The sequence below is a fragment of the Periophthalmus magnuspinnatus genome, chromosome 13 (assembly GCF_009829125.3).
Source record: "Periophthalmus magnuspinnatus isolate fPerMag1 chromosome 13, fPerMag1.2.pri, whole genome shotgun sequence".
Taxonomy (NCBI): domain Eukaryota; kingdom Metazoa; phylum Chordata; class Actinopteri; order Gobiiformes; family Gobiidae; genus Periophthalmus; species Periophthalmus magnuspinnatus.
Genome location: NC_047138.1, coordinates 25,483,145 through 25,627,323, shown reverse-complemented (window position 1 = coordinate 25,627,323; position 144,179 = coordinate 25,483,145). Strand labels below are relative to the sequence as shown.

At 38.2% G+C, this 144,179-nt stretch overlaps 1 protein-coding gene across 2 annotated transcripts; it reads left to right on the top strand.

Moving 5' to 3' along the window:
* Positions 1-59,612: 59,612 nt before the first annotated feature.
* On the top strand, positions 59,613-140,423 carry LOC117380333 (endothelin-converting enzyme-like 1). Of its 2 annotated transcripts, none has more exons than XM_055226244.1 (21): positions 59,613-59,744; positions 73,982-74,099; positions 74,892-75,019; positions 75,431-75,868; positions 76,268-76,520; positions 76,840-76,908; positions 77,106-77,216; positions 77,914-78,006; positions 80,190-80,314; positions 104,019-104,241; positions 112,622-112,720; positions 114,748-114,822; positions 116,535-116,638; positions 119,884-119,942; positions 127,501-127,552; positions 134,279-134,346; positions 135,847-135,971; positions 136,790-136,855; positions 137,594-137,689; positions 138,660-138,736; positions 139,978-140,423. In XM_055226244.1, exons 3-21 carry the CDS (start codon positions 74,940-74,942, stop codon positions 140,075-140,077), a joined length of 2,313 nt encoding a protein of 770 aa, XP_055082219.1. In that variant the 5' UTR covers positions 59,613-59,744; positions 73,982-74,099; positions 74,892-74,939; the 3' UTR covers positions 140,078-140,423. The 2 variants fall into 2 exon arrangements, with proteins under 2 accessions (XP_055082219.1, XP_033833015.1); XM_033977124.2 differs by having other exon boundaries at positions 74,801-75,019.
* Positions 140,424-144,179: the final 3,756 nt, after the last annotated feature.

The following is a 144,179-nucleotide window of genomic DNA, read 5'->3' as shown; positions in this document are numbered from 1 at the left end:
GATCACATTGTCATCATGTTATACTTATCATGTGATCTTGCATGCATTAAATAGAAAATACATTTAGTTGTTTAGTTGTTGAGATGTTTTATCATTTGTATGTTATAAATACTGCTTTATCTGTTATAATACTATAAGTGGAGGATATCTCAGCACCTATATGATCTGAACAAGACAGATGGTGTTTATGAATTACACTCACACCTGCATACGTACACCCATGAGGGGCAATTGTTTGAGTTGTTCTGAGTGAGAACTAATTAGGATAACTGAAAGCTGCACAAAACACAAGACTTTTTGAAGAAGAAGCAACATCATTACATACGATCACATGTTCATTTAGCACATGAATAGGGCCTTCAGAGGGAACATGACCCTAACTCCTGATATTGTAACCCTTTTGGACATCATTATATTTAATTGTCAAGCTTTATAGCTTAAAAATGCACTACTAAACTTTACTGGTAGGGAGCCTGGCATTGTCTCCACTAAGTTATTATTGATTTGTCTGGGAGTTCTTTAATAAGACATTAAACATCTATCTTTTAATCAATTCAAAGTGTTTTATCACAAAAAATACACAGGAAAAACATGCATTCTTGTGGGGTCACTTCATTACAGATCTGTCAGCTTGTCATCTGCTTGTCTCCATGGAGATAGAAAAGTTTAGTGTTTAATGTGGAACCATAGACTGTACATGTAAATGGATCATGGGCGCACTTCCAGCTACATTAACTCTGGCTCTAATTCACTTTACACTTTACCTCTCTCTGTAACTGCTGCTGTCAGGCTTGTCATTTTGGTCTTAAAATGTTCGTATTAACCCGCTCTGCATGATCCTGGGTGGAACATTACAAAACATTTCCATGGATACAAGCAGGCAGCGGACCCTCCTCCAGAAAAGTTACATAGTGCACATAGGGTGACAAGAGCTCTTTTGGCGTGCTTTGAGTGTTTTGTCCACTGAAAAGAAGGTTGGCGGTTCAAATCCTGCTCTTGACATAAACATCATTGGTTAAGAGGTCAGATTCACAGACCCACAGGTTGGCGTTAAACCTGTCATGATAAATACAATATCGCTTTATCGTTCCAATACATGACAAATTGAACAATAATTATTTGGGGGGTCAATATTTATCGTGGGTACTTTTCTTTAAACCAGAATACTTTTGGTATTTCCGCTTTATGTTTTGGTCTCAATGTTATGATTTATAGCCTATATTTGCAGCAATATATCTCACTTCAAAAGTTGGTATCATGACAGGCCTAGTTGGCGGTGCAATTCCAGCTCCCACAGATGAATATGGTCATTGTGTCCTTGGGCAAGACACTTAATCCATCTCGACCCCAGTTTTGTGTGCACTCTAGTATGTGAATATGTGTGTAAATGAGTGGTTCCTTGATGTAAGTGCTTTGAAGGTGGAAAAGCGCTATATAAAAATGTGACCATTTATTATTTACTTTAAACAAGCAGGTGGTGGACCCTCTGAAAATCTCGTTTAAAACACTGTATGCTCCTTTACACACTTTTTCCCACAGGGGATAAGTTATTCTTTACCAACTTCATGCATTTTGGTAACGTTGCGTCTTAGTTGTACAAATATCCTCCATCCAATCTGTTGAACTACTCCCATCTGTCCGCTACTACACTTTGCACTTTTCCATTTAAGCAGCATGGGGCAGGCTCGGATACCACGGAATAATTGCAAGAAGTATGGATGGTCAGCCATTTAGTTGATATAGCCTCACAGCTAGCCACAGGCCTGAATGTGGCCCAAACAAGATCGATTGAGGAGAATGTGGAAGACCTGTGGTGCACAGAGAGGGGAGGAAGAGAACAGATAGGCTAATACAGTAGCCCTGTGTTCTGCTGCCTGTAATCACACTCGTAAAACTCAATAATTACACCAGCCTCTCGGTAAACAAGGGGAGCTAAGGGCATGAGGAAGTGGGGCGAGCCAGCGGGCATGTCCTCCTGCTGCGTACTCCGGCTTTTAATCTACCCCTACTCAGAATATGATGGAGAACTCATCTAAAGAAACAATTTGTGTGTGTATTGAAATGAGAGTGAGTAATTTTGATGTAAATGAGTTAGAATAAGGGCAGTGAACCACAGCGGCCCCGTGCCTAGCTCTATTCTGGAAAACAAAATGAGCTGAATTTAGTTGAGTAAAGGGGCACTGTGGAACTTTTCTAGTAGAGGGTCCTTCACGTGCTTCTTTCCATTGAAAATCCTCTATCTACATGGGAACAAGAAATATAACATATATTTGTACAATATATATAACTGTGGGACAATCAAGACAAAGCAATACAATCTTCATGAGAAAAGCAGGTGGCAACTAGCAAGATAGTTACATGGTGAATCATTAAAAAAATAATAATAATAATTTTAAAAAAAATCTACAGTTGACAAATTTTTCAATCAGTATGTAGTATGGCACTCACTTTGCACCTAAGAGAAACTGGAACACTTTAGAGGAGCACTAGGTAACTTTTCTGTCTGAAAGTTTGTTACCTGCTTCTCCCCGAGATGTTGCTGCTTTGCCTGGCATGTTCCCATAGACTGTATAAAAAAGTGGACTAAGGGAGTGTGATGTCACCCATAGCGTTCGGCTCCAGTGAAATGAAGCTCATCGAGGCTAGCAGTTGTAGGGGCGACTCTGGAGCTAAGCTAACCCTAAGAATGAGATCAGCTGACTACCTGAATATACTGAAAGACCAGGTTATCCCATCAAAGGATTTTTTCTTCCCTGTTGGCACAGGCATATTCCAAGATGACAATGCCAGGATTCATCGGGCTCAAATTGTGAAAGAGTGGTTTAAGGACAATGAGACATCATTTTCACACATGGATTGGCCACCATTCCCATTGAGAATCTTTGGGATGTGCTGTAGAAGGCTTTGTGCAGAGGTTAGACGCTACCATCATCAATGCAAGATCTTGGTGAAAAATTAATGCAACACTGGATGGAAATAAATCTTGTGACATTGCAGAAGCTTATCTAAACAATGCCACAGCAAACGTGTGTCGTAATCAAAGCTACAGGTGTAGTATGTGTGTGACCTTTTTTTTTTTTTTTTGGTGACGACTTTTTATTTATTTGGCCAGGCAGTGATTTTTGTGTATCTTGATTTATGGACACAATAGCAAAATAAATTTTGACTTGACCATGCTCGTGTCAGGTAAGTTTATAAGATTTGGTTTAGAAATTTAGAACACAATACCAGAGGGAAACAATGAATATAGGCTTGCTAGGTACAATATCTGAACTCATAAGATGCTGAAGATGCTTCTGAACAGTCAGTGAGACTGAGGTGATATGAGATGAAACATCAAATGTTGACCAACCTTCGGTTCCTTGGCTTTAAATGTCTGCGTCAATGAATCAGTAAATATACTGAATTAACAGCAGTGCAGGTGCTCATAACAACTGTGTCCTGCACCAACAAATGGCACCAGTCATGTTTTAGCCACTGGGTTTCTGTGCCCAGAGCCAAAAGTGCGTTATGTTTTCTTACCGGTAACAGAAGAGTTGAAGAAACAGTGTCCCCAGTGCAGGACTTTTACAGTGTCTCAAAGTCAAAGTGTTGTGTTTAATAATATCCACATTCAGTCATAGTCTGCAGCGTCTGTGCGAAAGTTGAAACAAAACACATAATATGAACCAACCTCAGCTAAAAAAAAACTTGCTGTAAGTGGAGAAAACAAAAGTGAAACTTAAGCTCGGATATGTCCATGTGAGCTCAGCTGTGCGAGCTCATGTTCATTTGGTTGCGGTTTAGTTTTGAGTTATAACTAAACCGACATCACATAGTCTACATATTTTTTACTGTAGTCATAGTCACAGTTATAGTCATAACATGATTAAAAGCTCAAATATATTTTTTGTTTAATATTTGCCATTAATTTAGACATCAAAAATTGTTGGGGCAAAAATGAGATGTAGTGCATCTATTTAATCTTTAAATGGTTCTTTTTTTAAAACAATAATCAAGCATCTATTGTTCAGTTTGTGTTTAGACTAATATCTATGGTGGAGAAGTCTTTATTATGGGGGCCTCCATATTCTCCGGTACTAATGGGACATACTGGATTTTGTGTTCTGTTAAGGTTTGTGTACAACATTTACCACTTTGAGATTTGATTTTTCTCTAAATCAAAAGGAAGCTTATGTGGAGTTGTTAGAACAATTACCGGTAAGTGTTTAATTTGTTTTCATCTACAGTTGCACGCATAGCTTTTTTGTAAATAAATTAAACTGTTTACTGAATACCTTTTTATTGTTCAAATGGCAAATATTCGCTAGTACACTAATATTAGACTCATCATTAAAATACATTTTATTGAATTCATGATTAGGTATCGTTAACTCCCTTCAAAGGATAGCTCTAATTTCCATTGATTTATTGTCCCCCCCTAGACCAAATAGAGAGTTTCGCCCCTGGTCTGACAGCAGCAGTTATGGAGAGAGAGGTGAGATTTTCAATACAAAGTGAACTGGAACCAGAGTCAATGGGGCCGGAAGCACACCCAGGCTCACTTCCTATTTAGAATAGAGCAGTTAGCAGGTTATATGTCCATTTATATATACAGTCTATGGATGTTCCACAATATGGCCTGAAACCCATTGCATTTATTCAATTACAGATGCTGCTGAAAAAATACATTGGAAAAAAGTGCATTCTTACAGTCACTGGGCTTGCCTCTCCATAGATCTCACCTGCAACTTGGCCTGGTGACTTGTCTACATTAAGATGTATAGGTTTTATGCCATAATGTGGATACCTCTCTAGACCTCTAGACAAGTCTAATACCTCTCTAGATACATGTAATTACTCTCTATCAGAAAAGATGTATAATGGATCTTTACAAAAAACACCCAATAACAATGCAAACCCCATAGTCTGGGAATAAAAAATTGATTATTTTAACTGTTTCAAGCAGTAATTAAGATACTTAGTTTTTACTGGCTTTATAATTCAAATTTTTATATTTAGTTGGAATTTCAGTCTTTATCAGGTGATCAAAGTTAGCAGAATTTTTATATTTTACAGTGCACAGTGCGAGGGAGAATCGCTCACGGTTCACAGAGGAGTCAGAAAAAGAGGAAGGTGAGGAAATGAGATGAAGTGAAGCAGGAAGAAGAGAGGAGGAGAGGAAGACACAAAGATGGAGGAGCCCAACTGCAAGACAGAAATAACACGGGTGCATATCAGGAGACACGTCTGGGTGAGTGGAACAGATTGCTTGGGCGTTACATAATCGATATCTGTAATAACTTGGACTATTCACATAAAAAACTGCAAATTTACCATATTAGCTACAACATCAAAAAGTGTACAGAAAGTTAAAGCCACATATGTGACGTATATAGATTAAAATATAAGCATGTTTGTTTGTTTGTTTGTTTTTTTGTTTTTTTTTCATTTTGTATGTGTTTATTGCACTGAAATACATAGAAAAACATGTAAACTTACCTGACTCTAATTTGGCTATCCCCATGGACAATGTTCTGTTGAATGTTCTTTTGATAGTTAAGTAAAAATACCAGGACAAAAAAAAAAAAAAAAAAAAGCGAAGTTAAAATATCATATGAAAAAATCTGTTATTACAGTATTAAAATACCCGTTTAAAAATATACTTTAAGGTGTAATAAAGCTTCAAATGTAGTGATCTTGATGCAGATTTGAGCTGAATTTTTGTCAAAAGAAGCATTTTTTCTGGCTCTTTTAATTTGTATATTTTTGTTTGTTCAAACTATGAACTTGTTAAAAATAACCCCCTCTGCCTTTTCACCAGGTCTCAGACAATAATAATTTTTTTTTTATTTTTTTTCAGTCGTGTTCAAAATGTAGTGGAGTAGAAATAACAGATATCTGCTCTCAAATGTAAAGTTGTCATGATCCGCACTGTCCGCTCCTGGTTTTCCTCCTGTCCTGCTCTTTTCTTCCCTCACCTGCCAGATCTGGGCTGGGCTCCTGGCTCCTCCTGCGCGCACCTGCAGCCCATCAGCGCAATCACCACACCTGCTGTGCATAAGAGGAGCTGGGAGAAGAGACTCAGCACGAGATCATTGTTGTGTTCACTTGTTCCTGTCGTGCCTGCGGTCCTGTCGTGCCTGCGGTCCTGTCGTGCCTGCGGTCCTGTTGTGCCTGCGGTCCTGTCGTGCCTGTGTTCCTGTCGTGCTCTGGCCGTGGATGTCTCCTGCCCGCTCTGCTCTACGCCCATCTGGTCTGCCTGTTCCTGTGTGCCTGTCGTGCCTGTGTTCCTGTCGTGCCTGTGTTCCTGTCGGTTCCTGTGTTCCTGTGTTCCTGCTCACCTCCGGATCACCCTCTGTTCGTACTTTGTCCCAATTCTACAATAAATACTGTAAATCTGCCCCGAGTCTGCATCCCTTGGTCCGCTACACCCACCCGTTACGACAAAAGTAAACATGACTACAGTACTTTACTACTTTTACTTCATTACATTCCACTGCGGCTATAAAGTAAAAAAACAATACAATAAAATAAATTAAATAATAATCCATCCATCCATTTTCTTCCGCTTATCCGGGGCCGGGTCGTGGGGGCAGCAGTCCAAGCAGGGACTCCCAGACTTCCCTCACCCCAGACATGTCCACCAGCTCCTCCGGTGGGACCCCAAGGTGTTCCCAGGCCAGCCGAGAGACATAGTCCATCCAGCGTGTCCTGGGTCTTCCCCGGGGCCTCCTCCCAGTGGGACATGCCCAGAACACCTTCCTAGAGAGGCGTCCAGGAGGCATCCTGAGCAAATGCCCGAGCCACCTCAACTGGTTCCTCTCGATGTGTAGGAGCAGCGGCTCTACTCCGAGCTCCTCCCGTGTGACCGAGCTCCTCACCCTATCCCTAAGGGTGTGCCCGGCCACCCTACGGAGGAAACCCATTTCAGCCGCTTGTATCCGCGACCTTGACCTTTTGGTCATTACCCAGAGCTAAGCTAAGTATTATTATTATTATTATTATATAATTAATGCATTTTCAGTTTGGACATTTTGATGTAAGACTAGTTTAAGGATGCTGGTCAAGAGTGCTGCTGGTCAACCTAAACACAGCAGTTTACAGTACAGTGTCAGAACTAACAGGAATTCTAATCAATCATTCTATGTAACATGCCTTTTTACTACAACTGCAGCTTTTTGTGTCTGAGTGTGGATTACACAAAATGTACAGATAATCAAATTAATTTAGCTGTAGTTAAAGCCAGTTTTTTTCCCATCTATTTGAGCAACAATATCTTGCCCCAGTACAGATATATTATATAAGCAGATTTTGGGATCAAAATAAGTTAGCTGTGGACTATCTGTATTTTAATAAGCATTTCATTGTCCAATAATCAGGAAGTGCATCGTTAGCATGCTAGTTGTTGTTAGCTTTACTGCAAAGTTCTGCTATAGCCTGAGAAAAGTGCTTATATGCTCATCACTGATTAATTAGGATGCTCAGAATGCATAAGGTGAGTGAGGAATCATTTGGACCACTGCAGACTTTAAAATGAACTAGTTCACATTTTAAGTCAACAAAAATCAAGTACTGCAGTAAAAACTCATAGTAGTAGTAGTAACCACATTGTATCTGCATGTTAAGGCTTGGTAGAGTTTAGCCAAAATTTGAAACTAAAACATTGTGATGGAGTCTTTTGTCTGACTGATGGCCTTCTACTCACAGTCTCTAAATATCGGCTCCGGCATCGACTTTTTAACAGCTCAAAGTGGACAATCAGTGTTAATTATTAAGTAATCCCACCATTTAAAATGCCATTGATTTGGAGAAACGGTGCTGTCTGTGAGGCCAACACAAGCGCACATGACGAGCACACTTTGTTTAGCCTGTGAATCGATACACAACATAAATTAGCACTTTTAAACATGGGCTCTGGCATTTACAAACCCGTTCTGCCCTCGTACCTGTGCATATCGACTCACAAGAAAACCACTACTTTGTGTCCAGGCTAAAACGCTATTGGACAATGTGCTCCCATGAGTAAAACACTCAACAGACTTCCACCCACATTCACTTTTTCATTTTCATATTGTTTATTAATTTCTAAATGAAGGCCATAGTTATCATTGTTTTAAGTCAATAAAATTCAAAATAACAACAAAGAAAATTCTGTTATTTAGAATCGGTTACTACGCCGATCATCATAATTACCATATCGACTTATCTGGAGCTGGAACAGTACATGTATTTTGGGGCTTAATATTTATTATGTGTACAGTTTCTTTACAATAGTGGTGAGATTTTAGTTATTTTTGTTGTAATGTGATACAATTTTAGCTGTGGAGGGTAGAATAAATAACCTGTATTGTTAATTATTGGTTCATTCTGCTGGGATTAGTCCTGCTTCAGTTATTGTGACAGAGAAATAAAGTAGTTTCAGTATTATTGTTTATTGCAGTATTTCTCTGTAGCAATATATCACAGGCCTGTCACTATAATCACTATATTGCACTACTGAGAAATCTTGACTTATATTTTAGCTATATGTTCAGATTTGCTGTAGAAGGTTGAATTAAAAACTAAACTCAGCACAAATGCAAACTAAGTACTAAAGTGTTTCATTATGACATTTTTTTTAATTGGAGCTCATGTTTTGTTTTTTGTTTTGTTTTTTTTACTGTCAATTTAGAATAGTTTATTTTGGTTTAAATCTGCTCTTGGCTTCAAGTAGTTATTATCATTTATCGTCTATATCTGGGTAATCCCTCAGTTGTCCAAATCTACAAAAAGTTGTAGGAGTGAAGACTACAACTGCTTCTTCTGCTCATTCAACCTGCTTCTTCAGTTTTGATCAGATTACTGGGGGACATTGTCTTATATCTATTTGAAGGGAGGAGCTAGCTACACTGAAACTAAAGACATTTATTGTTTATTGTTTCTGTTTGTTAGCTAAGTCTGTTGAGCTCCACTAAATGTGCACTGTACCTGAGTCATACTTACAATAGCCATTCAAGCCCCTGATGGCTGCTTTATTGTCCATATTTACTTCAGCAATATATCAAACTTCAAAATGTGTTACCGTGACAGGCCTGTCTGTTACTTAGTTAGTATACTTTATTACCAAGATGGGAATGGAAACTAGAAACATTTCAAGTAATCCAGCATAACTTTTCTGGTAGGGGATCCATTACTTGCACGTCTCCACGGAGATGTTATTGCTCTTCCTAGAATGTTCCAAAGTACGGCATCAAACATCTATTTGGCATTCATTCAATTACATGCGTTTTCATTGCTCGAACATCTGGACCATCAGGGATTCCTACTGTGAGCTGGCTCTCCTTTCCACAGATGTGACATGTAACTTGGCCTGGCAGCGTCACATACAAGAAAAGTTCAATGCCATACCGTGGAACATTTCACAAAAAACAATAAAATCTCCATGGAAATTTGTAGATGGGCTCTCCACTATGAAGTTATACTTAGCTTAACCTTGAAAAAATATACTAATCATACCATAGTTGTAGAGTCAGTAGCAGCGGCTTTATTGTGTCCTTTTGTAACACTAGTGGAGCGGGGCAAACCCAGGGCATCATGGGAAATGGAGTCTGAGGCACCTGAATGCAGCATGAAGAAAGAGAGTGATGAAACAGAGCCAAGGGACAGACAAACAGAAGCACCAACATGAGACCAGCCATGCAGAGTCAAAAACCTTACCTATTTTAGTCAGGTTTGGAAATATTATTGTTTTTACTTGGTGCAAGAGTAGCTGGGGGATTTGCTCCAAGTTAATGTTTGGGTAATGTGAGAAGAGGAGGAGAGCCAGCATTGAAAGGCCCCACCACACAGTTTGGGAACGTACTGTGAGTCAAGAGGGCTGTGCAATTTCATTCAACAGAGATAGGCAAAAACAAAACAAAAACAAAACAAAACAAACAAAAAAAAAAGATTCCTGGTTTTCTAAGAGTTTGGGTTTAGTTTCCTGTAAACACGGTTTTATTACTTTTATTCTATCCCCAAATGCATAGATTTCAGAGACATCGTAATGCAGTTTATATGTTATTTTGCCCATTCCAATATTGCACCATTGTTTTTATCACAGCAGGCAGCAAGTCAAAGATTACATACTTTGACTAGTCTACTGAAAAAAGAAACTTATTTAAAAAAGACTATAGGAAGAGTACTTAACATAGGTTCTTAATGAGTGCGTGACTGGACTGTGTTCTTACACTTACGTGTCATGGACTTGATAACTTTGATCTGTTTATGTCACCATCATATTTTTATCAACGCATGTCAAACGAAATCATTTTCAACCTCTCTATTTACTTTTACACCTCAGCTAGTGTTGGCAGGCCTGAATGAGATGGTTTGGACATGTTCAAAGTAGGAATAGTCGAGGGTGCGCTATGGAACTTCTGATATATGTGTGTATGTCTGTGTGTATCTCCATGGTGATGTCATTGCTTTTCCTAAAATGTCCCACACTTCCTTATTAACCTTATCCATCGTAATACATAATACATGCCTTCTGATTGTGAAGAAGTAGCCTAGCCACAGTCCAGACTTCTGTTGTGACATCTGTTTGTTTCCATGGTTACAGTCACATTTAACCCCCACCAGCGAAGTTACGTCATGCACCTTTAATTTAAGGGTAGGCACGTATGTATACTGAAGTTGCCAAGGTAACAGACCTTTACAACCTTTGTGGATGATGTCAAAAAAGATGCAGACATTATGAGAAGGGTCACGACCTCGCCTACTGCATATAAAGGTACGACTTTCATTTTAGGATGGGTCAAATGGAAAGAACACGTTTTTACTGTTTCACAAATAAATTCTCTTTCCTCATTTCCATAACAGAGTAAACCAAGAATTAAAATCCAATCAGAACCATGCAGTTTTACTCACAGAAGACCTATCAGCAACTCACCTGATTCATGGTTTTGCTGTATCTACTTAAAAGGTGTTCTTTAGAGATCAGCCAATATGGGTTTATACATGGCTGATGCACATTGTTTAGAATCCAAAGAAACCGATAGCTGATAAGCTCTTCTGATATTTTTGGGCAAATTTTTTTCTCAGATGATCTCATTTAAATTTTGTACAAACTCGTTCACAACCTTGTTTTACTACAAACTGGACACAAGAGCAGAGTTTTTGCAGAACCTTCTGTGGAAGTGTTCAAATGTGTACATATTTTAGTGGCTGGTTGACCCAAACAAAATATCGGCCTCTGCTGGAGATTTAAAGCCAATAACCGATGTTAAAAGTGCAGATATCAGCAGTGGTGGATGAAATATTCAATTTAGTTAAATAAGGAAAAGTAAACTGTTACTCAAGTAAAAGTATCACGTGAAAAAATCTACTTAAGTAAAAGTATTGAAGTACCCATTTAAAAATGTCCTTTAAGAGTAAAAAATTAAAATATTATATGTTAAGTATGTTGTGATACTGATTAATAAATGATACATATTTTGGTCAACAGTAACAATACAGATTCATTCCTTAGTTTTTCTTATAAATTTTGTGTAAGCCGGAACTGGAACCCAGCTTGAAACTCTATGAACATGGTAAAAAGTAATTTGTACACTTTTATTCCAGTTAAAAAATGTAGTGGAGTAGAAAGTACAGATACCTGCTCTCAAATGTAGTAAAAAGTATCCACTGTAAAATGTACATAGATACCTAAAAAGTTTACTTAAGTACTTTGTTACCTTCCACCACTGGCCCTATCTGTGGTATTCTTATTTCTTCCAAATCTCTCCTTGTCTGTGCATGTTGGGGGCACTTGCAGAAGTGGCTTTTCTCAGCTCCAAACTCGAGGACAGGTCTCTTCAAGGATCTGTCTCTCTCCTTTAAGACTTGTCCTTCTCGATGCACAGCTCCATTAGTTTATCTCTCACCTGGCCTCTCTCCTCTCACTCCACGTCTAAGCACTTTATTGCTCTCTACAGCTCATAAACTACAAAGAAGAGGCGCTAAATAAAGAGACAGTAATATATTCTATCTGGGCGGTGACTGGATAAACACAAGCTGCATGGGTGACTGTTAATAATGGTGATGGTGGCTAAGGCGGAGAGTCCCAGTCGTGATTAAGAAAAGTGCCAATAGAAGGAAAAACAATGAGCACTCAATTTCCTGTTTGTCTGTGTGCGCAGAGGGGTGGAAGGGAGGAGGAGAAGATGAGGGAGAAGGGGAGGGGGAGGGAGGAAAGGAGGAGAGGAGAAAGGAGGGAAGGAGGACTGAAGGAGAGGAAAGGAGGGGAGAGGGGAGGAGATAGGAGAGGAGGTAGGGGGGCTGAAGGATAGAATAGAGGGGAGGAGAAAGGAGGGGTGGAGAGGAGAGAAGGAAGGAGAGGAGAGAGAGAAGGAGAGGAGACATGGAAAGGGGGAGAGAGGGCAGGAGGAGAAGAGATGTGGAGGAGAGGAGGGACGGGGAGGAGAGGGGGTAGAAGAGGAGGGGTAAAGAGAAAGGAAGGGAGGGGAGAGTGGAGGAGGGAGAGGGATTAGGGGAGAGGAGGAGAGGAATAGGGAAGGGGAATAGGAGAGAGAAAGTGGGACACAGATGGCACGGCAAGACCACAGGGCAAGATCTTACAACACAAATACGGTCAACTCAGCCAGGGCACTCTAAATATGTAAGATATTAATAAGGGTTTAGACAGGTATGAAGGTCATATTTAAATGTAAACAGTCATATTTTTATATAGCACTTTTCCACCTTCAAGGCACTCAAAGTCCTTTACATCAAGGAACCACTCACCCATTCACACACACGTTTATACACTAGTTTGTGCAAACACTGGGGCAAGGTGGGTCTTGCCCAAGGACACAACAACAGCATTCATTTGTGGGAGCTGGAATCTCACCTGTGGGTCAACTGAGCTACTGTATCATATAAAAGTGCACTATGGAACTTTTCTGTTGGAAATTCTGCTGCATGCTTTTCTCCATGGAAATGTTATTGTTTTGCCCACAATTCCACTGTATAGCATTAAACTTATCCACTCCATGGAGTCAAGCAGGTAATGCAACCATGGAAACTTGTGGAGAGGTGACTCCTGTGTTAATGCCATACTGTGGAACTTTAAAGATCAAGCAGTAACATCTCCATGGAGACAAACAGACAGGCAGTCCCTCCACCACAAAAGTGAAGACAATATAAGAAAAGAAGTAACAAAAGGGGTGTGGTTAAGTATTCAGATACACCAGAGCATTTCTGGTTCAAACCTTGTGAGTGTTTTGTCTGAATATGATACTTCATCAATGCCTAGAACAGTCTTGAGGGTAAGTGCAGAGGAAGGGCATCTTGACACATAGACAGTATAAAGAAGTGGCCTAATGGCCTAAGTAGCTCCAGCCAAATATAGCTCATCATCCCTAGTTCATAGGGTGAATTCGGAACCAAGTTCCATATTTCGAACTCCAAGTATCATAGCAACCAATGAGCCAATCCAGAGTGAGGCTGATGAAGATAATGCCCCTTCCTGCCCGCACCGCTGGTTGAACAGGGAGCGGGCACTGAAAAATGTCAAAATGTCAATCAAACCTGTTGCTAACACTAGCAAAAGTGATCACAGGGAAAGAAGGGGCCTGAATTATCTTTTATTAATGTTCATATCTTGATTTATGGAAACAATAGCAAAACCCCCCCCCAAAAAAACAGTGTCATGTAGAGCGTGCGTTAATACAAACATTTTAAGACCAAACTGGTGAGGGTCCCCCTCCCAGAACTACCACCTTAATATAGTGGAGGGATTTGAGCACCTGAATGATCCTGGGAGCTATGCTGTGGGGACCCCTGGTAGGGTCACCCATGACAAACAGGTCCAGTGGGATGAGTCAGACTAAAAGCGGTTCAGAAGCCCCTTAAGAAGACAAAACGATCAAAGCTAGTTACGTCGCCCGGACTGGCTTCACCGGGGCCCCACCCTGGAGCCAGGCCTGGAGTGGGTGCTTGGCAGCAAGCGCCTGGTGGCCAGGCTCAGCCCGAAGGAGCGACGTGGGGCCATCCTTCCGTGGATCCACCACCTGCAGGAGGATCCATAAGGGGCTGGTGCATTGAGATCTGGGTGGCAGTCGAAGGCAGGGGCCTCGACAACCGGATCTCATGGAGACTGACTCTGGGGACATGGAATGTCATCTCGCTGGGGGCGAGGTTGAGCGCTATCAACTAGATACAGTCAGCCTCACCTCTATGCATAGCGTGGGGCTCTGGAACCTAATTCCTTGAGAGGGGCTGGACTCTCCATTTCTCTGGCATTGCCCAAGGGGAGCAACAGCGAGCTGGTGTGGGCTTGCTCACTGCACCACAACTCAGCTGTCACATGTTGGAGTTCACCCCAGTGAACGAGAGGGTGACGTCCCTGTGCCTCCGGGTCAGGGACAGGTTTGTCACTGTTGTGTCGGCTTACGGGCCAAACAGCAGTGCGGAGTACCCAGCCTTCTTGGAGTCCCTGGGAGGGGTACTAGGCAGTGCACCGACTGGAGACTCCGTTGTTCTCCTGGGGGACTTCAATGCCCATGTGGGTAACGACAGTGACACCTGAAGGGGCATGATTGGGAAGAATGGCTTCCCTGATCTGAAAGGGCACCCCTTGTGGTGTCCTTTGGGGTGTGCTCTGAGAGTATGGGGTCTGGGGCTCTTTGCTAAGGGCTATCCGGTCCCTGCATGACAGGAGGAGGAGCTGTGTTCGTATTGCCGGCAGTAAGTCAAACCTGTTCCCAGTGCAAGTTGGACACTGCCAGGGCTGCCCTTTGTCACTGGTTCTGTTCATTATATTTATGGACAGAATTTTTCTGTGCAGCCAGGGGTCAGAAAGGGTCTGGTTTGGAAACCACAGGATCTCATCTCTGCTGTTTGTAGAAGATGTTGTCCTGATGGCTTCATCGAGGCAGGATCTGCAGCAAATCTCCAAATCCGAGGCCATGTTTCTCGACCGGAAAAAGGTGGCTTGCCTTCTCCGGGTGGTGGTGGGTCTCTGCCTCAAGTGGAGGAGTTCAAGTATCTCGGGGTCTTGTTCACAAGTGATGGGATGGAGCATGAGATTGACAGGCGGATCTGTGCGCCGTCTGCAGTGATGCGCTGTATTGGTCTGTTGTGGTAAAGAAGGAGGTGAGTTGAAAGGCAAAGCAGGGACTATGTCTCTCAGCTGGCCTCGTAACACCTTAGGGTCCCACCGGAGGAGATGGAGGACATGTCTGGGGTGAGGGAAGTCTGAGAGTCCCTGCTTAGGACTGCTGCCCCCTGCCGACCCTGCCCCGGATTAAGCGTAAGAAATGGATGGATGGTGAGGCTCACTGCAGCAGTTACAGAGAGAGGGGTTACAATTCTTCATTGTAAACTGAATTGGAGTCGATGGAGCCGGAAGCGCACCCATGATCACTTCCTATTTGGAGGATTTTGGCTATGATCTGACATGATATATATATATATATATATATATATATATATATATATATATATATATATATATATATATATATATAATTATATATATAATATATATTATATCATGTCAGATCATAGCCAAAATCCTCCAAATAGGAAGTGATCATGGGTGCGCTTCCCGTTTTCACCTCCACCGGCATACTGCTTCGTCTTACTTCATTCTTCAATTTTATTTTCTTAAACGGTGATACGTGTCAGACTCGGCAGCATCTCGTAGTTATTTTGATACAAATGGGAAAAAAAAACCCACACCTGCTACTTGGTAACTTGATGTGCAGCTATCCATCGGAGGTGTCGACAACTACATGGCTCTCTGTGATGACATAATAATAACAAAATGATCAACGGGTGACATAGACTGTAACTGTATAGCAGACACAAGCACAATAGGTCTTTAATCCTACATTGGACTTTGCTTGTCATAGTTTAGTCCTTGTTTAGACCTGGTTTAAATGTGAGAGCTAAACACGATTGTCCATTGTTATCAGAGGTACAATGGAGGGAAGGAGAGCGAGAGTGACAAATGGGGAGAGGGGGAGGGGGAAAGAAAGAGACCCTATAATAACTATAACTATAACTGCACTATTTACAGTCGTATTAAAGAGGGGTATTATGTGAAATCGACTTTTTGGAGCTTTCTACCATGTTTTAATGTTCCCTCATCCAAAACATGCCTGAAGAGGTGGAGGGGGAAGAGAGAGAGAAGGAGAGGATACCAAAGGGAGGTGAAGAAGGCAAAAAAGAGGGAAGAGTGAGGGGGTGCAGACATGGAGAGATAAAGGAGGGGGGAGGGGTAAAAAAGTGGGAAAGAAGAGAGGATGAAAACATTGGAGAAGTGAAAAGAGAGGATGAGGAAATATGATACAATGTTGGGCCACTTGGATGTGACCGGGATTATAGATAATAATGAAAAGCATTCTTTATGGGGTCAGTTTGAGTGCACAAGACTATGGAACGAGTATGATAACGACAAGCCAGTAGAATTGTAGCTGCAAATCGTTACATTTTTCAGATTGGGAGAAAAAATATTGAAATTAAAGCAACAACAATGGAAATAAAATCATTACCATATTTAAGTTGTTTGATTTATAGGTTTATTTTGTTTTCATATAAACAAACTAAATCTTGGTCTGAAAAAAGTAAAAAAAAATAAAAAAAATTTAAAAATCTATTAAAATAAATGATCAGAAGACCAGATGAACCTCATGGGACTATCCCTTTTAGTTCAGCAATTAAAATCTCCATGTAATTAATCTTAAAACTAATTGTGTTTATGCTACACTGAATTCAATTTAATAATTTTCTGCAATTTCCAAATTTAAATGGTAATTTTACTAGTTGTTGTGATCAGCTCTGTTGTTATCTTTGGCAGGATTTTATACTATGTGCCTCATGCAGGTTATTTCAATTATAGACTACTTTATAACTGATTCAGGGAGCTTTGGTGTGTGCAGTTATTCCCCCATGTTTTGGTACAACACTTAAAATTGCCATGTAATCCATCATAAAAGTAACTGTGTTTACACTATAATTAGCTCAATTCATTTCAGTTTGTTCAGGTTAAATCTATTCAAACTAATATAGGGTCTGATAAGTGGTTTGAAGTTTTAATATTTACAACATGTATGTACAATCCATAGATGAGGATGAAGAACAAAATCTAAAAAGTTCCTATAGTTAAGATTGTGGTTGCATTTATGAAGACATTATGTGTTTTTAGTGTACCTTAAAAATACGAAAACATAACCTAACTTATCCCACTTTCCTAATGCATTCCAAGCATCTCAATTATTAACATGCTGAGTTTATCAGAACTTTTCATGCTTGCACTGCAATGGTAAAGCAAACAATATCTAGCATGCTAACAGTGCACGTCCTAGTTTTTGGTCTATAAAATACTTTATAATTAGAGGCAGACATCACACAGTGGTCTCATTTTGACCTTAAAAGCTACTTTTACAATATATCTGGGTACAGACATTTTAACCACAAGAGAAATTACAGTACCTTTACACATTACAATATATGGTAAACGGTCACATTTTTACATAGTGCTTTTCCATCTTCAAGATACTTAAAGCATTTTACATGAACACTGGGGGCGAGGTGGGTTAAGTGTCTTGCTCAAGGTCAACGACAGCATCCATATGTGGAAGCTAGAATCGCAGCGCCAACCTGTGGGTCATTAGATCCGACCACCAACCTTCAGATCAGCGGACAAACACTCTACCAGCTAAACTCTTTGTTAGTATAATATAATAACAGAGCAGAAATATAAATGGTAACAGTAAATCAAAATAAATAGCAAAGAAATGGCAAGAAATTTGTGTCAAATAAGACAAAATGATACAATGTGTTTATATAGAAGTAAAAATATAGTACTAATAATATATCTCTTGTAATAAAATACTTTTTGCAGCTGTGCATTTACTGTCTTCTTCAGTATTAACATTTTTAAAGTGTAGTTTGTCTTAAGTTCAGCACATCTCCAGAGCCTGCACTCCTGACATCACCTCACCTCCCCTCTTAAACCTGGTTATTCTAATAAGCCGTATACATATTGATTCTCGAGCGCTTGGATCTAACTTACATAAGCAACCTTTTCCTCGCCCAGAGCCCAGAGACACTTATGAGAACACTGCCGCTGTCCCCTGTTCCTACATCAAAAGTTCAAGAAGTTCATTACACACCAAAATGTCGTCAACTTGTAAATCAGCCACATCAAATCTAAAAATACGCCGCATCTCTCTACCCCAAGTGAAAATTAGAATCTTCTCCCCAAGATAAGATAAAACACTGAAATAAGAAGGCTCCAAATCGAAGCAATAAAAGTGTAATATGGAGAGATAAAAGTTGTGGTGAAGAAATGGGGTCTTGCAGAGTGCATTGTGGGATATTTGGGGTATTTTTCTGCTTGGCAATGTGTCAGTACTGAATGAAAGCATGGCATACATGGAATCCTTCAGGCAAAAAGCGCACTAGCAGGTGTGACCAACAGGGGGCTTAATCCAGTGTGAAATTTTGCCACTGGCACTTCAGGACATTTAACGTTCAAGTTTGAGTTGAGTTTATGGGACTATAGGTAAATGTGGGCTGATGTTTGGAAATGTTTTATCAAAAACTGTCTAATTGATATTAAAATCTGCTACCAAAACTAGATACAAATTTAGAGTATTGATATAAAAAAAAAAAATCTAATATGCAAGAAAAAAAATTGATCTTTCCTGAACATTTGCAGAATGATCTTTAGGTTTATCAGAAATAATAGAAGACAGTATGGTGACATTTTTATTATTTTTTTTACAGCTTTTTCATATAGCTTTTCCACCTTAGAGGCACTCAAAGTTCTTTATATCGAGGAGTGTCTTGCCCAAGGACACAATGACAGCATTCATCTTTGGGAGCTGGAATCACACCTTTGGATCAGTGGACACACACTCTACCAACTGAGCTAATAATTTGTTATATAGACGAAGTTGCTCCTTAAATATCAGTAACAAGATAAAGATAAAATAAACTATGATAAAGGGGCGATGGAAAGGTTGAGGTGGCTGATGGTTTTGCTGCTGTGGTGAAGATGGGGCTACACCTTTTCATGTCCTGTATTTTTGTAGAGCAATTGGGCGCTTTTGTTCTTTCTTCTCGTGTATTTCTGTTGTATTGTTCAAAGTAAACGGCCTCTTGGGTAAGGTTAGTTGAGTGTTATTCAATCATAACTGAGATTGTGTTTGTAATACAATTTGCTCAGTTTCGTTTGTTCAGGTGAAATCCACATGAGCAGATTTAGCAGACCTGATCCTTCTCTCTGTGGTTGCATTTCCAAACAATGAAGATGTATGGACTTATTTGCTCAAACAATGTTTTTTGACTTTACGCATGTATTTGTTGGAACAAGACTGAGAGCTATAGTCTGTTTCAATCTGAACTTGTCATGTCCTGGTTCAGTCCTGCTTCTGTCCTGGTTTGGTCCAGGTTTAGTCCTGGTTTAGTCCTTGTGTAGACCTGGTTCAATCCTGGTTTAATCCTGGTTTAGTCCTGGTTTAATTGTGCTTTAATCCTGGTTCAGTCCTGGTTTTGTCCTGGTTCATACCTGGTTCAGTCCTGCTTCAAACCTGGTTTAGTCCTGGCTTAGTCCTGGTTCAGTCCTGATTCAGTCCCTGTTGTGATTTTGGGCTCTAGAAAAATAAACTGACTTGAATTGAATCTTCTTATGACTACAAGGATGTGTCCTTGGGAAAGGCGCTTGCCTCTGGTGTCTGTTTACACTAGTAGAATGGAGTAAGGACTTGATTGAGTGGGAATAGCTTCTTGAGGTGAACGTGTAAGTAGACATATTGCAACCATTTTACTATTCATTATAATTCTGCAAATCAAATATATTTCTCAAACCAACTGGAGGAATTAAAGGCCCAACCTTGTTATTCCCCAAACAAACCCCCCGACAGATGTTGAGTGAGGTACTGATCCATCAATGCCCCTCTGGCAAAAGCAGTGAGCAGTTTTGAAAGTAGTTAGCATGTCAGCTAGCATTCGATTTGCATAAGTTTACATATAATCTGACACATATTACTCAATGAATGCCGATTTCCCTGCTTTGCATTCAGACATTCCGCTGTCATTTTCCTCCAGTCAAATGAATGGTGTTGATCAGATCCACAGGAAGTGTCTGCGGCTCCCCCTGCTGTTTCCTCAAACTCTATGGGGCTGTATGGATCCTACACAAACACAACTCTTAATTAATCCCAGAATACCAACGATTAATGCAACCTCCCTGTGGGTTTCTCATTGTCTGGTGATAGCAGTTAGTAAAGCAGCAAAGGTAAACAATCTTTGAGTCTAATTGGTGTAAAAGAAATGGAGAAAAGAAAAGTGAGCTATTTATATTCAAGGCCTAGATTTTATAATTTCTTTATCTATCTAACCCCAAACAATGTAAAGATATGATAGTTAACTGAATAAACCAATGTTGTGTGTTGTCAGGGGGAGGTCCTCTATGTGTAATTTAATCAATACATTTGGGCAAGAACCATAGACTGTATAAAGAAGTGGACTAAGTGAGTGTGATGTCACCCATAGCATTCGGCTCCAAATGAAGCTCGTCGAGACTAGCAGTTATAGCAGCGAATTTGGAGCTGAATTCCATATTTAAAATTCTGATCGTGAGTATCATAGCAACCAAAGAGCCAATCCAAAGTGGGGCTGTTGAAGGTAACACTCCTTCCCACCCACACTTTTGATTTAGTGGTGAGCAAGTGGTTAGCAACGCTTTCAATCAAAGCTGTTGCTAACGCTAATGGGAGTGACCTCGAGGAATAGGCGGCGGCTGATTTGTCTATTATTAATGTTCATATCTTGACTTACGGACAATAGCACAATAAAAATACCAGGATCATGTAGAGCAAGTTAATATGAACATTTTAAGACCAAAATGACAAGCCTGAGAGCAGCAGTTAGAGAGAGGGGCAACAGTTTTTCAATAGAAAGTGAATTGGATGGAGCAGGAAGCGCGCCTATGCTCACTTCCTATTTGAAACGTGCCAGCTAGCGGGTTAGCTATGGCATATACAGTCTATGGTACGGATGCATCTTCACATCTTCAGCTATAGGCTTGGCCACAACTGTGATTTTTGGGGCCAATTTTGGCACTTATTTCAATCACATGACAGGGGGTACAAGCTGCAATTACCGCCTCATGATGATCACATGACTGCTGAATGCCAAACTGTAACAAACAGCCAAGTTTGTTACTAGATTAATAGCACCTTTCACTACATGCACTTTAAATTGCACATACACTTTAATAGCACATAGCACTTTAAGCATTATTTGCACTGTAAAAAAAAGAATTGCACAAAAGGATTTAAAAATGTTTATTTAATTTGTCTGATTTTACCCAGTTTTAGATCTGGTGGCACAGTGACATTTTAATTGAAGCTGCGTGTCCTGGAGGGGAAAGAGGACAAAATTAACAGCTAATTAATACATTGGATATGTGCAATATTAGTGCAATGTTTGTTGAGAATGTGTTGAAGTGTTGGTGTGTTCTGTAATTTGTAGTGTTTTTAGTGAAAGTGTTTTAAAATGTTTTAACTTACCACCTCCTAGTCCTTGTGTCCAGGTGTCAAAGAGATCCCCAGGGAAACAAGCTCCCTTAAAAAGGTTCCGGGGCAGGACCAAGGCGGGGGAGGTGTAGGGGAGACATGTTTCTGCATTTTTAAATGGTTTATGGGTTTTAAGTATATTTGGTGTTTGGTTTTAGGGTTTATGTATTTTAATATGTATAATGTTGATTTGGGTTATGGGTTTATTGGGTTTTATGGAGGTTTGAGTTTTAAAGAGCTAAGGCTAGTTTTAAATACCCCTAGTAATTAATAGTAGTATAGTCCAGTTAGAGGAACAGGATAAAAGGCGCCTGCAACCATCAAACCATGTTCTGCTGCTGGAGATGATGCTGCTCCTCTGACCTCCATTTGCACAATGCACCTGGCACTTTAATAATTGATGGGAGAAAGAAATAAAAAAAATTGTGGACCACACCCGTGCTGCTGTCTTCTGTCACACCTCCTACCGCTAACGGCCAGCCTACGTTACACAAACCCAAAACCTTCTTACTGAAAAATAACCACTAAGCCACCGTGCTATCTATCTTTTGAGCAGTAAAGAATACATTAACCGGTAATTGAGTAAAACTATTTATATATAAGCTTTTTATAAGCATCAGTCAAAGCAATAACATCTCCATGGAGACATGCAGGTGCCGAAACCCTGAAAAGTTACGTAGTGCCCCTTTAACATACTGAGCACACAAAGAATTTGATTTTGACTCAGATTTTAAGATGGATGTCCTTCCTGACTAGACAGTTTCATGTTGTACAATGTAAATTCTGACCACACTGTAATCACACTGATTACACTGACCACAGTGTAATCACACTGTAAAGAGAGTTTTATTTTGTAATTTTAATAGATTATTTTTCCAAACCAAGGTTTACTTTGTTTTCATACCTGACAGTGTGGACTGCTCACTAGGGGTCTTCCTCGAAGTGGTCATGTGATGTTGCTGTGATGTGTCTGGTCAGCTGATTTAAACAGGTTTAGCACTATTTTCCTACTGGTGGAGGCAGTACGACAGCACCATTTGCAGTCTCTTCATCTTCTTCAGGACAGTATCCCAGGTGTGTGAGAGTAAAAAAGCCCTCTCACCCCAGTTTGTAGTCCCGTGGGCATGTTTCCGTATTTCTATTGCTTCCTTACCTTGACTGGACACGTCAAGACCACATCACATGACCACTCCACTGAGGAAGACTGCTAGTGAACAGTCGATACTGTCAAGGTATGAAAACAAACTAAACCTTGGTTTGGAAAAATAATGTATTAAAATAAGAAATAATATACAAGACCAGATGAACCTCACTGCACTATAAAGATTGTTTTGCATTAAAGTTACAGCCTACATCCATCCACCTTTAATAATTAGCCTTACAATCCCCCTCCTCCTCTCCCTGTATGGGAGGCGTCATGGCAGTGAAAGATTGAACTGAAGTCTTGATGGTGGTTCCTCATTATCGTAAACGCACTTCCGATCCAGCGTAATTAAGACACAACAATGCAATAACTGTCAGCCCATTACGAAGCACAATAAAACTCACATCACACTGTCACTCTCACAAATGCCAACGGGAGGCGCCACCGAGAACGTGCCGCCAATCCTCACGTCTTCGACAGAAAAGAGACAAGAGCTTTGGTTAGGGCCCATCTGGTTCCCACACATAAGGCAGGATTACAGGCGGGGGGAAGGCATTAAGATGAATCTGAAGGAATTTCAATAAAGGGAAAAGCAGAGGGATCTGTAATGTTGTTTGTTTATCATGATTTTTTCTAATGTAATTATACACAAATCTTAAAATAATTAAAGTTGGCAGTGTGCACACTTTTGCATACTGCAAAGTTTAGGGAGTTATTGAGATTCTGACCTACACAAGTTGCGATGGTACAGTAGGGCTGCAGGATCAACTGCAATCAGGTTGAAACATAATATGATGTAATTAGCAAAAAACTAAGGCTGCAGTTTTTGAAATACCATAATTTCCTTCACAAACAACAACATATGGTGTCTTATTCTGCATAAAAACTGCTAACCCTGTAGTTTAGATCTCTAAAAACATGTTCTGAAATATGGGGGTCAGTTCATCTTTCAGTCTTTTTGTCAATTTTGGATGCATTTAAGATCTGAATTTGAACATGAATTTATCTAATGTCAATTACAGTCCTTAAGCCCTATGGTATAGTGACTTAAAGTGGGCATATGCATCCATTTAGCCTTGCCAGCAGGAAAAATGCCCACCATTTTTGTGAGTTCACAAACTCTTGAAAATCCATCTTGAACAGCTCTAGCTGAATCATTTGCTTTGATAGGTCCCGAAAACTGTGGAAACTGACCAATCACAAGACAGCACTGTGATTTATGTGGAAGCCAGCACAAAATGAACACAAGCATAGTCATGCCAACAGACGTACTTCAGCCTATTTTAGCAGAAATATGGGCTATTTGTGCAGAGGGAAGAGCTTTGTGTGTTTGTGGACAGGTAAGACACCGTGATTTCCTTTCAACTGGATTTAACTAAAGTTAGACTTTTTGTTCCACTGTTGTGACACTTCAACCAATCAACGTCAAGTCTTTGTTTGAATGCTCTGATTATTGGTTCCGAACACATTCAGCAAGAGCCATGCCAGATTGATATGAACTCTATTGGATACACATTTCAATCTGGCGAGGGCCATTTTAGAATTCACTGGCTTTAACTGGCTTTTGGTGACCGTGGTTTCAGTATTTTCAGTATTTCACATTTTCTAACTTAATAATGTGTAAATTACAGCACAATTTTGTCTGATATGTGAATTTAGAATTAGAATTCTGGGTACCATCAGAGAGGAACTATATGTGGTACTTACAAATGATATGTTCTGCAAAATCAACTTCATGAGCTTTTAACCATGTTATAAAGGCTTTCTCGTGTTATGCTTACTCCGAGTTATAATTAAGTGTTTCATGTTTGAGGAATCCTGTAGTGCCCTTCAACACAAGCATGAGTGCACCTCCTCCTTATCCCCAGAGCTCTGTTCTTTCATTTGAACAATTTAGGCTTCAGGTCATACACAAATGTTCAAAAATGTTGCGTAGCCATTTCTCAAAATAATAGAAAACATGTAAATGAAAAGCTGCTGCTTGTTACTGTCAAAGCCTAACAGCAGAGAGTCAAATATCAGCTTTGAGAAGGATTTCAAAGGCTTTCAACCACTATTGTGGTTTTACAATGAACAAAATATAAAATCATGATCTACCTAGGTGATAGCTTACCTCTAATATCACTAATGCCAAAAACACAACACAGTATGGATTTATGTAGTGCCTTTCAACATTACATTATTAATTTACTCCACACTCATGGTAAGTTACTGTAGCCACATCTGCCCTGAGGTGTGAGTCTGCCAATCTGTGGCATGGGCCCTTCTGACCAACACTCACACATAAACCACATTCATTGGCGTAGTGGCTGAGGTGCCCCAACAACAGTGTTGACTAGAACCAGTAACACTACACTGTGGCACCTACAGTAAATGGTGCATTTTTTTATATAGCGTATTATAAATAGTGTTATTATAGTAGATGAGATCAGGTGTTCTCAAGGTGGAATGTCCACAGACATTCTGCTGGTCTTGACAATGCCATCAGCCTGCAAAACCAGAAGCGGTTTTCCAATGTAAGAATGACAGTAACAAAGTAACATGAACAAAACAATCCTGGATAGGCAGAGTTTTTCTTTAAAAAAAACAGATATCTAAGGACATAACATTCACAAGGACAAGACTTGTTATAGGAAAATTTCCAACAATTGTGATAAGAATCTCAAATGCTGAAAATTGTTGCGCTGAATAAAAGTAGCACAATTTATTGCCTGTTCCCTAATTTCACAAAGTTTTGATTTTTGCCCCATTCAGTGTCCAAAATTACACTAGCAGAATGATGTATAATTTGGTTAACTGTATGATTTTAGCAGTATTTTTTTCCCATTCATGTCTGGGCTTACAATAGACAAAAATCGACAGAAACACCAAGGCACTGTTCAAATACACTACTTTGGCCACTAATAAGCTCTGTTTCTACATAATTTTAAAAGCATTTGTAGAGATGTAATAAAACATGGGGTTGATTGTGCTGTGTGCAGCTTGAATAGCAGTAATCAGCTTGGGCCCAACCCGACCATCTTCTAGTTAACCATAAAGGGAAGGAGAGAGGGGGAAGGGGGCATGATCTCTGGAAGCACAATTTAATTATAGCTGCAATCAATCTGATTTACAGGCATATACACATACACTATATGAACAGAAACGCACACACATACACACACATACACACACACACAACCTCCCAAAGTCTTCTATGAAACGCTGCAATATTATGTTCTTTTGTTTATTCACATTAGTTTCATAAATGCAAGTCTGGGAGATCGTGTTATTAATATACTAGAATTACTCATATAGAGACACACTCACAATAATAAGATTCTTGGGGTGTAATATTGTGGTGATGACCCAACTGCAGGCTGAAAGAGCATTTGATGAACTTTATTTTGAAGATGGAGATTGAAAAAAAGTCCAATAATGCAGCTTTTTCTCAGTATAGATTTTAAACAGCTTGTTCTATTGAAAGCAAAGTCCTATAGATGCAATTACACACTGTGCATATGGTCTGTGTCTTGCTTTTGTTAAAGTTTGCATCCTTCCTCCAAAAATACATTTAACTTTCAAAAGACATGGCTATACTAATGCCACTTTGCAGTTTTGTTGGTATGTATTTAGACCAAGGGTGGTAAAGATGCATAGTGGTTTGAGTCAGGTTAAAGTAAGTGTCACAACAAATGGACAGCCAGGAGATGCTACTATAGATGTGAAAGCAGACATTTTGTGCTTGTGTCTGCTATATAGTTACAATTTATGACACCCGTGGATCATTATGTTACAATTTGCACATTTTAAATCTCAATATTCATCTAAAATGACTTAATAAAAGAAACAAACCTAATGACTTCCGCATTAGAAAAGGGTGCCCAATGGGAGCTGACGTTGCCATAAACGTCATCACAACAAAGAGGCACCTCTGATACTGCTGAATCCTACGCATATCATTGATTAGGAAAATAAAAAAGATGAACGAAGTAAGTACAGAGAAGTAGGCGGTGGTGGGGAAAACGGGGGTTGATCGGCAATATGGCGTCTTGAAAATAAGCAAGTAAAAATTGCTCATGTACGTATCACTCCAAAAATAAAGTGAGTAAATGTTGAGGGGAAACAACTGTAAAGTGGTTAAAAGTTCTGAAATGTCGATTTTGCAAAATAGGCCCGCTTTAAAGCTACACTGTAACTTTTCTGGTGGAAGGTTGGTCCTCCACTTGTTCGTTGGCATGGGGATATTATTGCTTTTGCCTGGAGTGTGCCATAGCATTAATCTTATCTAGCTCCATGGAGGCAACTCCATCAGGCCAAGTTACAGGTCAGATCTGTGGAGAGGTGAAGACCTTTAAAAAACACTGTGGATTATTTTTAGCTATAAACATACATGTTCAAGTATAAGATAGGTGAGTTTAATGCTATACAGTGGAACGTTCCAGATCAGGCAATTGCATCACCACGAAAGAAGCAGGAAGTGGAACCTCACCAGAAAAGTCGTAGATAGAGCACTTTTAAGTCCACATTGTGAGCGGTTGTCACTGGTTAGATAACTAGTCTACTTTGTGCTTGTTTTAGGTAGAAAAAATTGAATTCTTGCTAAACCAGATTAAATTAAACTATATTTATAAATCCAGTTTGTTTGGATTTGCACTGGACCTTTCTCCAGACAGTGTCGTTGTGATTCTCCCCTATCTCTCCTTCACCTTGTTCATGTGATCTCTGTATTGTCAGTATCTCCCATGGGGTTTTCACTTCAACAAATAAAAATGCAAGGTTTTGATTGACACTTCCCCCTTCCCCCTCCCCCTCTCTCTCTCTCTCTCTCCCTTTCTCTCCAACACTCTCCAGTATTGTTCTCACTGCAGTAATGCAATCTTGCCTCAGCTGCTGCCTTCATCAGACTGATGTAATAGGAAACTGGTATTTATGTTTTTCAGCAAAGATGGATTGAGTGAGAGGGGAGGAGGGGAGGCGGAGGTTATAGCCCAGGACGGAGACTACAGGACGGAGCTGTGAGATTGGATGGGTAACTGTGGTTGTTATGGCGATGGCCGAAGCTTGGAGGTACCAAGCCCCATGAGGAGATTGTAAAAGATCTAGAGGAATGGGAGAGGCTAGCAGATTGGATGAGGTGTGAGTTAAACAGATTAGAAACTGGAGGGGGGTTGTTGTGGTTTTTCATTTCGTGTTGGTTTTACCTGTTACACAGAATGGTAGAGTGTGTGGTGTGATGTGGCACTTTCATAGTCAGGAAGTCATAACCAAGAACACAATGGAGGAAATGTAATTGAAAATAATAGAAAAAGTGGGTCAACATCAGTGATACTCTTATGTTTAGGATGTGTTCTTACCAGACCTGCATTGGTCCTGGTTTGAGCCAATAATCTTGTTGATGATGACTTGGTTTGTTCTAGTCCTGGTTTAGTTCTGGTCTAGTCCTGTTTTTTTTAAAGTGTACTTCTTACATGGACTTACTATTATCGAGATTTTAAACTTTTTCACATTTTGCTATTTCCAAAGGGGCGTTCACACACACACCACATGAAATGTTGGACTAAACTGGGACTAAACCTGAAACCTGGTCTAAATCAGGATCAAACAAAGTCTACGTCAAGACTTAACTGGGGTCAAGGACCAAACCAGGACACGTTTTAACCCCCTGGCTACTGATTACTAACTGTTTAACCACTGAAAGTCCTATCTACCTTTCACACAGGTGAGAGGGGCCATAGCAGATATGCAGCCTTGCATCTGTCAGTCACCACCAGTGGAAAGTGAATGAATATTGTTTTTAGAGTGACTATATAAAATAAACAAATTATTAATATTAAATGTTTTGTATTATGCAAAAATGACCCCTGTGAGCTTTAAGCCATGTTACAATGTTGTTACCTTCACAAAAACATACCTGGGGTTGTGTTTTGTTTCATTTACACATGTTTAAGTAATCCTGAATTATTAGGTTGTCTACATCTGGAAAGTTCAAAATGCCCTGTCCCTCCTTGTGATGTCATGAAGTGGTAGTTTTCAAGTTAACGTCTACCTTTTACCTTTAGTTCAGTCAATTTCAGGACTGAAAGTATCCAAATGATTCTAGTGAAAGTGTATGGAGTTTAAAAACACAGTGGAGCACTTTCTGTATTACTACATGACATCACAAGGTGGAACAGTGTTTTCTGTTTGAGAACACAGCCTAAAAATGCAAGGTTTGTGTGTTAAACATGTGTGAATGCAACAAAACACAACTGCAGGTGTGTTTGTGAAGAGGAAACAACATTTTAACATAGATCAGAAAATAGTGTAATATGGACCCTTTAACGAGTTCACTTAAACCTTCAACCTCATGATGACCAAAATGTAGCTAAACTCCCAACATAGTGCATATTCGCCTGCTGCTAATTTGGAAATGTTACAGGAAGGGCATCTGGTGTAAAATGTAAGCCTGATTCAAATATTTGCAAGCTGGACTGCACATGCCATGATGATTCCAACTGGAGGCAATAGGCGTGTAATGAAAAGTAATTGAAGACTGTGTCAACACCTGCTCTTTGCCTTCCTCTCATGTTCTAATGACACATAATCCTCGGTTTATTAGAGAACACATGGATCCCATAGATTAGCATGTAGCCGGGGTGAAAGAGAGTGGTATTTTTGTAAGTCCTGAAGATATAATCAAGTTTGGCCGAAGCTCAAATGGGGCCAATCCCAAAACGTTTAATTGATTCCAGTAAAACAAACCGTCCAATCGTGATAATGAAATGAGCAAATCCTCCGCACTGATTTGATTGAGAACACATCTGGCTCATAATCTGTCTGATTACTATGGCAATATAAAAAAAAAAAAGTCATTCAACAGTACATATGTAGCAAGGACACAAAAGTACAGTAAACAACATATAGTACAATTTGAGATTTGCTAAAGAGGCCCATTTTATTTTCTGCTGTATATAATGTTTCGTCATCACAAACATACCTGGAGTAGTGTTTTGTTCCATTCACACATGTTTAACACACAAGCCCTGCATATTTAGGCTGAGTTTAGGAAGTGCTCCTCTGTGTTTTTGAACTCCGTACATCTTCACTAGAATCATTTGGATAGTTTCAGCTCTGGAACTGTCAGTCTCTACACAACAAAAGGTAAAAGGTAGCTGTTAACTTGAAAACTATCACTCCATGACATCATAAGGAGCATTCTGAGCTTTGGAGAGGTAGACAGACTAATAATAAAGCACTATTCAAACGCGTGTGAATGAAACAAAACACAACACTAGATATGTTGGCTATGTTTTTGATGAGATAACCACAGTATAACATCACTTGAAACTCACTAGAGTAAATTTTAATATATGACCTTTAAATTTTAGAATCTCTATAGTTTAAAATTGAGCTGGTGAGCTAGTTAGAAATCTATGGTCGAATTTGCTGTAAAACTGTCAGATTCATTGACTCATGGTTCATAATGAATACATCTGTAGTAATAATAATAATAATAATAATAATAATAATAATAATAATAATAATAATAATAATAATAATAATAATAATAATAATAATAATAATACATTTTATTTTCACCCAAGGACACTGTACAGAAGTTAAAACATAAAAACAGGTGATTGTCTGAACAGGTCAGTTTTGAGTCATGATTTGAAGAAAGGAATAGAGTCGATGTTGCGGAGGTTGGGTGGGAGCGAGTTCCAGAGCCGAGGAGGAGAGAGGAGGAGGAGAAGGAGCAGAGAGCGTGAGAGGTGGCAATGTGGAGATTGGAGAGGTATTGTGAATAACTGTGAATGTGGTGAGGAGAATTTTGAAGTTGATTCTTTGTTTTATGGGAAGTAATCACTGGGCCAATACAGGTGAAACAAAAACTGGCACAAACGCCTTCTCAGTTAGTATAAATAAACCAAAGTGAAATGATTTTTTTTTTTTTTTTTTTTTCAAAATAGCTTCAGAAAGTGGTGCCATTATTCAACCCCGAAGATGCTGTAGTCAGTTGAACGGAGCCATAGAAGATAAATACAGCAAGTTTGTGAGGCTCGTCCTGTGGAGATAATAAGGTTCAAATTATGTGGATAAAGTTTGGATATTTCTTTCAAAAAACATGAATCTCCCATAGTGTTATAAGACGCAGCCCTCCTCTGAAATAAAGGCATGTAATATCTCGAACGTGCCAATAGCCTCTTTTAAATGTTTGCAACAAGTTTATGATCCTATAAGTTTAATACCGTATTTTTTATAGTTTATTATTATTATTATTATTACTATTATTATTATTATTATTATTATTATTATTATTATTATTATTATTATTATTATTATTATTATTATTATTATTATTATTATTATTATTATTATTATGTTCATTTAACTTTCTACATCAGTGCTAAAACCATAGACCAGAGGTGCCCAAACTTTTTTTATCGAGGGCCACATCTTAAAACATATTCGAAGCTGAGGGCCACAAACCAGTGATCAATGCAGTGCAGTGCTTTATACACAGCTTTGCCAGAGCCACTGTGTGTTAAAAAGGCTTGAAACACATTCATTTTAGATCTGTATCATTAATGCAATGTGATGTTTGAAGTTATAGTGGTAGAAATAGTTTAATTTACTGTTAAAAGTACTGCTTATGATCAATTGGGCCGGTTCACCAGGGGCCAATAAAAACTGGTCTGAGGGCTGCATTTGGCCCCCAGGCCTTAGTTTGGACACCCTTGCCATAGACTGTATAAATAAGTGAACTAAGGGAGTGTAATGTCACCCATAGCGTGGAATTCTAACAGTCATGGGTATCATAGCATCCAAAGACCCAATCCGGAGCGAGGCTGTTGAAGGGAACTCCTCTTCCCACCCGCGCCGCTGGTTTAGCAAGGGGCAGGTGCTATGGCTAAAACATAAGGTAAAACCAATAGATTAGTTGGATTTTGATTTTACCTAAGAGTGACAATTTCTTCCTTATATACAACATAAGCCTTAAGTAAGAATAACAATACATTTCTTTGGCAGCTGTACAGTTTGTGTATGGAGTAACTTTAGACTAACCGCTTGCTTCTTTCCAACAGCCATCTTTTAAAGGTTGAATGCATTAAATACTTCATGCTGTGCTTACTTTTGAACAGCTGGTAATCTTACCAAATTTGTATCTTTTTATACATTTTAGAGAACATCTTTACACATAATCAGGTACAAATTCACCATGAAAATGACGACAGCTTTAGAGTAGTACTTGTTACAAACTGTGGTTAAATGTTTCTCTCTCTCTGGGTCAGACAAGCTGCAAAAAGAGAAGTAATCTTTCAAACAAGAGTATATATTTCTGAAATAATTTCTTTGTTGTTTAACTTTACATTCCATATTTATATGACATTTGAACGTCAACAGTAAAATGTTTTTCGTGGAGTGCAAAAGAAAATTTTAACCAGTCAATTGGATGTTTAAATAGTGAATGGATTTCGTCATTCATCCAAGAGGCTTCTTGTAAGCGTCTTATTCCTGTCTGATGGGAGGAGTTAACTGCACTGAAACATATTCACTCTTTTAAAAACATTTGTGGTTTAGGTTGCAATAGAACCTACACAGACATATTGAGAGAGTTCAAAAAAATATATATTTTTTAATCACCCATGTATGTATATATTATGTGCGTATATCAATGTACATTACATGTGTCTATATACTTGCATGCAGTGTGTGCTTTATAAACCTCATAGTTACTGGAAAGTCTAAGTTTTGGTAAATGGTCACATTTTTATATAGCGCTTTTCCACCTTCAAGGCACTTAAAGCACTCACCCATTCACACACACATTCATACACTAGTGTATGCAAACACTGGAAGCAAGGTGGGTAAAGTGTCTTGCCCAAGAACATAATGACAGCATTCACATGTGGGAGCTAGAATCGCACCACCAACCTATGGGTCAGTAGATCAGATCGCTCAACCAAAACTTTTTATGTCAAGCGTAACATTCGAGCCGCCAACCTTCAGATATGTCGACAAACACTCTACCAACTGAGTTACCGTCGCCTGCCGTGTTCTGACCTACACAGAATATAAGTGGAAGAAGATGAATTAATCACTGTTGTGATGTTTTTGTAGTTTCACAATAAAAATGTTGTCTAAATGTCTAAAACTGTAATTATTTCCACCTGCACTGTCTTGCTTTAAACTATAAACAAATTGTGCTGAGCTGTCTTTTGGGTAATAAAATATGTTGTTTTTTTGCTACTGGCATTGAAATCCCTATACTTTCTTTTTCATGTCAGTTTTTCCCTAAAATAAATGAAAGTGTTGCTGTACAGAGCTAGTTTTGATCATCCCCCTTCTTTCATGGCTTTGGGCGGGTGTATTTTGCTACAGACAGTTGTATCATGGTTCCACACACTCAGCACTTTGCTTTCATGCTAGTTGGAGAGCTCTTGCCTGGGGCCAGTCCCTCTTCTGTTCTATGACATTACACCCTGTTCAATGCACCGTGGAGATATGGAACATGCCACTGCGACAGCACAAGCGGTCAGCAGAAACAACCAAACCCAAGTGTGTGTTTAAAGGTGCAAAATGGAACTTTTCTGGTGGGTTGCCATCTGCTTGTCTACTTGAAGGTGTTAAATCAGACCTATTGTGCAAAATCGACTTTTTAGAGCATTTTTCCATGTTATAGTAGTGTCCTCTCAACATTTACTCACCCAAAGTTGTATTTGGAGTGATTTGTGGATGTTTGAGCAATCTTTCACTGATTATTTTCGAGGGGCCATGTTGCCAATTAATCCCTATATTCACCAGCACCAGCATACGCCCACTGCTCTGTGCTTACTTCATTTGCCAATTTTATTTTCTTAATCGATGATACACACAGGATTCAGCAGCACTGCATAGTCATAATTTTTGTTCAACTGGAAAAAATTTGCTGCTCGCTAGCATGATGTGCAGCTATCCATCGGAGGTGCTGACTCGTTGTTGTGATGGTGTTTACGATGATGTCGGCTCCCATTAGACACCACAGGTTTCTAAAATCTGCGGAAATCAGCAGATGTTTTTCTTTTGTTCCGTCGCTTTGCATGAATATTGCCATTTAAAATTATAGCATAGTGATCCACGGATGCCATAGATTAATCACTGCATAGCAGACAGAAGCACAATAGGTCTTCTTTAATGCTTTGCCCAGAATTTACAACCGTATGGCAATAGACATTTCTATTTTGGATTTATTTAATTGTGTTTTATTAATTATACCTCAGCAGTCATTCAGTACAGGTCAGTCAAAACCTGTTCAAAGTCTTGATTTGCCTGACCAGCTAGTCCCTTGTACATTCTGTTCAAATCCAAAAGGGACTGGAGAAACCACCGTCCTGACTTGGGACAATTCAACTACAGTCGTCTCTCAAATGAGTAAGTCTTCTGTTCTCCAAAATTGTCATATCATTCAATAAAATAGAACTAAAATATATAACTTCTTAATAATTTCATATACATAATCTCAGTCATCTGTGTTTGTTTTTCACTTGTAAGCCACCATGTTTGTTTCGATATGAATGGACCATGCATTTGATTGGTTCTGGTTTCTGATCTGTCAATCAGTCTGTCTGTGAGGAGACAGGATACAGTTCCAGACCCACAGGTCTTTATAAAGTCAAAGCGTGTGGTTTTGGCTGATCAGTAAGGTCTTGATCAACCGAAACCCAGTGAATATCAGTCCAAATCCAGTCCTATAGTCTGCAGCAGTCTGGGTAGGTCTGAACAGATGTTGACAGTCAAAACCCAGTCTGAACTAGTTCAACCCTACTCCAAACTCGGTACACACCAATCTAGATCAGTCAGAAGCAGTCCAAAACAGTCCCAACTCAAATTATTCCAAACCCTCTCTGAACTGATGTAAACCCAAATGTCATGTTCTACCTGATTACACCACTACACAATGTCCAGAGGTCGAAGTTAAGTGTGTTTTTGCCCGAAGGTCTTGAGTTCATCTAAAATCTATCTGTGTAGAGTAAATTGTAGTAGCCTGAGAGTTGGAAGAAGAGACAGAATACTGGAGTTCTAATGTGGGGGCAACGGTAGCTCAGTTAGTAGAGTGTTTGTTCACTGATCCGAAGGCTGACCATTCAAATCCCACTCTCAACATAAACATCATTGGTAGAGCAATCAGATCCACTAACCCACAGGTTGGCGCTTCGAATCCCGCTTCCACAAATCAAATGTTGTGTCCTCAGCCAAGACACTGAAGCCACCTCGCTCCCAGTGTATGCATACACTGGTGACTGGTGTATGAAAGTGTGTGTGTGAATGTGTGGTTCCTTGATCTAAACGCTCTAAGTGCCTTGAATGTGGAAAAGTGTTATATAAAAATGTGTTATATAAAACACCAGCAATCTGACCAGAACTGAAGAAGCAGCTTGGATGAGCAGCGAAACACTTTCATTCCTACAACAATTTGTCCAGTTGACAGATTTAAACTTTGACTTTTGCTATGGATCAGAGCTGGACATCTGAGGGATTACACAGACATATAAAAATGTGTGTGACAATTTTACCATCAGTACAGGACCCAGCACTCGGAAACATGAACCCTCAAGACACTTTGATAGTGTTGTCTATTCCAGTCTAGTCCAGTCCAGTATGGCTATGCTTCCATTGTAGGGAGTATTATACCTCTGATGACGTAGTTGAACATAACGAGGACTGAGATGGTGAGTCCCCTCAGTACAGCAATATCAAACCAATATATTCTACAACATTACCTTTGCAGCTGTAATTGTGTCCATATGTAAACTACTGCAAAGACAAATGACTTGTTCAATGAGATAAAGGACCTCCAATAATCAATTAACAGAAAAACTCATGAATCAAATCTCAGTGTTTGACCCTTGCACCCTGACTGTATGTGTTGTTACAGAGGTCAGTCAGGCTCATGGAGGAACATTGATTGAGTTTCGTTAACTACGTGGTCAAACTGCAGTGTTTTTTCTCCACAAAAAGAAATACAAATATAAAAAAAGATTCTACAAACTCCCACAAGGTGCAGTAAGTTTATTCACAAAGATAGCATGAATGATTATTGTATTCGTTTTTAAGCAGCTGCAAAATGCCACTTTAATAAAAGAGGTAAGGAAGACATGGCGGATTTCTTTTATTTGGCTCAGTAATTTAGTGTAACCTTTAAAATATTCATATCAAAAGAACGGAATGGAAGACTCATTGTTGTGGTATTGTCTGCTTTTGTGAATTAGTTTGTGAAATGTTAGAGTGGAATAACAATGAGCCCACGCAGCAAAGGACAATACAATTCAAAACAATACCATTACAGGTAACATCACTGTGTCTGTTGTCCGATTTCTTATTTGCACAATCATTATTTACCAAATTATAATTAGATTTTAATTTTGAGATAGAAATAAAATATTCTAACCTCATTTGAGAGGAAATTATTTGTTGTTCTATTATTGCATGTTGGCGTAAGCATGCTAATTAACCAGCCCACTTAAGCCAAGGAAAAGACAGAAACATTGGAATACAAATGGAATTGAATACAAAACAGTTGTGTCTTATTAATATTTTTTTTTTTTTGGTCTTTTTTATTTTATTTATTTTTATTTTATTGGAAATAGTCACACACATCTGCTGTTAACAGTGGTGAGTATTTGCAGACATAGGTGTACTATGTAACTTGTTAGATGGAAGTACTGTTACCTGCCTGTTACCATGGAGATGTTATAACATTACCTTGAATATTCCACAGCATGGCATTTATTCTGTAATTGACAAGAGCATAAGTGCATAAGTACACTATGCAACTTTTCTAGTGGAAGGACTGTTACCTGCTTGTCACCATGGAGATGTTATTACATTGCCTTGAATGTTGCACAGTATTCTGTCATCGACTAAGACATGTTAGTATAAGTGCACTATATACCTTTTCTGGTAGAGAGTGTCACTTGCCTTTCTCCATGGAGATGTTTTTGCTTTGCCTCACATGTTCCATAGTATGGCATTAAATGTATCTGTCTTTATTCAATTATAGTTTTATCATTCAAAAATATATCTTGAAAAACGTGTATGCTTACTTTGAGCAGGATGGCCTCTCCACAGATCTGACCTGTAACTTTGCTAGTGGTGTCACCTTCCCCTCTCCATGGAGATATGTATGTGAAATGTCTTATGCCTTATTAGAGATATAACCTCTAAATGGCGGCAATGCAATGAACCCTCCAACATAAAAGTTATAGTGCACCTTCAAAAAACTTCTCAACCATGACATTAAAATACATATGCAGGTTTTCATGTTTTTTATAATTATAACTTGGTTTGCTTTGATAGTACCTGTGGTAAATATTTATCATAGTTTTACACCAGTTAAGTGGCAGCTTGTGAAGATAAGTTGAGAATAAAAGTACAGAATTAAGGGAAGTAGTGGAGAGTTCCTAAACAGACTCCCTCTACCTATATTACCAACACTGAAATTTCCATCCAAAACACAAAGGCAATTTACACTCAAGGAACACATTATTACACATTATGTGATTTTGGGGGCAGGTAAGGTGTAGAAGGTAACTACTACTAGTAATTCGTAAGTGAAAAAAGGAAGATACAGTGAATGCAGATGGGGGGTTTGTTTTGTTTTTTGTTTTGTTTTTTTGTAATGTATGTTACATAATGAAAAAGTAGCCCATAACCTGCCATACGTATTTTCACATATTACACAACATTTCATCCACCCACCACTGTCTGCCCCCCTCCCAGTTCACTCCATGTGCCCATTCTGCAGAGTGGAATAGTCTGGCCTGGTTAAACCCTGCTCTGCTTTCTCTGCATGTCCCAAAGGGCTCTTTAAGAAGCTCAGGGCTCACACTGCCACGAGCCATACACAGAGCAGACAGGAAAAACACACATCCACACACACACACATACTTATGTTGGGTTTCCATGCTTTTTGGGGACATGATATTGACTTACATTAATTTCCTGAAAACTGATCCTAACCTTAAAAATAATCGATCCTACCCTTACACATAACCTTAACCCTAAACTTAACCCATTTTAACCGTATCTGAACGTTACACCATGTTGTTGATCTGATAATACATTATATATGTTATGGGGACCTGTTTTTTCTACCCATAAGAAGGCAATGTACAGATTTCAGTCCCTTACAATGTGAGAAATACCCTTCCACACACACTTGCACACACACCAACAGTGATAAGGAGCTACTTAAGAGTACTCCAGCCCTCCTTTCCAGCACTTGTTTATAGGCTCACAAACCTTACCTGGCGCTCGGCTGAAGAGGATGTGGGGAATAATGACAATCGAGAGATGTCACAGAGTTGTTCATGCATTGTCATTACATGTGCAGACCAGACTAATTAGGTTTACATTTACGCAATATCACTACTTTCTACATGTAAAACAGAGCTGCAGGACAGGTCAGAGTTTTGTGGAGGAATTTGCCGTTTAACTGTCAGATCGCAGATGTGTTGAACTGGTTTATGGGTAAAATCTCTAATTACAAGGCCTATCCACATGAAACAAAAACTGGCACAAAGCTCAACGTCTTCTCTGTCAGCAAAAATAAACTAAAGTTTCAGAAAGTGGTGCCATTATTCACCCCTCAAGACGTGATTGTTAACAGTTAAAGAGACTTAAAACCAAGGCTAATATGACAAGTTTGTGGAGCCAACACTTTCAAAAACAGTTCATCTCCCCCAGAGTTATAAAGGCCCCTGCCCTCCCTCTGAAATTATGACATTCAATTCTACACTGTGAACACAAACTATAGATGCAGTCAGATGGATTATATTAACTTGAGTCTTTGTGTAAAAATGTAACCAGATTCCCCCTTTACACTTCAAGCAGTGCTTTTTCCCCGAGTGTTAATGAAGAGGTGCTCTGTGGAGGTTTGGTCAGTGGGTGGTGAGAGCTTTGCCCACACATTAAAACCCAATTATGTTTTCATTTCATGCTCTTTTATCATGCCCCATAATGAAGACCAAACCTACAGACACCAGGAATACAGAGGGAAGAGAATGGACTCTTGTGAGCTTTAAGCCTTGTTATAATGTTACTTCATCAAAAACGTACCTGGAGTTGTGTTTTGTTTCATTCATACACGTTTGAGTAATTCTTTATTATTAGTATTTGATCAAAATCTCTTATTCACAGCCCATATAAACCTAGCTTGTAAAACCACGTACTTTCATCTGCGAAATATAACTAAAATTAGAAATATTTTACCTAAAAACGATGCTGAAAAACTCATCCATGCATTTGTTACTTCCAGACTTGATTACTGTAATTCTCTGCTCGCCGCCTGCCCCAAAAGTACTATAAGGAGCCTCCAGCTGGTCCAAAATGCAGCGGCCAGAGTCCTAACAGGAACTAAAAGAAGAGACCGCATCAGTCCTGTACTAAAATATCTGCACTGGCTTCCTGTCGAGCTTAGAATCAAATTCAAAGTCCTCCTCCTGAGATACAAAACCTAAACGGTATGGCCCCATCCTATCTGCAAGATGCTATTGTCCCGTACCAGCCAAACAGAGCACTCTGCTCTCAAAATGCAGGAGTATTAAGGTTCCTAGAGTGTCCAAAAGTACAGTGGGAGGGAGAGCTTTCAGTTACCAAGCTCCTGTGCTATGGAATCAACTCCCTGCTGATGTTAAACAGGCCCCCACAGTCTCTGTATTTAAGACCAGGCTTAAAACCTTCCTATTCGGTATAGCTTATGACCAGGTTACTAAGTGAGGGAGTTAAGGACATTAAAACCCGGGATAAGACAGGCTGCAGTAGGAGATAACTAGCTGGGGGAAGTATGGCAACCTGAGCACTATCCTCTGCTTTGTCCTATATTCTCATCAGCAATGCTATTCACATGTTGTCCCCTGTCCCACTCCCCCTGTGGAGTGTAACTCTTTCAGATGCCCCGATGACAGCTGGACCCTCTCCTCCTCCCCGCCTGGCCCTCCTCCACCCGCCTCCCTCTCATCCTCGCCTGGCTCTCATCCACCTCCACCCGCCTCCCTCTCATCCTCGCCTGGCTCTCATCCTCCTCGCCAGGCTCTCCTTCTCCTTGCCTGGTCTTCCTCCTCCTCGCCTGGCCCTCCTCCGCCCCCCTCCCTCCTACTCGCCTGGCCGATTTTTCTTGTTTTGTCTGATTTTTCCTGTTGTTTGATTTTCCTGTTTGTTTTTGTGTGTAGGCAGCACGGCGGCTGAGTGGCAACACTCATTCCTCACAGCAAGAAGGTTTGGTTCGATCCCCGGGTCACCCAGGCCTTTCTGTGTGGAGTTTTCCTGTTTCTCCCCGTGTATGGATGGGTTTCCGCCGGGTACTCCGGTTTCCCCCATCAACCAAAACATGAACCCCCTTCGAGACAACTGTTGTTGTGATTTTGGGCGTTACAAAAATAAAATTAATTGAATTGAATAGTATCCAAAGCTCAAAATGCTCTGTTCCACCTTGTGATGTCATGAAATGGTAGTTCTCAAGTTAACAGCTACCTTTTACCTTTAGTACAGTAGAGATTTGAGATTATCCAAATGATTCTAGTGAAGGTGTGTTGAGTTCAAAAACACAGTGAAGCACTTCCTGTATTACCTGTATGACATCACGAAGTGGAACAGAGTGTTTTCTGTTTGAGAAAACAACTAAATATGCAGGGTCTGTGTGTTAAACATGTGTGACTGAAACACAACTCCAGGTATGTTTGAGATGAGGAAACAATATTATAACATAGATCAGAAAATAGCATAATATGGGACCTTTAAATGAGCATATTTTTGGCGGGTTTTTGCTGTGTGAAGATAACCCAACAAATTAAAACATGTATTATGAATAAATAAATAGTAACATGAAATAGTATTAGTAGTACTTATTTCATCATATTTGCATAGGGACAATTGTGTTAAACATACACATACACAATCTATTTTGCATAATACTGAATCCATAAGAGTTATAAAATATATTAGACTGACAAAAGATTGAGAACCAGTGAAAAAGAGATATTGTTAGGCTCAGCAGTCAGACACACCCATAATGACAGTAACATATAGTTCTAATGTGCCTTTATCATGATCCCTCATAACTGTTCCATGACATTGACAAATTCCCACATGCTTCCTCTCACAGTGCTGGGCTTATGTGATATGAATGTAGAGGATCCATCATGGAAGCACAATGGAAGAGGCACACACATTGGTGCTGCCCCCTGGTGCCCTGTCTGTGGTAATTGATTGATTGGACAAGGCAATACAACACACACAATTAGTTCTCCCTGCTCATGTCGTTAGCAATCCCCCAGGGGCTTGTCGACATGTTAGAGACCTACAGCATTACAAGCACATGCAAAGACAGTGTTCTGCTCCTTCTGCTTTAAGTCACGGTTAGGATTTTGACCATTTGACCTTTTTGGCAAATTAAATTAGGTTTGGTTTCTTTGTTTTTTCATTGTTTTGTTAAAAGGCAGGGCGGCAAGGTGGCAGAGTGGCTAGCACAATTGTTTCTCAGCCAAAAAAAAAAACCCAAAAAGTTCTATATAGTAATGACTCAGACTTGAACTCAGATTCAAACTATGAGGACTAAAAGCGACAGTATGTAACTTTCTGGAGGTGGAACATCGCCTGCTTGACTTCATGGAAATTGAAAGTTAAAATCACATTTTTCATGGAGATATATAGGTCTTATGCCATACTGCAGAAGATATTAGGAACAACATCCCTATGGAAAACACGCCGTAGGAGCAACTTTCCCAGTCAAGTAAGAGTCAGGATTATGGAGATGCACGCCCACTCAGAGTAAAGACACATGATTTTCAGTGTAACAAAAACAACCCCCCATACCTTCACACATGTTTGAGTAAGCCTTTATTATTAGTTTGTTTACATCTCCAAAAATTGTGATGTCATGAAGTGGTAGTTTTAAAGTTAACAGCTACCACTTACTGTGTTTAGCATAGTTTTCCATGGCTGAAATTATCCATACATCTTCAAGTGAAGATGTATGAAGTTTAAAGCACAGTGGAGCACTTCCTATATTACATGACATCACAAGATGGAAAAGGGCATTTTGTTCTCCATTCGAGAGAAGAACTCAGCCTAAATATGCAGGGTTTCTGTGTTAAACAAGTGTGAATGAAACAAAACACAACTCCAGGTATGTTTTTGATGAGGAAACAACATTCAAATATAGATTATAAAATAGCCTAAAATGGGCCCTTTAAGTCTAACTCAAATTCGAAAAAATGGTGACTCAGCTCCCTGTCCTGAACTACATGATCCTGACAATTTCCCATAATTCCTTGGTGCAGGTCTTACCACTACACCTACAACCCACTTCTCATTTTAAATTCCACCTGTTCTCTAATCTATGCTCCATCTCCATCTGTCCACCAACCAAAAATCAATTTTTTTGCAAATCACTAACAAAATAAATGAAATTCTCCACCTACAGTACCAAAGACAGCCCCCTCCCTCTCACACTTTCTATAACACTTTTAATTACCTCCAGCTCAAAATTACGAGCGCGTAACATCACTGGCAGCGTGGCTTTAATTGCCTTTAGGTGTAACTATGGACAGAGCCTGGAGAGGTGAGAGTATAGGGAGTGAGGGGGAGAGCAGGGAAGGGGAGGAGGGAGTGACTTTCAAATGACCTATGTAATCAATGAAAAGCCAATAGCACTAAAGACCACTGTTCTATTTCCTCCCTCTCAACTTTGTACAGTCCCCTCCTCTCTTCCCCTCTCACCAAAAATCACCAGACCATGTGACCTGTCCCACCACTGGATACAAGCCAAGAAGTCTTTAAGTTTTTATCTCTTTTAAACTGCGCTAAAACACTTAGTCCACCCTCTATATCCTGCACTATTTGTATTTCTTTAGTTTAATCTGACAGGCCGAAAGACAAGATTACCGTATAGGCCACATAATAACAACAAATAGCCTATTGCAATGGATTAAAACGGTGCCTACTCATTCTCATTCAGTGGTGATTGGTTGGTGAAGTGTTTTGCTCAAAGGCACAAAGCTGTGTCTGGCCCATTCACAATACGTTTGTTAAATTATTTTGGGTTGTCTTTTGTTTTTATAATTCTCCATTCTCCCCTGGCTGATATGAAGCCTTGAGCTTCTTTCAACAAGAAAACTAGTTCAGAATTCTAACTTGACCATTGGGCACATCAACATCCCTTTGGCAAAGTCTGTCTCTCGAAGTCTTGAATCCAGATTTAAAAATAAATAAAAAATCTATATTGAAACTAGTTGCAAAATTAGATACTCTTTTGAGCAGGGGTTCATACTGAAAAAATATTAAAATAGGACAAAGTTGAACCTTTTCTGAACCATAGAATAATCTTGGTCTATCAGGAGAAGTATGAAACTACATGATAATTTTAAAGCCACATTATGTAACTTTTTAATAAATAAATAAATAGAAAAAAACTGTTTTTTTGCACCAAAAAACCTCAGAAAAACATACGTTCTCACTTTGAACAGGCTTGCATCTCCAGAAACCTCATTCTCGTGCATGTTTCCATGTATCCATGTAAATGCTCTTGGTAATAATATTCCACATAATGGCATATCTATCTCCATGGAGAATGTTCTAAAGTATGGTTTTACCTTTCTGTTTCCATGGAATCATGCAGGTGATGTGTCATACTGTGACCCATGTACTGTACCCTATGTATTGTATGGCTCTTATTGTGCACTGAAAAAAATACTTGTATAAAACCTTGTATGAAAAAGAGAAATCATCTTTGGGGCATGAAAATCGGTATCAAATATGAAGCCTTTTCTTGAGCATCGAACTGAAATTGAAATATTAGTATTGTGACAGCATTATTACAAAGCCTCTAAATCGGTTGCCTTTGGTCACCTTTTTCTTTTGATTCCAAACAGACACTTAACCACACACCACCTCTGCCTCTGCGCTATCCTCTCTTTTCTGAATACGTCATGATTTCAAATGATTTATGTTCCCTCCCTACTCTGGCAGATGACCACTCTCATGTATTAAAAGACTACAGTCCAAGTGGTCACCCTAAACAAGTCGTAAAGCTGCCGTATCTGGGTCGGACTTGGGAATTGTCTGTGGATATGGAGAGCAGTGCTTGGGGCCTGGTCTTTCTGCCCTGTAATAATCCAGATATATTTGCAGCAAAAATGCATTAAGTTGTAGGTCGCGGTGGGGCTAAGTGAGCACGAGTGACAGTGACGGAGATGAGAGCTGCGATGGCATCTGACCAACGGCTCCATATAGAGATGACATCACCCACGCAAGAGGAGGGAGGGGGAGTGGGGGCGGGGCTTGGGGGTAAACTATGAGCACAGAATATCAATAAAGGAGGAGGCTGGGATATGCTTCTTCAGCCAAACCTAAACCTCCCCTTTGGGTCCATATAACTGTGCGGACAGCCTTTTATCATGGGGCTTTGACACCTGTCCTTTCTCCACCCATCACACATGTTACCCCCGCCCCAAATGCTACCCCCGTCCCAAATGCACAATTCTGGTTATCTGGTCTGGTGGGTCTTGTCTAATTGTCCTGTATTATGCAAAATTGACTCTCGTAAGCTATGTTAATAATTTATGTTAATAATTGTGTTACCTTCTCAAAAACATACCTGGAGTTGTGTTTTGTTTCATTCACACATGTTTGAGTAACCCTTTATTATTAGTCTGTCTACATCCCCAAAGCTCTAACTGCTCTGTTTTACTTTGTGATGTAATGAAGCGGTAGTTTGCCAATTAACAGTGACCTTTTATTATAGTTTTATAGAAACTGGTAATTCCAGGGCTGAAATTACCCAAATGATTCTGCTGAAGGTATATGGAGTTAAAAAAACGCAGTGGAGAACTTCCTGCATTACCACTTGACATCACAAGGTGGAACAGAGTGTTTTCTGTTTTTAAAGAAGAACTCGGCCTAAATATTCAGGGTGTGTGTGTTAAGTATGTGTATGACACAAAGATCAAATTCACATAGATCAGGAAATTGTGTAATATGGGCCCTGTAAAATAAAGACTAGGAGGTTTTCTTTGATACATTTGGTACATGTTCGATATCTATTTACTACTCGTGAGTCTGCCACCTTCTTGTCACCATGGAGATTTTCTTTTTTGTGCTTGGAATGTTCCACAATATTTAAAAAATAATAATAAATCAGTGTCATACTGTGGAAAATTCCATGAAAAGCAATAACATTTCATGCAGGTTGTAGACCTCCCAACATTAAATAGTGCAATAGTAATCATTTGCAATATTAAAATTATTAGTTATCTCATAATTATGCAAAAAATAATAATAATAATAATAATAATAATAATAATAATAATAATAATAATAATAATAATAATAATAATAATAATAATAATAATAATAATAATAATAATAATAATAATAATAATTAAATAAATAAATAATTTACCTTCCTGCAATATTTTTTTTTTCTTTCAACTCCACCAAACTGACTAAATAATTATCAAAGCAAGATAAATAAATACATTAAAAAATACCTTTCATAAGAACCTAGTCATGTAGGGGTAAAATGACACAAATTGGTCTAACCCTTACAAAGCCTGTGAATCATTCTGCTCATGCTTTATTAACGTGTAGTTATTATAAAGTTGTACCTTGTTTCTTTGGTAGCGTTTTACTTGTTAAACATCTATTCTTTTGATATGAAGCGCAGTTTTGCCTCCGTAAGTGTCACAGCAGGTTCCCCTTTCATTTACAGTGGCATTTAGCTTCTTAGTCGTCTTGGCATTTACATGGCATTGTGGGCAGCTCAAATAACACATACATTTATCTTGGTTATAAACTTTCGTTGAATAATGCACATTTTAAAAGCCAAATCATGCTGTGAAATCAGTATGTCAAAGCCAATTTGACAACTGTTTTTTTTATACCTGTTATAGTAGCACCTTTAGTAGTATTCAATGTTAATGTTTTTAGCAATGTTGTTAGGTAGGGTAGAATATTTGAATATTTCTGGGCTTCAAAGTGATGGAAAATTTGCCCAGATGCCATAGAAATGAACTAATTCAAACACAATCTATCTTTTTGAATGGTGAAAAATACTTAAAATGGCACATATAAATAGAAAGCTGAGATCTAGGAATAGCAATTAGATATACAGTGGAATAGACTTAAAAGTAATATATTACGCAAAAGCTTTAAGCCATGTTATAATGTTGTTAACTCCTCAAAAACATACCTGGAGTTGTGTTTCATTCGCACATGTTTGAGTAATTCTTTATTATTAATCTGTCCACATCTCCAAAGCTCAAAATTCTCTGTCCCACCTTGTGATGTCATGTAGTGGTAGTTTTCAAGTTAACAGCTACTTTTTCCATTTTGTTCAGTTAAGATTAGCAATTCCAGGGCTGAAATTATCCAAATGATTCTAGAGAAAGTGTATGGAGTTTAAAACACAGTGGCACACTTCCTGTATTACTAGATGACATCACAAGATGGAACAGTGTTTTCTGTTTGAGAGAAAAACTCAGACCCAAATTTGCAAGTTAAACAGGCGTGAATGAAGCAAATACAACTCCGGGTATGTTTGTGATGAGGAAACAACATTATAACATAGATCAGAAAATAATGTCATATGAGACCTTTAATCTTGACCACGTTAATCAGTAATTACTACTACTACTGTTATGCTTTAGTGCATTTCACAAGATGTAGACCAAATTAGTCACAAAACAACATCTTTAAACTTTAAAATCAAACAATATAATGAGTTCAATGGACGAAATGTGACAAAAACTGCAGTACTAAGTTGAAGTAATCTGTGCCATTAGCTTTTATTGTGGATACATTCTGTCCCATAACCTGTTTATTTATTCCACTCTTCAAATATGTATAAAAAATATATAATACAAATGAAGACCATCTTAAATATGCCCTGTGGTACCAGTTCTTATGCATTTTCCCATTTTCTGTTCTAACTATAACTGCGTCTTTGGTCGCAGTGCCCACCACAGTCTGAAGGAGAGTGCTCTGAGGGCCGCTGTAACTTAATTACTGTAATGGGATTGGTGGCACTTGAGACTAAAGAAAAGATGGAAGCTTGGAGTCTCGGGGGACCAGGTCAAAATGTTGGGGAATGTAGCTGAAAACTTAATTTAGTTACATATTTTGTATAAAATGTATTTTTGAGTACATTTGGGGAGGCTGATTTGAAGGTTGGCGGTTCAAATCCCACTCCCGATGTATGTCCGATCCACTGACATAGATTGGTAATGCAATTTCAGCTCCAACAGATGAATGCTGTGGTTGTGTCCTCGGGCAAGACCTCCCCTCCTCTCACCCCAGTGTCTGCGTACATTGGTGTATGAATGTGTGTGTGAATGGGTGAATGGTTCCTTCAGGTAGTTGTAGAAGTATGTGACTAAACAGCGGGTCCCACAGTAAGTTATATGTTTGGTCAAATGGAAAGGGGAAAGGCATCTGACTTAAAATCTTCAAACAAACCTGTGCACAACATATTATAGGCTGACATGTTGTGGAGGTCAGCTGTTCCCCTGTATGACATTAAACGTATCTATGTCAATGGAGATAAGCTGGTCATGTAACTGGGTCAAGTTACAGACCCAATCTGTGGAGAGGCGACCCTATCCACAGTAAGAATGCATATTTTTTGCAAAGCGATAACATCTCCATTGAGACAATCAACTGATGAACTTCCACCAGAAAAGTTACATGGAAATTTAAACAAATAATAGTTGGAAAATGGTTTGATGAAAGTGCATTGCCCAAGGACACACTTTGCTCATCATGGGAACTCACAAACTCACAAATTTCAGTTACTGGACGAACAAGTTAACTAACGGCTTACTTTGTCTGAGCTCATTGTTAATTGTTGTATTTAGTTGAATATAGTTGAACTTTGGAGCATTTCGACTTTTACCTTTGGGCCAAACAGGGACTTGATATGGGTTTTGTTGAGTCCTCGAAGTAGGAACATTGCTGATATCAGACCAAGGTTTCTGCTGTTCTTTCAGCCTTTGTCACCCTGTTCCCAGTCCTTGGTTATTGTCAGCGTTTAATTAAGAGGAGACGAAATAAACAGCTGCAGATGCGATTTCTGGATTTGTCAACAGCATTCAATAATAAAACATCTTTGGGAAAAAAAGTTAATTAAGAATTGCCGTTGCAGCAGGGGCTCATGGGAAATGGCTGTATGTTGTTGGAGGTTCCTGTTTTCTTAAAGATTGTTTGTAAGCGCGATTCCAGGTTCAAGGTTTTTCGCAGGTCCATGAGGGGATCAAGTGAAGCTTTCGAAAAGTTTAGTTTTTCAATTTGAGCAGAAATTAGCTCAATATTTAGAGGGATCCTATGGGACACTCCACACACTTTGCTTAATGAGTGGCTGGAGGTTTGTTTATGCAGGATTACATTGTTGTTTATGCAAATTCATTCAGCGGTTTTGTGAGTTATGAGATAAGTTTTTAAGTTTTTGGTTTTGACATTGTATAGTCAGTGTGGAAGAAAGTCAGATCTGTGTTTCCATTTTTGGGAGGTTGTCACATATACCACAGAAATACAGGAATATGTTGATATCGCTGCATAACTTATCTATCGCCAAGGAGACAGACACCAGGGCAAGGTACTGGTTAGAACTGTGGAGAGACGTCCCACTGACAAGAATGCAGTTTTATTGTGTTATTTTTGTAGCCACACTGTAAGACAGGTTCCATGCCATACAGTACAGGGATCAGAAGGTTGGCGGTTCGAATCTCTCAACATAAAAATGATAGAAGAGCGGTCGAGTCCAGTGACCCATGGGTTGGCGGTGCGATTCCAGCTCCTACAGATGAATGCTGTTATGCTTATATTGTGCTCAACCTTGTAATCTATTATTTGTACTGATTTGTATAGCATGAATACATCACCTCAACATATGCACTGTTTGCTAAATAAAATAAATAAATGCATAAATGTTAAAAAATAGAATGGCTAGCAGCCTCTACCCAGGAAATCCTTGAATCTTCAATAAGTCCCCTGACTCTATAGAGATGAATGCTTAGACTGTGTATTGTTTAGCAGTGGTGAAAGGTAACAAATTAAAAGTAGTGAAGTACTGTACTAGAAGAATTTTTAGGTATCTGTACATTACTTGAGTCAGTTTTACAGTAGACACTTTTTACATTTACTTCAATACATTTAAGAGCAGGTATCTGTACTTTTCTATTCTACTACATTTTTTTAAATGGGCTGAAAAGTAAAAAGTACTTTTCATGATTTGAGGGGTTATTTTTTACCATGTTTGTAGTAACATCCTCACTAAAGTTTTCGAGTTCAAGCTTCGGCTTTGAGAAAACAAAAATACATACACTTTCATAAGAAAAATTAAGAAATTGATTTGTATTGTTACTAATGGCCAAAATACACACCATTTTTTAATCAATATCACTACAGTTAACACTTTAAGAACTTAACATAACTTGAGTGAAATACTTTTTTTGGGGGGTTTACTTTTAGTTGAGTAACTGTTTACCTGTACTTTTCCTTAAGTAACAAAAGTGAGTACTTCATCCATCACTGCTGTTCAATCACAATCAACATATTCCAAATCCTATACTAACTCTAAGATGCCCAAACAGAAGAGGAAGTAGCACAGACTGAAGCAGAGCCAAGTCTGTGTCTATCTTCATTGTGTTTCATTCGGTTTTGATCAGACCTCGGCACATCTCCGAGTGGCACAAACAGACGCGCCGCACCATTTTCAGATGAGCTGTTTCCATTTAATTAAAATGTAAAGTGAATTGTGCTCAGGAGGAGTCCGCCTGGTCACTGCTAATGCAATCCCCAGCTGTACGTGAAAATAACATGAATATTTGATGGGTTGAGCCAGGGGCACACTATAGTGTCTTAATGATGAGTGAGACAGTGCTGAGACAATGAGAGGGAATCAGATCTGTGCTGGTTTAGTCATGGTTTAATTCTTATTACACAATAGGGGAAGGTTCACAATTGCTCTGGTTGATAACCCAAGATTGTACCTTTGCATTTTAAACAAATAGTTGCCTAGTTACTGCAGTGGCCAATATTGCCTCTAGCACTTCTATAAACTCCTATTAAAACTACTTCCACTCCAGCGGCCCAATTTCTGCCACTGTAAACAGGCCTTGTTTATTTTTATTTATTTTTGTTTGTTTGTTTGTTTGTTTGTTTATTTGGGGTTTTTTTTAAGGTGCGCTGTGTAACTTTTCTGATGAAAGTCACTGCTCGTCGTCTTGGAGATGTTATTGCCTGGGCCCATATTTACACATGTTTAAGACACAAACACTGCATGTTTAGGCTGAGTTTCTTCTTTCAAACAGAAACTCTGTTCCACCTTGTGATGTCATGTGATAAAACAGGAAGCGCTTCACTGTATTTTTAAATTTCATACACCACTAGAATCATTGGATGAGTTCAGCTCTGGAATTGCCCATCTCTACTGAATAAAAGGTAACAGGTAGCTGTTGACTTGAAAACTACCACTTTGTGACATCAAAAGGTGGAATACAGCCTTTTGAGCTTTGGAAATGTAGACAGACTAATGATAAAGGGTTACTCGAACACGTGTGAATGAAACAAAACACAACTCCAGGTATGTGTTTGATGAGGTAACAACATTATAACATCGCATAAAACTCACAGAGGTCCATTTTATGTTATATAGGACATTTAAACATATTCATCTTGCATTCATTCAACACCAGGTTTTTAAATTGCACCAGAGAAGATACATTGTGCGTGTTTAACTTTTTGGTTATGTAGATATAGGCGAAGAATTCTTGTCTTACTGAGCGATCCATCTCATGTGTTCCCACAGTTGAATACAGTTGTAGTATTAACTGCAGTACTGTGGCTCATACAGTGCACTTGACTTGTATGTTAGGTCACATGAAGAGAGCAGCCTCAGGAGTAAACATGTGCTCTGTGTGATAGTGTTAATCTGCTGAGATGGACTGATCTCCACAGCTTTGGATGTAAATGGGACTGGAAATGTTTACATAATCTCTAAGTGTGGACTGCAGTGCTGCAAAGACCATTTTTACTTTTAAATTTACATATTCAGGACACATTTTCAAGTGATCGTAGTAGTCATACAGTGCCAGTTTTCTTAGTAAGAGTAAGAACCAGACAAAAACAATGTATATTTTCAAAGCGTCCATATTACACTATCTTTTCAGATGTCTTTTAATGCTGCTTCCTCCTTACAAACATACCTGTAGCTGTGTTTTGTTTCATTCACACACAACGCAAATCCTGAATATTCTTCTCTAAACACTCTGATCCACCTTGTGATGTCGTGTGGTAATACAGAAAGTGCTACACTGTGTTTTAAAACTCAATACACCTTCACTAGAATCATTTGGATCATTTCAGATGTGGAATTGCCAATCTCTACTGAACGAAAGGTAAAAGACTGTTTTACTTTAAAACTACCACTTCATGACATAAGACTAAAAATGCATGGTTACTCAAAATGCATGAATGAAACAAAAAAAACAAAAAAAGTCAGGGTAAGTTTTTGAGGAGGTTACAACATTATAACATGGCTTAAAGCTTAAGAGTCAATTTTACATAATACTGTATAGGAATTTTAATGAAGTAATCATTACAGGTCCTATATAAATTTTAAATGTAATGTTCTGACTCAAATGTGTATTTTAGGTGCAATATGTAACTTTTCTCCTACCTGCTTGAAATATTATTGCTTTACACGCAATGTTACGCAGTATGGCATTAAACATTTGGGGGCACCTCTTCATAGATCTGGAACTTGCCCTGGAGACGTCACCTGCTTCAGGTCAGCTTACTGCCATACTGTGAATAGGACTGTCACGACAACAAATTTTGAAGCATGATATATCGCTACAGAGAAATATTGCAATAAATGATAATACTGAAACTACTTTATGCCAGTAGTTAAGATTTAAATAAGACAAGATTTTAAAATAGACAGCTTCATTAAAAGGAAGCGGCGCTATAGCTATCTCCGGAATTGGTGGAGTTGTTCAGAAGCGACACCGAGGATGAAGAATTCAATGCATTTAGTGATCTGGAGTGGGATCGCGAGTAATCTTGTTAACTTGTTTTTTATGCTTTAGTTATCTGAGTTATCTTAATATCTTATGTTAACATACCAGACACGTATTCAGTTCGCTGTCTACGCTTCATGTAGCTGAATACATACAAATGTGTTAAGCTAGCATGCTGTATTGCTATTCAGCCCGTTGTTCTCTATTTTATTGTTATTATTATAACTTACCTTTAAAGATAAAATGTCTGTTCTTGGTCTCGGATTTTGTAAAATAAATTTCCTCCAAAAATGCAACTTATGGTCCAGTGTGGCTTATATGTTTGGGTTATATGTTTTTTTATGTTTTTTTCTTCATTATTGTGCAATTTTTGGCTGGTGCGACTTATACTCCAGAGCAGGTACTCCAGACTATATGTATTATAGTCTGGGAAATATGGTAAATAGCAGAATTAACTTATAATTGGCCATACGAGGGACTTATTCACCCCTATACAATTCAAATCTCATTGTGTTACAACAAAATACCCTAAATCTCTCACATTTGCAAAGAAAAAAGTACTCATGATAAATATTGAGCCCAAAAATATATTATTCCAGCTTTTATATATTGAACTATAACTTGATAAACTAATTATCATGGCAGACCTAACTGTGGAGCATCTAGTAACTTCATTAAGCATGGTGGAACAAGTGTCTTGCCCAAGGACACAATGTACAGCTAGAATCTAACCACTGTTCTACTATTGTGATTGAAAGGAAAACATTCTGACCACTGAACACTTAGCACTCCTACCTGATGGTTAGATGTATCCTAAGTTAAAAGTAAGAAAATAAAATTTAAACCATAGTTTTGAAAGTCAGGCAGGAGATAATGTGGTAAATAGTCATCAGTTTGTTTTTTTTTCTTTTTCACTGGAGAGTGCCTGAATCTGGCAACCCTTTGGAAAAGTAAAAGTTATGAAAAATCCGACACAACCTGAATAGATAAAGTGGAAAACCAATAACACCAGGCTAGCTTCTGAGAACACCTGCTCATAGAAAAAAAACATCTCCAAAACAGAAGCAAGAGTTTTATGGTATCAATAGTTTTTTAGCAATCCATGTTTAGTCAGGGAGGGCATCTGGCTTAAAAACATGACTAATTATCATCATGCAGCAATATGACTAAACTAGGTCACTCTTGCATGTGGCACAGGTGATCTGAATGATTTTTAATTAAAGATTATTAAGATTGTCCTTTGACTAATCTAGTAATTACTGTATCACTGAAAACCCATACTGTATTTTATTTTACTTTTATGGAAATTTTTCAACCTGATTAAATATTATCTTTGTTTTAAATATATTTTAATAATCTGATTGAGTGCCAAATTGTAATTGTAAATCTTGCAACTGCTGCTGTTCTTGTACTTTGATGTTACAGCACTACAATTTCATAATTTATTTATGAAAGTAGAATTTACATTTTCACGTTTTAGCATATTATCCATGAAAAATATTTACCATTTTAATTGGGTTTAAAACCCTGCATACATCATATACCAAGCAGGAGGTCAGTCTGGCCTTTTAGACAGCTGGGGTGCAGTGTCCGTAGGGGGCACAGGAATACAAATGACCATGCCAGGGTCCCATTAGTCTGTGAGAGGGTGAGGGCTGGGGGGTGGACTTCTCTCGGGACAGCGGGAGAAGGGGGAGGGGGGGGGGGGGGTCCATGGGGCGGGGTCAGGGGCAGGTGGTCGGCAGACGCTCCCCAGGACTCTGCTCTTTTCGAGGCTCTTGCTCCTTTTAGAAAACTGGTACCATCCATCTTCAGGCTGGGTCCAGTCCTGATTCTATTAGGCCAGTCCCGGGGGCCAACAGAACAATGCTACTGCTCATGTTAGTCATCTAATGGGACTGTCTGCTACAAAGGGCCAACAACTGCAATACACTTAATAAACCGCTGCCAATGTTTAGACGTGTGGCCTAATAATTCTTATATGAATCATTAGTTGCTGGTACAAAACTACAATTTCCCCTTAGTGGGGCTGACTAAAGGTGCGTTCACACTGGGGCGTCAGGGGTGTGGAGTTTACATGCAAAGTCTAGGGTGGACTTGTGTCTTGGGCGCCTTGTGTTTTTGCAGCACGTTTTGAAGCATCAGAGAGGTGCGGATCTGGCATTGATGCGGTGCGTCTTGAGCATTCAGGCATCCAACGCTTTGTTCGCACATCCAAGAGTTAAAAAGCTGAACTTTTTAGCATTTGATGCGCAGTGTGGTATTTGGATTGGAGTGTTAAGACCCAAAAGCAGATCAGAACATATTTAATAAGGACACAGGAAATAAAGGGTTCAACATTGACGCATTGACGCACAGTGGCTCTAGTGGAACCTCTCGTTGTGTCTTTAGGCAAGACACTTCACCCACCTTGCCTATAGTATAAATGTGGTGAGTGAGTCCTCCTCCTCGCCCGGCTCTCCTCCTCCTCGTCTGGCTCTCCTCCTCCTCGCCCGGCTCTCCTCCTCCTCGTCTGGTCTCCTGGCCGATTTCTTATGTTGTCTGATTTTTCCTGTTGTGTCTGATTTTTCCTGTTGTGTCTGATTTTTCTTGTTGTGTCTGATTCTTCCTGTTGTTTTGTTTTTTGTGTCTTGGCGGCACGGTGACTGAGTGCCATCACTCATGTCTCACAGCAAGAAGGTTGGTTCGATCCCCGGGTCACCAGGCCTTTCTGTGTGGAGTTTTTCATGTTTCTCCCCGTGTCTGGATGGGTTTCCTCCGGGTACTCCGGTTTCCCCCATCAACCAAAACATGAACGCCCTTCGAGACAACTGTTGTTGTGATTTTGGGCGTTACAAAAATAAATGAATTGAATTGAATTGAATTGAGTGTTGCCCATCTGGCCGATAGCACAGATGGGCAGCCTTACCTCTGTCAGTCTACCCCAGGGCAGCTGTGGCTACAATAGAAGCTTACCATTACTGACTGTGAAGTGAATAAACAATGAAATGTAGCACTATATAAATCCATTACATTCCTTTTTTACTTGATTCTAACTGCCATATGTGTTTATAAATACTTCAAATAACAAATGAAATTCTGTATTATTTTATTATATTTCAGCACACTGCAGCCACATTTCTATTAGTCTGCCACCGGACAGCTGAAGTCTGCATCAGTTATTAAACAATGCCCAACCAATTATTATGGTAGATGGGCATATTTTATATAGCACTTCTCCACCTTCAAGGCACTGAAATCACTTCACATCCACGAACCACTCAACCATTCACACACACATTCATACACCAGTGTATGCAGACACTGGGGGCAAGGTGGGTTAAGTGTCTTGCCCGAGGACACAACAACAGCATTCATCTGTGGGAGCTGGAATCACACCGCCAAACTGAGGGTAAGTGGATCTGGCTGTCCAACCAATGTTTATGACGAGAGCGGAACCGCCAACTTTCGGATCAGTGGATAAACACACTACCAACTGAACTACTGCTGGCCACATTATATTTGATTTATCTTCTTATTTTTTTCTTAGTCCCTTTAGTTTTTTTTGTATAATCTTGTCAATTCCATTTCATTATTGGCCCTTTTGACAGCAAAAGGGCCAATAATGACAAGCTCAGAGTGAAGTGAGCCTTGTATGTTTTAAACAATGCATAAAGTATTATTATATTTTATTTATCAACTTCTTTTGGTGCTCCAACTGTGGAAAAAATACCCAATTAATCTATTTATTTGTGTATAATCTTATCATCTCATTTCATTACAGTGTTTGACATTGGCCCCTTTGCTGTCACGGTGAGGAGCTCTGATGAGTGAAATGAACCAGGCCAGAGGTAGTATTTTTGGATCCTTTCTGTATTCTGTGGTATTCCCATTCTCCTGAGGCAGTATCCGAAGAGGGGAGCAGATGTGTTTGTGCAGGAACAGAGCAGAGGAGCCGGAGTTTAGCCTGTGTCCCGGTGGCAGCAGGTGTGTCAATAAGCGCTTAATATGAGACTGACTGAGGAGGGACCAAGACGGCTCCACACACCCCTAACACTGCCGCTGTCATCCCAGCTCGGGTGCTCCTTGTCAGGCTTCAGTCTCTGAGGACACCCCCTCCTCTTCCATACTCTCCATGGGGACATTTGTGATTCTGGGTCTGTAGGCCACCAGTGCTCCTGCATAATTTCTCCAGCGTTCCTGTTTGAATGTGGGCCAACAGCTGATCACAAATCTACTGCAACAATGGGACAGACAGAGGAGGGTGGAGTCTTTAAGCCTTTAAGTGAGTATTGTTTGAAATAAAAAGTACCATAATTAGCAGAAACACACTAAAATAATGTGACTCAGCTGCAGTGCATATGCTTGTGAGTTCAATCTCGAGTCACTCTTCTGATTTATTTTTTTATGCACACCCAATACTTTAACTTTTCATAATGTTATGCTTTGAAAATTCAATTCAATTCAAGTTTATTTTTATAGCACATTTAAAAACAACTTCAGCTGACATAAAACTGCTTCACATAAAAGTTAAAGAAAAAAAACAATTATACAGAGCAAAAGAATAATAAAACACCAAGATATTCTGTCTAGCTGGTATTAAATGCCAGGGAGAAGAGGTGAGTTTTCAGTCTAGTCTTGAACTTTGTTAAAGACTGAGAGGATCTGACAGGCAGGGGGCGCTGTTCTATAGTCTGGGCACTGCCTCTGGTCTTGAGCCTGGCTTTGGGCTCAAATAAAGAGGACAAATAGAGTGCAGACATTTAAACACAATCAATAACATTTTGAAATATAAAGAAAAGAAAGCTAAGAAAGGGACAGCAGTGGTTTGAGCACACCCACAAATCTAAGGCTGAAATTTCAATCCCAGTTTAGACCTGTGTATACTGCCATCGTGTCCTTGGGCAAGACATTTTACCCACCTTGTCTGAATGTGGTGAGCAACCGATTAATGTTTCCTGGAGGGGCCATTGGCACATCACATGGATTGGCTGTCAAGCTTTTATCAGTCAAACCCAAGGCAGCTGTGGCAATAGAGTTGGGAGTGAATGAAATATTCTGTACTTAGAATCCAATACATTATCTATTGCTACTTTATAAAATAACTGTACAGCAAATTACTCAAGTAAATTTAACTCAAGTAAATTTAACTCACTAATCACCACAGGGGCTGGTTTATGGGCCAGTGTTGTTTTTTTCTCTGTACTGGGTCTAAATGAACAGGGGAATTCCCATTCATAAAGATAAGAAGTGGAACAGTGTTACACAGAGAGGCCTGGTAAATGAAGTGTGGACAGCACTCATTGGTCCTAATGAGCTGTGAGCAGAAACATGGCTCTAATGTCTGTAGAGGTGTTAGGGAAACTGTTAACATCCAACAGAATGGGAGGGCATCTGGCAGGAAGAGCGTTTAAACAGATGTGCATGATGTAAAGGTATATGGGTTACACACAGAGGCTTGTAAAGATGATCAATTTGTGTGGTGTTTTTCTGCCTGAACAGATGTGGTTTTAAGGATGGCCACATTGAGAGACACAGGTGAACATTAAAGTGTTTTTTGCTTAACTGCCCAAATGGGAACATATTCATAGACATATGCAAAATGTGTATATAATAACTTGCTATTAGACCATCAGTTGCAAAGTGATTGTTTTTGTTTAGTTTTGTTTAGTTTTCTTCATTTAAAGGGCCTATAGTACACAATTTTCTGATCCATATTATCATGTTGGTTACTCATCAAAAACATGCCTGGAGTTGTGTTTTCTTTCATTCACACATGTTTAACACACAAACCCTGCAGATTTGGGCTGTGTTCTTTTCTTAAATAGAAAACATTTGTTCCACCTTGTGATGTCATGTGGTAATACAGAAAGTGCTCCATTGTGTTTTTAAACTCTATACACCTTGACTAGACTCATGTGGAGGATTTCAGCCCTAGAATTGCCAATCTCTACTGAACGAAAGGTAAAAGGTAGCTGTTATATTGAAAACTATTATTACATTCACAAGGTGGAAAAGAGCATTTTGAGCTTTGGGATGTAGATAGACTGCATGATTACTCAAGCATGTGTAAATGAAACAAAACACAACTCCAGGTAGGTTTTTGAGGAAGTAACAACATTCTAACATGGGTTATATAAATGGGCTAAATCTTGGATTGCTTTAGTGTTACACTTGTTTATATACACGTCTTACTTCCAGTTTTAATATATATTGTGTTATTAGATCAACAAAGTAATTTTTAAACCCATAGCCCCTTCTTGATGGGTCTTGTGTGCTCTTATAAACTGCAGCCCCTCTCTGAAGCGTGCGTAATGAAATGGTTGTTAGTTGTGCTGCTGTTTTGCATAATAGCATTAGTCAACCTTTTGGTCTGATTGGTTTGGTTTGTGTGACTTTGAGGCTACATGGAGATGTATGTTTCCATTGCTAATGTTTGCATGCTGTTTAGACCTCAGGATTGATTTAAAATGACTTTGTAATGTGGAAACGGCTCCGTAAAGATCAGCTGAACAGTGCTATTACTCAGTGCAATATTTTCTATGCTAATGTTCTTGTTTGGTTTCATTCATGATTCTTTCGTTGTTTCATCTTGGACATTCATTTATATATGTAGTAAAAGAAAAATTCAATTCTGTCAACTGGACAAATCGTTTTTGAGTGAAGATGTTTCAGTGCTCATCCAAACCACTTCTTCAGTTCTGACTATGGATCGTACCTGGACAACTAAGCATATTACATAGGCATTTACATACAGTATATACACATTTATTATGGACTTTGTTAACTTTAGATGCCACACCCATGTAGTCAAAACCAGTGGTGGAATGTAACAAAGTAAAAGTATTAAAGTACTGTACTTAAGTATATTTATGTAGCTGTACTTTAAGTAGATTTTCACTACATTTGAGAGCAGATATCTGTAATTTCTACATTTTATAACTGAAAAATAAGTAAGTATCTTTTATAATTGTCTGAAACCTGCTGAAAAGGCTGAGGGGTTTATTTTTTACCACATCTGTAGTTTGAGCAAACAAAAATATACAAAGAAAAACAGCCAAAAAAAAAAAAAAGATCGATTCAGTTGTTTTTGTTGAACAAAATTCAGCAAAAATCTTTACCAGAACTACATTTTAAACTTTATTAGATCTGAAAATCTGAGCAAAATACTTTTACTTTTTACTCTTTAAGTATATTTTCAAACAGGTACTAGATTTTTTCATATGATACTTTTATTTTTACTTGAGTATATTTTGCTCAAATATCTGTACTTTTACTTAAGTAACAAAATTGAGTACTTCATCCACCACTGGTCAAAACATGCACTATTTCCCTAATCAAGCTGTAGAGTTCCCCTTAGACTACACACATAAGCCTATAATGAACAAAAGTAGGAGGAGTGGCAAAATATATATTCAAAAACATACAATTTCCATGTTTTTGTTAATTGACACTCAGTTAAATCCATTTCCTGTAGGCTATTTAAAAATGTACGCTGGTAAATTCTATTGTACAAGCCGACTGGTTACTGAGTTGTTTAAAATGTGAACTTATGTTAATCAAACACATTTATCACATTTTGGCTCCTGTCATAATGTTAATATTTTGATTGGGTTTTATTCAGACGTTGTAGGACAAAAGTGCAGCTAACTTTTTTATTGTGTAACATAATATAACCAATAGTGTGACAGGCTGACTCTAGATTGCATGTTTTGACTAGCTCTGATCCAGCAGATATGGGTCCCTGTGAAAGGCATTATGTCAGTGGGTGCGCTCACAAGCCCAGCCAGCCTTGACTGTACGTGAGTGTGGGTCGTTACCTTGTTAATGAAAACCCCCTCCTCCCTCTCTCTCTCTGTCTTTCTCTCTCTCGCTCTCCCTCCCTCCCTCTCTCGCCTCTGTATCTCTCCGTACACACGCGGCTGGTACATCGGCGGCTGTGCGCTGCAACGGCGGCACAGCGCTGGAGACACGGACAGCGAAGCGCATCCCAGCCGGACCATCTTTGGATTGTTCCTTCCGCTTTTACCACTCTCAGAAGCACTTTTTTTTTACACTCGTATCGATAGAATTTGGCTTTCATTGCACGAGGTAAGCTTTTTTCTCAAGTTTATGCGCAGGTACCGGTCTGGGCTAAATTAATTTAAGCTAGCCACGTTGGAGTGATTTACTGGAGGCTACGCTGTTACTACGTCCCTCGTGTAAGGTGAGCTTTTCGGACAAGTTTGTGCACAGGTAGCGGTCTGGGATGAACTTCACTTAGGCGTTTGGAGTGGCATAGATTCGTGTAATTCTGTTTGTGGGAACTGTTAGGTGAAGAAGCAACTCTGGAGTTTAACTTGGGAGTCACGTAGTACGTACAGTCGCATCGGACACGATGGTAGCAGCGCTGTACTCGTTTTGTGCCATTTATACCGGACTGTGAACATTCGGATTTGAGAATAGTAGCTCAGTTTAAAAAATTTAAGATGACGTTTTGCTTGTTCTTGGATAAAAGTCTAAAATGATTTCGTGCCTATAGCGTATTTAGTGAACTTAATACAACACTGCTAATATTTATATTTATTTATTTATTTTATCAGTAATAAAAAAAAAAAAAAAAAAATAGATCTAGCACGTGCAATATTGTCCGTGGTTAACGCACATAAACCCGGATGTAAAACTAGTTTGTAATTTGTAATCTCATATAATCATATATCGCTTGTAATCTCAAACTTTTCTGTTATTTAACCACTCAGATAACTATAAAACAGTACAGAACATATTTTCTATATGTTTTCAGTGTATGTAACCATATTTTAAACAGAACTAAAACTGCATTAAAACTATAATGAACCATGTAAGGAGTTAATCAGAGCTCTTGGACTCAACTAGCTAGAAATGGATCTGAATGTAACCATTAGCCATTTTTGCATAATTGGCTATAACTAATTTAGATTACATCACTTCTTTATTGTATGATTAAAATTCAACTTGGGATTCATAGAAATTATTACCAGAACAGAATTATTGAGTTGTAAAATTCAATTGTAATTCTTCCATGATTTATTTCATAAGTTTTTGTACTCAGACATTCCCAGATTTACACACCTACACTTTTTCCTAAATTTGAATCCTCTCTTTTCCCCCTCCCTCCCTCTTTCTCTCCCTCTTTCTCTCCCTCTCTTTCTCTCCCTCTGTTCTCTGTATTAACTGTGGCACCACCGCCCTGCACGCCGTTTATCAGTTTTACGGCGCTGTTGCCTGGAGTCATTATTAGACCATACATCCTAAAGGTACACACCGCACTTTAATAATCTCCAAATCAGGGCAACACTGCATCCAATCACATCAGCTTATCAAATGTTATTAGGAAGTTTTGCAAAGTCACACTACTACACCGAAAGTATCACGGGTTAAGATTCATTTACAAGGGTTTTGGATTGAACTGTACAATAAGGTGCAAGTTGGCAAGGAAGCAGAGGATGGTGATTCAGGCTGTTCATCTCTTTTAAACCATGCAAGCGAAAGGAGAGCAGCTGGTTTGCATTGTTTGTCCACTGACCCACAAGTTGGCGGTCCGATTGCAGCACCCACAGATGAATGCTGTTGTGTCCTTGGGCAAGATACTTAACTCATCTTGCACCCTAGTGTCTGCATACGCTGGTGTATGAGTGTGTGTGTGAATGGGTGAGTGGCTCCTTGATGTAAAGTGCTTTGAGTGCCTTGAAGGTGGAAAAGCGCTACGTAAAAATGTGACCATTTATCAATTACCAATACTGCTGTTGTGTCCTTGGGCAAGACACTTAACCAAACTCAACCTGTAGTGTCTGTGTACACCGGTGTATGATATATATATATTTTTTTATGCATTAATTTATATGAAAATTATTAAAATCAGATTTGCGATGTGATCAAAAAGTAGCAATCTGTTCAGAGTTCACATTGTAAGCATGAACATTTGAAAGAAGACTGACATATGAACTGAAAAACAAATACAAGAATCCCATGCATTTCAGAACATGTTTGTAGAGGTCTAATCTACAGGTACAAGATTTCACAATATAAAGGAGAATCTGATGTTGAAATAATTGTGCCAACTCAAATTCCGATTTCAACTTGATCATGATATGTTGAGCACCTACGTGACGCTGTTGTTGTGTCCTTAGGTAAGACACTTTCCCCATTTTATCTATTTATGAAAGTCAAATGAGTGAGTTATCGGAGAGGCAGCGCAGATTGGCAGTCACACTTCAATAATCAATCAATCAAGTATTTCTGTGACAATGCCTTTATCAACGAACATTTACATCAGTATATTTTGAGGTAGTATTATGATGTTGAGTTATGTGTCACCTTAAAAGAAGTGAAATTCCAGTTATGTAATGATCAGTCAGTCCCCAGGGCAGCTGCGGCTACAGAAGTGCACAGCTTAGCACAACATAACATGACAGAGTGATATGGCTAAGATCTTTGGTTTAAACTTGGGGCTGTTTTGAACTTGCTTTATTCTCAATGTAATTGGTTTCATGGGTTATGGGTAAAGATTCAAATTCAATTTATCTTTTTGCGAGGTTTGAACCGGTCACACTCCAGTTTGTGGGACAACAGCCTACACAGACAATAATATGTATTAGTGCTACTTAAAATGTAGAGTTTACTTCTCAGTGCTAGTGCAAGTTGTCTCTTGTGGATATATCAGAGTTTCAAACATGATCAGCGTACCATCTGCTGACTGTCTCCTAAATATCGCTGCAAATCCTTTTATAAACAAACACTCTTTATTTATAGTTTCTACTTCAAGTTCAATGCAAATGTTCCATCTTTGCGATCTTAAAGGAGCACTATGTAACTTTTCTGCCACATCTTTGTCTCCATAGAGATGTTATTGAGTTTGGGATTAAGCTTTTCTATCTTGCCTTTATTCAATTACAGGTGTTTTATTGCTAGAAAACATCTTGAAAAATATGCTAATTTGACCGTCATCTTCTTGTCTCCATGGAGATTTTAATGCCATGTTGTGGAACATTGCAGACATAGCATCTCAATGAAAAAGACAAACCAAGGCTGGACTGGGACAAGAAATCTGGAGTTTTTAGTCTGAGCCTGCGCGATCACAGCTTTATGCCAGTTCAGTAAAAACTTGAAACTTGACACATTTTTATGCTAGTTTGATATTATCAATAAGCTCAGCTTACTCATTTAATATTTGTATATAACTTTAGTATAGGTTTTTTTTTTTTTTTTGTAATTAAATGTTTAATTATGATGATTGGTAGGAATCCAAATGAAATTAATCAGTAATACTGTATAAAATCAAATAAATTGAACAGGTTCCACTGTAGGACTCAGAGTGTGCTTGAACGCCCCTAGATGCTCAGAGCACAGTCTGAGCACAGCAGTGACAGCAGTGGTCTGAAGGGGCCCCTAAACTCCAGAGGCTCCACACACGCCTGAACTCATGTTTTCTGTTGCTTTTAAAGGAAACAGCTTTTACTTGCTGAAATCACATAACAAACATGCTTTGATCATGCCGTATGAAAATGAGTGTCTTTTCTTTAGTGCTCTAACCCTAATGCAAATATGTGGTCTATCAATGTAAAATAAAAACTGGCATGAAAACTGAAGAGGTCAGAATACCTTTAAGGCGTTTAAAACATTCCCGGTTCACAAAATGTCTTCATTTCAGCCTGATTTCAATGAACAGGTTCACTACAGCAGCAGCTCTGAGCACACTGGCTGGCTCCTGCTCCAGCATCGCCCTGTCGGCTTTGCCCTGTTCACATTGTACTGTTGGCTTTGCCCTAGGCCGACCCAGGTAAAAAAAGACTGGGCCAGGGCCACATGTGCATGAGAGTGGACCAGGGTGAACTCAGAGTAGAGCTTCAGACGACCGGACCAGTCCTGAGACAAGCAGGTGAAAGACAGTCCACCTGAAAAGTTATTTAGTGCACCTTTACTACTTGAACGATTTTACAGACAAGCATTGTGACTAGGTTTGCCTTTTTATATTATATTATATATGATTCTTTTCAAAGTTCACATTTGAAACGCCTCCAGGCGAACTGATGAAAACAGTGTTATGTACAAAGTTCATATTCCCAACTAATGAAAGAGCATGTTTGCTCAGATCTAAACTGCAAGGTTAGCAGTTTTTATGCAGAACAAGTCAAGATATTTAGTTGTTTGTGGAGCATATTATGCCACTTCAAAACATGCAGCATTTTGCTAATTGCATCCTTTCAAATAATCTCACAGCCCCTTGAACACAAAATGTACCTAATGCTTTTCATAATAAGAGTATTTATTATGATACAAGTCCTACAAGTTTCCTCTGTGCTGCCGTAGTGCATGGGAGCCGTGTGTCCAAAGAGCGGTGACTCTGGCTATGCGCGATAAGCTACGAGCTGGTCTGCCCTCTCTCTCTCTCCCCCTCGGCTCCGGAGCAGCCTCTGTGACCATTCTGATTAGGGGATAATAAACCCATTTATAGAGGGCTTTCAGGTGACGTGAGCATGCACCCAGATAAAGGAGTAGGGGTCGCTCTCCAAGCTCTTATTTCAAAATACCATCCCTCCAACTTAAGAGAGAAAAGTATCCCTTTAATGCAGTGGTTAGCCGGGCAGACGTGAGCGGTCGAGGAATGAGTCCAGAGGGAGAGAGTTTGGTACAAAGCGCTGAGGATGTTCATATGGTACGATAGAAATGATAGACAAGCTACAAGTGGAAGAAGCAAGTGGAACAGTAACATGGCTTAGGTTTTCAGTTCAGATTTTCTTAAAGCAGACATATTGTGCTTGTGTCTGCTATATAGTTATAATCTCTGACACCCGTGGATCATTATGTTGTAACTTGCACATTTTAAATTGCAATATTCATCTAAAACAACTTCATAAAAGAAACAATTTCAGCGTCTTCTGCATTAGAAAACTGCAGAGCCCAATGGGAGCTGACGTTGCCATAAACATCATCACAATAACGAGCCGTGTAGCTGTCAGTCCCTCCTATGGATAGCCGCTTATCACACTAGCAGAGACTAGCAGATTTTTTTTTTTCATTTGTACCAAAATGACTGCGATGCTGCAGAATCCTATGCATTTCATCGATTAAAAAAATTTAATTGACAAAATGAAGAACGATGTAAGTACAGAGCAGTGGGCGTATGCTGGTGGTGAAAACGGGGATTGATCAGCAACAGGACGTCTTAAAAATAAGTGATTAAAGATTGCTCAAACATCCACGAACTCCAGCACTCTAGAAACAACCTCGAGAGAGTAAAATGAGAAGTAAGTGAGTTTGTATAACAGACATGGACAAACTACGCCCAGGGGCCACACTTGTGACCATTTCTGACTGGATTGAAATTTACAACAGTAAATATTAGGACTGTATTGTCAATCACAATTGCTATATTTGTCAGAAAAAGATGGCTTTTTTTTTCCTTTGATTGAGATATATCATTCCAAAAGTTTTACTACATAAAAATTTGTACAGTGAATGTTGTCAGTAATTCAATCTACCACACTTATAACTGTCACCAAACTGACAGCTACCACACCATATAGTAGTACTGTGTTTGTCTTTCCTAATGATGTTCTGGGCTCAGAATAACATTTGTGCTGAGGCAGTGACACGTGCGCCCTCTCACGCCCCCTGGAGCCCGCGAGGCATCTCTATAACGATTTCACATTGATCTGAGTGTGGATTTATCATGGAGCTTAGAGAGGCCAGACACACCCACGTCTTTATACAGTCCACTTCCACTCATCAGATGACCTCACTGTCACCTGGGATCACAGCTTGGGACGCTGTCCAATCAAATCTGAAAATTGCAATTCTTTAGAAATAGCAAACAGTGTTACATGAAATTAGATCAATACCTAGACTAATCAGTGCTATAGATACTCATTTCGATATTGAAAATCAACCAATGGGAACTTTCGTGAATAGTTTGAGAGTGGTTTTGGGTTGAAAATTATACGCTGTTATCTTAAAAAAGAGGCTTTTCCATCACTGTGGTATAGATGTGTAAAAACTATTGAATATGAGGCAGCGTTGGTTCAGCAGGTATAGAGCTGGTAGGTTGGTACTTGTATTCTCACTTACTGACATTGTGTTTTTAGGCACGATCATAGACTGTCTAAAGCAGAGGTCCTCAAACTTTTTTGTTATCGAGGGCCACATCTCAAAACAAATTTGAAGCGGAGGGCCGTAGATTGGTGATCAGTGCAGTGCTTTATACACAGCTTTGACAGAGCCGCTGTATATTAATAAGTGTCGAAACATTCATTTTAGGTCTGTATCACAATGCAATGTGATGTTTGAGGACATAGTGGTAGAAATAGTTTAATTTGCTGTAAAAAGTACTGCTTATGATCAATTGGGCCAGTTCAGCAGGAGGCCTGAGGGCCAATAAAAACTGGTCTGATGGCCACATTTATGCCCCGGGCCATACTTTGGACACCCCTGGTCTAAAGAAATGGATTAAGGGAGTTTAACGTCACTCATAGTGTTTGGGGTCCAGTGAAATGATGGAGGCTAGCAGTTATAGGGCGAATTTGGAGCCAAGTTCCATATTTAGAATTCCAACCGCGAGTATCATAGCAACCAAAGAGCCAATGTGGAGCCAGGCTGTTGAAAGTAATGCTCTTTCCGACCTGCACTGCTGGTTTGGCAGGGAGCGGGCGGTTAGTAAGGCTGTCAGTTAAACCTGGTGCTACCTGACCTTGAGGAAAGAAGGCACCTGATTTGTCTGTTATTAATGTTCATATCTTGATTTACAAACAAAATAATGGAATAAAAATACCAGGATCATGTAGAGCAAGTTAATACCAACATTTTAAGACCAAAATTACGAGCCTGACAACAACAGTTACACAACAGTTACAGAGATAGGGTGACAGTTTTTCAATAGAAAATGAATTAGAACCAGAGTTGATGGACCCAGAAGTAGCAGAAGAAGCATGCTCACTTCATATTTGGAACGAGACATGTTGAGTGAATTGTATATTGTAGCAGACAAATTTTGTGCACAACTAGGACAAAACTAAAAAAAAAATCTTGTTGGATAGATTTTTTTAGGGGAAATACATCCCTTGTGGGCTTAGAGATACTTGTGGAGGTAAGAGGTGGGGATGGAAAAGCTGAGGAGGCTGCATGGTTGTACTGCTGCTGTGGTCATATGTTGGAGGACGGTTGGTGCATTAAGAGACTGTGTTTACACTGTATGAATCACTAGAGAGATAGCTGTTTGACAGACAAAGGTGTGGGCTGTGATCTGCAGACAGCACCAGACAGCACAGAGCAAGTTAATACAATCTTTCTGATTTGATCTAAGTTTAGCTTCTGTCGGTCTGACTTTGCACTAGATGTTATTGGTAAATTCTGCTATATTGGAGCAATTATGTGACGCCAAATACCTGTGTGAAGCTAGTTGTGAACTGGGATTTTGTTTGGCTACTGACAACTATGTGAATACATCAGTGAGCTATTCTGAATCAATAGAGCCAGTGTGTTCTGGGGACTACATTCTGCTCAGTGTTATGTTCAGAAACAGGGGTTGGCTGTTGTGAAAATTGATTCTTTTTTTTTTTAAATGCTGCAAAAAGAGTTGGTCAAATATAGAAAGGATAGAAAGGAACTTGTAACGTTGTCATCCAAAAGTTTGATATTTTATATGGTTCATTCACGTTTTATTCAGTTCTTGAACCTTAACCAAGATATTTATAAGCACATTTAGAGGCTCATTTCCAAGGATTCTCATATCATCTGTGAATAAAATCATGATAATTCAAAAAGTATATTGAGATTCATTTTTGTTGATAAAACCTACTCCCAAATGTGTTTTTTGCTAAATATAGTCCCTATATATATGGGGCGACAATAGCTCAGTTAGTAGTGTTTGTCCACCTTGGAAGGTTGGCTTCTTGATTTCAACATAAACATAATCGGTTTAATGGTCAGCTCCACTGACCCACAGGTGCGATTCCAGCTCCCACAGATGAATACTGTTGTTGTGTCATTGTACAAGACACTTACTCACCTTGCCTCAGTGTCTGCGTACACTGGTGTTTGAATGTGTGTGTGAATGGGTGAGTGGTTCCTAGATGTAAAGCGCTTTGAGTGAAGGGGGGAAAGCCATTTACCATTTACCTATATTCCACTTCCCCTATTAACTGACCTCCTACTGTCCCCGGCCCACATCTTGATGCTCCTTGAACCAGTAAACCAGTAAAAGTGTCATTCTATAAGACTTATGGGATTCTTCATGACACCTCCCCATGCATCACCATTTCCCTCACTGGTTTTTATTAAGAGCAATAGTGCACGCTGCTGTATTAGTGTAAGTCACTGTATTAAGCCCTGTCTAGTTAAGTAAATACCATTCATCACACACTTCTTCTAGTGATGCTCCAGTCCATTAGCCAAACACTGGTCTTTCACTAAAGCCGCCAAAGTCCTAGCATCATCATTTATTATCAAGCTAACGCAGATGTGACATGTTAAGATGCTCGTGGGTCTATTTATGGAGATGGAGAGCTGTACAGAAGATATTGTTTGTTTCAGGGAAAAGCCAGTCCCAGTATTTGTGTCCCAGTATTTGTGAATGCCTTAAACACATGCAGGAGGTGTGCCGTGGGTACCAAAGTAGGAGATTGATGGATGATGGGTTAAATTGATAATGGCAACTATGAGAGACGTCCTTGACTTTTCCCATTTTATCACAATTTCTGCATAATTTAAAACAGCTTACACTCCCAGTAGATGCACAATTTGTGACCTTTCATGGAGCTGTGTTTGTTTAGTGCTCTAGCTAACACACAAAGTAAATACAGATTGATATAGATATTCTATTAAAGAGGCTGTATGTATTTCAGCAAAAATACTTTCACCCAAGTACCCATATATTGCTTACTCTGTTTAGTCCACTGTGTAGGTAGGCCTGTCACTATAAATACAATATCAACTTATCGTTCAATATATTTATTCATTTGTATTCTTATGTATTAATTTCTTTGTATTACTGGGAAAGTTTTTTTTTTTTTTTTTTTTTTCCTGTACTACAAAGAGATTTGAGCTGTGGAAGGGTGAATTGAATTGAACTTTTATGACTCATTATAGATATAGACTAAGTACTTATGTGTTGCATTCAGCTATTTTCTTTTTGTACATTTCAAATACTTTTTGGGGGATAATTCTACCTTATGATGTGGTTTCAATTTTCTCATTTATCGTCCACATTTACTTCAGCAGTATATCACACTTCAAAATTTGTTATCGTGACAAGCCTATGTGTAGGTTACTGTTCGTAAGCAAATATATAGCGTTTTATTATCTGGTAATCAGGAAGTGCACTGTTAGCACGCTAGCAAAAGATGAAGTTTAAATCTGTCTAGCATTGGTATGGATCAGACCTGGACGAATGAGGGTTTACACAGACATCTAGTTGTTTTTAGCTTTATCGTGACAGCAAAACTTTGCTCTGAAAGTTGTGAAAAGCTCTTATAAATGAAATATTTGCTATGCTCAGAATGCATAAGGTATGCAAAGAATAACTTTAGACCACTGTTTAAAATGAACTCATTTTGTTTTTGATTTTTTTAAGAGGGTAAACATCAGGTACAGCACCTTTAATGGGAACATAATTTTGAAGCCACAGCAAATGTTGAAGAACTATACAGATACCAGTTGTTAATTTCTTCCAATGAGACTTAGCTGGCTTCCATTCAAACCAAAGAAGTGATTCAAATCTTCTTAACTACCAAAACTGTTGTTACCATCTAGTGTATAAACTCTAGATAAACTCCATTGTAAGTCACTGAAGCTCCAGCACATAGTGATTTGATTACATGGCTGGGAAGTAATGACTCATATAAAGATATTAAAGTTATAAATTGAATATATCTGAGTGCGGTACATTGAGCATGAGTCAGCATGACATCACACTTAAAGGACAGGTCCTTTGGTGCAGTCCTGGTTTACTACAGTCCTTGTTTACTTCTGATTTCTGGAATAGGGATGGGACAATAAATAATAATATTGTTTATCATGATTAAAAAGGTTAGACAATTATCGTTCATGAGACATTTTTTTGATCATGAGAATCGCCAACAAAGATAATCATCATTATATCTCCAAAATGCAAAAAACCCTACTTCTCCCTGATGGTCTCGTCTAGATAATTGTTGTTTTCTGTTATAGCAAAGTACATTACTATAAAAATTGTTTAAATATGGGACATATTCATAATATTAAAAGTAGAATTATTCTTATCCATAACATTTTAAACTACAAGCAACTTTAATAATTGTGGAGTCTCAGCAACCTTCTTGTCTCCATGGAGTTGTTATTGCTTTGCCTAGAAGGTCCCATGGTATGGCATTAAACATAACCATCTACGTAAACATCTGTAGAGGAATAAATGTAAGACAGACAAGTTGAGTCATACTATGTAAAGTGAAGCGGCATCTCCAGGGAGACAAGCAGGTGCATACTCCCCACCAGAAAGTTACATACTGCACCTTTAACCATGATTTGAAGCTACCAGACAATAAAATTCGCACTTATAGCAGTGTGTATTTTCTGGAGTGGTATTTAATGTGAGAATTGACTACATCTGCAGTGAAGTGGAGCTCCAATTCTTCTTAAACAACGCCTTGATACCACTAACCACTTTTGTATCTAGAATCAATGTCCTTGTAATTCCCCATGTGTTATAATGAGTGCCCTTTCTCTTTTGTCATGTTTACCTACACTTTTTCCTGTCCATCTCTCTTCCTCTCTTTGTCTTATCTGCGTCAGACACTCCCATAGCTCTGTTTAGGGCTTGTTACAGACATTGATGCTAAAGTTTGCTATTCTCTGTGGAGATAGTAAGGATCAATGTGCTCAGAACAGAAATGCGTGTTTCAACATCTTTAGCGCATCAGGCTATAGGAAAACACTAGGAGCAGGACTGTTCATAAAGGCTTGGGATATTTGTAGCAAGATTCATCAAATGTTATATTTCTTCTACATTTGTGCAGTAAAGATCAGTTGTGCTGCATTTATATACATACAAATAGTGTTGTCATGGTATTAAAATTTCAGACTCAATTTTGATACTAAAGAATAGACTTGATACTGGATGTCGGTTAGACAATAGAATTAGATTTTCAACATTAAAGGTCATATGTTACGCTAAGTTGACTCTTTTGAACTTTAAGATATTTTACAATGCTGTTACCTCCTCAAAAACATACCTGAAGTTCTGTTTTGTTTCAGTCACATGTGTTTGAGTAATTTTTTATTTTTAGCCTTCTATATATCCAAAGTTCAAAATCCTCCGTTCCACCTTGTGAAGCATAGTTTTCAAGTTAATGGCTAACTTTTACTTTTAGTTCAGTGGAGACTGGCAATCCAGGGTTGAACTCATCCAAATGATTCGAGTGAAGTGGACTTTTAAAACACAGTGGAGCACTTCCTGTATTACTATATGACATCACAAGGTTCAACAGAGTGTTTTCCGTTTGACAGTAGAACTAAATAGGCAGCGTTTGTGTTCTAAATGTATGAATGAAACAGAACACAACAGCAGTCTAATGTCATAGTTACATAACAGGATTTTTAGTTACCGTATTTTCCGCACTATAAGGCGCACCTAAAAGCCTTTCATTTTCTCGAAAACCCACAGTGCGCCTTATAATCCGATGCGCCTTATATATGGATCAATATTGGTCAATTATGACACCCGTAGTCAGGAGGCGTCTCTGAAGTAATAGCGGTAATAACCCTTTAAGGACTGAGCACACTATGGGCCAGTATAGCTCACCTAGACCTAGACTTTTATTCTTTTTTAGCCATAAAAATCATGTCAAACGAAGTATCAGAATTTACTGCATTTTTTCACACAACTACTTCTATTTTACACATCCATCCGTATTTTTTTCTTTTACGCATCGAATAAATGAGTGAAAATCCCCGCAGCCCCGCGCTCTCATTCGTCACCTTCAGGACAACAGAGGCAGATTACAGTAATGATGGTAAAATATTTAGATAGCCCCATGTCACCGCTTTAAGACGCCGTTTGAATTTACATGAGAGCACGACCGGGCGCAGAGTTACGCTGCTGGAAAGTCCGCAACCGCGGGTCTAACGGCGACGATAGGATCCGACGCTATAGGGATAACGGGGAGACGGGGAGACAGCGCCGGGCGACATACGCCACAATCTACCAATGGATTGCGGATGCCTGGGCTGATATATCAGTCTCAACTGTGGTCCGAGTTTCACGAAGGCAGGAATTGTCACTGAACTGTTAAGACAACAACAGCGACACGGATAATGGCGATTTTGACGAGACGGAATCGGGCACTTTGAATGAGCTCGACCAACTGTTCAATTGAGACACTGAAGAGGAAGAATTCAACGGATTCGTGAATGAGGAATAAACTGAAAAAGTGAGGCTTTACGTGTTTCTTTCACGTGTTTACAACTAAACAAGGCTGGGAGATAATGTGAATATGGACATTAACGTTTGAACAACGTTGAGTTATTGTTATTTCTTTGCACTATTTCGAGAGTTACGATATTGTGAATGCATTAACTTGTATTGTGAGTGAACAAAGTTTTCAGAAGGTTTTTTTTTTTAATTCTATTAATAAAGTTTGACTGACTGAGTGATCTGACTGTTTTGTTGACATTCCCTTTAGCACAGCTCTATCTCGTGGATGCATAACACAACCCCAGATACTATATTCAGTAGTTTATATTCTATGCGCCTTATAATGCGGTGCGCCCTATATATGAAATTTGTTTTAAAATAGGCCATTCATTGAAGGTGTGCCTTATATTCCAATGCGCCTTATAGTGCGGAAAATACGGTACTCAAGTCTATATACAATTTGATTATGTGTTTATTCAGTCCCTATACAATTGGTGGTTGTGGTTGTAAATGACTACTGTATCCATGTCTGCCCTGGAGTTAACTGACATAAATGTAGCTGCAATTCTGTGCCTATGGCTTTTCCAAATTCCACTAAAAGCACATTTATACACTGACAAGATGCGAGAACTGTCTTACTAATGGACACATCAGCAATGGACTGTGTATTGCTTCTTCACTATCCAATCTATTTGCATTTGTCAGTCTAAGAATTTAAAACAAAATATCCTATAAATTGAATACTTAAAATGTTGCCTATAACAGGAAACTGAAACCCATGAATAGTAAGAAGTTGCTCTTTAATTGGTCCAATGTATTTCCTCTCACTAAGAATTCTATTTAACCTTCTTCCAAAATGTGTTGCTTCAGTGAACACATTTTCAATCAGCTGTGATCATTTATTTATGCTGCATTCACACTTCACTGCACTCTTCGTCAAAAGTCAGAAAACTGGGACTTACATCAGAACTAAACCTGAACTAGAACAGGACCAAACCAAGTAAACATCAGACCTAAACTTGGCTCAAACCAGGACTAAAACAAAAGCACCCTAGACTTTAAGCACTTGTGCTAACACGGAAAATACACATAGAATTTACAATAAAACATGAACTGCTATCTCAAAAATAACCAGTGTATTTCATTGACATTTTGAGAACCACTCTCTGCAAACATGCTTCCTAAAACTTACCTTTGTTTTTACATTTTTCTGTTTGTCTTTGATCTTAAAAACATCAGTGTGTAGGATTTTTGTTCTGCACTTGTAGTTGATATGTGGTCGTCTTTTCCAAAATAAAGTGGGGGGGGGGGCGGGTTCATTACCTGCTTGTCTTCATGGAGCTGCTATTGCTTTGCCTAGAATATTTCACTGTATGGCATTAAACATCGATTTGGCATTTATGAATTTACAGGCGATTGCTCAAACACACCTCAAATACATGCATTTTTACTGTGAGTGATTCGCCTCTCCACAGATCTGACCTATAGCATGGACAGGTGGCACCTACTTGTCTTTATTAAAATTTAGAGAAGGTTTTTCTCATGTATTTGAGCCAAATTCGTCTTGCCCCAGTACAGATGTATTGTATAAGCAGCTCTTGAGGTTAAAATAAGTCAGCTGTGTATCTTCATCTAATTATAGAGCTTTAGGAGGTGTGTGGTTAGCATGCTAGTTGTTGTTAGTATTACTGTGACGGCAAACATACTGCGGAACATTCCAGGAGTTACATTTAGGGCATTTTTAAACTGAACTAACCTAGTCATGAGTTCTTTGAGGACATGTTTTCCCTGTAGGACTCTACCAGCATCAGTCTCATTTTAGGACAACACAAATTACAACACATTTTTTACCCAGCATCCATCTGTGTCCAGTAGATTCTACTTTCGCTCCCTGCCTTAAGTCTTTTGCTTGTTTTTGTGTCTACAGGTGAATTGGGATTATTCGGACAAGAGGGACAAGACTGAACAAATGGAGCTGCTCCGAGACAGAGGATGATCAGAGGAGCAGAGGAAAGCCACAGTTCAAAAACAGGAAAGACTTAAAAGTAATAGATTTTATTCAAGACTGTCTATCTGTCTGTCTGTCTGTCTGTCTGTCTGTCAGTCAGTCAGTCAGTCATGCCACATGGTCATTTTTTGTTTTAAAATTGGACAATCAAATTGATTTGACTTTTTTTTCTGATAGAAAAAAAAAAAAAAACGCAACTGCTAATTGAACAAAATTATTAACTTTTTTAAACTGTATTACACATGTATTATGGTAATTTACATAATAGTTATTTTTTTTTATTATACTATCTTGCTTCAAAATTTTACTAACCCTATACCTACAGCAACTATGATCAACAGGTAACATGTAACACAGACAATGGATTAAAACACATAAAGTACACATATAGTAAATCTCCCACACCCTTGCACACACAGAGACATACACATTTATACATACAGAGCCAGAACCATTGGAGCATAGAACGTCAAGAGATTCATGGTTACAGTTTTGGGTGCTCTTTTTTAGTTCAATCTTAAAACCTTTGATTGTGACACATGGCCTTCACTGAAAAAGCCCATTTTCCAAAGGTGGAGGAAAGGCATGGTACAGTCATGCAGAGAGGTTATTGTTTTAAGAAAGTCTATTGACTTCACAATCTAAACTCAACCTTTATAAAAACAGTGTAAGCGTGTCCACCTCATAATCAGGATAAATTGTACCAACAATCTTTAAAATGTTGTTTTTTCGCGACAGAGGCAGACGATATGATCACGCGCTGAGCTGTTCCTGCGTTGGCACCATGGAGAAGACCTACTCTCTGACGGCACACTATGATGAGTTCCAGGAGGTGAAGTATGGGGGGCGCTATAGCAGTGACATCCTGAGCAACGGGATGACCCTTCACCTCGGGGGCAGTCTGGACCGACATGTGGGGAGGGGCCGGGGCAGTACCTGGACATCCAGCAAGCAAAGGTGGGTAGCCCGTACTATAAGATTTGAGTTATCCACAGGTTTTATGCACAGAATATTGAAAACATTTGAACCATTAACAATTTAACAAAATACTAGTTCTCAAAATATTGCATGTATTTACTTGAGTGTACATATAAAGGGGCTGTGCCTATTTTTGTTAATGTAATCAAGTTAAATACCTCAGTACAGATATATTGTAAGAGCAGCTCTTAAGATGAAAATTATGCCACTGTGTGCTGTCTGAATCTAATTTTAAAACCATAAAGAGTGCTGTTGTCACACTAGTTGTTGTTACCATTACTGCACAGCTGTATTGACTGGGACAATATAGCATTATCTTAAACGCAACCAACTCAACTTAATGGCATTCTTGGGTCAAATTTGGTCTAACTCTCCCCTTTTTCCTAACAGGAACCGTGACCTGAGCAACTCCAGCAGCAGTGGTCTTCCAAGATGGAGTCGGAGGGAGATCTGCCTGCTCTCCGCGTTAGTGTTCGCGGCCGGAATGTGCGTGATCCTGGGGAGTATGCTAGCGCTAAAGTACATTTCATTAGATGCACAACAGGACCCTCAGTGCAGGCAGGACTGTCAGAAGAAGCGTTCTTTACTGCGGGCTGCACGTTTTGTCCAAGCAAACATTGACCCCACAATACAGCCCTGTGAGGACTTCTACTCTTTCGCTTGTGGGGGCTGGCTGCGTCGTCACGGAATACCTGAGGATAAACTAAGCTATGGCATTATCACAGCCATCGGAGAGCACAATGAGGAGAAACTACAGCGCCTGCTGCTGGAACCGATCAGGCGGCGTGGACAGGAGTCGGCAGAGCGTAAAGTGAAGGAGTTCTACAGGTGGGAATGAATGGATCATTTTTGTCCTATGAACTGTATCCACAAATCTGCAAATATTAGGACCATAATGACTGTTTTTACGTAGTTGAGACTTATTTATTGATTAGGAAAAACAATACTATTTATGCATGTAGTGTGGCATTTTAGTTAGGTCTTGCCCTGTATTTTTTAGCAGTTTAGTCATCATTTAGTCCTGGTTTGAATTATTATTAGACCACTAAACAAAAACAGGAGATAAAATATGAGTTATGCCTAGTCTCACCTGTTTCCCTTCATAAACTTTTAATAATTTCCCTGTTGCTTTTGCTAATGACTTAACAATTGCTCAGAATTTGCACATTTCATTCTTCAGATTTCACAAATGTCTTTATATACCTCCTTCTGTGCTGTCTGATTAAGGTCCTGTGTGAACATAGAGGAGATTGATAAGTTGGGGTCGGAGCCGATGGTGGAGGTGATTGACAGCTGTGGGGGGTGGGACCAGGTGTCAGTGCACAGTGGTGGGACAGCAGGCTGGATGACAGAGGGCGCCCCCCAGAGGCCAGACATAAACGAGATGCTGTACAGGACACAGGGGGTCTACAGTACAGCTGTGTTCTTCTCTCTCACTGTCAACGTGGATGACAAGAACTCCTCCAGGAATGCCATCAGGGTTAGAAGTCATTTTAAATAATAACACTACATTTTTATCCATACTTTCAGTGTTGAGCACTGCCATAGCAATTAACAATTCAAAACAACATATTTTTAATGTAATGTAATTTAAATGTAAGTACTCTAAATAGTCTATAGCACCCTATGCATTTTAGACTGTACTGTGCAATCATTTTACTTTTACTGTTAAAAGTAGAATTTTTAACTTAAATGAAGGAGACGTATTCTCAGAATAACAGAGTTACTTTTTGAGGTACATGATAAAAGGAACATCTTTTAATAATAAATTATTCTAAAGCCTGTTGTCTTTGCTCCAGGTGGACCAGGAGGGACTGACACTGCCTGAGAGAAGCCTCTATCTGGGGCAGGACGAGGACAGCATCAAAGTAACTAATTTTTATTTCATCACATCATATAATATACTAAGTCATTTTTGCTCTTCTGCTTTGACTCCCTGAACATCCACCTGCTCTCCTCTGCTTTGGTCACAATCTCCTTTCAGCCACATGTTCCTCTGTCATAGTGCTCAATGGACTTCTCTCTTTCTCTCTCACTCTCTCTCGCTGTTACCCCTGTGTGACAGATCTTGGCGGCGTACAAAGCCCTGATGGAGCGGCTGCTGAGCATGCTGGGAGCTCACAACGCCACACAGAAGTCCAAGGAGATCATTCTTCTGGAGACACGCCTCGCTAATGTGAGTTAGAGAGCTATGATTCGCAAACTATGGTGTGCAGGCTTCAAAAAATTGGATTTGTTTATAGTTTGCTTGGTCTATATAGGTTTAAATTAGCATTAAGTCCCAAATTAAAGTAATTTAAGTCCCCTTTAAGACATTGTTAACCTTGGTGCTTTATACCATATCCATATTAGCTGGTTAAAGAGGACATGTTGTGTAATACGTTTTTAGTATGTTTTAACGAAACTCCCTCATCATCAGTTGTATTTTGATCAATCCATGCACGTTGTAGTAATCCTGCATCTAATACTTGAGTGGTCAGAAAAATAATTGTTTTCACCTACCCTCTATCTCTGCCCACTGCAGTTAGTATTATTAAGCAGTTTTAAATCAATACTGTGGTTTAAAATGTAATCTGCTGTATGAATGTTTTAGTTTAATACAAAACCCCAGGAAAAACATAACTAATTTTTCTTCCTTAATTAATATAAATGATTTGGACCAGGTTTAATCCTGATTTGAATCTGATTTAATCCCTAGTCCACATTCAGTCCTTGTTTAGATCTGATCAACACATTTTTGGCATTTTATTCTCTGTAGTTTACACAATTTAGGCATATTAAAGGCCAAATATATACTGGTATTGTATTTGGCTATGGTCATATCATTATTAGTATTTGTGTTTGTTTTAATTCTTTGCTAAATGTATTTTCAGATCACCATTTCTGAATATGACGACCAAAGAAAAGACATCAGCACCATGTACAATCGCATCACTCTCCGACAGCTGCAGAAGATCGCTCCCAGTGTGAGTATTTCTAAACAATATATCTGTCACTGGTACCACTTTATACGCTGCCTGGTCGAAAAAAAAAAAAAAAGTTGCCGGAACGGGCATATTCCAAGATGAAAATGCCAGGATACATCGGGCTCAAATTGTGAAATAGTGATTCAGGAAGCATGAGCATGATTACAGAGTCCAGACCTTAACCCCATTGAGAACTCTAGGTATGTTTTTGATGAGGAAACACCATTATAACATAGATCAGAAAACAGCGTAATAATAGCATGAAGCACAGTGTATTAAGGCTTTGTGACTGCATAATTAAGGAATTGTTGTTAGGGGTTAGGGTGGTAATAAAAGGGAACACCCAATTTTATTTCCATGTATTTGAGCAAAATTAGTCAGATATATTGTATAAGCAGTTTTTGAGGTCAAAATATGTCTTCTTTGTGCTTTTATTAGCATGCTAGTTGTTGTTATCGTCATAGGAAATCTCTCTAATTAGAATGCTCAGAATACAAAAGGTGAAGAATAACTCTGGACCACTGCAAACCATTTAAAATAAAGTATAATTTTTAAAAAAAGTAAAGTAAAGTAAAAAATTAGGTACAGTTCTTTTAAGTAATAGTAGTAGTGGTAGTAATAGTAGAAGTAATAGTAGTAGTAGTAGTAACCTTTAGTTCATTATAAATATTGTCTTTGTTCTTGCTTTATTAACACTAGTTAGGGTGTAATAATTATAAAATTATAAAATGTAAAAAAAGTGAATTTTAGTATTCCATAGTTCTTAGGAAACACAGTTGAATTTCATTAAAACAGGCCATTATAAAACTTAAAATAAAATATATTGGTCGAACAGCACATTAAACCCATGCACATTCACGCATATACCCACACTAAGGCTGAAAGTATGTGTGATGGATTACGGCTTGAACTCCAACTGAGCATTTTAAGTAGAGAGCGCCACCCGGGGGACACACTTGCTGTTGCACACACACACATATATATACACACACACACATCTACACACCAGGACCAAATGACTCACAAAAGCTGTCCGCCCCGCAGCGCAGACAGAGGGAAGCTGCAGTGAAATGAAAAAGGTGGGTTTGAGAGAAAGGTAGAAAATGAGGAGACCCTGGGAGGCGTCTGGGGAGAGGGAGAGTGTCGAGAGGAAGAGGAGGTGAAGCCAAAACAGAGGAGATGAGGAGGAGGGGGACGAAAGTGATGTTTAAAAGCATCAGGAAGAAAGACAACATGAGAAAGAGAGATTAGAGTAACATTTAAGAACAAAAAAATGAAATTCTTTTAAGTTTAACGAACAATTTTATGTTGTGTCCTCGTCTCAACTGAACCACCTACAACAATGGCATCGCGTACTACTTTGATTTGAATGGAAACATGCAGCTTAAGTCTGAGTAAAGTCAAAAGTTTGTTCCTTGTCAAAACTTTGCTAACTTTTGTCCAGTTAAACAGCTGTATTCGGTTGACTTAGCTAAAAATCGTACTTCACTGACAATGTTTGTTATAGGCTACTTTTGAAAGGAAATGTAACATAGATTGAAAACAGCTAGTAACCATAGAGTCTATGCTTACTAGCCGTTTTCAATCTATTGCATAGACTGTATAAAGAAGTGGACTAAGGGAGTGTGCTTTCGTCTCCAGCCATATGAAACTCATTGGAGATAGCAGTTATAGGGACGGATTTGGAAACCAGTTCCATATTTAGAATTCTGACAGCAAGTATCATAGCAAACAAAAAGCCAATCTGGAGCGAGGCTGTTGAAAGTAATGCCACTTCCCGCCCGCACTACTGATTTAGCAGGGAGCAGGTGCTTAGCAACCCTGCCAATCAAACCTGTTGCTAACATTAGCGGAAGTGACTTCAGGGAAAGAAGGTGCTCATCTCATCTTTTCCAATTTCATGCATTATTTAATTCAAACACACCACATTTTTACATATGGTGAATTGTCTTGCCCAAGGATACAAAACAAGTGCAGTCAGGGGTTGAGTGAGCGGTTGTGTGTGTGGTGGTGGGTGTGAGAGAATCATTTTAATTATCTATATAAAGCACTAGAGTTACATACTCTACATTTACATATATATAACTAGAGTCATTGATTGATTGGCAACAACAGTGTACTAAAAATCAAACCTTATTTTTAATTAACTATTATTCATCTTCCCATGTTTTTTTTCTCCATAGTTCCATTGGAAGCGTTTACTGGATCGGATTTTCCATGATAACTTCTCGGAGGATGAGGAGATTGTGGTCCTGGCCACAGATTACATCCAGAGGGTGTCTGAAATTGTCAACACCACGTCAAAAAGGTAAAACTCATTTTGTATTTTTCATTTTGAGCCTTAAACTTAGGCTTAGGTGCCAACCTGTTGACTAGTATATGGTGTGTGCTTCCACCAGCGGCCACTGCAATTTCAAGTATTATGTGACATCACACAGGACTGCTCTGATACTCTGATTAAAGCCAGGTGTTTCTGATTCAGTGTTTCCTCTACCATTATATTGGCAGGGCGCCCCGCAAACAACATTCTCCGCTCTGTCAATGTAATTAAGCAGCACTAAGCACCTATCGCCAAAATGAGCCAAATCCGTTCCACTGCTCCATAAGAAACTACTGCATTCATAGAAATCTAGTCCATATCTTCTCTCATACTTTGACTGCCTAGTCCAGTCAAGGCGTTTTGGATGCAGTGCTCCGTGTACATGACATAGGTAGAGGCATTCTGTTTTAGAACGCACCACTACTTCCTGTGTTTTGGTACTTTTCTTTTCAACTTTTTTTTCCACAAACTGCCACTTAAGTGATGTACTATCAAGTCAAGTCAAAAAAACATTAAGACATTAAATATCTTGTCAAAATCTGCACAGGTATGAATAACCAGAAATCCAGGTTTTGGTGTGCAGTTGAACATAGCCAAGGATTCTGATGGGAATAAATTATAGAACAATGACTGAGTGAGGGGCATGGTTAACACCTCTTCTGAGCAGGTGTCACTGTGTTGTATGGGAAATCAGTGGGATAAAATGCATGTGTTTTTGAGCTAGTCCCTGCTGAGTTAGAATGATTGGCTTTGTAGAGGTTTGGTTCAGTCTGGACTCGGTGTATAACTGTCTGATGGAGTGGTTTGTCTGTGTGTGTGCGTGCTGAGCAATGAGATGATTATTATTGATTTTTTTTTTTTTTTTGTACACCTGGCGTAAACGCTCTCCCCACATTCAGGAGGACTGGAATAATATGTTTAGGTATTCAATATATTTATTTTACTTATATACTACACTAGCAATAGGAATGTTTGGAATGTCAATTTTACTGTAACGATTATTTTGCAAACATTATGATTTAAGGATTATCCACAATTATTGACACCACTACCAAACAACAGAAAAAAATGCTTTTATAGTGTCTTATATATTACATTCCTTCAAGTATTTGACCAGCTTAATGTGACATAAACTGGAACATTCCATTTTCGAGTATAGTTTAGAATATAGATTAGAATAGAGATTACACAATTTTGCTTCTAAAATTTTCACAGTTCTTTTCTAGCTCTTACATATAACGACTTGAACCATTAACCAAATAGCCTAATCTTGACATTCCTACGCCACATTGATGAAGTGTGTTTTACAAGAATAGACTGTATATATAAATGGACATAGCTAAACTGCTAGCCACTGTGTTCCAAATAGGAAATTAGCATGGGTGCACTTTCAGCGCCATTGACTCTTGCTCCAATTCACATTGCATTGAAAAATTGTCACCCCTCATCATTTCTGTCTAAACATGTTGGTATTAACCTGCTCTACATGTTCCTGGTATTTTTATTTTGCTATTGTGCTTGTAAGTTAAGTTAAGATTGGCTCTTTGGTTGCATTGCTGTCAGAATTCCAAATACGGAACACGGCTTCAAATCCGCCACTATAACTTCTAGCCTTGATGAGCTTCATTTAACTGGAGTCAAACGCTATAGCTGATGTCACACTCACTTACTCCACTTCTTTATACAATCTATGTTGACAAGATATAAAATATTAATAATTTGGATGCAAATTTATGTGTTGCTTAGTTCAGATGTGGTACAAAAAGTCTAGTGCTAGCAGAAGAACACGTGTTAATCCCTTAATCTTAATCCCCAAACAAACAGGGACATAAAGTGATGTCTTTGCACTTTTACTACACATCCTACTAAAATATTTACTTGCACATTTAGCACATTCTTGATAGACAAAGCAAAAATATATCTTTTATAACTTTTAGATGGAAGGTCTGAAATCCTCTTCTTTCCATGGAGATGTTGTTTTGCCTTAAATGTTACACAAAATGTCAAAAATCTTAGCAATCTCCATGGAGACAAGCAGACAACTCAATAAAAAACAGCTGTGATTGAATCAGTGAAAGACAGACAAGTTCATGTTGAATCAGGGCTTCAACTAATGATTACTTTAGGAGTCAACCAGTCAAACAGTTAATTTTTCAATTCATCAGCTAGTCATAGGATTATTTATATTGTACTATTAAGACTTAAAATACATTACCAACCAAATAAAGGATGTAATGAGGATGTAATAATGTTGAGACAGAAAATATTCACAAATAAAGTGTATTATTGATGAACTGATAGGGCGAGAGTAGCTCAGTTGGTAGCGTTTGTCCACTGATATAAAGGTTGGCGGTTCAAATCCCGCTTCCACAAATGAATACTGTCATTGTGTCCTCAGGCAAGACACTTAATCCACCTCACCCCCGGTGTCTGTGTACACTAGTGTATGAATGTGTGTGTAAATGGGTGAGTGGTTCCTCGATGTAAAGCGCGTTGAGTGCCTTGAAGGTGGAAAAGCGCTATGTAAAAATGTACCCATTTACCATGAAAATCAGAAATTGTTTTTTGACATTTTGATTTAATAATTCAAAGGTTTGTATAGTCCAGATAAAAATTTCATTTCAGATTTTTTTTTGTTTTTTTGTTTTTTTATTAAGTGTTGAGTATCCAAGTTTGAAATTGTAGTAGCATGACAACATTAGCCTTAATTAGCTGCTTTTGTATCTATACTTTTGTCCATATTGCCAACACCTCCTCCTTGTAGTTGACACTTTTGGGGTCATACCTTTTCACACAGGTCTGATAGGCTTCACAGCGTGTTGCTATAGTTACTGACAGCTCTCCAATAGTGGCTGTATTCACTCAAACAGAGCCCACACTCACACCACCTCACGCTCGGCCTGGCCTCGGTGAGTGGCAGACGGATTACGGACTTGTCATTTCTGTGGTGGTTCAGATCTACGCCCATCTCTCCGGCAGCGTAACCTTTTTGGACATTTTGGTAATTTCATGTCTGAGCAGCCCACAATGGGATGGCTGTGTCAAAGGGAGTTTTACATGACAGATTTGGGCAGGTTTAGCAGTTTCACAGGGGGGCGGGGCTGTGTATTGATTAGTGGTGTGCACCTGAGGATATTAAAGCAAGTCGATGAGTCAATGAAAATGTTGATAGCTTCTTGGTGACAGGTGCAAAGCTGAGCTGGAATGAGAAAACGATATTATTGATTTAGCTGTGAAGTGTGGATAGCGGACCTGGTTCAGTCCAGATCTGGCTTTTATGGTTAGGTCCAGTGACGGAAAAAACACTTAGTTTTGTTACTTAAGCAAAAATACAGACACTGGAGCAAAAAAACAAAACAAAAACTCAAATAAGCATAAAAGTATCACATGAAAAAATCTACTCGAGTACCTGAGCATTGTACTGATTTTAATACAGATTTGTGCTGAATTTTGATCAACAGAAACTATTGAATTGATAGCTGTTGTTTTTTTTGTTCAGCTGTTTTTCTTCATATATTTTAGTTTGTTCAAACTATGAATGTGTTCAAAAATAACCCTTCAGACGTTTCAGAAGGTCTCAAACAATAATAAAAAATACTACTTTTCAGCTCTGTTAAAAAATGTAGTGGAACAGAAAGTACAGATACCCGCTCTCAGATGTAATGAAGTAAAAGTAAAAAAAATATCCAGTATGTACTTTGATTATGTTTTCGATAGCTACAGTTTTCCACCACAGGTTAGGTCTACCTATAGCTGAAGAAGTCATCTGTGCATATTTTGTAGTCTATAGTGGAAAGTCCATAGACCCCACCCAGAATTCAAACCTGGGACCTTCTTGCTGTGAGACAATAGTGTTTGCTACTATCCACCATTTCAGACAGATACACATGTAGATATACTGAAAGTCTATAAATCCTAAATATTCACACAAGTTTGTTTGCTTACTCTGGCTTCCTTTTGCAATAGAGACATGCATTTGTTGAGAGAAAGTAAAATCCTATTGAACAATGGACGCAGAATAACTGAAGTAACCCAGGAGTTGTAAAGAGAGCCAGGAGACACAGCAGATGTTTGTTTACCATAAGTACAGGACCCATAGGAGACATGAACACTCAACTTATTGTAGTAGAAGTGTTATCCATTCAAGTCTTGCTATGCTTTCATTGTAGGGAGTATTATAACTTCTGAAAATGTACTGTAAATAACAAGAACAGCGCTGGAAGTGTCCTTGGTACAGTACAATTTCTTCATCACAGTATGTAACTATAGGCTTAGAAAAACTGTGGATTTCACTTGCAGTTTACAGGAAGAGTTTGATTTCGTCTCATTCAGCGTGACAGTGGTGTTTTTGAGAGTCCATTTACCATGCGCTGTCTGGTCCCCATCACCGCTCAGTCATCTGTGAGGGAACATCCAGGCAGGGTCAAAACAATCCCGCGCTATAACAAACAATATCCCCCATTGTCTCCAGAATTTAATCCCCACTCTTCATCTTCTCCTGCAGAAAAGCTGCTCGATGTGTAAGAGACTGAAAACCAACCAATTTGAGTCACACAAACAAAGAGGATATGATACGAAGTGACTACAGACCAACGGCTTAGGAAGGATACAGCAGAGATATAAGTCAGGGAGTTGTTATGGTTTGCGATGCAGTAGGCTACATCCTCTTGGACAATGGCAATTTGAGATAACACAAATACAACAGATATTCTCCGCCATATCAAAGAAGCATTATGTAATATTTTAGATGGCGGGTCCAAAACCTAATGTTGTTTTGCTTGAAAAAAAAAAACAAAAAAAAACTCCAATACACCTTGAAGAAGACATTTTGTGATTGTGTCTGCTATATAGTTATAATCTATGACACCCTTGGATCATTATGTTATAATTTGCACATTTGAAATCGCAATTGAAAACAATTTAATAAAGGAAATAAACCTGCTGACTTCCGCATTAGAAAACTGCAGTGCCCAATGGGAGCTGACATCACCGTAAACATCATCATAACAAAGAGCCATGTAGCTATCGGCTTCTACTATGGATAGATGCAGATCATACTAGCAAGTAGTGGACTTTCTTTTCATTGGAGCCATCATTATGTGACACTGCCGAATCCTATGTTAAGAAAATAAAATTGGAGAATGAAGTAAGTACAAGGCATAGCTTGAAAATAAGAGGTTAAAGATTACTCAAACATACACAAATCACTCCAAAAACAACTTTAAGAGGAAACAACTATAACATGGTTAAAAGCTCTGAAAGTAGATTTTGCAGAATAGGTTTGCTTTAAATTGAACATTTGTAATTTAGAGGCTTGTACTAGTTAGAGGTAAATGTAAAGAAAATATCTCATTGCGAAATTTTTTTTTGTTTTGACCGCTTATGTATGTCTATAGTAGCAATATTATACAATATTTGTGTTATTATATATTATTAACATTCTTTATAGCAGTGATTTCCAAATTGTGGGGTTGCAACACACTGAGCCAGGGCGTGGTGAGATGTCTTGCTCCTTTCATGGCCTCCTTGTTTCGTGGATTTTTTTGGGGTGCAATTTTACATGCTTATTTTTTACAGAGTATAAACGTGCATTGTGTTCTGCGTCCTGATTGGCTAAGGGACTGTAGACCATCTCCTCCGTGCCGTGTCTCCTGTACAGTACAGAATGCATTCAGCTTGCCAGATTTACATAAATGTTTGATCACTAAACGGTGTGACTCTGAATTGCTGTATGTTTGCAAGTTTTCTCCCTGACAAAACCCACAATGTTGATGAAACGTTCTGCACCGACAAATTTCAAAAACCCTTTGGACTTAAGTGTTTCTCTGCATGGAGAGGCCGCCTCTGCGGATCCCGCTGGAGCAGAGGCAGACATGAACAACAAATTTAAAGCGACCATTGAGGAAGGTGGATATAATATACAAAGGTTTGAACTTTGAGAGTGTTTAAACAAGAGAGAAATGTGAGAAAATGTTGATGCCTGTCTGTATATAAGTAGTTATATAAAGCGTGTGGTGAGGCATTTTACTGCCTTAAAACTATAGCTGACTACTTCGCAGATTTCGCCTATTGTGGGCTATTTTTAGAACGTAACTCACACGATAAATGAGGGACAACTGTATTTTAATGGAATTTATGGAATTTTGTGAAATTATGTCAAATATCACAATAAACTAATCAAATAAATACAGTTTCCTTTTTTCATTTTTTACACATTCATCTTTCATATTTTTTCCTACTCTTTCTTCATTTCACCATAATTCAAAAAACTTGTGCCAACTTGTGCCAAAAGTAGATGATATGGCATTTGTAGAAGTAGTAGTACCAGTAGTAGTTACAAGTTGCAGCTGTTGTAGTCATTTTACACAAACTTTTCCCCTTGTCATATTCAGGTGGACACAAGACTCAGAATCAGTAGGAATGTTTCACTTTTTGAAAACTTGACATGAAAGATTGAACAGCATGCTGAGATCTGAACAGTTATTGATCCAACAAACGCTATAGAATAATTACTTTTCCTGTAATTAATGAGCTAGATTCTGTACAGCTGTCAGACTCTCTCCCTATCCCTCTCTCCCTCTTTCTCCCTTCTTTCTTTCACTCTTTTTGTGATCTTGTCCTGTCTTGTCAGGCGTTGTGTAATCTCTTTTGTAAAAGTACACCTTGCTTACATCTGCCACATTATCGCAACTCGTCTCTGCTCAGGTTTTCAGAGCACACATCTCCTCTGTTGTTTACCAATCTCCCCTCGTCCAGCGTCCCCCCGCTGGTGCTTTAATAATAAATCCAAAGCTACAATCCAATCAGGAGTGTTCCCAGGGCTCTTTGTTCAGTTCACTCCCTACACCTGTACCTCCACCTGTGCCTCATCCCCCTGCTCTGTCTGTACGACCTGTCTGCTCCATCACTCACCTCGCACTAAGTGAGTCTGTCACAGAGATGAGGCCAGAGGAGTTTGAGTGGAGCCACACTTTCATTGTACTTTTCACTATTGAGCTGGATATTTAGACTTTAGGTTTATATGCACACGGAAAATGTTTAGGCTGATGAAATATTTACAGCGTCCAACATGTGTTTTATGGTTAGTGTTCTCTCCTCACGGCAAGAAGGTTCTGGGTTCAACTTCAGGGTGACAAAGAGTCTTTCTGTGTGGAGTTTGCATGTTCTGCCTGTGCTTGCCTAGGGTTCCTCCAGGGGCCCCTACCACTAAAAGCATGTATAGACTCCTCTCTGGTAAAGAGATACCAAATCTCAGTGGGACTTTCCTGGTTAAATGAAGGTCATTAAATGATTAAACTCTCTGGTGGAGAGTCTAGGAATGTTCCCCATTATAACATTATATAAATAATACTGGTTTGTTGATGCCTGACCTTGTTAGTACTTGGATGGAGAATACTAGGAATACCAGAAGCCATGGTGGGGCAATTTGTTCTGGTGGCCTTTGATTGTTTCTGTGGAGATAAGCTTTTTGTCATAGTGAGGAACAGGCAAAGTAATAACATCTGCATGGAAATAAACAGGTAGCGTACCTTCCACCAGAAAAGTTACATACTGTACCTTTAATTGTTAAAAGCCACAATACTTTTATGTAGTATTGTGGTTGTGTAGTCGTAAAAATGTTACAGCAGTACAAGTTGTTTTCGTAATAGCGGAACAGTTACATATGTATGTGTGTAACAATTGCCTTTTATTCACAAATATTGCATCATTAATTTGCCAAAACCATATCAGATTTTGGAGCATTATATAAGCTTTTTTTAATATTAACTGTCAAACTCTTCAAAAGTCTGCTGTAGTAGTGAAGTCTTTATCTCACATTATGGATAAGAGTATGCTTTTTCTCCCTTGTCTTAATGGGATCCTCCTCCTGCACTCACACAGAATGACTTGAATTGGTGTTTAAGATGTAGAGTTGAGAGTAGAGCCTGGAGACAAGTTCTGATCTGTGTCTGGGGCCAGAGGAGGAGCAGGGGAACACTGGCATGGTCCAAAGTGAAACCACAAAGCTATATATATATATTTCACTTACTCCTCTGACTCATTTTTACTATTCTTGACAGTACAATCTTATAAAAATACTGCATCTGTACTCTTGTGCTTGTGTCTGCTCTATAGTCTATAATCTCTGACACCGGTAGATCATTAAGTTATAATTTGGACATTTAAATCGCAATATTCATCTAAAATGACTTAATAAGAGAAACAACTTGACTTCTGCATTAGAAAACTGCGCTGCTCAATGAAAGCTGACCTTGCCGTAAACGTCACCACAACAAAGAGCCAGGCAGGTGTTAGCACTTCCTATGGATTGGAGTTCAGATTGATTTTTTTTTTTTTTTTTTTCATTTGTACCAAAATGACTACATGACGCTGCCGAATCCTACACATATTACTAATTAGGAAAATAAAATTGGAGAACGAAGTAAGCACAGAGTTGTAGGCGTGTGCTGGTGGCGGTGAAAACGGGGGTTGATTGGATCAGTGATGTCTTGAGTATAAATATTACTCAAGCATGCTTGAATCACTCTAAATACAATTTTGAGTGGTTAAATGAAAAGGAGAAGTAACTAGAAGCTCTAATAAGATAAGATAATAATAAGATCTTTCTTTGCTTTAACGTTTATACACTGGGGTGGTTTTTGGACATTATGATGCTCTGATAACAATTGTAATGCTGATTTATTTTTAATTACAAAAACATTAGGCATGATTGCCAAGTTGTTTATGTTTTAATTTGGCGTTTAGGTTCTCAAGACAATTACCCAATAAGAAAGTAGAATAAGCCTCATATGAATCTTATGCTGAAATCCAGTTGGATTAAACATAAAATGCCTCTCTCTGATCTGAATCGTCACTACCTAAACCCCAGTAACTCCAATCACTGATCAGTGCTAGTGCAGCCTCTGCAGCTCAGCGAGGGAGTTCTGAAGGTTCTGACCTTTCACACGAGACATGGCCTATCCTTATACTGAGAATGAGAAAAACTTGTATCCTCTATCTGCAGGTTCAGGCACTGACAACCCAGGTTCCATAAGTGTAGCACTCATTAACAACACTGGCTACATATGGTTCTTTTAAAGGGCCCATATTACACTAGTTTCTGATCTATGTTATAATGTTGTTTCTTCACAAAAACATGCATGGAGTTTTGTTTTATTCACACATGTTTAACACCCTGCATATTTAGGCTGAGTTTTTCTCTTAAACAGAAAACACTCTGTTCCAACTTGTGATGTCATGTGGTAATACAGGAAGTACTCCACTGTGTTTTTAAACTCCATACACCTTCACTAGAATCATTTGGATGATTTCAGCTTTGGAATTTAAAATCTCTAGTAGACAAAAGGTAAAATGTAGCTGTTAACTTGAAAAGTACCGCTTCACGACATCACAAAGTGGAACAGGGCATTTTGAACTTTGGAGATGAAGCCAGATAATAATAAAGAATTACTCAAACATGTGAATGAAACAAAACACAACTCTGAGTATGTTTAAAATGAGGTAACAACATTCTAACATGGCTTAAAGCTCACATGAATCAATTTTACATAATATAGGACCTTAAACCTAAAAAAATCAAAAATACAGAATCAAACATACAATATATCTGAAGTGTATTGTTTGCAGGTGAAAAGTTCCAGCCCGTGTAAGTCTTCACCAACAACTTGCACTGTACCCATTATGTAATCCAAGCCAATTACAGTTCTCTGACTGTTAACACACACTCTAAACATCATGAATCCTTATTTCCCCAGGGGCGTAGCTCATTAGCAGTACTTATGAGGAGCACTCTGTTAAAATGCCCCGGATTGTCACATCAAGGGGGCTTTTGTGGCCACCTGTTAATCATCCATAACAGAGAATGTGCTACAGGCAAAACCCATGCTCCACGGTCTGCACCACTGCTGTCCTAGCAGGAGAGGATCCTTGCTGTGCAAAAATCCAGGGGAAATAATAACTTCCTCTTTTCAGTCCAATCTCTGCTGTGTTCAAAGTGGAATCCTGCTTTATTTATTACTAATTATTTTGCACTAAATTACTGGCGTCACTGTATGCAATGTGCCCCTGGTTACCTGTTTGTTTACTGCGTGTGTGGGTTGTTGGAAGTGACTATTGTAGTCAAAAGTACTGTCTTTTAGGGATAGGTATAGGTAGGTAGTATTAGGATGACATTATTAGTTCAAGTAGTGTTGGAAGGGTTCAAATTCAACATTGTTATTGTGCACCTGAGCAAGTCACTTTACCTGTCTTATCTGGATTGTCTCACTGGTCCATGGTTGTGTGTTGTCAGAGAGTGATATGCTGCCACATCTTGCTCAGGACAGATGTGACAAAGAAAAAATATTGCACAATTTTTTTTTTTTTTATGTATTTCTGGAGGTAAATGTTTCAACCCATCACCTTTTTTTAACTTAAAGTGATAGTATATAACTTTTTGGAGGTGGAAAGTCAAGTGTATGATTCCATATGGAAACAGAAAGTTAAGACCATACTTCAAAACATTCTCCATGGAGATAGATATGTTTTATGCCATACTGTGGAAGAAAGGAACGACATGTCCAGGTCAAATAAGAGTCAGGTTTGTGGAGATGCAAGCCCGCTCACATTACGGACATACATTTTTTTTTACAGTTTTTCAGTGCAATAAAATATTCATAATGTAAAAAAAAAACATAAATTTATTTCAGTGATTTTTGGAAAAAAAAAAAAAAAAGTTACATACTGAGGCTTTAAGTTTATTTGCAAAAACAGATCATTTTCTTTAGTTTCACCATCTTTTGTATTTACTATTAATTAAAAATAGTGAATCAAGGAGGAATGTAATCGTATTTCATTTCACTAAATAGATTTGGTGTTTAAAAAAGCTATAAAAAGACAAAATTGCAGCCGTTCGATAATTGAAAAATAATTTAATTGCATTTATCTATTCCTGCAGATTATTATTATTATTATTATTTTTTACATGTTTTCTCAACCAAATAATAAAAATGCCTTGTATTCAGTTCATTCAGTGTTGGTTTTGATAGCTGAAGTGTTTGTTTAAAGTAGTATATATATATGGACTTTTATGTGATGTTTTTAATGTTATAGAGAATACATTTTGTGCGTTCTTCCACTTGTGTGTAGCCTTATTGTCTGGGCTTGGTGTCAAAGGTCAGGGGTCAGGGGTGATGAGGTGTTGGGTCTGTGTCCACTTGAGCAGATGGAGCACACTAATGGACCACAGAGGAGGGAATTTTACTTTGACTTTATGGGCCCATGCACTGTGGAGGCTGGGCAGAATTTAGATTGCATAAAACATAGAAAGTTGTAAAACATGTGACTGTGAATGGCAGTTGGACAGGTGAATATACATGTAATACTGTAGTTAATGCTGTAGAATTCTTGAATGGATCTGTGAATGGACACGTGTGACAGGATGTTAAGTTTGAGTGTCAAAACAGGAAAATAACAAGTATATTTCATATTTTGACAACGGTAAGCAGAAATGTCTCAGGTGACAGTTCACACCATAAACTGTGACGACTCTGACGGCAGTAATTATGGAGAAAGGGGTGACATTTTTTCAATAAAAAGTGAATTGCAGCCAGAGTCAATGGATCCGGAAGCACGCCCATGCTCATTTCCTATTTGGAACGCAGCAGCTAGCAGGTTATATGTGTCCATTTATATAAACATTCTATGATTCACACCCTAGGTTAGTTCAATTGACTTAGCTTAAAAAGATAAACTAATGTAAACAACTAGGGTGTGCTAGTTTCCGTGTTGTTATCTCCTCCCTTCAAACAGATATATAGGCGAACTGTGCCAGAACAATAGAATCTACTTGGAGGAGCGGCAAAACTTATACATTACACTATAAAAACCTTGGCATTTGGCACAATTCACCAAAAACATTTCACCATGCATCTATATCTATTTTGCTTTTTTTGTTTTTGTTTGTTTTTTTGATCCGTGGCCCCCCCTTGGTTGAGAATGTTTAAACAAGACATAGATGGAAGAATCTGTAGAAAACCTTGCAAACTTATATCCAAAGTTGACAGAGTAAACGGATAGAAAGAGAGCGAGGAAGAGACGCAATATAGTCATTACACTTTTCCTCTTTGTTGGAGGCCTCCTCATCTGGATACAGTCATACACATACATACACACATACATACACACACATACACACACATACCCCCCCCCCCCCCACACACACACACATATATATATATATATATATATATATATATATATATATATATATATATATATATATATATATATATATATATATATACATATATACATATATACAAGGATGCAGAAAATGTATTATAAACATAAAGTAAACAAACGTGGGAGTGAGAGAGAGAATGGAGTGACCGGTCCGGCTCTTAGTGGAGTCCCATATATGAGAAAGCCATACAAAATAAATACCGGGTCAATATATGTTGTCTGCGATATCTCGGGGAGGAAGAGGTATTGAATGATGGACAGGGAGGAAATGGGGACGCGGCGGACTGATGGCGTTGTCAATAGCAACGTGAAGGGACAAAGATTTAGGAGCGGTGGAGGAGGAGAAGTGATTATGAACTGCACACAATAAAGCAAGAAGTCTGGTTTTGTAGGATGATCAAATAAAAGGTAGCTATGGAATATATGTGAAATGATACTGCCTGAACTTTTCCCAAAATCTATGATCTTTTATGTTATAATTACATCTCACTGGTGAGGTAACATCTTGTCCCACTAACCAGCCGGAGATGTTCAGCACAGGAGAAACAAACAAGAGGGGAGAATAAACAGAACTTTTTGCTCCTACAATCTTCATGCGTTATCTCCAAGGACTGGATTAAAGCTTGAGATGGCACTGATCAATGTTTCTAAAATCATCAACCCTCATAGCTGGACACAGGCTTCAAATTAGATCAGATATTATTTTTGACATTAACTTCTGGTCCCATGTTTCATATATAAATGTGTGGTTTAAATGTGACAGTCATTCATGTTGAACTGCATTGTGGGAATGTCTCTTGTTATGTTTTAACTATGATGAAAACATAGAGTAATGCCATATTATTCATGTTAATATGTTTACAGTTGTTACTTCTGCTATATTCACAGTCAGTGGTGGATGAAGTACACAATTTTGTTATTTAATTAAAAGTACAGATACAGAGGCAAAAAGTTACTCAAGTAAAAGTATCACATGAAAAAATCTACTAGTATTTAAGTACCCGTTTAAAAATGTATAAGAATAAAAAGTGAAAGTATTTCACACAAGTGTTTTTAATTTGTTAAAGTGGCAAATGTAGTGATACTGAAAAAACTATACATATTTTGGAATACATTTTTTAATTCTTCTCATGAATTTTGTGTATTTATTTTTGTTTCCTCAAAGCTGAGGCTTAAACTCGAAAACTTTAGGATGTTACCACGAACATAATAAAAATAATCCCTAAAATCATATCAAAAGTACTTTTTAGTCCAGTTTAAAAATGTAGCGGAGTGGAAAGTACAGATAGAAGTAAAAAGAACTTACTGTAAAATATACTCAAGTGAAGTACAGATACCTAGCAATTCTGCTTAAATATAGTGCCTTTACTACTTGTACTTTGTTACCTTCCACCACTGATCAAAGTTAGCACAATAATATTTTATTTGAAACAGGAATTCAAAACAAAAGTAAAGTTACCCCCCTTGGCGTCTTGGCCGTGCTGCATTTCTGCTGCGCGTCTTCAAGCGTCAGAGCGGCGCGACTCTGGCATTAATGCGGTGCATCTTGCAAATGCTCTGTCCAAAAGCTGAAAAAGCTGAACTTTTTGGCGTTTGACTCACAGCGTCAACCAATCTGAGACTACGCTCCAGCCACAACTAAATTATGCTGGGTGCACCGGCTAGTTTAAAGGCTAGTCACAGACACGCCTCCACAGAGCTGATCTCCTCCGTTGATGGGTTTTATGTAATAAATACATTAAAGTCACTCTCTAAACCTGGTCTGCAGTGTTCACAAAGACTCAGGGAAAACAAAACATCCAAAAGCACTTGCAGACCACAACGGACGTTCTGGACATGCGTCAAGATGACGTGCGTCCAGATGAGATGCGTCCAGAGCATCCATGACGTGCATCGGAGGCGTCAAATGTAAAGGCATCCAACTAGAGGCGTCCAACGCTTTCATGACACCCCAGAGTCACACTACTAGCATCGAACATTTATGTAAATTTGGTTGAACGCATTCTGTACAGGACACATGGCATGTTTATTAGCCAATCTGGACGCAGAACACAATATGCCTTCATACACTAAACAAAAGCATGCAAAATTTCACCCAAAAAAAATCTGTGAAAAGTGAACCGCGATATAGTGAGGGACCACTGTATAACAACCACATCTGTTTCTTGTGTAGCCATGCCTTAGCTAAAGTGATCTATACCTAAAGCGATCTATACCGTGCTGACCCCTCTGTCAGCCAATACCCACCACAGTTCACTTCTATCCTGATCCACTCCAAAGTGAACCAGTTGAAACGAGGCTTATGAGGAAGCTTATGATGGAGAACCTGAACAGCAAAAGCTCATGAATATTGGTTATGCATATTGGCTCCTTTGAACAGAATACATTTCCTAGATCTTAGAAGTTTAGAAGTCTAGAAATTACAAGTCTGAACTGTGAACACTTTTTTTTTTTTTTTAATTTTTGTCACATTATGATGTTTCCATCCAAACATATACTTTATTTGTTTTGTTCATACATCTTGGGGTAATTCATAATTTTGAATCCCTCTTGGAAGCAGTAGCTCCAGATTTGCCCCTCTTTTTTAAAGTCTATATCACTTATAGTAGACACATTTCCCTTTCCATTGAATAAATTATGCAATATAACATGTTTAAATAGTACTAAATGGGATAGCTTGACAATTGGGTAAGAGCATCTCCAAAATTGCATTTCTTGTGGGGTGTTTCCACTCCACAGTGGTCACTATGGCAAAAGGAACAGTTTTAAACAAATGACATAGCCAAGGCCAAGGCAGTGGGGGAAAACATATTTATTAGGCAGGGGACCACACTGTTCTACCTGATTAGAGTTTGTTTAGAGACTAGAGTGGGCAAAACAACAGGTCTTTGATAAAGCACTGGTTTGATCAGCTTTATAAACCAAAGTTAATGAGGTGTAGAATACAATAACAGCTAAAACGCAAACAGCTCTAATGATCTTTAATTAGGCCGAGTCGTTAAGTAAGGACCACAAAAGAGACTGCACAATAGATGGTTTAGAAATAAACCATCTATGGACTTTGTGAATGCTTGTAAACAAAAGGTCCTGTGTAGGAGGTTTTGAATAGTAGTAGTAGTAGTAGTAGTAGTAGTAGTAGTGCTATGTAATCGGTATTTTACTAGTAGTAAGTTCACTCTTATAGTGCCTTGAAGTATTATTACTTTGAGTTTTGCAGAATCACATAAATAATAATTGACATAGTTGTAGAAGTAGTAGGTGGATGGATCAGTGCAGTGTCTGCAGTGATGTGACTGTTGAGGTGAAGAAGGAGCTGTATGGTCATGAGCTTTAGGTAATGACCAAAAGGACAAGTTTGCAGATACAAGTTGTTTAAAAGACTTTCCTCCGCAGTGTGGCTGGGTGCTTCAGTAGAGATAGGGCAAGGAGCTCAGTCACACTGCCGCTCCTCCACATTGAGAAGATCCAGCTGCGGTGGCTCAGACATCTGTTTGGATGCCTCCTGGATGCCTCCATGAGCAGGTGTTCTGAACATGTCCCACCAGGAGAAGGCCCTGGGGAAGACCCAGAACACTGGAGAGACTATGTTTCTCTGCTGGCCTGGGAACATCTTGGAGTCCCCTCAAAAGCTAGAGGAAGTGTGGAGGAGTAAGCAGTTCATAATAAATTCCTACAGTTAGAGATGTAGGCCTATGGGAACATTATAATTGTAGTAATAGTAGTGTTGTAGTAGTGCTTTCAAATGAAATTAAATATGCATCAAATGATGAATGATTTTACTTTGTCAGGCTGAGGAGTCACACAGGGGCCAGTTTCTATGCAAATTTTGTATCCTTTCATCTTTTTACTCTACTACTTTTATATTATTGGAAATGTTTCTCATCATCTTGAATCTTAAACTTTTTGGCTGTATATACACCAATAAAATCACATCCCTGCAGATTTACACTGTCCCCCATTCTTCACTATGTTCCCCACCTCCTCCTGTGATTCCTTACAGTCTGTGCATGTCTCTTAAACCTGTGGTGAGAATGGGGGATTTCATGGCTCTGTGGTTTCCAGCGGAGCAGCCCTCAGCCCAGCAGGAGGCGCCTCGCCGCAGAGATTGACCGTCATGCCTCCTTAGAGTGAGCAGAGGTGGGCAGAGAATCCACAGGCGCACTGCTGCAATGTGCGGCTGTCGGCTGGATCCTAATGGGGTGGGCACAGTTCAATGGAAAGATTTTTGGTGATAGTAAAAGTTTTAATGAGCCACAAAAAATATGAATAAGTAAGATTTAGGTGTGTGATTATAATCTTAAAGCTGCTCTATGTAACTTTTCTGGTGTTGGTCTGTTGTGTGCTTGTTGCCGTAGAGATGTTACTGCTTTGCATAGAATGTTTCACAATATGACAGTAACTTCTAGTCTTCTAATCTATTTACCTGGAGATAAGTTACAAGTTAAAGTAAGGATGCATGTTCATTGTACTTTCAAGCAAGAAAAACAACTATAATTGAAAAAAAAAATAATCCTAGATAGGTAAGTTTAATGCCATACTGTTGAACATTTCAGGCAAAATAACATCTCCATGGAGACAAGCAGACATACCCTCCACCAGAAAAGTTACATTGTGAACCTTTAACTGAAAACAAGTAATTAGGGTGACAGTAGCTCATTTGTTAGAGAGCTGACTAATCCAAAGGTTGGCTGTTCGATTCCCGCTCTTGACACAAACATCATTGGTTGAGCAGTCAGATGCGCAGACCACAGGTTGGCAGTGCAATTCCAGATCCCACAGATGAATGCTGTCATTGTGTCCTTGGGCAAGACAACCCCCCCCCAGTGTCTGTGTACACTGGTGTATGAATGTGTGTGTGAATGGATGAGTGGTTTCTTAATGTAAACCTTGAATACCTTGAAGGTGGAAAAGCACTATATAAAAATGTGCCCATGTGTGTGACAATTTTTGAGTAATGTATAATGTCATTATGTCCAGTAGCTTATTCAGTTACACAAGGGGTCAAGGTTGGCAGCTCAATTCTGAATACTGACAAAACCCCGGGCAAGAAAGTGCACTTATACGCATTTGTATGTTTATATAAAAACTATGGCTAGTGGTGTGCAATATGAGGATGTGAAATTGAAGTTGACCTGACCCTGTGCCAATCTCTTTATCTTTTGAGATTGGGATTTTTTCATGTGTCAATATAGCGCAGTTCAGTTGGTAAACAACTGAACACGTTCACACTCCACTTTTGGCAAGAAGAGGAAGACTACTGTAGCTTTAGTCAACTCTAAAAGGTAGTGTAACAGGAAAACATGAGCTGTGATAGTCAGAATCAAGACCAGAGTAGAATAAGCAAATGACAAAAGGCAAATGACTCTGAACATTTCCAAAGACTCAAGCTGATCATTGGCAATTAGGAATGACTGAATCTTGATTAAAGGTCATATATTATGCAAAATTGACTCTTGTGAGCTAGACCATGTTATAATCTTGTTACTGCATCAAAAACATACCTGGAGTTGTTTTTTTTATTTCATTCACACGGTTGACTAAGCCTTTATTATTAGTCTACATCTCCAAAGCTTCAAATGCTCTGTTCCACCTTGTGATGTCATGAAGCAGTAGTTTTCAAATTAACAAGTACTTTTTACCTTTTTTTCAGTAGAGATTGGAAATTCCAGAGCTGTTAAGTTATCCATATGATTCTAATGAAGGTGTATAGAGTTTAAAAACACAGTGGAGCACTTCTTGTATTACCACATGACATCACAAGGTGGAACAGAGTGTTTTCTGTCTGAGAGACGAATTCTCTCAGACAGAAAACCTGAGAGAACCTAAATATGCAGGGTTTGTGTGTTAAATGAGTGTGAATGAAAACAAAACTCCAGGTATGTTTGTGATGAGGAAACAGCATTATTACATAGACATAACATAGTATGTTTGCACAGCAGTAAAAAGTAGATAATTTCCTCGAATTTCATAGTTGTTGTGGAAAGTACACAAAGCTCTCAGATGGAGACGTTATAATGATTGTGTTCCCGTGTCTGGGCGTAGGACTCTCCAAGTGCTTGTTCTTTTTACATTGAGTTTTCATAACCTTAAAAACCTTTTTGTAAAGTATTCTCGTCCATCTTTATTTTAGTTGCCTAGCTGTTGTACACTTGGTAAGACAAAGCTTTTATTTTATTTCCTCAGAATTTGAAGTAACTGGTTGTTAGGGCGACTGTCACTGCCTTGATAACCAATCAGAGTGGCCTCCCACACAGCAAGCATCTTTCAAGGCTATACTCTGTTGCTATATAATACAACTCAAAAAGGCTTTCAGACGTTAATGTGGTCAGACACAAACTTTTAAAACAACAAACTTTAGACCAATGCGTGAGATAGCTGAACCTTTTAAAATATCTAGTTGGTTCAGATCCAAACCCCAAATGTAATTATGTACATTATAAAACTACATCTTATATGGCAGCTGAGTCTTTCAAAAGACTGGGTCAGATCTAATAGGAGGGTTTTGGTATTGGAAATTTGTGATAACTTTTTCAATTTTGGTTGGAGATACTGTTTTCTGGTATTCCCTTATTTGGCAATAGACAGTTAAAGGTCTTACATTATACAAAATTGACTCTTGAGAACTTTAAGCCATGTTATAATGCTGTTATCTCATCAAAAATATACCTGGAGTTGTGTTTTGTTTCATTCCCGCATGCTTGAGTAATCTTTTATTATTAGTCTGTCTGCATCTTCAAAGCTCAAAATGCTCTGTTTCACCTTGTGATGTCATGAAGTGGTAGTTTTCAAATTAACAGCTACCTTTTACCTTTTGATCAGTAGAAGAAATTCCAGGCCTGAAATCATTCAAATGATTCTAGTGGCGTATAGAGTTTGTAAACACAGTGGAGCACTTGTATTACCACATGACATCATAAGGTAGAACAGAGAGAAATTACTATTTACTTTTTATTTTATGGTGAACTGTCGCATTTTTATTTAGCACTTTTCAAGCTTCAAGGTACTCAAGGTGCTTTACATCAAGGAACCACTCACCCGTTCACACACACATTCTGGGAGGGGGATGGGTTAAGTGTCTTGCATAAGGAGACAACGACAGCATTCATCTGTGGGAGTTAGAATCGCACTGCCAACTTGTGGGTCAGTGGATCTGACTGTTCAACCAATGATGTTTATATTGAGAGTGGGATTCAAACCGCCAACCTTCAGATCAGTGGACAAACACTCTACCAACTGATCTATTGTCGTCCCTTCACCCCATGGTTTAAACTTCTGAACTGTATTGTGATGACATGGTGGACGATGATAGGGGGTCTTTGAATATTTTGTGACCAATAAGGGTCCACAGTCTGCTCTAATCAATATACCGCCAAGTCATTATATTTCATATTTTTGTAGTTGCAACTTACCTTATGTGTTCTCAGTGCCCTCCTGTTTTTTGTATCATTTTGTTTATCCCCATCTCAGATCGACCAAGAAAGATTTTTACCCTTGATTTTGCTGTGGACTCAAAAACTTCTATGTTGGCCCATTAGTGACCTTTCTTAAAATTATCCAAATGATCATTACGCTCTGATAGACGTTGTAATAGTTGATCCGTGACTTTTGGGTGCAGCAGATGTTAATGTTAGGAAGTCTTCTTTGCGAGGAGTTTGACGAGATGGTGGAGTAGAGTTTGTCCATTACCTCGGGGTCATTACCTGGACTAATGCGGGCGCAGTGCACAGGGACAGTGTCTTTTCATCTGCCTAACCAGCCCCATTAAAAGCCATTAAAATCCATTCCGTTAACGAGCCTTCACTCAAAGCTACTGTGATTAACACTACACTGCTGGGTGGATACAGGCTGTGTGTGACTTTATTACTGCTGCTGCTAGCATTAGCACCAAAATGCATTGGGATGGTATTGGAGAGAGGGTGGACAAATTCTATAGAATGTTTTAGGGTGAGTTCACACTGGTTTCTGGCCAGTTTAGTCCTGATGTAGATTGATTTGGTCCTGTTCTAGTCCTACTTTAGTTTTGGTCTAGTCCAGGTTTAGTTCCGGGTATGGTCCGAGTTTAATTTAAATTTTGATGTTTTTTAAGTGTAAGTGTGAGCTCACCATTAGCATCACATTTTAGTTAAAACATAGCAACATCCTTGGGCAAGACATTGTACGCATATCTTATTAATAATAGAAATAATAATGCATTGGATTTATAAAGCATCAAACACCCAAAGCACTTTAGAGTGGTGCTAAGCTATTCTCGCCACAACTGCTCTGGGGTTGACTGAGGGAAGCAAGGGCTTGGTACAACAACAACAGAAGTCGGTCCAAGGAACCACTACTCCAACCACTGAGCCACTGTTACCAATTGCCTGGTCTGAGAGGGTGAGGGTGTTGGCACGGTTTGACTGCCTTGTCTCAATCAGTCTGCCCCAGGGCAATTGTTGCAGAAGTAGGAGTGACTAGCCAGCGTTTTAAGAAGCTTGAATATATAAATGCAGTCTAATGTATGGCTTATATACTTTACAGGGAAAAACAAAATTTACTTACAAGAAAAGTCAGGAACCCTAGCTTTAAGTGGTGTGAAGCAGTATTTCGATTGAGTACCTTTCACTTCTTTACAACATACATGACTTTGCTACCACAGCACCACAAAGCACCATCACATCAGCTAGACCCAACAAAGAGATTGGCCTGTGATCATTAGATTTTAACAGATTCATTGCATTTTTATTTGGTTTTCCTTCTACCCACATTTCGAGAATATATTTATTACTTTTCTCCCGGAATCCTTCACAAAAGCAGCACTCACCTCCAAACATTTTAGTCGTATGATTATCATATAAATTACTTTCACATTGAGAAGACAAGATCTCATCGTGAACACAGTTTGGGCACAAATCCACTCTTACTTATAAGAGGATGTGAACTTGCAAACCAATGCTACTGTCTATAGCAGGGGTCCAAAAAAAACAAAACATGAAGCTAACCCGGGACCCCCACTGCAAAATAATGAAACTGACGCCTTTAATAATTTCAAGTAGTAAAACCAGTGTATTTATTGAATGTTTAATTGTGTTATTTGGCCTGAGTCCATTAAAATGCACTGTTAAAATAATTAAAGGGGAGATATTATATAAAATACACTTACAAGAGCTTTAAGCCATGTTAGAACAGTGGTCCCTCATCATTTGCTTACTCAGAGTTATACTTCAATTTTGCATGTTTGAGTAATCTTGCATTGTCCCATGTCTGAGGCGTGAGTTCTCAGAAAGTGCCATTTTCACCCACTATTGTATGTTTATTTGGGATTATTCAAAAAAATCTGGCTCTGGGTCACATTTTTATATAGTGCTTTTCCACCTTCAAGACACTTGAAAAGCTTTACATCAAAGAACCACTCACCCATTTACGCATACATTCATAAACTAGGAGTGAGGGGGGGTTAAGTGTCTTGTGCCCAAGGACACAACAACAGCATTCTTCTGTGGAAGCTGGAATCGCACCACTCTACCACTGATGTTTGTGTCGAGAGCAGAATTCGAACCACCAACCTTCAGATAAGTGGACAGACACCAACTGAGCTACTGAGGCCTCTCATACATGTAGGGTTTAAAAATGTTACATAGCCATTATTCAACAATAAAAGTTGGGAAAAACACTTATGAAGTCATTGCAGTGAATAGTTAGGATATTCAGAATGCAACTTTGGACCACTGCAGACCATTGAAATGAACTAGTTCTGTTTAACATTTTTAGGATAGTAAATGAAATACATCATCATCTATTGAAAAAAATAATATTTTACAAATCCCAGCTCAGTGCCCTTTGACCTCCACTTTGAGAACAACTGGTCTGTATCAACACACCCTCCCTTACGTGATGACAAAATTAGCCAAACATGCAAGCAATGACTATTTGCTAATGAAGCATTGCAGCTAAAACCCATGTTTATTAGACCACACAAATATGGCTGCTCCTTCACATGGTATTTACCTCCCCAGCCTTCCCTGAACCCTGCCTTTTCACATCAATTAAGTCCAGCTCACAAGTGCTTTGTTGGCGGGCCCACAGGGAACTGTTGCCAAGAGCTTTTTGATTTAATATCCGTCATGCACAAACAACCCAACGCAAAACAACACCAGCCCACCACGGCTATGTGCCTGGGGATTGGTGGAGGCTTCGCAGTGAGACATGGGGCAGTTTTGTTCTCCCTGCGGGGCTAAATTGAAGAGTGGGTGCGGTAGTGGGACAGAGAGGAGCACAGCAGGGAGAGAAAGAACGAAAATCTGTTAGCTTCACAGGGCTTGTGTCTGGATCCAATGGAGGATTTCTGTGCTTATGTGTAGCTTTGTGTGTTTGTCACTGTCACAAGACTATTTTCAAGTTTTTAAAGATTGACTGACTTTAAGGTTTCAAGTTTGAACACATTTTATTTTAAATACAAGGAAGACTGTAATTCTCCAACATATGTAATTTGTTCTATTCACCTGTCTGCCTGTCTAATCACCTCTATTAGTGGCACTTCTCAAGAAATTCATTTAAATGCACTCTCTCTGCTCTCCATTGTCATGACATTTTAGCTATGTGCCTAATCTTCTCCACAGCAGCAGAAATATCAGCCTCCTCAACCTCTCCATCTTCTTCTCTTCTCCAGAAGAGTCAATTTGATTAATCAGCAACATTCCCCCCAGAATATATATATTTTTTCTGTCAAGTTTAAATACACTTCCTCCTTTCACAGTTTGGAAGTCAGATACCTCAGCATAAAAAGTGTTATGCTGGAGGTCTGCCTCCTGCTCGTCTCCATGGAGGTTATCTTGCTCTGCCTTGAATGTTCTGCAGTTTGTCATTAAACTTATCTAACATTTATTTCATTACAGGCATTTTGATTGCTCCAAACCTGAAAGAAATGTATTCTTACTCTGATCAAACTCACCTCCCCACAGATTGAAACTGTAACTTTGCTTATCTCCATGGAGATAGATGGAAGTGTAATGATCGTAAAATTACTCAAACATGCATGGATGACATTTAAAATCTCTTCATGCATGTTTTTGATAAGAAAACTTTATAACATAGCAAAAAGCTACAAAAAGTAAATTTTGCATAATATCTCCTCTTGGTCACATTTTTATACAGCACTTTTGCACCTTCAAGCGCTGTACACCAAGGAACACACCAGTGTACAAAGACACTGGGGGCAAGATGGGTCTAGTGTCTTGCCCAAGGACACAATAACAGCATTCATCTGTGGGAGCTGGAATCACCACATCGCCAACCTGGGGGTCAGTAGATCTGACCGCTAAACCAATGATGTTTACGCCAAGAGCAGGATTTGAACATCCACCCTTCAGATTATTGGACGAACGCTCTACCAACTGAGCTATTGTCATGCACCTTTAGGAAAACATCTTGACTCAATGAAATGAGATCTAATATAACTTAAAAACTCACTCGGTCTCTTCTCGTGTGTGTCCAGGGTGCTTCATAACTACATGCTGTGGCGCATTGTGGCCGCCCTCAGCGAGCACCTGTCCACGGCGTTCCGGAGCACCATCCACGAGTTTTCCCGGGAGATTGACGGCACGGAGCAGCAGCTTGAGCTCGGACGCCTCTGCCTGACTCAGGCCAACAAACACTTCGGAATGGCCCTGGGAGCACTTTTTGTACAGCAGCACTTCTCATCACAGAGCAAGGCCAAGGTAAGACACTACACTAATGCTACTGCTAAGTGCTACTATGGGCCAGAGGGCGTACAGGAGGGGGGATTTTCTGTATGTGCGCTTAGGGTGTTCACACATACACTTAATCACACATCAAAATAGGGACTAAACTGGGACTAATTCACTCAGGACTAATACTGGACTAGACTAGAAGTAAACCAGGATTAGAACAGGAGCATCCAAGGTCTACCATCCAGACTAAACTAAGCTCTAACCGGAACCCAACAGTGGCAAGTGTGAACGTACCTTTAAGTGTGAACGTCCCCATAGGACATCATTTACACATTTTGACACAATTTTATATATATATATATATATATATATATATATATAGAGAGAGAGAGAGAGAGAGAGAGAGAGAGAGAGAGAGAGAGAGAGAAATGTATAATGTTGTGAAAATGTCATATCACACAATGAACTATTCAAATAAAAAATAAATAAATAAAAATCAGATTTAGGTTTAGGTTTATTTAGTTTCAACAAGAAATATGGCATAGAACAGGTGTCACTAGCATTAGACAAGGCAGTTTTTATTTATTTGAGTAGCACAATTTTTACACAAAGTAATTAAAAGTGTTTTACAGAATAATAAAGACATTAAAATCACAATACAAACAATCAAGACATAAATGATCACCATAAAATGAACATTAAAAGAGAAGAATAAAAAGTTCAGTCATATGCACAGCTAAACAGAACTGTTTTGAGTCTGGATTTAAACATTGTCAAACTAGAGGCCTGTCTCATATTTTCAGAAAGACTCTTTCATGTTTTAGCTTCATAAAACTGAAACCCTGATTCCCCATGTTTAGTCCTGACTCTGGGCACCAGTGGGAGGCCGGTCCCTGAAGTCCTTAGAGTGCAAGATGGTTCATATGACACTAACATGTCGGAGATGCACTTTAGTGGAGCATGGCTGTGGAACATTAACATACAGACATGACAACAAAAGACAAAAGAAAAAAACATACAAAACTGGACACTACTACTCAACACATCTGCACCATCATTCCATGCTGTTCAATACATTTTATGAACTGGGACATAAACAAGTTTTTATAGCTGTTATTTTTACATAAAGGAACCCTGTATCTCCTCCCACACTGCAAGAGCTCATACTCTGTGTTGAGCACATGAGAGGGATGTCCAGTGATCTTCAGAGCCTGTCTCACAAGTGTCTGTTCAATGATGTTCTGTGGTCCAGTCAGAGTGGACACACACGATGTTATCAGCCAGTTTGACCAGTCTAAGGATCTGTCAGTGGACTGTTCTATACCTTAGCACAGACTGTATTCTGGCCCCACAGAATATTTTGTCTGATTCCAAACACCTTTAATCTCTTAAGAAAGTATAGATGAAACTGGTGTATCTTGGCACACACACTCGTCACATGCTCATACCAGCTCACTTGAACCTCTACATAGTTTTTTATGTAGTTGAAATTAATACAGGTTTTCCCGGGAAATACCATGCCGTGATTTGCTTCTATTGTTTCACAACTGAACTGCTGGGATTAGGAGCAGTTAATTTGGGGCAGGTTTGCTAATCTGCTTTGGGGGAAAAAATAGCACCTTTCAGTCATTGCAGTTGAGGAGAATCAGGGTGCTCAGAATTCCTTGGAACACCAATCTCAATTTCATTCCACCATGGGGGTCCTGAGTCAGTTGCATGTTATTTCAGAGGTCAAAAGTTTGCAACCTCTGATCTATTTCAAAACGGTCTTGGTTGGGCAACTGAGTCGGAGTCTCCAAAAGGGCAGTACTTTGGTCTGCTTGGTCAGTATCTGTTTCTGAAATCACTGATAAAGGGGTCAGGTGTCATGTTTGTAGCATTGTAGTTTGTTGTGTATACCAAACAGCATAATCTTTTTTTTTTATTTAATCTGAAAAAAAAAAAACACTTTTATAAAGATTTTCCTGAACTAAAGTCTAAGACACATCTAAAGGGAGGATGGGAGTTTGCAGCTGTGTGATTGCTGTGCATGTGACGAGCTGTAACTGCCAGCTATCATCGCTCATGTAATCACAGGCTAAACCAGGTGCACAGTTTTAACCGAAATTTTATGTAAATTACTTAAATTCTGGGCTAAAGTGTCAAAAAAAGTCAACACACAAGACCATGAAAAAATAAAATAAAAATCTGCAGCCTCAATTTGACTTTTAAATGATGATCGAATATTGTTATTTGCAAACACACAATTTCTCAATATTTCCACAATATTTGACAAGTTAAACAGCCCAATTGTTGCTCACTGGCTGTTGACACATCCCAATTGCTTTCTTTCATCTCCCAATTGCACTGGTGAAAGAAGTAAAAGTACAGATACTAAAGTAAAAAAAAAAAAAAAAAGTAAAAGTAAAAATACCACATTAAAAAATCTTCTTAAGTAAAGGTATTAAACAAAAAAAAAGTACTTAAAGAGTAAAATGTATTTTGCACAGATATTAGAGTTTCACAAAGCTTTAAAGGCACTGATTTTGATAGAGATCTGTGCTGAATTTTGTTCATTGGGGGAAAAAAAAAAAAAGTAATAGTTTTTTGTCATTTGTATATTTTTGTTTTCTCAAATTATGATCGTGTTAAAAATAAATCCCTCAGCCAGCCCCCTCAGACAATAATAAAAAATACTTCTACTTTTCAGGCCAGTTCAAAAAAGTACTGGAGTAGAAAGTATAGGTACCTGCTTTCAAATGTAGTGAAGTAAAAGTAAAAAGTATCTACTCTAAAATTTACTTAAGTACAGATACCTAAAAGGTATACATAAGTACAGTACTTCACTACATTTACTTTGTTACCTTTCACCACTGCTCAGTTATTGTCTGGCTGTAGCAAAGTATTATTAAAATGAATGAATGATTGAACTGTACTTTATGCTTTGCAGAAACTTGATATTGTAGGTTACTTCATATGATTAAAAGATATCTAGCACACCAACTCAATTTTGAAAACAGATTTGGCTTTTTGACTTTATCACTAATACATCTAACATGAGCTGCTCCTCTGATCTCATCTCTAATCCTGCCCATCTTCTGCTCTGCTTCCACACATTCTTCCATTGTCTATCCAAATACGCTGTGTTAAATTGAAATAAGCACCAATGACTTTGAACTATTGGCCCAGATGATGCCGTGTGGTTTTAGGTTGGTAATTTGAATGAGCAGTTTATACATTTGACCTGCTTGTATTTGTAAAGCTCACCTTGCAGCATCAATTGCAGCAGGATTTGTAACTTCTACATTAAGGTAGAAGATCTTTATTAAGTCTTGGTTAGGCCTATCTTAGCTGGAAGATTTTGCCTATTGTGAATGCTTTGGGTTGATGACGGAAACCGAAGTGCCCGGAGAAAACCCTCCCAGACACAGGAAGAACATGGAAACTCCACACAGAAAGGCCTGGACTTCCACTGGGGAGGGCATCTGGTGTTAAGTCCACTATTAATGGTCCTATATTGCACAAAATTGACTCTCGTTATGATGTTGTTACCTCCTCAATAACATGTTCAGAGTTGTGTTTTGTTTCATTCACACATGTCTGGGTAATCCTTTATTATTAGTGTGGCTAAATCTCCAAAGCTCAAAATGCTCTTTCCACCTTGTGATGTCATGAAGCGATAGTTTTCATGTTAACAGCTACCTTTTACCTTTTGTTCAGTAGAGATTGATAATTCCAGGGCTGAAATGATCCAAATGATTCTAGTGAAGGTGTATGGAGTTTAATAACACAGTGGAGCTCTTCCTGTATCACCACATGACATCACAAGGTGGACTAGAGCGTTTTCTGCTTGAGAAAAGAACTCAGCCTAAATATGCAGGATGTGTGTGTTAAACATGTGTGAATGCAACAAAATACAACTACAGATATGTTTGTGATGAAGAAACAACATTATAACATAGATCAGAAAATAGGGTAATATGGGCCCTTTAACTGCACTATAGGTAGTACAAGTCAAAATGATCCAATCCAGATTCATATCAAGAATTAAACAGATTTTACCAATGCTAGATATTAATTTTGTTGCCATGTTGGGGACAGAATTTGGTCCAGTGATTCCTGTGGGTGAAGTCAAAACTATGTGAGGTTGGTAACTCAATCCCGACCTTTGACCTCTCATCGCCTGTGCTCGCTGGTCTCTTCATCGTAATCCTTCTTAATTTCAGTCTTTGATTTTTGAGAGGAGGCCAAGGGGATACTGTTTACAATGGGAAGGTTCATCTTTGTGATCCCAAAATCTGCACCAATACAGTAATATGGTCCTACTGGCACTTTAAAAAAAAAACAACAAATTGACAAATCTTAAGACGTAACATTGTTTCATGATCATTCTACACTACAGTGTATTCACTAATGGTTAGGGTTAGTTGTTCATGTCAATATGACATTATAACAAGATGATGTTGTCAATGTAATATAAGCTATCGATCCATTTGTGCAATGATGATGAACATTTCAATCTTGATTTTGATTCTAAGGAATAGCCCAATACTTGTTACCATTTTCAATACCACAATGATAATTCTTTATAACCAATAGAATGTAATTTTCAAGACAAAATAATTTCTTTACTACTACTGTTGGTGGTCCTATGTGGTCTTATAGGTCTGTCAATCAAGACCCTTCTAAAACTACTCAAGAAAGGTCAGATTTTATCCTATTTTTATTTTAGAATGGATACTTGTCTAGTTCCACTACTGGTTTGAGTATCCATTAGTATCTGGGTATCAACCTTATAAACCATAGCAGAACAGGTCAACAAGGGACAGAAAGAAAATTTGTGGGTATGTGGCTTTTTTTTTGTCATGATATAAAAATTTTAAATTAATTGCTTATTTTCAAGACGCCATATTGCCGATCAGTCCCTGTTTTCACCACCGCCTGTATCCTTCCACTGCTCTGTACTTACTTTCTTCTTCACGTAGGATTTGGTCATTTTGGTTCAAATAAAAAATTTTAAAAATCTGATGCTTGTTAATGCGATCTGCAGCTATCCGTAGGAGGGGCCTACAGCTATGGCTCTTTATTTATTCTTTATTATATATATATATATATATATATATATATATATATATATATATATATATATATATATGATTATATATATATAATATATTATAAGACACAAGCACAATAGGTCTTCTTTAATACTTTTTGATACCACATTGATAATTAAAAATGAAAATGTTTCCTTTTTTAAAACATAAAGCCTGCAATTTTCAACCCAAAATAAAAGTGCTTTCTTTGTTACCACGTGGTCTTCTACTAATAATCCTCTACAAGCTCAGCCATGGCAGTGCAGTGTTGATATTCACTCCAGACTCCAGTATAGTTCCCTGTATCAGTGTGGGGTAGGTAGGGGAGGCGTCTGTACCAGTTCTGTCCTCTGCGTGAACACAAACTAACGAGGCTCTGAAAGACAAGAGACACTTCCCATCTGCACCATTAACACTTGCGTCCTGTTGTTTTAAGTGGGAGGAACACGCTCTAATGGAGGACTACGGATTTAAGGCGAAGTTGGGACAGTGCGGGCAGCCAAACTGTGTGCCAAAAACAGGGAGTCAAGCAAGGATAGAATACATTTACAAGACAGAACAACAGGGACATGATTAACATAAAAGATAAAAGTAGTAGTCAATTCTTATTTTGAAAGATTTCTCCACACACTTTTTTTATCTATCTGTTTAGGTTGTGTTGGCTTTGTAGAATTTGATGATGTTATGATTTCAGATGTAGGGCAGGGGTCTATCCATAGGTGTCAGAATGAAATTTGGACCGTTGCCATAGCGACTGAAAAAATTTAAAATGAATAAATAAATAAAAATTAGATGACAGAAATTTATTTGTCCCCCAATGGGGAAATTCCAGAATCTTTCCAGAATATTCCAAAACTTTTGATTGCTAAAAAGTTTTCAAATTGTTACATAAGCTTATAACAAGAAGCTGAAATGCATAAATATAACTTTATGGGAGGTTCACTGTTTTTGGAAGAAATAACTAAACATGTAATCCACAAATATTGAATTTCATTTTTATTTGTTTGAGACTAGCTTCACAAACTTGCCATATTAATCTTAGACCAAAGAAAGTAGACCGTAGATGTGAGTCTGGTCACCGGTGAATCTCAGATGGCTGTGATTGACAGGTGGATTAGCCAATCAGGGACACGCATGGTCTGTCCGTATTAAAACAGAAATTAAATGAAAGATAAAATGTTAAAGATCGAAAGAGTTACTTTAAAATACATAGTACTTTGTTTTCCAAACACAACAGTTACTCTAAATTCAATTGTGGGACTAGACCTAGACTAGACACTTAAACTAAACACCACAACCACATTTTAAACACAGTTGATAAACTGAGTAGTACATGTGGACTAAAGAAAAGACTGAGAGAGGAGGAGGAGTGGCGTCTGGGTATAGGGAACAGAGTATCCAAACTTTAAAGTCCGCCCCTGCAGCCTGGTGTTTGCAATCAGAAACACTAGGCACTAATCAGGATAATCCTTTGTGATGTCATCAACTGCTTGAAATTGCAGAGGCCACTGAAAGCAGTACTAATTTAGATTTAGACATTTTTGTCCAAAAAGCTGCAAATGTATTTCCTGGTAATACAGAATACACAGGACACAAAGGTGAGTCTGGTCACCGGTGAATCTTGCAGAGTTCAAATAGGCGTGATTGACAGGTGGATTAGCCAATTAGGGACATGCATGGTCCGCCGTATTGGGAAAAATATCATAAAATATACATTGTCGATTTCTGCAGAATCAGTGAGCGAAACACTAAACTCTGTTAATCTGAGGTGAGACAAATTTGATTTTATTTGCAAATCATAGGTGACCAATGAGCTTTTTAGTTTCACATGTGTCACTGAAAAAAAATTATCTGATTGGATGATCACGTTTGATTGGGCCTGAGACACAAGGGAGGATGTGGGGAGTGATATCAATCTGTATAAAAATACAGAGAGCAATCATTCTTGATTTGTCAGGCAAACAAATTCACCTAGTTTATTTAAACACAGTTTAGAAAAAGTGGATTGAGTGTTTAGTTCCTATTCCTTTTGTGCATGTAAATACACACACACACAAAAATTGATATAATTATTATAATTATTATCTGATTATTGCAGTTATCAGATTTTTATTAGTATATGTAAATGTGCCCAGTGTTTGAAAGGGCAGACCGTGTGGTTCATAAACAGGCCTGAGGAGTGTGGGTCTTTATGGTACAATATAAAGCACATTTAGTAGCAATAAAAGCGAAAAGTCCTGTGTGAATTCAGCCCATTAACCTTTTATAAACCGAATAAACTGAGGCCATGAGACACTTGATCTGTGCTGTTTCAGGCCATCTCACATCAGCTGGGCCACATTTGACCTATCTTTCAATTAACAATTATATTTATTGAAACAAACCATAACATTTATACAACTAAATGAATACTGCGCAGAGGTGGGATGGAGGTGGATTGCAGACTACAAAAAATATACACTTTTATTACTTCTTACCAGGGCTGCATGGTATGATAAAAAGATGTGAGATTTAGTAACTGTTGTGTAGTATGAAAATTATATTACTGTGATATTTTAACCCCTTATCAAGATCCTTATCATTCCTAAGCGCATGACTAAAATGACCCCCAGTTCAAACTGAAGCTGTTTCTGAACCCTTGGGAGTACAAACAAAAGGCTGGTCTCCTTCTGAAGATGAGGTTCAGTAGTTTTGCCATCTGTCTAATTTCTGTGTCTGTGTACACTGGTGTATTTACCTGATAGATAGTATATTGATTATTTGTTGGGTCCTGACAATTCCCATGTCAAAGCTGAAACATATACTGTATAACTAAAATAACTTACCTACACCTACTTACACTTAGTTAAACGTCCTTAAGGAGGTGTAAGTAGGTTTTTAAAAAGTACTATAAAAGTCCCAAGAGAAAGTCTAAGTTCTTTGAGTAATGTTTAGTTAAAAAAATTAAAAAGTCAAAACAAAATAACTTAACAGAGATTATACCAAGACCAACCCATGTGCCTAATAAGTGAAATCATGAATACAATCTGTCTTTTTGTCCATTTGAGTCTTACTTGCGAGTACTGTGATACTGATATTGTTGTGATATTTTGCAGCTTCACCTATTACTATGGTTGGCAATGTGAATTTAAACAGTTGAATTCTGTTTGACTGTTGGACAGCCCTTCTCAATTTGATAGATACTAGAACAAGAACTGGGGACACCACACCATGCAGAAATGACTTTGTTTATCTAAATTATAGCACTAATTGCAGTACAGTGTTGTAATATTTATACTACATTTTAATATTTATACTAATGATAATATATATACTGTGTGTATTGTTTACAGGTACAGGAGCTGGTGGAGGACATAAAGCACTCTTTGGACCTACGCCTCCAAGAGCTGGACTGGATGGATGACGCCACCAAGGACGCAGCCAGAGCCAAGGTTTGAGCTGCAGAATTCACATAAGTCACATGTCTCAGCTGTTAACATTAAAGATACACTACAGCTTTTCAAGAGGGTCCGCCACCTGCTTGTCTCCATGGAGATGTTGCCTTACCTGTATGTTCCACTGTATGGCATTAAATTAGAATCTGAAAATCCTTATGTCTGTTGTCAGTGAACGAAAATCACTTTAGTCAATTATGAATGTGCTTTGGCGATATGGTGCCACATAAACCAATTAATAATGATAAACCAGGTCATGTTACAGGTCAGATCTGTGGAGAGGTGAGTCTGTTTACAGCAAGAATGCTTATTTTATACTATATTTGAGCAAAGACAACACCTACAATGATATTAATATGTTATGATATGAATGCTGTCATTGTGTCCTCAGGCAAGACACTTAACCCACCTCGCCCAGGTTGTCTGCGTACTCTGGTGTATGAATATGTGTGTTAATGGGTGTGGTTCCTTGATCTTAAGCTCTTTGAGTGCCTTGAAGGTGGAAAAATTTAACCATTTACCATTAATGCAAGATAGATTGATGTAATGCTATAGAGTGGAACATTTCAGGCAAAGCAATAACATCTCCATGGAGACAAGCCAGTAGCAGACCCTCTGTTTCAAAAGTTACATGGTTCACCTTTAACCAGAACTATATGACTATGTCAAGTGTTACCCAAATCAAAGGCAGCAATATGAAATGAAGTTTAACAGTATAAGATCCAATTGATATGCAGTGGTCTACAGTGACTCTGCCTTCTCAGCACATCTGTCCAAACCCATTAGTATTAGGAATAAGATTCAATTATACATTTCTTTTCTTTGCGGAGATTTTGAGTGTCGAGATGGTGATAGGATTCTCTGATGGCTCTGACATTGAGGAGTGAGGACCTCCTAATCCAAATCCGCCCGCACAGTTGTGATTCGGGGGCTGCGCTGTCAGATACCCCTCTAATACTTTTACAATACGCAGTTATAATCCTGTTATAGGGCCATGCTGAATATAAAGAGCTTGCCTGTAATCCCATTTCACTGGGTTTGCCTGATTAGTCCATTTGTGTGTACAGGGAGAAGGGAGGGGCTGACTGCAGTGGCCAATAGCAATGTACAGTACACACACAGTTACTATAGGGTTGTGTTAAGTTGTATCGAAAAGCTTATATGAATAGAAGAATGTGCTAAAAACATGCTCCAGCTGTGGTTACGTCGTTAAAACCTATTTACCAATACAAATAAACTAGTTTATTTGAGTAACATTGTATACAAAATGTATTCATTGCTTTTAAAGGTGCACGACTACGTGGATGTTCCATCACCTTGGGAATGTTATTATTTGCCTGGAATTATGGCATTTATTATTTCTCAAAAATACCTTGATAATTGTGTATTCTTACTGTGAGTGGTGTCACGTCTCCACAGATATGACTTGTGATTTGGCCTAGTGATGTCTCTGGCTTGTCTCCATGGATATAGTTTAATGCCATACATGTGCAACATTCCAGGCAAAGCAATAACATACCGACATAAGAAGGTGGCAGGACCTCAACCTAAAAAGTTACATAATGCATCTTAAAAATGAGAAAACATTCTTTGTCATAGTGTTAACTAGGTACAGACTTGTGATGTTGATGACATTGATTTGTTGATTTGTTAGACAAACACAGCACTTACTTCTGCACTAAATGTCATGGAAACTAGATGTAATCGTTTTTCAGCTTGACTGCTATCTCACCTTTAGTTAGGTAGACTATATATGGCATCAAAATATTTGTTATTTAAGTTATGAAGCTAGAATTTCCCCAAAAAATTGCAGTAAAAACGCAGTAAAAAAGTAAGAAGCCTGAGGGCCACATTTGGATCCCCACATGGCTGGTCTAGTTAATACCTTGTTGTATTTTTGGGTTGATTTATCTGAAGTCCTAACACACTATTCTTGTTCAGTCCTTGTTTCTAAATCTCCAAATCTTTTCTATGTCCCTCCCTCGTCTTTCTTCTCTTTCCTTTCTCTTTCTCTCTCTCTGCAGCTAAAGCACATGATGGTGATGACTGGATACCCAGACTTCCTGCTCAAGCCTGAACTCATAGATCAAGAATATGGGGTGAGTCAGACACAGGGCTCTGTCCAGTCTGCAGACTCCATCACATCTTAGTGTCCAAACACATCTAGCACTCTTTCTATCTCTCTATCTCTCTGTGTGTCTCTCTGTTTCTGTCTCACTCTGTACCTCTCTTCCTGCATCTCTCTCTTTCCTATCACCTTCTCCATCTCTCTCAATTTCTCTCAACTTCTTCTTATATCTCCTTCTTTCACACTCTTTCTTCCTTTCTTTGCCTCCTCTTTTCTCTTACTCCATTTTAATCTCTTTCTGCTCTCTTTTTCTTTCATTCTCTCAGCTTCCCCACTTTTCCCCCTTCCCTTCACTTTCTCTCTTCTTGTATTCTCTCTATTTCACCCCCCCTCTCTGTACCTCTTTCTGCATCCCGCTCTCTTTCTCTATCACCTTGTCTATCTCTCCTTCCCCATCTCTCCCAATTTCTCTCTACTTCTCCTTTTATATCTCTTTCTTTCACACTCTTCTGCATTCTCTCTCAGCTTCCTTACCTTTTCCCTTTCACTCTTTCTCCTTTGACCCTCTCCCTCACTGTCTCTTTCTCTTGTATTTCTCCTCGTTTTCCTCTCCCTCCCTGTCTCTTTCTCTCTTTTTCATTTCTCTCTCTCTCTCCTTCTCAGTATCTGGGGAGTGCTTTTCTCTTCCCCATTATCATGCATCCTTGTTGATTATATCCAGCTCTGGCTAAAATACACTGTACAAAGGGACTCCCTGTTAACAGAGAGTAAGTGTAATAATAGTATTTAAGTGCTCAGTTAAAGAGAGAGGTAGCACTCATAAATTACTGAATGTGTCTGTAGAATCTTCCAAATGTGCCCAGACCTCAGCAAAGGCACTGGCCCAGTCATGCAATGTTAGTAATAGAACCATGCAGGACTTAAGACTCCATTTAGTTCATAAAATCTTCTGATTCTGAAATCTCTTGCTTTTCTTAAAACTGTGCAATTCCAGCCTTTTTACCCTGTCTTGTTTTACTACAGTACAAATGACGTGTAGTTAAAGTTAAAGCAAACACAATTATTATATTATTTAGAGTATTCTTTATTACATCCTCACCCCGATATTAACACGAAAAACTGACAAATCAAACAAAATCAACTGTTGCACCAGATAGATAGATAGATAGATAGATAGATAGATAGATAGATAGATAGATAGATAGATAGATAGATAGATAGATAGATAGATAGATAGATAGATAGATAGATAGATAGATAGATAGATAGATAGATAGATAGATAGATAGATAGATAGATAGATAGATAGTATTGTAAAAAGAACTTGTAGCCTCATTGTGTCAGTGTGTGGTGTACTAACAGAGGAGCTTAAGAACAGCTCAAGGCTTATGCAATAGCTGAACTATGCCTTTAGCAACAGTGTAATACAAATAAGGTCAAATTAATTTTCACTATTAGTACAAGATTATACCATACTGTTTAATGTGTAAATGATGTCACTATTTTAAGTGAGTTTTCTGCACATCTGCCAAAGTTTGGATCCTGCTCAGTCCAGATGTGTGTGACTAATTGATAGGAAGTTTCAGTTTTTAAAAAATGCCATAGAAAAATCAGTAAGACATACTCCAAATGGTCTGTTTTTAAGTTTGATTGTAAAGACCTCTGAGGTCAGTGTTTCTTATGTAGACATTGAACTAAAAGACATTGATTTGTTATGATCTTATATATTTCATTTTTTCACAGTTTGACGTAGATGAGAAAACTTACTTCAAAAACATCCTGAACAGCATCAAGTTCAATATCAAATTATCAGTGAAGAAAATCCACGAAGAGGTCGACAAAACCATGTAAGTCTCAATTATACATCAGTTATAATGTATTTTTACTTATTAATGTCTCAGAAGTTGGACCTATGATTTTGAGGCATATGAAGTGAAATCATACTGAAGTGAATTAAACACGCCAAATTTCTTTTGGCTGTTTATTTTCTAATAATTAACACATCAACAACAACAACAAGAACAACAAAAGTTGTCAACTCTGAGCTAAACACCAAATATCACATCATTACAATACTCTCTTCTTTTTGGAAAGTCAGCTTTATGATTGTGTCCAATATCCATTCACTCCATGCTTAGAAGTGGTAAGCTATGGCTGCCCTGGGGTGGACTCATGAAAGTGAGGCTGCCAATCTGTGCCATCTGCCCTGTCTGGCCACCACCAACACTCACTCACCCACATTCGTACTAGGCAATGTAGGAGAAGTGTCTTGCCTAAGGACATAGTTGCAGTTTCCTCTGGAACCACTACTGCCCCACACAGAGCGGTCTCCTATCCAAGTACTAACCACGCCTCACCAGACAGTGATAAGGAGTTTATTTTTAAAGGGCCCGTATTACAATATTTTCTGATCTATGTTAAAATGTTCTTTTCTCATCACAAAAACATAGTACCTGAAGTTGTGTTTTGTTTCATTCACACATGTTTAACACACAAACCCTGCAAATTTATAGTGAGTTCTTCTCTCAAACAGAACTCTCCACCTTGTGATGTCATGTGGTAATACAGGAAGTGCTGCACTTTGTTTTTTTAAACTCCATAAAGGTAAAAGGTAACTGTTAACTTGAAAACTACAGCTTTATGACATCACAAGGTGGAACAGAGCATTTTCTGCTTTGGAGTTGTAGAGAGACTAATAATAAAGGATTACTCAAACACATGTAAATCAAACAAAACACAACTCCAGGTTGTTTTTGATGAGGTGAGAAAATTCTTAACATCGCTTAAAGCTCACAAGAGTCAATTTTGCATAATATAGAACCTTTAAATATTTACATATCAATGGGTATGTAATTTGTTGAACATTTTACTCACTTTACTCAAATCCTCCATGGCGTCTTTGTGATTTGAAAATACAACACTGACAGGCCTAAAAATGCTTGAGTGTGTATTTACTGTAACTCCATCTGGTGCACTTATCTGCAGCAGGCAGACTGAGGAGGACTGCTCTGGGACATGCTTCTCACATTTACACTGTACCATGACATAGTGCCTCTGACAACAAGATAGTAGTCTGCATTCAAATCATTCTATCATCAGCCCACACACTGTAAACACTACGATGTTTCAGTACGCCTAGGGGAGGGGGCTACATGCTAATTCACTGCTTTTCTCTTTAATTTCTTTTTCTTTAATCCAGCTCTATCCATGAATTTCCGAATTATTAATAAAAATAGGACAGTTGCCATAGCCATTAACATTTCAAAAAACTATTAGGAAATATATTTTAAATGGGGAAAACTCAAAATGTTGCATATAACAGGGTGTTAAACCCATGAATACTCAAGCACATGGCATCTGCCTTGTCCATCCTCATCCTATTGGTCAGCCCCTGTCATTTGGGTGAGTGACAGGTGGATCGAACCAATCACAGTGAATAGTGAACTCTCAGAAGCAGCAGACGGAGTCTGTTACTTCTTAAAAAGGCTATAGCAATTTAGTGAGTATGAAACATGAAATGTCATACAATTGAAATTATTTTGGTAGGTTCAACATGCGTTTGTCTACATTAGATGTTATTGCTCTGCCTGGAATGTTACACATTATAGAATTAAACCTGTATTTAATTTCAGGTGTTTTTATTGCAAAAAAAAATGAAGAATACCTTTGAAAAACATTCATTCTTACTGAGTGGGCTCACCTCACCAGAGATCTGATCTGTAACTTGGCCTGTTGATGTTACCTGCTTGGAGATAGATGGTTAATTGTGTGGATCATTTCAGGCAATAACATGGAGATGGAAAAGAAGGTTGAATTCTGCCAAATGGAGACTCTAAAAACTTGTCTAGTTGACAGAATTCAACCCTCTTTTGCTATGGACCTGACCTGGGTGACTGAGGGCGTATGCAGACAGACAAACAGGTGGCTGACTCTCCACTAGGAAAGTTACATATTCCACCTTTAATTTAGCGAGGTTTGGAAATAACAAGAGTCTATTTTTTACTATACGCTTGTTGTGTCCTCACCTCATATGACCAAGCCCAAACTCCCATCCCTCCCTCAGTCTGTTGCTGAGGTAAATAAAAAGCCCTCATCCTGTGTCTAAGCTCTCGTCTGGGCTCCCTCTCACTGTGGCTAGTACATAGTCATCACAGCCTTACCAAAACACAAGGACATCACCACTCCGCTGGAATCAATAGTGACTCAGATCGATTACTTTGAAATGCAACATATTAAAGCTTTATCTTGATTTTTTTTTTTTTTTTTTTTTTTGGTATTAAACTTTCTGCAGCTTAAAATAATATTACTGCTGGTTTGTTAACAGTGCACTATACAACTTTTCTAATGGAGGCCCCACCACCTGCTGTCTTCATAAAGACTTTATTGCTTTGCTTGGAATGTTGCACTGTATGGCATTAACACATTCAGTTATAAATGTTTTATTGATAAAGATATCTTAAAAAAAATAATAATAAAAAATATTGATTGATTCTTACAGTCTTACAGTCTTCACACATCTGACCTGTAAATTGGACTGTTTGGCATTACCTGGTTGGCATTACCTGCTTGCCTCCATGGAGAGGTTTAATACTATTCACTCCTCTAATATGGCTAGTAAATTATAATTAGATCTTAAAAGAGTCCAGTGGAGATTTTTGGATTTAAAAACACAATGAAGTAGTTTCTATTTTTTGGTGGTTATGTAATATTTTTTTTTTTGCTTTTAAGTAATGAAAAGTATCTTTTACCTGTCACTCACTTAAACCATGACAGAGATTTACCAATAGGGGAAGCACCTGAAAAAGTGTCTGTGCATACTGTCATAGGGATCAGATCACAATTGTCTTTTTATTGTCTTGTAGTAAAACTTGATTTACCCGCATGGAAGTGTCACCAGTTTAGTGTGAGAAAGTACATTTAATATTTCACCTCAGGAACAAAAAGAACATTTGCAGTAGGTACAATGTGTTTTGTTTTGGGAGAGCAGTTATAGTGGGTGATTTGTGATTGTGATTCTGTATAAGAAATCTCATCTCGCTCTCTCTCCCTCCCATTCTTCCCTCCCTCTCTACCTCCCTCGCTCTCTCCTCAGGTGGCTTCTCCCTCCACAGGCCCTTAATGCCTACTACCTCCCTAACAAGAACCAAATGGGTGAGTGTGTGATCTCTATGGTACATACTGATAAGAACACAAACAACATTGTCATTCCACCTTATGTTCCTCTGTCTTACAATTAATCAAAGAAGCTCAGAAGTCTGTGTCTGCACAAAACAAAGGCTGAGACAACTCTTGATAGACACAAGATATAAATAAGACTTAAAGGGCCTATATTACGCAACTTTCTTATCTATGTTTTAAATTTTGTTTCCTCGTCAAAAACATCCCTGGAGTTGTGTTTTGTTTCATTCACATACAACCCCAATTCCAACAAAGTTGGGACGCTGTGTAAAACTTAAAAAAAAAATACAGAATACAATGACTTGCAAATCCTTTTCAACAAAAATTGAACTGAATAAACTACAAAGACATGATATTTAATGTTCAAACTGATAGACCTGATTGTTTCTATGCAAATATTCACTTATTTTCAATTTGATGCCTGCAACATGTTCCAATAAAGTTGGAACAGGGGCAACAAAAGAATGGGAAAGTTGAGGAATGCTTAAAATACACCTGTTCGGAACATTCCACAGGTGAACAGGTTAATTGGAAATAGGTGAGTGTCATTGGGTGTAAAAGGAGCATCCCTGAAGGGCTCAGTCATTCACAAGCAAGAACAACGTTTCTCAATGTACATTTTCAAGGAATTTAGGGATTTCATCATCTACGGTCCATAATATCATCAAAAGATTGAGGGATCCCTCAGGCGATACTGTATTGAAAACAGACATGAATGCGTAAAGGTTATTACCACATGGGCTCAGGGACACTTCAGGTACCCATTGTCAGTTAAGACAGTTCATCGCTACATCTCGAAGTGCAAGTTAAAACTGTACCATGCAAAGCAAAAGCCATATAGAAACGCTGCCGGCTTTTCTGGGCCTGAGCTCACCTGAAGTGTGCTGTGGTCTGACGAGTCCACATTTCAAATTGTTTTTGGAAATCATGGATGTTGTGTCCTGTGGGCCAAAGAGGAAAAGGACCATCCTGATTGTTATCAGCGCAAAGCTCAAAAGCCAGCATCTGTGATGGTATGGGGGTGTGTTAGTGCCCATGGCACCATTAATGTTGAAAGGTACATACAGGTTTTGGAGCAACATATGCTGCCATCCAAGCAACGTCTTTTTCAGGGACGTTCATGCTTATTTCAGCCAGACAATGCCAAGCCATATTCTGCACGTGTTACAACAATGTTGCTTCTTAGTAAAAGAGTGCGGGCACTAGACTGGCCCGCCTAGACCTGTCTCCCATTGAAAATGTGTGTTATAAAGCAGGGGGCCCCAACCTTTTTTGCACCACGGACCGGAATAATGTAGGTTTTATTTTCACGGACCAGCCATCTACTCGTGGCAGATAAATATGGCAAAAATAAGTTAAGTGCATAAAAAATACAACCCACTATACCGCTGAATCAGTGGAAGCCCTGCACTTGTTTCTTCTTTCCTTCTTGTTCATTTTTGTTTCTTTCAAAAAACTCTAAATCTTATGTTTTAATCCAGGGTGCTTAGTCTCCATGTGCCAAAGCAGTTTTGAAGGTTTCATTGCTTCGTTTGCTTTTCCCCATATATTATGCAGACTGGACTCGGTGAGAGTCACCTGTAGCGACAAACCCATATTTTAAGTAGGACTTAGCTTCCTTTTTCTTGGAGGTTGTAGGCTCCTCTTCTGGCTCCTCAATTGGCCTTTTCTCCTTTGCAAAAAAGCTCTCCAAAGACTTTTGTTTTGGCTCATTTTCATGAGCTTGTTGCTTTACTTTTGTACGACGTCTGATGCATTATACATGATACATCATCGCGGAGGATAAGAGCAGATCTATCACATACCTACCATTATATCAAATGGAATGGATTCCTGTCAGGATTTTCATTATATGTCTACGGACAAGCTTATTAGCGCGTCATGGGGGACGGGTGAAAGTTACATCGGAGAAGATGCAGTCGCTGATAAATTATTTGCTGTTTTTCTGCAGCCCGGTAGCAAATGCGTAACGGACCGGTACCGGTCCCCGGCCCGGTGATTGGGGACCACGGTTATAAAGAAGCATTTTATGGAGCTAAATTGTTCCCTGATTGTGGGAAAGATGGACTGGTGTGGGCAGAGTTGTGTTTTAGTTTTTGTTTTTCCTCGAGTGATGCAGAAAAGAGGGATCCACTGTCTGTGTGAATGGTCATGTATGTTAGATGTTATGAAGCACAAAATACGATAACAGAGACCCCGGACTGCTGAGCAGCTGAAGTTGTACATTCAGCAAGAATGGGAAAGGATTCTTCCTGCAAAGCTTCAACAATTAGTGTCCTCAGTCCAAAAGCTTATTGATTGTTGTTAAAAGGAAGGGTGATGAAACATAGTGGCAAACATGCCCCTGTCCCAGCTTTATTGGAACGTGTTGCAGACATCAAATTGAAAAGGAGTGAATATTTGCATAAAAACAATTGGGCTTTTCAGTTTGAACATTTAATATCATGTGTAGTTTATTCAGTTTAACATAGGTTGAGGATTTGCAAATCATTGTATTCTGTATTTATTTTTTTTTAGTTTTATACAGTGTCTCAACATTCTGTTCCACCTTGTGACATCATTTTGTGTTACAGGAAATGCTCCATTTTGTTTTAAAACTCCATACATCTTCACTAGAATCATTTGGATGATTTCAGCCCTGGAATTGCTAATATCTACTGAACAAAAGATACAAGGTATCTGTTAACTTGAAAACTACCGCTTCATGACATCACAAGGTGGAACAAAGCGTTTTGAGCTTTGGAGAGGTAGACAGACTAATAAAGGGTTATTCAAACATATGTGAACAAAACACAACTTATTTATTTTTTGATGAGGTAACAACATTGGCATAAAGCTCACAAGAGTCAATTTTGTGAAATATAGGACCTTTAACAAACTTCCACAAAGGTCTCAGTACAGTACTTGATATTAATTTATTCATATATAAATGCAATACAGTTCAGTGAATAGAGTGTGCTGATGTATTTATATATCAATGAGTGAATACATATTGAATGCCTTTTATATATATATATATATATATATATATATATATATATATATATATATATATATATATATATATATATATATATATATATATATATATATAAATAAATAACAAGATAGCTTCATATTAAGAATATTATATATTATTATTATATATTTTATATATTTATTATTATTATTATTATTATTATTATTATTATTATTATATATTCCCAGACTTTCCTTCCAAATTGGATGTATATTCTAAATGTGACTTTAAATCTACAACTTTATAAATATGTATGTATGTGTAATTACTGTATAACATTTGGTAAACATATACAGTAACTAACCCTGGGTCACTGTGTGTATATTTAACAGTATTTAGCAGTATAAATACGCACACTTATAAATAAATAAGTGAATTTATTAGCTCAAACACTGGCTTTTGGGGAATAGATGTAATAATCTACATGTATCTCCATAAATAAAAACTAACGTAGATCTTTATAACCTCTCCTTGACCCTAAAAATTGTTGAATTTATGAATGAATACATCCCTCTCATCTGTTTGGTTAAGGAAACTATTGTTTTGAATGTGAATTGAACTCTGAACTATGGAGTTTCTCAACTTAATTTAACCTTAAGGTTCAATGCATACATGATCCAGTGGAGGGCTCTTTCCAGTATCCATGGAGATGTTCATGCTTTGCCTATAATGTTCCACAGTATGACTGTAATCATATCCATATCCATATAGAGACAAGCCAACTTACAGACAAGATCTGTGGAGAGACGACAATTCTCCCAGTAAGAATGCTTGTTTTTAAGGTATTTCTGAGCAATAAAAACATATGTAATTATATGAATCCTGATAGATATACATATAATACTATACTCCAGAACTTTCAAGAAAAGCAATGACATTGCCATGGAGAAAAAGCCTGAAGCAGACCCACACAAGAAAAGTTACATACTGCAACTTTAACTTTGAGACCACACAAACTCTAAAACCTTTCTTATTTTCTCTTGGTCCTGGTTTGAATCTGGGCTGGTCCAGTCTGTCTGTTCCAGGATTAAATCTCTTTGTGTAGAGTCAGTGGTGTGTTCATGAGCTAAAGCCTGAGAGCAGACACACAGAGAGAGACAGGAGACAAACACAGACATGGCCCACAGATCACGGTGGACCTCTTCACATTCCACACCTACAGCACAGGTTAACTCTGCAATGATTTACGTCATCTGTGTTTCATTAAAGGTCCTATTTTACGCAAAAGTGATTCTTTTGATCTTTTAGCTGTGTTATAATTTTGTTATCTCTTCAAAAACATTCCATGAGTTGTGTTTTTTTTCATTCACACGCGTTTCAGTAACCCTTTATTATTAGTCTCTCTACATCTCTAAAGCTCAGAATGCTCTGTTCCACATTGTGCTGTCATGATGCGGTAGTATTCAAGTTAACAGCTACCTTTTGTTCAGTATAGACTGGCAATTCCAGAGCTGAAATCACCCAAACTGTTCTAGTGAAGGTATGTGATGTTTAAAAACACAGTAGAGCATTTCCTGTATTACCACATGCTATCACAAGGTGGAACAGTGTTTTCCATTTGAGAGAAGAATTCTGCAGGGTTTGTGTGTTAAACATGTATGAATGAAACAAAAACATAAAATAAAATAAAAAATTACATCCCAAACAAATTACATTTACAACAACAACAACAAAAAAAGTTTTCTTAACCATTTGTGGCTAGCTTGAAATTGTGTAGAATCAATTCAAATCCTTGATACACACTCCCAAATGTACCTAGGATTATTTCATATGATAGCTTGACTAAATACTAAATACGATAAGATATACGATATTCTGACAATTATGACACCATAGACTATAAAGAAATGGACAAGGTGAATGTGACGTCACTCACAGTGTTCAGGTCCAGTCAAATGAAGTTCATTGAGGCTAGCAGTTATAGGGGAAAATTTGGAGCAGAGTTCCATATTTTGAATTCCAACTGCGAGTATCATAGCAACCAAAGAGCCAATCCGGAGTGAGGCTGTGAAAGGTGACACCCCGTCCCATCCACACAGTTGGTTTAGCAGGGAGCAGACGCTTAGCAACGCTGTTAATTAAACCTCTTGCTAACACTAACGAGAGCAACCTCAAAGAAAGAAGGTGCCTGATTTGTCTGTTATTAATGTTCACACCTTGATTTTTGGACACAGTAGTGAAATAAACACCAAGATCATGTAGAGGGGGTTAATACAAACAATTTAAGACCAAAATGATGTTTTGGAGCGAGGGGCAGCCGTGCTCATTAGATATTAGGAAGGCAACAGCTAGCGGGTTAGCTATGTCCATTTACATATACAGTCTATGGAGTGAACGTGCTATATATTCACATTTATTGACACTTACAATACTATTCTCCCAAAGCCTGCCAACTGGAGTAATAACTATTGCAGCTGATTTGCCAAACAAAGTGTAATCAATGCAGAAGTTCACTGTAAGTCCAATGTGAAAAGCTGGGAAAAGTTTGAGCTAATTTCTCCATGTGATATTGGCATTGCGTCTGTGCAAAGAGCCAAATCCACAAAGTCCCAATCCATAAAACTGCCCCCCGGAAAATTAAAGTCTAAAGTTACAGATGACCAAAGGAGCAGACTGTCCGAACTGAAGCCTGTGTCACCGCTTTTTGTAGAGCAGTAACTAGAGAGTGAGGACGAATGGTGATTTTCAATATATGTTTGCTAATGGCGCTGTACCTGATTTTTGCTGTCTTAAACGGCCCATATTACATTATTTTCTGTTCTAAGTTATAATGTTGTTTCCTCATCAAAAATATACCTGGAGTTGTGCTTTGTTTTATTCACACATGTTTAACACATAAACCCTGCATATTTAGCCTGAGTTCTTCCCTCAAACAGAAAACGCTCTGTTCCACTGTGTGATGTCATTCGATAATACAGAAAGTGCTGCACAGTGTTTTTAAACTCGATATAATTTCACTATTCCCATTTGAACCAAAGGTGAAAAAATAGCTGTTAACTTGAAAAGTACCACTACATGATATTATAAGGTGAAGCAGGGCATTTTGGGCTTGGAGATGTAGACAGACCAATAACAAAGCGTTACTCCAGGTATGTTTTTTATGAGATAACAAGATCCTAACATGGCTTAAATCTCACAAGAATGTAATATAGGACCTTTCAAATCGCCAGAAACAGAACTCATTGATTTTAAACAGGTTGCATTAGTCCAAACATATTCTTCATTTTCCTAATGGACTAGCTATTCACAACAATGAGTGCTTTTTTTTATCAGAACCAGAGCATGCTAACAGCAAAGTTAGGCTTAAATGCAGGCAGGACACAGAGGTCTCATACCGATTTTCCTCAAATGCATGGAAAATACATAAAGCCAGTACACAAACATGGTAATTCATCTTCAAGTTCAAAAACAATTATAAAGCCCAAAGTGTTTCTATTTACATGCATTTGGTGTTAGCAAAGTGTAATCTAAAAACTGAAATTACCACCACCATGAATACTGCCATTGTGTCTTCGGTCAAGATAGTTCACTTTCCCTATAAAGTGTGAGAGTGGGCTTAACTTATTGGTAAAATAAAGGTTAAATTAAAATACAGATCAAAACCATGTTTTTATTACTGCATGTGACCGGAGAGGGAATACATAATTGAACTGAACAATTGCACAAAATGTATTTCAAATTTAGTTTTGTTACTATAGATACTGCATGCAACTTGCTTTTGTAACTGTGCTTATGTTCCTCAGCCGCTTCTCTCAAAGTCTTAGCCCTTCCTTTAACAGAGGTAAAAAAGTGAACCAGGAATCAGGGGTAAAGCTGGATAAATCACATGTTCTTTGTTATCTCGACTTAAAGCCAGACCTCTGCTGATGAATAGACTTAAAACACAGTTACTCTTTCTAACCTATAGAGTTACTTCCTCTTCTCTCTTTATATTTATAATTCTAGTGTAGAGGCTTTTTTGCCAGTGTTGTTTGAAGGTGTACAGATGTAATTAAACAAGACATACTATGCTTGTGTCTGCTCTATAGTTATAGTCTGTGACACCCTGGATCATTGTGTTATAATTTGCACATTTTAAATCACAATATTCATTTAAAACGAGTTAATGAAAGAAACAAGTCCGCTGACTTCTGCTTTAGAAAACTGCAGTGCTCAATGGGACCTGACTTTGGTATACATGTCATCACAACAGACTAGCAAGCAGCAGATTTTTTTTAATTTGATTTGTACCAAAATTAATCCTGTGGCTATCACTGATTAAAAAGGTAAAATTGGAAAACGAAGTGCGTACATCAGAGTGGGCGTATGCCAGTGGCAGTGAAAACGGGAATTGATCAGCAATATGACGTTTTATTATTAATTTATTTTAGTTTACCATAAAAAATAAATGGTCTAAGACTTTTGCACCTCTCAACATATGCTGCTAGTCATATCATGTGCCTTCTATTATCCACCTCAAATAACCACAGTAAAAAGGTATATATTTTAAATTTATCTGTTTTTCTTTTTCAGTTTTCCCTGCCGGCATTCTTCAACCAACTCTCTACAACCCAGAGTTCCCTCAGTAAGTACCACTAATCTGTATCCTCACTGTTTCTCTTTTGACCACAGGGGGGCAGTACTGTTAACATCACGGTCATTAAAGGCCACGTGCATCTGTCTAACCTGTGCTCCTCTTAAGTCCCAGCACATCTGATCAGGGAAGTATAACTAGCCACCGAGCGCTCAATTAGCCACAAGGTCTTGCTAATGGGACAGGTGTCAGTGAAGGGCACAAACCAAAGAACCCTGTGTTTAATCAGCTGGAGCGGCCAAAGGGAGGGTCAAAACATCATTTTATGTTACTGTTTCTTCAAAATGTTTATTCTTCAAGTAAGAAATATAAAGGTACTGAGAGTAATTGTCAGTAGTTAAATTGAGTGGGGTTTTTTTTATAGCCGTTCATCTTCTCCATGTTATTCTATACTACTTCTACTACTACCACCGCCACCAATTATACAGCCACATAGAGTTGTCAAAGTATCGAAAATCAGATACTAAAACTAAAACTAGTGTCAAAATTAGATACTCATTTGAGCAGGTATCAATACTAAAAAAGTAACATTCACAGGACAGAAATTAGCTTTTTCAAATGATCTTGAGCTGTATCAGAACAAGTATATGACCATATAGACTAGCATATGTCCATGGACCACTATGGAACCTACCTGGATGACTGAGGGATTACACAGATATAAGGCCACGTGGTAATATAAAAGAAAGTACTATGATTTATTGTTAAAAATTACATTCTGTCTAAATAAAGAGTGTTCTTATTATCATTGTGGTATTGGAATTAGTATTGAGTATCGAGTCTGTTCCTTAGTATCAAAATCAATTTGAAATTTTTGTATCCTGATAACAGTACTACTTTGACTATCACTACTAACTTAAACTTAAACTTTGGTTCACTACTACTATTATACAATTTCCAACTAGAACTAGAACTATCATCAATACTACTACTACTAAAATACTTGGTCATTACATTTTTATATTAATTTTAAAAAAGGGAACAAAACTTTACTACTAAATCGATGCTGCCATCTTTTCCATATGCATTATCTTTGGTACAAAAGTGGTCCTGTTATGTATGACTGTCAGAGTTGAAAAGCTTTTAGTCCATTATGCCTCCATACTAAATCTGTATTAGTTCAGTTAGAAATATGAATACGCAGCTGGTTTTAAAAATAGTCTGAACAGTTGAAACCAGATATACAGCCAGAGTGTTGGCTATATTTAGTGTGGTAAAAGCTTTCACTGAGCATAAATTGAGCATTGGAATTACATTTTGTTGATTTCAGATGGAGGGTAAGGGTCTAAGGGTGCGGTCACACTCCCAGTATGGTCCCGGGTTAGAACCCAGTTTGGTCCAGGTTTTGATCCTGTTCTAGTCCTTGTTTAGCTCCAGTTTTAATTTTAGTCATATAGTGCAAGTTTATTACCCAGTTTTGAGCCACTAGTTTATAATAAAATATCTGTCCAGGAAAGTAAAAATTGTTGAACCTTGTCTTTATTTTTCATGTGAATAGGCCCAGTAATTACAGAGATTAAACAGGAAGGTATTATATAAACCTACATAATATCTACCATGCTATAATGTTGTTCACTCATCAAAAAACGTGCCTCAAGAGGTTTTATATATCATCCATGCATGTTTCATTTACCTAGTGATCTCTCTTGGGCCCTTTTCGAACCCTTCTTATATTTTACAGTACAAGCTTGTACAAGGCTCCGCCCACAAACCTACATCACCTATACTCTCACGCAACAATTCACCATAAATATACAAAAGCAGGATATAAACTGTACATTATAACTTGGCAAACCTGATGTGATGCACCAGTTTCATTAGCAGGATGCACACTGATTGTGTTGTGGTAGTGCTCTGAAGGAGGAGTGACTTAATGTAGAGAGCAAAGGAAGGGAATACTCAGAGTGTCAAAAATGAAACTGAAACTCATAAATATTTCAATACATCATTTTGGCAAATATAGAATTTTCAAAACAACTGAAGGTAACATGGTAATCTAAATATGTTATGTGCGAGCAGTTAATCCAGAAGTGTAATACCACCCTTTTAATCAAAAATTGGATTAATAATTTGGACAGCAGCAAATTCAATCTCTGATACACTATTACTGTGTATTTATAAGTGGCTCAATTAGATCAGTAAGCCTAAATTTAAAAAAAGAAAAAAGAAAACCAACAAAGGACTCTCTCATTACTGCTGATACACACTGGCCCATTAACAACAAAGCGAATGAACTTGTGAATAAAAATCTGTTGCGGATTACATTTCCAAAGCCACTCTTAGTCACTAATTATAAAACAACTGGTATTTTCCAAGTTTGTAAAGTAAGAAATCCAGTTTGAACAGGAGCTCCGTGGACTTATAAACAAACATGTGGCGTTAATTGAGAGAAAGACGCGTTTTGCACCAGCCCTTGTTAGCAGGTACCTTCATTATAGTACAAAGTGTATTAAGCCAATATGGACTATTTACAACACATCTCTTTGTATTTCCCCAGAGAATAGCCTTGTAAATAAACGCAGTGCTTTTCAATGTGAATAATTGGGTAGGTTGTAGCATAGCGGGTTGTGAATTAGCTAACCTTTCTACATCTTCATTACAGGCAATAACCACTTCTGCCGTAACTTGCTAGCTTGCATCTGTAATAATTGATCAGTCAATTACCTGGGCAGTGGTGGAAGTTCTCAGTTTTGTTACTTAAGTAAAAGTACAGATACCAGAGCAAAAAAATACTCAAGTAAAAAAAAAAAGATCTAAAGTATTAAAGTACCTGTGTAAAAATGTACTTAAAGAGTACAAAGTAAAAGTATTTCTCACAGTTTCAGGTCTAAGAAAGCTTGTAGTGATTTTGATACAAATTTGTGCTGAATTTTGTTCAACAGAAACAATTGAAAAGATAATTTCTTCTTGCTGTTTATATCCATTTTATCTGTTTTTACAAAAATGTAGTAAAGCGTAAAGTAGTACTGTAGTGAAGTAAAAGTAAAAAGTATCCACTTTAAAGTGTACTTAAGTAAAGTACAAATACCTAAAATGTGTACTTAAGTACCGCACTTTACTACTTTTACTTCCACCACTGTACCTGGGGATATGTTAGGCATATAAAGCCATAACAATATGACCACTCAAATGTGAAGTACAAAAATCTATTTCCAGAGGTGGGTACTCCTTAATTAGATTAATTCTTGTACATTAACTGTAACTTTGAACAAAACTGTACTTCTTTAGTTTACTGGTTTATTTAACAGGGACCATGCACAAACATATTATTCTCATAAAAGAAGAAATGCTTTACTCCACATTTAGCTAAAGCTAGTTTCCATCTGCAGTACCTGGGCAGGTTAACAAACAATTAAAATACATCAAAAATATACACGCATTTACAATCACTGATTTAAAAACATCACACTCCACATTTGGAACATTTGGGTCATATTCTTAGGTCAGAGGAGAATTTCAGTCTGTCTGGAGCTTGTTCTGTTCTTTAACGCTTTTGTATGAGTAGTCTGTCTGTGCAGAGGCTCAGCTCATTTAGGGAAGTCTTAAATAACTGCGACTTGTGAACCAGAATGTTCTGGTTGTCTGGATGTTTTGGTGGTGTGGATGTTCTGGTGGTTTGGATGTTCTGGTGGTCTGGATGTTTTGGATATTCTGGTGGACCTGGATGTTCTGGTGGTCTGGATGTTCTGGTGGAACTTGTCAGAATGTTACCACGAACATGGTAAAAATAACCCCTCGAATCATATGAAAAGTACTTTTTACTTTTGTGTTCTGTTCAAAAATGTAGTTTAGGAGAAAGTACAGATACCTGCTCTCAAATATAGTGAAGTAAAAGTAAAAAATATCCACTGTAAAATGTACTCTTCAAGTACAGTACAGATACCTAAAAATTTAATTTAAGTATAGTACTTTACTACTTGTGTTTTGTTACCTCCCACCACTGGTCCTGATTTATACCTCATTTAGTCCTTGTTTAGTGCTGGTTTAGTCATGGTTTACTCCTGGTTAATTCCTGTCTTAGTCCTCGTTTAGTCCTAGTTTTCTCTTGGACCCACTTATAGCCTGTTTTTTGTCTGTCTTGGTTTAGTCCTGGTTTGGTTCTAATTAAGTCTTAGGTTACTCCTTGTTTGTTCCTGGCTTAGTCCTTGTTTATTCTCTGTTCATCCTGATTTACACCTGGTTTAGTCCTGGTTTAGTCTGGGTTCAGCCTTGGTTTAGACCTGGTTTTGCCCTGGTTTAGCCCTGGTTTAGTCCTGGTTTAGACCTGGTTTAGACCTGGTTTAGACCTGGTTTAGTCCAGGTTTACTAAAGGTTTCACATCTCCAGCTTCCCTATCTTAATTTAATCCTGGTTTAGTTCATTTTTATGCAATATGACCCTTTATTAGTTACATAACATTGATTCCACACATTGAGTACACAGAATCTTCCCTGAGCTAGTGAGTCTGTTGGGGTCTGACAGTGTAAGGGGGGCCATTGACAAGCTGTCAGAAAGCCATCTCAACAAATCTGATAAACATCCTTCTTGTATCTGTATGTACCACACATACTGCTGATCGCAAACAGGAATAAAGGAGAGAATAAGATTAAGGTACACTATGGAAAAAATATGAATGATGACTTCAAAATCTGTACTTAAAGTTCTTTAAAAAGTACAAGAATAAAAGTACTGACGATATGCTGGTAGTATTTGCATGCACTATCCCCATCTATGATTGCTTGTGTCACTGTAAATACAAGATTTACTTAATATACATAATTAGTGTAGGGCTGGGCAGTATGACAATAAAATGAATCAAATTTGTTTCCTCTTTTTTTTTTGGTATTCTTTTTTTTTTTTTTTTTTTTAAACAAAATAAAAATGGCTTTTAGTATTGATTTCATGAATGTAAATAAGACAGACTTTTAGCCAATGCCACTTGACACAAAAATAGTCAACGTTTTCTAACCAAAAGTTTGAACTCTGCTCCAAACTGCATGCTTTTACTGACAAGGGATTGGCTGTATCCAACAATTCTAAACTAAACATTTTGAAAGGTCAACTCCCCTCAAAATGGCACCATATAACAGGAAGCTGAAGCCCATGGAGAGACCATTCAATTAAAAAGACCATAGCGTATCAGTGACTATTAAACATGATCTAAATTCTTGATTTTGATTTGACAGCCACATTAGTCTGTCCTAGGACATTTGTGAAGTGAATGAAGAATGTACAATGTGCAGTGGTGGAAGAAGTACTCAGTTTTGTTACTTAAGTTAAAGTACAACTACTCGAGCAGAAATGTACTCAAGTAAAAGTATCACATGAGAAAATGTACTTAAGTAAAAGTATTAAAGTACACAAAATGCACTAAAAATCTGCATAAAATTCTTTTACTTTTTACTCTTTGAGACAAGCTTCAAATGTAGTGATTTTGATAAAAACAATTGTGTTGAATTCTGTTCAGCAGAAACAACAAAATTTTATTTATTTTTTTTGCTGTTTTTTATTTGTATAATTTTGAAAAAAAAAATAGATAACCCCCTCAGCCTTTTCAGCAGGTCTTAAACAATATTAAAAAATGATTTTACTTTTCAGTCCAGTTCAAAAATGTAGTGAAGTAGAAAGTACAGATACCTACCTTACCTTCCACCACTGACCATGTGTAAAGCAATTTGGGCGTGTATCACATAAATGTCCAATAAAGCACTTATCATAATGCTATTTTATTTTATTTGCCAAAGTAGGATTTTTGTTTTAAACAGATCATTCTTGGCAACGTTTTCCAAATAGTGATTAAAATAGTGCAACAAATGAATTAAAAAATAGTGCATTTGAAGGTGATCATTATCTGAGTGTGTTTGTGCGCTGCTTTCTACCAAACAAATGGCTTTTGGCTAAAGACAGTAATTGCATTGAGCTTTATAAGTATTAGATACAAAATAGAACTCCATTTACAGCCCCTTGCAATAAGCCATTATGTTTAAGTTTAGGTTTTATTTAGAAATTAACTCACTTGTTGATCAGTCATGGTTTATTTTCAGCTATTTGATTGTTAAGAAGACTCCCCATATTAACTACTGTAACTGGGGCTGGGGCAATAGTTTTTGCTTTTTGGGTAGACAGTATGTGAACATGTTACTAGGTTTAAAGTAAAATTACAGGCTAAAAATAAAATATATTTTCAAGTTGGAAAAATATGCTTAGTTTATGTTAAAGAGGGGGTATTATGGGGTATTAACTGCTAACACATAACATATTCAGATCATCATGTTACCTTTTATTGTTTTGAAAATGCTGAAAACTATGTTAACATGTTTTATAAGTTTCACTTTTTTAACGCTCTGATTCCCCCCTCCCTTTGCGCTCCATGCTATGTCATTCCTCCTTCACAGCATTATCACTGTTGTAGTGTCTTAATACTTAATAATAATAATAATAACTTAATAATAATAATAATAATAATACATAACCCTTGTATAACGCTTTTCATGACACTCAAAGACGCTTCATACACTTCCAAGACAAAACAGATCAAGATCAAGGAGATTCAGTTATTGAAGGCAGTTTTGAACAGGTGAGTTTTCAGGGCTTTTTTTAAGATGGTGAGTGTGGATGAGTCTCTGATATGTTTGGGTAGGGCATTCTAGAGGATGGGGGCATGGATGACATATAGAATGTCTTCAGGTAGAATATGCCCTCTTTAATGATCTTTAATGATAATCATTTGTGTTGCAGGTCTTTGAATTATGGAGGGATAGGGGCAATTATAGGCCATGAGCTGACACATGGATACGACGATTGGGGTAAGAGTCATTCAACTATATACTATACTTATAACAACACCAACTAAACTATATAAGAAATGCTAAACAGCTGCATCACTCCCACTACAAATTCATCTACTGTGGGAGTGCTAGTCTGACAGTTACAGCCTGTTCATCCCGGTTTAGTCATAGTTTAGTCCAGGGTTTTCTCTTGGACAAATTTACAGTCTGTTTGATCCTGGTTTGGTTCTGATTTAGTCTTAGTTTAGTTCCTGTTTAGTCTTAGTTTAGTCCCTGTTTCGTCCTTGTTTAGCCCTGCTTTAGTCCTTGTTTAGTCATGGTTTAGCTCTTGTTTAGTCCTAGTTTAGTCCTGGTTTAGTCCTGTCATAAGGTAGGAGTGAGCCAGGACTAAACCAACTTAGTCATGGTTTAGTGCAGGATCACTCCTGCCTTAGTCCTAGTTTTATAGACTAAGGCAGGAGTGATCCCTTTTACAGCTTGCTAGTTCTGGTTTGGTTCTGATTTAATCTTAGTTTAGTCCTTGTTTACTCCTGGTTTAGTCCTGGTTCATTCCTGCTTTATTCCTGGCTTACTCCTGGTTTAGTCCTTGTTTAGTTTTGAACATATCTACAGCCATACTCACAACAAGTTCCAGGGTTAACTCCCTTGATTAGGCATTTTATCATTGAACCTCCATTGTTCATGTTTTGAGTTTTATCCATATATACAATTATGTTTTAACTAATAATTACACCAGAAGTGGAAAGTAACCAACACATAGATACCAATTATTTTATTGCAACATTTTTGAAGGTGCACTATGTAACTATGTAGGTGAAAGGTTCACTATCTGCTTAACATCTCCTGCTGATGTTATTATTTTGCCTGTAATGTTCCACAGTATGACATTAAACTGCTCTTGCATTAAAAAAAAAAAAAAACATGGATTCTTACTGTGAGTGGGCTCACCTTTTCACAGATCTGGCCTGTAACTTGGCCTAGTGGGGTCATCTATTCTATAAAGATAGATATGTTTGTATTTATTTCATGGGTGTTTTAATTGTAGAAAAATATATTGAAAAAACACGCATACTTACTTTGAGTTGGCTTGCCTCTACATAGATCTGGCTTGTAACTAGGCCTGGTTTTATTTTGTTGTTTTTTTAAGCCATACGGTAGAACATTACAAGTAAAGCAATACCACCTCCATGGAGACAAGCAGATAGAGAAGCTTCTACCAGAACAGTTACATAGTGCAGCTTTAAATCTGGTTACTTATTCCACCTCTGAGATTTGTCATTTAACAACACAATCTCAACTGTTGCTTAGAATCCACAGAGCTGCAAACTCTCCAAATTGAAACCCATTTAAAGTTCAATAGACCAAACAGTGGATGTGTAGTTGCTTGTATCATATTATAATGATACATATCTGGCAGCTCTGTGGACTGTAAAAAGGCAGTTGCAGATTGTGTGACCCCGTTGCTAACTCGTTGCTGCCCTCTCCTGGCCTCAGTGCTGAAATGGTTCATGTCTCCAGGGGGCCAGTATGACCGCTTTGGTAATCTGCAGCAGTGGTGGACCGAGGACTCCTACAGGCAGTTCCAGAGAAAGGCAGAGTGCATTGTCAAACTCTATGACAACTTTACCGTCTACAACCAGAAGGTGGGGCTGTGCAGAAGGATATAACTTTAATTAGGCATTTCTGTGATGAATGTGCAACAAGTTTAGCAAAATGCTAGAGGAAGACGGTTGTTTTAAGTTGTTTAGTTATAAAATAATCAATGAAAATGTGCTGGGAATCATTTAAAACCCCAGAATGATCCTAGTATTTGTTTTATCAGGTAAGGGAATGCATAATTATAACAGGCAAAAAAAACTACTTAGCTAACATCAAAAGCAGCAACAACTCACCAATTTCACGCAAAGCTAAATATGCAAACATCACAAACATACACATTCATTCAAATTCAAATAATGCTGGTAGTCTACAGGAGATTGAACACATATCTTCAATTTAAATGGGGTAGCATTTTTACTCCTATATAATGTAGTTAGTCAATTCAACTTTATTTACATAGCACATTTAAAACATACATAAAAGTAAAAAAAAATGTATATCAACAAAGATAACAAAGTACATAGGAAAAAATAAAACAGATATCCTGTATCCACCTCTTCTGCCTGGTGTTAAATGCCAGGCAGAAGAGGTGGGTTTTCAGTCTAGTCTTAAACCGCATTAAAGACTGAGAGGTTCTGACAGGAAGAGGGTGCTGTTCCATATGCCCAGGGCCCATAGCCAACAGGAGCTGCTCAGGTGACCTCAGGGCTGCAGCAACTCCCTCAAAAAAGTGGACCCATAGAGTGCAGGCATTTAAACATATTTAGCAACAGTTTGATACCTGTCTGCATGTAATGTATGCATATAATGATGCAGTTTCTTCTCATAGTTTTATGCATTAAATGTTTTTTTATGTGTTCAGGTGAATGGACGTCTCACTTTAGGAGAAAACATTGCTGACATGGGAGGACTTAAGCTCTCCTATTATGTAAGTCCTGTGTGATGTTCAGTATCATTATAGACACACTGGAATGGAATATGTATGTCTCATTTTTGCTGTCTGTCTTAAGAAAACCTTTTAATATAACTCTATATGTAACCCTACTCCACCTTTTGGAGATGTGTTACTGTTGTGAAAAACTAAGTATAAATAAACCTGATATTTTTTAATAATAATTGCTATTGAAATTACACAAAAGCAAACTGTAAAGGCTGTGTTTTTTGAAGTACCAATTTTCCCCCTGCAAACAGCAAAATACTAATCATAAAACTTCTAACCCTGTACTTTAGACCTCTATAAATATGCTCTGGAATACATGCGATTCGTGCATTAGTTTGTTAGTTCATATTCCAGTCTTTTTGCCAAGTCTCAATGTGAGCTTTATAAATTGCAAATCTAATCGCAATGCTTGTCAGAAAAGTCATAATTAAATTTGAAGCGTTAATTTGCAAAAACAGATAGGGGCCATTTTAAAAAGTCATCAGAGGATTGCTTGTTTTTAAAAGCCAAATGTATTTTACTGAAATAAAAATATTATTCCACCTCTTCTTGATAAAATCCATGATTCAAACCTGAAGATGATAACAGACAAATACAGATTTTTTTTTTTTATTTCGAAAATTTAGAAAATCAGTGTCACATCACAACACCCACTCCTATTCTCCTTATTTAAAACATATTTGAAACTATGAATTGTATTTGGAGGTGTGTTGTATTTGATTGCAGGCGTATCAGAAGTGGGTGAGAGAGCACGGACCTGAGAGACCCCTCCCTGGTCTGAAGTACACCCATGAGCAGCTGCTGTTCATTGCGTTCGCCCAGGTAAAGACCCCCACATGCCTCAGTCTGTGGTTTTCAATCTGGTTATGAGGGCAATGTTTCTCAAACTGTAATGCAAGTACCACTGGACTGGTGATAAGGTTTAATTGGTGGTACTTGGTTTAGACTTGTCCTGTTTTACATCTGGTTTAGATGTGTTATAATAAATCCAAGTTTAAATCTGGTTTAGATCTGTTTTAGACCTGTTATAATCCTGGTTTAGACTTCGTTTAGACCTGGTACAGATCTGGTTTAGACCTGGTATAATCCTGGTCATCAGGGGCGTCGAGTTTACATGCAAAGTCTATGGTGGAAGCTCGTCTTAGCCACCCTGCGTTTTTGCGCATCTTCACATGTCAGAGCAGTGCGAATCTGGCATTGAAGTGGCGCGCCTTGAGCATTCAGGTGTTGGCTGCTTTGTTCACGCATCCAAAAGTTCAAAAGCTGAACTTTTTGGTGTTTGATGCGCAGCATCAACCAATCAGAGACTACGCTACAGTGACAAAGCTACGTCATTATCTGGAAAAAGTAGAAAGACATCAGCCACAAACTAGTGGCAAATTAACTATGCTGGGCGCATAAGTATAAGCATTAGTTTTAAACTTTTTACTTTTTTTTGCTGTTGTAATGTTGCTCATTTTTTATCTTTAGTTTTTTGCAGGGTTAAGATTTCACATAACAAATATGTGCAACAGATAGGATTATCCCACTTAAAAAGATGCACTAACTACATCGACCCTCAAAGCACCTTTAAAATCTATTAAAATGCATTATTTTTTTACTGTACAAATGGTGAGGCTGATGATACTTTCTAATACAGTGTGTAGTGAACTAATTACTGAGTAGATTCATTTGCATTTAACTCTGAGTTAAAAGCACCATAATTCAGAAGACAAAAGGTGTTACGATGTGTATTTAAGTGTTATAATGTTATAATTCTATTTTAAATATATTTTGTGTTGTTTTTGGTCAGAACTGGTGCATGAAGAGGAGGTCTCAGTCCATTTACTTACAGCTGCTGACGGACAAGCACGCCCCAGAACACTACAGGTGAGACCATAGAGTGTATATATACTTGAACATAGTGAACCTACAAAGTACCTACAAAGAACCTATAAAGTATATTTTATGTGCAAGCTTAACAAATGCACAAAGCACACCAAATACATGAACAATGAACAGTTCATGATGCAAGACAATAAATAGATAATATTGCAATAAATACCTTAGAATACAGCCATTCTGATATTACAAGGACACATCTAAATGCATGTTAATATAAGCACAATATCAACTATTACAAATTTTTTGGGCTCAATATTTCTTGTATTTATTTGCAAAAGTGAGTGTTTTTATTGTTGTGTAGAACTTAAACATTTGAAATGCTAATTCAATTTAAACTTCCCTCTTAAGTGCACTAGCAGACTCAAACAGAACTGTTTTTTAAGCTGCATAATGTAACATTATTAGACAGTTCCACAGAATGTCATTAAACTTGACCTCACCAGGCCAAGTCACAGGTCAGATCTGTTGAGAGGCAACTCCACTCACATGAACATATGTATTTCACTGTATTTTTTTTTACAGTGAAATACATGCATTCATGTGCAATCAATACCTGTGATTTAAAAACTCCAAGATATTAAAGAAGACCTATTGTGCTTGTGTTTGCTATATAGTTATAATCTATGACACTTGTGGATCATTCTGTTATAATTTGCACATTTAAAATTGCAATATTCATCTAAAATGACTTGCAGTGCCCAGTGGGAACTGACATTGCTGTAAACGTCATCACAATGGATAGGTGTCCTCCTATGGATAGGTGCAGCTCACAGTAACGAGTAGCGGATTTTTTTTTCACTTGTACCAAAATGACTAGATGACACTGTCGAATCCAATGTGTATCAACGATTAAGAAAATCAAATTGAGGAATGAAGTAAATACATCAAAGTGGGCTTATGCCAGTGGCGGTGAATGTGGGGGTTAATTGACGATATGGCGTCTTGAAAATAAGCCATTAAAGATTACTCAAACCGGCACAAATCACTCCAAATATAACTTCAAGAGGGTAAATGAGAAAGGAAAACAATTATAACATGGTTAAAAGCACTGAAAAGTTGATTTTGCAGAATAGGTCTGGTTCAACATACTATACTATACTACTAGACAATACTCTGCCATACTGTGGAACATTCCAGGCAAACCAATAACATATTCATAGACAAAAGCATGTGGCACACACTCCCAGAAAAGTTACTTGGTGTACCTTTCATGTCTCCCCTGGCAGAGTCATCGGCAGTGTGTCCCAGTTTGACGAGTTCTCCAGAGTTTTCCACTGTCCCAAAGGCTCCCCTATGAACCCATCCGAGAAGTGCTCCGTGTGGTGACAGCCGTACTTAACCAGGACTAACCCAGGACCAGACCAGAATAAGCCCGGGATCAACAAAACTGAACCAGGATCAACAAAACCAGACTAGATCATCAGTGTTCCTAAAGCTCCCCAATTCCAGAGCTGCTCTGTGTAGTGACCGCAAAATTCAACCAGGACTATCTATCCATAGACCAGATAAAGACCTTCCAAAACCCAGACCCAGATTTCAAGATCTGCTTGGACCTCAAAGACCAGGACTATCAAAACCTGACCAGGATCTTGGACCTGCCCATCTAGTTCCTATCATCTGGATCTTTCTCTCTTCAAATCCCAACAACTGTACAGCTCTTTCATGTACATACCTCGTACCCATTTTCTTCAGTATATTTTTTTACATTTTATTTTATTTTGAAATCATTTATTTTTGTATTGTAGCAGTAGATATATCACACATTATGCATTTTGCTTTTATTCAAGTGTTTGTCCATATTTTCAGTATTTTACAGTTCAATGAATTAGGGGATAGTGTTGTTTTAGTAGCTCAGTTGAGATTTAAAAGAATTATACAGCAGCAGATATAGATTCGAAACCAATAGATGTTCCTGTACAATGGCTTTCAACTACCGCATTCCAAATAAGAAGTGATTATAGGCACACTTCCGGCTTCATTGACTGGCTCCATTTCACGTTACATTGAAAAATTGCCACCCCTCTCTCTGTAACTGCTGCTGTCAGGCTTGTTTATTTTGCTATTGTATCTCTAAATCAAGATAATGAACATTAATAACAGACGAATCAGGCATTGCCTTCATCAGCCTCGTTCTGGATTGACTCTTTGGTTGCTATAATACTCGCGGTCGGAATTCCAGTTATGGATCTCGGCTCCATATTTGCCCCCTATAACCGCTAGCCTCAACAAGCTTTATTTGACTGAATCCGAACGCTATGGGGGATATCACACTCCCTTAGTCCACTTTTTTATACAGTCTATGCTTTCAACATTATACTTTGCATTAGGGTTGTCAAAAGTGTCAAAAATCAGATACTAATCAATACTAAAACTGGTATCGAAACCAGATACTTATCGATACTAAAAATACTAATTAAACAAGACAACATGTATACTATAAACTAGTATACTATAAACTAGTATAAATAGTAATATTTTGTGTTGAAAATTACATGCTATTGTCTTGTTGTCGCTCTTAAAAAAGAACCCTTTTATTATCATTGTAGTATTGAAATCAGTATCAAGTATCCAGTCATTTCAATCAAATTTGAAATGTTAGTATCATGACAATGCTACTTTACATTGAGCTACCAAAACAATGCCACTATAACCTAATGTGTTGAATATTTCTCACTTATCACAAATATATAAATTATATGCAGTTTTATGCCACCTCTGGGCGATGTTAGTGAATGAACTCTGGGTTGGTAGTGTTGTGTGGTGCCTGCCAAAATGTGGAATTTCTTTTCAATAATTCCTTGTTGGGAGTTTGATACATGTTGCAGTGTCACCCTCTTGTGGCCAACGACCAGAAAAGCGGTCATGACTGTTGTACTGTTTGCCTGCAAATTGGTCTCTTGTAATTGTGAGTGTTTGTACAATTTTTAAGACATTTTTTAAACATGGAGGTGGATGTTTCTCAGGATTTGTAGCACCATAAGGAAGATGCTAATGCATTGTCTATATACATGCAACAACCAAACGTATATTAAGAAAGTTGAACTATGGTGGCTGCTAAGGGACATTTTCTCTAAAGATTAAATGAATGATATATACAGACATGTACATACAAAACTATATAGAGTAATACACCAATTGGCCATAACATTAAGACCACCCGGCTAATATGCATCCCCACATATGCAATACCATTTTCTATCTCTGGTTAACAACTAGAGTGTAAAAAATAGTACATGGATTCAAAGGTTTTATACTTATTAGAGAAAGGAAAAGTATACAAGCAACTAACACGAGTATAAAAGAAAGAAAAAACACATCCGCGTTTGAGAGATATACCTAGATACAAATAAATGACTGCAAATGGATCATTCTAAATTTTCTTCCAGACTCTCCTGCATTCAAACTGGAAGTAGGTGGGACTGGTTTGCCAGGCTAGCTTGTTCCCAATTGGCTCACTGCTCCTGGTAGATGTAAGTAGCTGCAGACTGGGAACACCACACAACACAACAGCTGCAGTTTTGGAGATGCTTTGACCAAGATGTCTACCCATCATAATTTCTAAAAACACTTAAAGGGCCCATATTACGCTATTTTCTCATTTATGTTGTAATGCTGGTTCCTCATCAAAAACATACTCGAAGTTGTGTTTTGTTTCATTCACACATGTTTAACACACAAACCTTGTATATTTAGCAGAGTTTAGAGTTCTTCTGTCAAATAGAAAATGCTCCATTCCACCTTGTGATGTCATGTGGTATTACAGGAAGTGCTTCACTTTGTTTTTAAACTCAATAGAATCATTTAGATAATTTCAGACTTGAAATTGCCAATCTATGCTGATTTAAAGGTAAAAGGTAGCACTTAACTTCAAAACTACCCCTTCATGACATCATAAGTTGGAACAGAGCATTTTGAGTTTTGGAGATGTAGACTGACTAATAATAAAGGGTTACTCAATGTGGGAATGAAAAAAAAAAACAAACTCTGGATATGTTTTTAATTAAACAGGAACATTATAACAAGACTTAAAGCTCTTAAGGGTCAATTTTGTGTAATACAGGACCTTTAAATATGATGTTTTTTTCTATATATTTTAAAGAACACATTTGCCTTATATATCACACCCGATAGCAGGTGCCATACTGAAGATACTGATGATTCGTCTCAGTGGTCCTAATGTTTTGGCTGATGGTGAACAATGGCGTTTGTACACAGTGTTATAAATACTTTTGTACAGAATATGAAAAGTCTTTGTACAGTGCAGAGTCTATCAGATGTTATTGTTGTACAGTGACTTCACTGAGCTGCATGTTATCACACTCTCTCTCACACTACTCTCTTCTCTGTCGGTCAGTGGATAATGTCAACAATAAATACAACGGATCACTGTGTGCACTTGTTTTGACTCAAATATACACACAGAAAATCACACAAACTAATGCAATGTTGACTTTAACTAAAGGCATTATGTCACTTATGATATGAAGTTTAATTGCAAAAACAGATATCTCTGTTTTGAAAGTGTCTTTTTGTTATCATCTTCTAGATATAGAGCAATGACAATAATGTATTAACAAGAAGAGATGGAATAATATTTTGTTATCAGTAAAATACATTTGGCTTTTGGAAATATTAGTGCACTATGAGTAAACTGCAAGTCTCCAATGACTTTTTCAAATGGCACTTTTTTGCAAATGAACTCTACAAAAATTTCATTCTATGTATAGATAGTCTGGTAGCTAAAACATTATTTTATATGTAGTGTAAAATATGATGTGAAAACTAGAAGAAATTAACTAAAATTGGTTTTACAAATGTTAAGTTGGACATTTCACAGGTTCACCTACTTTCAGTTCCTAAATAGCAGTACATTCATGTGCAGGTTTGACTGTCTGTGTGAGGTTTGCATGTTCTCCCTATGTGAAACCCAGTGGTGGAACGTAACGAAAGTAAAAGTAGTAAAGTACTGTACTTTACCTACATAGATTTTTAAATGGACACTTTTTACTTTTACTTTACTACGTTTGGGAGCAGGTATCTGTCCTTTCTGCTTCACTACATTTTTGAAGTGGAGTACTTTTTATTATTGTCTGAGAAAGGGTAAGGCAGCTGAAATGTCTGAGGGGTTTATTTTGAACACATTTGTTGTTTGAGCAAACAAAAATATACAAATAAAAAAATCATCAAGAAACAAAATCAATGCAGTTGTTTCTGTTGGAACAAAATTCAGCACAAATCTTTATCCATATGATTAGATTTGAAGCTGTATTAGATCTAAAATTCTGCAAGAAATATTTACTCTTTAAGTACATTTTCAAATGAGTGCTTTAATACTTTTACTTAAGTCAGTTTTTTCAGGTGATACTTTTACTTCAGTATTTCTTTTCACTGGTATCTGTACTTTTACTTAAGTAACACAATTGAGTAC

Bases quoted from the DNA above. Each gene is read 5' to 3' on its own strand.
- LOC117380333 (XM_033977124.2), top strand. From the start codon at position 74,847: ATGGAGAAGACCTACTCTCTGACGGCACACTATGATGAGTTCCAGGAG. The intron at 75,869-76,267 runs GTGGGAATGAAT...TGTCTGATTAAG, and splicing joins AAAGTGAAGGAGTTCTACAG to GTCCTGTGTGAACATAGAGG. The intron at 116,639-119,883 runs GTAAGTCTCAAT...CTCTCTCCTCAG, and splicing joins GAAGAGGTCGACAAAACCAT to GTGGCTTCTCCCTCCACAGG.